This window comes from Peromyscus eremicus, chromosome 8b (assembly GCF_949786415.1).
Source record: "Peromyscus eremicus chromosome 8b, PerEre_H2_v1, whole genome shotgun sequence".
NCBI classification, from domain to species: domain Eukaryota; kingdom Metazoa; phylum Chordata; class Mammalia; order Rodentia; family Cricetidae; genus Peromyscus; species Peromyscus eremicus.
In genome coordinates, this window is record NC_081424.1 from 47,496,765 (window position 1) to 47,640,943 (window position 144,179).

A 144,179-nucleotide genomic window follows, 5' to 3' on the forward strand; every position below is an offset into this window, starting at 1 on the left:
TGATATCTGGTCTTTACAGGGCAAGGAAATTTTCATCTGAGCATAAACATTAATATAGCATCTGTTTCACTGGGAGGTTGAAGAGTGTCCAGAACCGCTTATTAAATAATTCTAACTTCAGACATAAAGATCGTATTCAGATAAAAAAAAAACCTATATAACTCCAGAAAACAAAAACACCTCCACCCAAATCAAATGTCAAGGGTGGGGGGAGACATCCAAAATAAGAAAACCAAGCTATAAAGAGAGGCGACTGACAAATGCCCCTTCTTAGGCTGATCTCGCAGGAGGAAGTCATTGCCTATGGGGAAAGCTCATCTCCTGCATTCTAAAAACTCCCTATTGCATTCAGCAAAAACAAACACAAACAACCAACCCTGTTCATTTGTGATTCACCAGAATAAAAATAAATGCCCCTCTGTGTATGTATACATATCTAATATGTATGAATGTATATATAATATAGATGAGAACAAAGCTCAGTTTTGCTGAGTTTCCTATCATTTTTGCTTCCTTTTTGTGTGGAGATGGGGCCCAGGGCCTTGTTGGTGTGAGGCAAGAGCTCTTCTTGAAGGCTGAATCCTGCTAGTTTAACTAGTCATCATAACCAAAGGACCCAGCCTGAAAAGAACTACTTTAGTCCCAAACACTTTGCCTTTGGAAATATATAAAGCAGTATATGAAATGTCTGCCGAGATCTGGGTGTGGAGGTCTGTGTTTTCAAGCATGGAATGAAGCTTGTGTTTGGGGGTATAGGGTGCTGGAGTTCACTTCCGATGTCAGTTATGTACTGATTAGAGAAAATGTGTTTGGAGAGAGAGAGGGGCTCTCTCAATTCTCACTTGTATTTAAGAGTGACTCATTAGGGGGTTGAAGTCTATGCCAAGAGCCCATGTACTTGCTGGTGATTTTTCTACAAGGTCTGGTGCATGACATCTATATCTTTGGTCACTTTTGAAATCACAGGCGAAAACTGAGTTTTAAGCACGCAGGACAAAAACATCCTCTGCAAGCGAGAAAGAATTGACTTAAGAATTCCTCAGAAAGAACTTTGAGAAATTTCACGATTTCTTTGAAGCCTTTCTCGAATGACTGACTTCATTGTCCGGAGGTTCAGAGCAGGGCTGGGGAATTTCCCACTCTTGGTCATACTTTAGGATCACAACAGTTTCCCAAATAATGAGTATTGTAGGGTCTCGGCTCCAGACCAGGGCTTGTATGGTTTCTCCTGCTTCACTGACATGTCAGTGGCTTCTGTTTTGTTTTAAATTCTGGTTAGTGCAGTCGGCTACCGCTGGTCTTGAGAACTTGGCATGGAACCAGCTGGCTGGCAGGAGACAAGCTCATGGGGGGGGGGGTCACTGTTGACTGCTGTGCCCTCTCCTCTTCCTCCTTGCAGACAGTTTGATTTTGTGAAGCCACTCACCGCTTGGCTTTGGCGTTGGTGTTTAAGATGGTCAGGAATACCCTACAAGACAGCTATGGGTGGGTGATGTACCGAATGGCTGTTGTCTCCAGGGGGGTCACCATGGTAATTCATCGCCTTCATCTCTGATAGGTTTGCAGGAAAACTCACCTCGTGCTCTGCTGGCCTCCTTTCTCCAGAGATTTTGTCTTTTGGTTTTGACTCTCTTCGGAGAGGAGTTCAAGGCCTACCTTAATCACCCTATTGTGGGACACTGTGGTATAATATTTGTTTAACCAGGCAAAGACGTGTTATATTTGTTGATGTTGCAGAATGTTTCTTTAACTGTGTAAAGGTGTGTTCCTTTTGTTTATGCTGCATTTGTTTAATGATGTAAGGATGTGTGTTTAATTGTGTAGAGATGTGTTACATTTGTTTCGCCTTGCCTGCCTAAGGCACCTGATTGGGCTAATAAAGAGCTGAACAGCCAATGCCCAGGCAGAAGAGGGATAGGGGCGGCTGCCAGGTACAGAGAATAAATAGAAGGAAAAAGAAATCGAGGCTCGAGAGAAGGAAGGAACAAGAAAAGAAGAATGAGAGAAGATGGAGGAGGGAATGAGGGGCATACCTGGGCAAGAAGCCAGCCAGAGACGCAGTGAAAGGAAGATACACAGAAGTAAGAAAGGTAATAAGCCCCGAGGCAAAAGGTTGGGAAAGAGAAAGAGGTTAATTTAAATTAAAAAGAGCTGGCCAGAAATGTGCCTAAGCTAGGCAGAGTATTCAAAACTAATCCAAGTCTCCTTGTCATGATTTGGGAGCTGGTTGGTAGCCCAAAAGAAAAAGCCTGGTACAGGACACCCTCTCTAAGGTCTCCCCACTTTGTAATTTTCAAGGCCTGATAGTGTCCTCTCAATAAACTGCAGGCAGGGAACCCTGGGAAAATCCCCTCACGTTCTTGCTGGAAAACCCCACACTGAAGGAACAGAGGCATCTAAGAACCTGGGTAGAACTGAAGTGTCAGCGGGTTATATGCAGGCCGACCTGCTCAGTACAGCTTGGTTTTCCCATCTTAGAGTGGAGAATCCCACCTAGACAGTCTCCGCACAGCAGAGAATGCTCAGGGGAAGCTGACATGATGGTTTCTTTTCCTCTGAGAGCTTCTGGGAACCTTCACCAGCTTGTTTTAACAATCTTAAACGTTGGTTACTTCTCTTTGAATGCCTTTGTGGTTTCTTTCGGTAGCCTGAACAGAAATGAGTTGTTATGTACAACAGGAATATGTTAGTGTCTCCCTGTAATTTTACACACACACACACACACACACACACACACACACACACACACTTTTCTGTTTATAATTCTGCATCCCACCTCCTCGCCCTCAACCTTATAATAAGCTCATTCATTCGTAATTCCACTTGGTTGCATGATGTTTTTCAAGTAAGCTAGTCAATGCGGCTGCCTTCCTGGGGGGTCGGAGGGGGAGAGAGAGAGAGAGAGAGAGAGAGAGAGAGAGAGAGAGAGAGAGAGAGAGAGAGAGAGAGAGAGAGAGAGAGAGAGAACATAACAGTAGATTTTAAGCCCAGCTAACCCTGAAACGCTCGGGGTCTCGATGGCTCTAGTCCCTCACCCTCTGGACTGCTCAAGCCTCCGATGATACCCAGCTTAGGGTGAAACAGGCGCTTCCTAAGAAAACGAAAACCCGGTCTGGGAATAATTTCTCAAGCACGACGATTGCCTGATTGCACAAACATCGCCTCATCAATTTTCTTACCAATCCGACAGAGGAAGTGGCATCCGTGGTGGTCATGGCATGAATAGGAATGTGTGTTTGGAACCGCCCGGTGGGGCCGGCTGAGGGAGAGGGGAGGAGACACTCCCCGCCATCCTGGGAGACCCACGGGCGAGAGGACCCCGCAGCACGGTCATTTCCCACGACCTTTACCCAGTGGGAAAGAGCTGACCCAGACTGAGGGAGTCCAGAGATTTCGTGCGCCCCAGGACTGCGAAAGAAGCACACAGTTCGAGTCTGCAGGGCAAGAGACGAGGGCACGCGTGTAGAAGACCTCCTCTCCTCTGTCACCCAGACGATCCACGCCACCTCTCTCTGGGCTACTCAGCCCAACACCGGCCTGTCCCTCGGGCACAGATTCTCCCCCTCGGACGACTCTCAAGCCGGGGGCGGTCTCCAGGGCTAGAGCACCAGGGTCCTTGGAGGCGTCTTTAAGGCTGCGGTCCCCGCCCTCCTCGCCCGCCCGCCCTCCTCCCTCCTCCCTCCGCGAGGATCCAGCGGCCAGGCTCGCGGAGCAGGTGCGGGCCCTCGTATGCGGCTGCCGGGGCCGCGGTGGTAGCGGCGCGGGGCGCTCGCCCGCCCCTTCTCCGGGCCACTCTCGGGCTCCGGCACGCGAGGACATGTCGGTGGTGACTGGCGGCGGCGAGGCGGCCGGCGGGGCCGGCGGCGGCGGCGCGCGCGTCTTCTTCCAGAGTCCCCGCGGTGGCACAGGCGGCAGCCCGGGATCCAGCAGCGGCTCGGGCTCCTCGAGGGAGGATTCGGCGCCGGTGGCCACGGTGGCCGCCGCCGGGCAGGTGCAGCAGCAGCAGCGACGCCACCAGCAGGGCAAAGTGACAGTGAAATACGACCGCAAGGAGCTTCGGAAACGATTGGTGCTGGAGGAATGGATCGTGGAGCAGCTGGGTCAGCTGTATGGCTGCGAGGTACGCGGGCACTGGTTGGGGGGACAGTCGGGACCTCTTTCGCCCCTCAGTGCCCACCCGGGAATTTTCCGTGGATCTGGCTGCCGGGTGTGCGCTGCCTTTGCTCTTGGGGACCGAACCCCAGAGCGTGTCTCTGCGTGATCTCTCCCCTGGGTGCCCTCTGGCGCTGGGGCGCAGCGCTTGGGACGCCTCTACTTGGGTTCAGCTGCCTAGTACCCGAAGAGCTGCGGGCTCCCTTGATAGTGTGGGAAGAGGGTTGGGTCTGGAGAAGCTCAGTGCTTTCTTCCGAGTTCTCAGAGCTTGTCTGCACAGCCCTAACTATACCCAGTGGGACTCGGAGTGGCTCCCCTTGCCTGCGCTCTAGTAGAGGCTGGGGAAAGGAGAGGCTTAATGAGTGTCCTGATCCGAGGTAGCCTGGACCTTAATATGTTTAGGGAGAGGACAGGTTGTGGGGATCTCAGAGTCCCCCATAGCTCCTTAAATTGTCCGTCACAACCGCAAGACCAATGCTCCCCCTTTTTCAGTCACTCTCCACGCGAGTCCTCACAGCTCTTCCCCAAGCTGCTCATGTGGAGATTTGTTTCAGTTGCTTTGCCTTCCCAAGCTCAGTTACTCCCATCTATGGGCGCCCAAAGAAAGCCCCAAGAGTGCCTAGGCAGGTGGCGTGCAGGATGTTTCAGATCTGCCTGCTCCGGGTACCCAAGCTCCCCTCAACAGCACAGGGTTCCCCACAGTTCAGGGTGTGAGGTTATGCACAGATCTGAGCCACATACATGTGATGTAGAGAGAGAGAGAAAAAAAATGACCAAGGCCAAATGATTTCCTGAGAGTCTTTAGCAACACGGATTCTCAACGAAGTGTTCTACTTCAGTTAGCCGAGTGGAGTTTGGAAGGAGTGAAAGCATGGAGAAGATTAATAATTAAGAATGTGGTTTCCAAGTTAAAGCTAGATTTGCGTTCTTGCAACTGATAGGCTATTCGGCAAAAATGAAAGCCAGATGATCTCGCTAGTACCAATCCATGTGGGCCATCCTGTTTTCACATATTTTATGGCCTATTGTGAAGACATTTTCTTTAGCATTCATATTGCGCAAAGCAACAGCATTCTCCATGCTGGCTGCCGATGAGTGATTGTGATATAATAAAGTTTGACTGTATAAGCAATAAGCTCGTAAAAAATTTGTTTTTCTGGACTCGCTCTCACAAAAAGCCCATTTAGTAGCTTAAGTAAAAACTGGCAAAATTAGACATGATCATGGGTTTTTAGAATAGGAAGTTGGTGAAACTCTTTAAAGAAACAATGTATTTGATTGAGATGGAATTCCTGTTGGATGAATAGATGTGTTCAGTCCTGCCTCTTTAGAATACAATTAATTTTCATTTATTTCCTGTTGGCTTTTATACTCCATTTTGGGTTTGGAGAAGACCTGAGTTACTAGAGGAACTATTGTTGAAATTAACAACGCTTCATTAGAGGTACCTTGGGAAAGCAGGGAGAGTTCTACCTGCTTAACCTAACAAATGATATATTCTGCATATTCTTTAGAGTAATTGGTGGTGGGTGGTGAAAGTTTGATGTTCATTGCATTGAACGTGTAGTTTAGACCCACATTTCAAAGGGTAAATATGACCTTGAATCTTTTTTCTTTGGAGCTTTTAGGCCGTCGGCCATAACAAACAAATAGAATGTTTATGGAATTATATAAGATGTTCTACATACCTTATAGCATGTCAGTATTTCCCTTCACCTCTGTCAGTCATTGGGGGCTGGAGGGACAGAAGTCAATCAGAGAGTGTTAGCAATTAGCAGGAACTGTAATGATGGCAACCCTGCCAGCTAATAAAGAAACATGTGGAGTACTACACAGCCATGGATGGCCTCTTCCCACCCATTTCTCCACTCAGGGGGCTAGCTTCTCTCTTCTGAGTGCATTTTTTTGCTCACCACTTCAAGTAGCTCAGCCTTGGGTTCATGAATGAGAAGGATCTACCTTGGCTTGTAGCTTTGAACCTTATGAATATTAAGGCTGGGAAGTATTCTTCTAATATTTAAAATTGGGAACTGGTCATATCTTTCAAATGTTTACTGGCACAGCAAGCCAACTGGCTAGACTTCGAGCTTCATATCAGTGAGAGGCCTGTGTTATCTGCCGAGTTGGGTAGTAAAGAACACGTATTTAATTTTAGAAGGACTTGTACCCAGACAGATCAGCAGTCAGATGAGCTGTCCTTTTGAGGATGGAAAATAATTTCCTTTTGCAGGACATTTAAAGTTAGAAAGGAAGGGAGAAGAAGAAACACATAAGCTTGGCTTAAATTTGTATGGAGAAATTTGTAGGAGCCCGTCAACTTTGTTTGGAGAATAATGGAGTGGACATTTGGAGAGCCCTTGTTCAGTTCCTGGTGCTGTTTTAGGCACTTGGCATGCACCGATTCGTTTCCCGTTCACGGCACTCCTAAGATGAGAGGGCTGTCAATGTTTCTACAAATAAGGAAGCTTGAACAAGCTCACATAGATGGGAGTGGCTTGGGGGTGGGGTGCATGAACTGGGGCAGTGTGACTCTGAGACTACCATGCACCCCCAGGGCCCACCTGTAACTCTGTACAGAACAAAGGACTCACAGAGGTTATGTCTCAATATTGGAAACTATGCATTAAGCTAATAGGTGTGGCTATAAATGTGTTTTACCCATATACTTTGACAACCACATCCTTTTAGTGAATTGCAAGGCTAAGTGTGAATTTTGAGTTCTCACATGCCCCAGAGCTCTGAGCTGGAATGGACTTGAGAAAATCTTCTCCAGGACTGGGTGTCTTCTCTTTTGGTATGCACCCCCCACACACACACCGCTGCCCCAGCACAGTCCTAGCTGGTAGGAGGGCATAGTCCTAGCCACATGTATTGCTAGGCTTTTCTTCCAACATATAGGTTCTGGGGACTCAGACTTGACAGCGAGTGCCTTTACCCACTGATCCATCTCAGCAGTCCATGGTCCAGGCTTTGTACACATCTTATTTTATTTTTTTTTTTTTCCCAATGCCCATGCCTCTGGCTCATGCCCATCTAGAAGGAGCTTGGTCTTGTTCTGAAAGTTTCTTGACAATTGATGAAGGAATTCTGGTCACATGGGGCATAAGCTGAAACCATGTGGAGGACCATTTGGTTCCAGAGAGGCTTCAGGGAGGTGGCCCTGCAGAAGTGGAGCCCAAGGCTATGACCCTCTCACCCATCCGAGAGTCTTTTGTGTTCACAGAAAAATATGGCCATTAAATCCTGCAATGATTGGTTATGTGCCTATAGCTCCCCCCTCCCCTTTTTTAAAAAAAATCTTGTGGGAAAGCTTACACAGTGAAATTCTGAGCTAGGAATTTGACTGTAACAGAACTGTTAGGTTCAATCTGCATCCATATGTAAGGAATTCTGTTTTAAGGCATTTCTGTTATCTTCCCAAATGTTTTTTAAGAGCATTTGAAATCTGGCACACTGTCTACCCTGACAAGTGTTGCAAGACGGTTTACTGGGTAAATCATGTCATTTTCTTCCAATCTTGCTCAGCCTCAAGGTAACATCTGCATTTCCAGTTTTACAATTTGGTTTGCTTTGGAAATTAAAATTTGTTGCTAAGCGCAATTCAGTGGGATGGCAGAGTACCCTAGCCATGAACATTCTCCAGTGCTGGCTTGTCCTCCACAGTTGAGGTCTTTCTGCTTTTTTAAAAGCAGTCTTCTGACCTATTGGCCCCTCCAAAGCTGGTGTTCCAGGCATGCGTAGCCACGCCCACTTTTTCACCTGGGTGCTGGGGATTTGAAAGCAGGTCTTCATGCATGCTGAGCAAGTGAGCCAACGCCCCAACCTCCAAGTCTTTAGTTTTTGAGTTGACTGACTGACTGACCTGTGATTAGTAGTAATCCAAGATCATACTATCGTTTTTCTTGACTTAATTTGTTATTACTATTTGTGTGTGTGTGTGTGTGTGTGTGTGTGTGTGTGTGTGTGTGTGTGAGAGAGAGAGAGAGAGAGAGAGAGAGAGAGAGAGAGAGAGAGAGAGAGAGAGAGAGAAGGTACAACTCATGTGTCACAGCACCCATATGAAGGTCAGAGGACAACAGGCAGGAGTCAGTTTTCTTCTTCCACCGTAGGTTCTGGGAATTGAACCTGAGCTCTCAGGCTTACGCCACAAACACTTCCACCCCATGAGCCAGCTTGCTGGCCCCGTCCTATTATTTTTAAAAATTAAAAAAAAAAATCATTACGATCACACAGACGTGTCAACTGTACAGATTAGCATGTTCCTCGGTGACCTTTCCGTATTTGTGTTGATCGTATCTTGTGGCCCCGTGTGGCCTGCAGGGTGCAGCTGTCAGTGGGTTCGCGCTTATGTTCAGGAGAGACCTGTCATTTTCAGGCTAGGTCCTTGTTTTGAGCACACCGCTCTCCTCGCCAGCATCAAACTAGCCTGCCTTGCTGCATCACTGGCATCTCAGCCGGAAGACAGAGCTGCTGCCTAGGCCTGAGTCTGTGGGGCACGCGCTGAATCCTCCTTTGTCCAGGGATTTAGAAATGGACTTTACTGCTTTATTATTATTTTTTAATCACCACAAATGCAACCTACAGAGAGTACTCGGGTGTGGAGATCTCTGCGACCTTCATGGGTGGCAGAGAGAGCCAAGGGACACAGGGAGGCAGTAGTTAGGTTCAACAGGTCACAATAGCTGGAGCTGGATCAAACTCTGAGAGTCCGACCCCAAGTGGTTTATTTTGGGCATAACTAAGCACAGATCAGTTCGGTGGAAATCGTTCTGGTGATGATTAATTTTGTGGGCACAACAAAGCATATGTAAATCTCCTTGAGGAACAAAGTGAACTAAATACAGATAAGACATGGCTATGTTGAAACTCTTTGTAAGGTCCATAAAGACAGGTTCTATAGCTTGATTTCGGAAAAACAGATTTATGACAAGCATCTGGAGGAGGATATGGTGTTAGCTCCAGCCACACAGACATCGCACACATCATCGGGCTAGAAAGCATGTCCACTCCAACTTTCTCTGTGGAAAATGGATTTTTCATTTCCTTCCCTTGAAGAAACAACCCTGTGTGCCTGACATTCCAGGATCCCCTAGTGCATGTCTGTGAGAACAGAGTCCTCCAGGCCCCTTATACTAAAGAATAAATTAAACAGGCAAAAACAAAAACAAAAACCAAGCAAAACCAAAACTATGGATAAAAGAATTCTTAATTTCCAAAGTAAGAAAAAGAAAACCACCCTTAGCTTGTGTGATAGTTAATATTGATTATCAGTCTGCCAAGATTTAGAATTGGAGACAAACTCATGAGAGTGTCTTATGAGGGTGTTTCCAGAGAGATTCAATGGATGGTGGAAAGACTCAGTCGGAACCTGGACATCCAGGGTTCTGGGCTGGATAAAAAGCAGAAAGTGAGTGTAATAGCAGCATTCATCTTTCTCTACTCCCTAACTCAACGGCAGTGAGACCAGTCACTCCGTATTCCCACCACAATGGACTGTGCCTCCTCAAACTGTGAGCCAGGATAAGATCACCCTTCCTTAAGTTGCTTCTAGTCAAATATTTCATCACAGTTGTGGGAAAAGTAGCAATCACACCTCCCTTTTGAGGTGTGAGAAATGGGTGGAACCGAGGTTAGGAACTTGTGCTCTGTGGCTGGATTAACTTGCGTTCACACCGTTGCCTCTCATTTAGCAGGTCTATGAGATTAGACAATTCTTTGATCTCTTGAGCCCTTTTCCCCTCTTCCTTTCTCTGTGCTGTAGGGTTCGTACTTGGTGGAGGCCTGGCTGGCAAAATATCAAGTATAGTATAGTAATTGGTGTATGTCTGTTGTTGTCATTGGCTTTACAACTGGCCACTAACTGTTGGTGACACTCTGAAATATGGGGAAAGAAAACTAGGAGGCAAGAAACAAGGTGTTGATGTCAATTAAATGCTAAGCTTTGGGGAAGCATGTACGTGCCCTGTGCCCACTGTAGACAGGGTTGTGCGTATTTTAACCTGAACATAAGCAAACATGTTCTAGAGCCTTCCTGATCTTAAATATTTTGGTAGATTTAACTATTTGAAGACAACCATGTTAATTTTCATTGTTTGTCTCTAGTAAGACACAATCCCTTAACTTTTAAGGATTTGTTTGGTTGAAAGAAAAAGGACTAGCTGACCTTCAGAAAGTATTTAGAAAGTGTCCTGGCTGGTTTTGTGTGTCAACTTGATACAAGCTAGAGTCATCAGAGAGGAAGGAGCCTCAGTTGGGAAAACGCCTCCATGAGATCCAGCTGTAAGGAATTTTCTCAATTAGTGATCAGCGGGGGAGGACCCAGCCCAAGGTGGGTGGTGCCATCCCTGGGCTGGTGGTCCCCGGCTTCTATTAGAAAACAGAGCAGTGAGCACTAAGCAGCTCCCCTCCATGCCCTCTGCATCAGCTCCTGCCCCTAGGAGGCTGCCCTGTTTGAGTTCCTATCCTGACTTCCTTCAGTGATGAACAGTGATGGGGAAGTATAAACCAAATAAACCCTTTCCTCCCCAACCTGCTTTTTGGTCATGGTGTTTTGTCTCAGCAATAGAAACCCTACCTAAGACAAAGTCATGGTGTTTTAGTATTAGAATTAGCTAGCGATATTTCTTTATTGTAAATGCAGTAAAGAAAAGTCCATTCATTGTTTTGTTACTGTAACTCATATCTTATCTTGCATCCTTACTGTTGTATTTTGGCATTGGATATATATATATATATACATATACATATATATACACATACATATACATACACACACACACACACACACACACACACACACACACACACTTCATGGCTCCAAACAGTTATGTCAAGGTGGCAGTAGTACCTAATGGCCTTGTACACTTAAACTGAGGGACTGCATTAAGAAAGTCAACCTTCCATGGGTCTCCAGGCTGCTCTGGGTGACCCTGCCATGCTGCTCTGCCAGGCCCATCTCTGTGTCTGCTTCTGATGTCTTCTAGCCTCTTCTTAGTCTGCACACAGCCTGGCCTAGCCCTGGACGGGAAGAGTGGGTGCTCAATGGTTTTGAATTTTATTGTCTGTGCTTTCTCTGCACGGTTTCATTTTATCCCCCTGTCTCGTCTCTCATTCCCTGCACTTGGGTATTTCAAGCTTTGGCATCTTTTTAAGACTCTTGTTATCTCCTCCTTTCTCCACTGGTCTCTTCTTAGCTGGTGTCCCGGGAGGCTGCTCCCGGCACATCTCTCCACTGACCGTGCTTTGTGTCTGTATGGTCAGCCCCCTTTCCCGCCCACACTTTCAATCTAACTAGCTTGGAAATTGAAATCTTTCTCCTCTGTTTAAAGTAGCTACCACCATTTTTTTTCTACCAACCAAAGCTTCTCTTTTTCTGCCATGTATCCTACCTTTTTCTTTCCCTTTCTGTGTTTTTTTTTTCCACGTCTTTCTCCACCCACGACACTTACTTCTTTCAGCCCCAGTAATATCTGATGTCAGCTCCCACCACAGCTGGCCTGAGGACTGCCTTGTGTCTCAGTCGATTTGGCTTTGCTTGGGCCTGACTTTGATTTGACTTGCCAGGCAGCTCATCAGTTCCCTCTGAAGCTCTCTCCTGTCCCGGAGTGTCTTCAGCCAGGACTGTCCCTAGCTTTCATCCTTCCACTTGTATTGATTTCCCATTCCCAGAGCCTTTCTGAGTCTGCACTGTGTCTGCCTCCACAACGACACCTCTTGTCGCCCATCTCCAGCCCCCACTCACCTCTTTCTCTGCCTAGTCTTTCTGGGTGGTGTGACTCTCCCTACCAGTGCCTCCAGTTGACGTCCATCTGTTGACAACTTCTAAATCTGTCTTTTTTAGCCTGAATTCCAGGCATCTGCAAGGCACTTTAAAACGGACATCTTCCCCAGATGCCTCAAGGGAGGCTCGTGGCCAGCTGTCTGTGAGGGCGTTTCTTACGTTCTTCTACAAATTTGCTCTTCTTCCTCGGTTCCCTCTGTGTCTTCATAGTTGTTTCAGGAAAACACGTGGCATCCTTATCTCTTGCATCTCCCCAGCCTGACACACCCAGTAGTCCCAAAGTCTTGCTGGTGCTTGTTGCTGAGATAGTTCGCGTCTAGTTTGTTGACTTCTCCCAGCTACCACTGTGGTCCAGCATTTTTTCGTTTGTCACTTGCTTTACAGCAAGGGCCACTCATTTCCTTTCAATTTACCAATGCCACTGCAACCATCAGCACCCCTCACCACAGTGACTCCTGTTACCACTGCTCCCACCGCTAATTCATGACTCAGGGGACCCATGCATTTCATTTCTCAGTTCTCTAAATAATTCTGTGAAGTGTGTATGTGTGTGTGTGTGTGTGTGTGTGTGTGTGTGTGTGTGTGTGTGTGTGTCTTGAGGGGGTAATTGTCTTTATTCTTCATTTTATAATGAAGACACTGAGAACAGAGATGTCATTTGTCCTTGTTCAAGGCTATTCTCACTCCTAAGTCACTTAGCCAGGATGCTGCCATCACTCCTGACATCTGAATGCATGAAGTTCTTACTGTATTTCCCATCCCTAAAGAGGAACTGAAGAGTCCAAGGTTCAGAGTGTTTGAGCCACAGGCCCTGGTCCAAGGCCCTTGTCATGGTCCTCGGTCATGGCTTCCTCTACCTTCACCTCTAGCCCTCTACCTCTGTGTCATGGTGCTTAAGGAAAGCCTTCTCCAGAAGTTTGGTTGTTTTCTAGAATCCAGACAGAATCATTGTTTCCCTCTCTTCTAGCCTCTTAGGATAGAACAGTCACACCTTAGCGGGCAACCCAGGGCCCAGAGGTCTGCTCTATTCATTTCTGGAGTTGTCAACTTCCTGCCACACACCAGATTGCTCTTTTCAGGTTTTCTCCATACAGATCAGCAGGGGTTCCTTTGGCCAGAATCACGTGTCTCCACTTTCTTCATGTCACATGTTGCTTTCACCTTGTTTCAAGTTGACACAGGAGGTTTCTCCTCCAGGAAGTCACTCTATCCCATCAGGCTGGCCCATAGGCCTTTCTAGGCAATCCTTTTTACTGTTCTATCCTAGGCCTTTCTAGGCAGTCCTCTCTCCTGTCCTATCCTAGGCCTTTCTAGGCAGTCCTCTCTACTGTCCTATCCTAGGCCTTTCTAGGCAGTCCTCTCTACTGTCCTATCCTAGGCCTTTCTAGACAGTCCTCTCTACTGTCCTATCCTAGGCCTTTCTAGACAGCCCTTTTTACTACCCATCTCCTGCCCTGCCACACCATTGTGAGGGTGGGCTCTTGTGCCATCTGCTGCTCCCATCATTCACTCTCCTGGCTGCTCTTGGGTGTCCCTGCTATGGAGTAACGGTGCCTCCTTGCCATTAATTGCTAGGGTGACATGTTTACTTCTACAATGATGGTATTTGGACATGGGGCTTTAGGGAGATGACTGTGTTCCATAAGACCATGAGAGTACAGCCCCTTTGGTGGTCTTAGTGCTTATAGAGGGGGATGAAGAGATCAGAGCTCTCTTTCTGCCCTCTTCTAGTTCACCAGTACCTCCTTGCTCTGTCCTAGCAGAGGGCTCTCAGCAGGAAGCTGGCATGCTGACACTCTCTCTTAGACTTCTAGCTTCCAACAGTGTGAGAGGTAAATGGCTGCCATTTTGTCCTAGTCTGTGGCACTGTGTTGTAGTAGTCAGAACAGGTCCCCAAATGTCCCATATCTGACAGCAGAGTGAGAGAGGTCTAAACTGGCCCTTCAGAGCAGCGGTGGCATTTCTGGGCTTAGTTCATACCTTAAATTAACTTCATTGATATCACGTTGCTGTGCCCACCGTGAAACCCTGCTCTTTCATTGTTGACTTTCAGTTATGGTTCTTTTGCGTGGCTGTAAATTATAATTGTGTGTTCCCTTGAACCTGGGAGCTGAAGGAAGTTGCCATGAATAAAGGACAGACGCATGGGGGATGAAAGTCTTCAGAGGAGGCAAACACAGGTTGGCACTCTCCCCTCTGTCGTTGGAAGCTCTTAATGCCTGAGGACTCTGCCCTATTGCGCTGGAATGCTAATGCTTGCTCGTGCTCTGATGGGGTGAGTGCCTCCCATCTGCAAGGAGGATTCAGAGTGATGGGCTCACTCAGTTCTCCATAGAGCAAGGAATGAAAGCCCTGGTTTCTGTCTCTGCCAAAAAGTTCAGGCCAATAAACTCTCACCGCGTTTTTCTCAGTCAGCCTTGATGCTTTACGGAAACCTGTTCTGGGGAGACAAGAGTGTTGTATTAGTCTCTAAAGCGTTGTTTTCACGATGGAAGGGGGAAACGGTAAAAACGGGGCTTTTCCTTTTTGAAAGACTCTCTTAAGGCAAATATGGGATGAACTGTGGAGGGCACAGTATTCCTCCCTCCCTCCCTCTCTTCACCCATCCATTCATTCAGCAAATACTTACATAGATCAAAGGGGAGGGATGGATTCAATACTTTTCTTGCTCCTTGGACCAAATAGCTGAGAAGCAGCATCTTAAGGAAGGGAGGCTTACAGTTTAAGGGTTACAGTCCGTCATGGAGGGGAAGGGATGTCTGAAGGTGGCTCCGTGGGTGGCAGGAGTATGCAGCTAGAAAACCTCATATCTTAGAACAGGAAGCAGAGAGTAGACAGGAAGTGGAGCCAGCCTGTACAACCTCAAAGCCCACCCTTCAGTGACCTCCTTCCTTCCATGAGGCTCTCCGTCCCAAAAGTTCTGAAACCTTCCAAAATAGCACCACCAGCCTGGGACCCAGTACTTGAACATGGGAGCCTCTGAGGGACATTTCACATCCAAACCACACAGGGAATGAGAAGACATCATCCTTCTCAGACACACAAGGGGGAAGAGGAGGTTGTCAAGAAGCCATTGTAGAAGAAGGAATTCTATATGGTTGAAAGCATATGACAGCAGGACCCATGTCTTGTTCCCTGTGTGTCGATGAATTTATTAATACATTTATTCAAATCATTGTATCTGTTAGTAACTTCTTCCTTTAGCCCCAGCCAGTTTTCCAGGGAGGATATGACAAATTCGTTGAAGTTATAATGCAAATAACCTGAACTGATTTAATTATCTTTCATGTTAGTGGGGAATGTCAGGTCTCAGGGAAGGGAAGGTGAAGTGTGAGCACGTGAATTTGGGGGATGAGTGCTGCAGGGCAGGATGTGTTACTTGTGGCCTGTGGAAAGCTCCCTGGCATCTCTGGCATCAAATCAGGCTTGCTCATTTTCCCATGGTGCAGTGGGAAGGACCCTGGACACCTGAATTCTCTTCTACCCAGGCTGTTGTTTAATCAGCATACACCCTTGGGAAACCATTTTTGCCATTAGGTTTTATTTTCAGATTTTCTTTTCTCATGTGAAAACAAAAAACAAAAAACAAAAAAGCAAAAAAGAGGGAGGCCTGTGTCTTTGCAGTTCCGACCTTTAGAGATTTTCCCAGAAACCTGGCTGTGCATCGGGGAAAAAGAAATTTATTGCAGGAATGGTGATTACAAAAATGAGAAGCAGAAACTCGGGCAAAGTAGTTCACCAAATAACCAGTCAAGAGATGCAGCCTCTAGTCATAGTAGGAACAGAGCTGTCCTGTCCTGGACATGGTGCCTCAAATTAGGATGTGAATGTAAGGATGAGATTGTGTGTGTGTGTGTGTGTGTGTGTGTGTGTGTGTGTGTGTGTGTGTGTGTGAGAGAGAGAGAGAGAGAGAGAGAGAGACAGAGACAGAGACAGAGACAGAGAGACAGAGAGACAGAGAGAGACAGAGACAGAGACACAGAGAGAGACAGAGACACAGAGACACAGAGAGTGAGTGACAGGTACACATAAAGGTCAGTTTCACCTACAGTCTCTCAGGGGCCACCCACGGTGTTTTTTGAGACAGGGTCTCTCTGTGGCCCGAAACTCACCTGTTAGGGACACCAGTTGGCCACTGAGCCCTAGAGCATCACCACTTTCCATCTGCCCCGTGGTGGGGATTTACAAACATACCCCACCACATCTAGCTTTATACAAGGGTTCTGGGGCTCAAACCCAGGACCTTATGCTTCATGGCATGACTTACTGAGTTATTGCCCCAGACCCATCGAAAACCATTTAAAAATGGTTTTTCTTTCTCCCCAAAACAGCCCCCAATGACCAGGTTTTGAGTTAAATTGGAAATCTGACAGTACAGAGACTTAGCATCACCCTTGCTACTTTTTTCCTTGCATTTAATTGGGTTAACCTTTAAGAAAAGCGACATATTTGACTTAAACATTTTAGGCATATAACTTACAATACTGGCTGTCAGTGGTGGCCTTCTCTGTATTATTTGTCCTTTACCTTGTCAGCTCACAATGAGGTAATGGTGGCATTTGTTTTAACTTGAGGGAAGTTTGATATAAAATGAGTATCACAGAAAGAAAATCACAAAAAAAAAACCTTAAGGAATAAAAATTCCAAAGGTAAAATGTATAAATTGGTTTGAATAGGAATATGAACAAATTCAGATTAAGCAAATTAATTTGTGCTGGGGAATTTTATAGTTAGTTTTAGAATTAACACGACAGGGTAATACAAAGAAATTAGGCTTTATTGTGGTTATTATGGTGGTTTGAAAAAGAATGAATGCTTGGTCACTATGGAGTGGCACTATTAGGAACTGTGACCTTGTTGGAGTAGGTGTGGCCTTGTTGGAGGAAGTGTGTCACTGGGGGTGGGCTTTGGGGTTTCAAGTGCTCAAGCCAGGCCCACTGTCTCTCTCTCTACTGCCTGTCATCCGGATATAGAACTCTGAGCTACCTCTCCAGCACCGTGTCTGCCTGCATGCCGTCATGTTTCCTGCCATGATGATAACGGACTAAACCTCTGAATCTGTTAGCCAGCTCCAATTAAATGTTTTTCCTTTATAAGAGTTGCCATGGTTGTGGTGTCTCTTCACAGCAATAGAAACCCTAAGTAAGATAGTTCTGGTAGGATGTGGGAAGCAGAATTTGTTACTCTTTACACTGTGTGTTTGTTTTGCTTAATGATGGGATCTTAAAGTATCATCAGATAATATCACCCAACCCCCACTAAAACGTTGGGGTATAAGTAGTTAGCCCATTTTTAAGACTAGAAAACAAAGTCCAAAGAGCCTTCATGGCATGTACAAGCTTAATCGATCCAAGGAAAGTGTGAGAAAAGGGCAAGTGCAGCCTCTGTGGACCTCAACCTTACTCTCCTGCCTCTGATACGGTCACGAATTCTACCATGTTTGACCCTTCCGCCAGGCACGTTTTTCTGCTGTATGTCTGATACATTGTCCAAAGGACTTTGTCTTGATTGATTGATGGGATTCTGCAATTTCTTAGATGAGCCATTTCAACAATTTCTTTAGGGGAAAAAAATCTGAATTTGTTTGCTCTGAAATATACACCACAATGAGAAAACTGCTCATTTCTCCGATGATCAGGTTTGCATCAGTAGTTAGCAATAATAGATCCTGTGTTTTCCATCTACCTAGTTAGACAGAATTGGCTACAGGCTCAGTCTAGTTTGTGGTTAACAGCTAGAAGCTCATTTTAGTCATTATTATTATTATTTTTATTATTATTATTATTATATTGCAGTGTTGGGAACCAAATCCAGGCCATTCACATGCTATTTGTGTGCTTTACCACTGAACTACATCCTCAATGCCCTGGAAACTCACTATGATTAAGCCCTATGTTACAGCATGTATTTTCTCCTTCATATCTGAAAGTACAAGATATTATCTTTGATGGACAGAAATGAAGTGTGAAAACTCCCTAACTTGCTTGCTGATATTAGTAGATACTTTTGTTCAGGTCCCTCAGTGTCTGTGGCCAATGATCTGTTCATTTCTTTCTCTTAAGTTTTATATGCAAGTGTAACTGGTGTAACTGGTATAGTTACTTCGTTTCTGCTCATATTAATGGAATTAAATCTGTTTAAAGCAAGGTAAGGTGCAGAGTCTTCAGACTAAAAGAAAAAGGCTTTTCTGCCAAGTTCCCATGAGCAAATACTCTACAATTCTAATTAGTCGGCTGAATTCTTGTGTTTGTACTGGGTGTGGCAGTTGCCTGACAAGTCAAAAGCAAATGAGTCATTGATTTGGTGCTAAAACACGACTATGCTTGTTACAATGAAAGAACCCTACAAATAGCACAACTCCAAGAACAGCATGGAGTGTCTCTGGTAGACAAGTGCCTTTTGTTTAGCTAAAATATTCCATGTCTTCATCAGACTCCAGGAGGCTAAGAACTTAGCAATCTCGTACCGGAAGCAGTTTGCATAGGCAGATGTTTAGTGAATGAAACCTGTCTGCTTTTGGATAAACAAGCCATCACCTAATCTAGCCTGAGACTCTGAAAACGGTACCTTGTTGATGTCCATATTAAACCTTGAGATGGATGAATGGTGGGCTGTAGCCAATGAGTGAGCCATCCTGAAGTTGAGTTAGAACCGAACAAGTGGGGAACTGCTTTATTGCTGCTAATATGTTGTAAACTGTGAAGGGAGGCAGAGAGGGAGAAGAGAGATACAAGGTACCTAAGATGCCCTGAATGGTGAGTCAGTAATTCTCATGTTAGTCACTGCACGGTGGCATTGCCACACTTCCAGCTGCATATCAGGGGTGCAAGGCTTAGGGAGGTGGGCCATGTGTGCACCCCAGTCTTCCTCCTCGGACCTCTAACTAAGTCATAGCTGCCTTCCTCTGGCCCAGCTTCCTAACATCAGGACTGAAAAGTTCCTCAATATACGGTGAGACATGGTGTTCTATTTCAAAGCCCCCTGTTGGTCACCATCACAGCTTTATGTGACCCTTGAGGAAGCTTTGCCTTTTAAGATGGACTGGCCCACCCACCCCCATCCACCCTCACTTCTTGAGGGGCTACAAATCCCTCTCCTTGACTTTTCCCTTTAAATGCTCTAGTCTTCTCAGATATTATTATAAAATAAAATAAATATTCAAAACCTTCCCAAGAAAAGCCCAGGGCATAAATGAAATCACTGTTAGCAGCGTCTACTGCTTTTTATCACACCTAATTCTGTTTTGTTCAAACATGTATTTAAATTAAAGTTGTATTATTTGACCAACGAGGAGGCTTATGAAGTCTTTTTGTGTTGTTTTGTTTTGACATTTTTGGACCATACACTGAGTTTAGGAACATAGAGCATAATCAGTATGTCAAAATGGAAAATCCTCATTCATTTCCTTCAAAGAATTACCTTTTCAAAGCATCTCTATATGAGAGTCACAAATGACTTGGGTATGCTTTATGCGTCTCTAGAAAAGATACTGGAGCAACATATAAAAACACTACAGGCTTTTTTTAGTGGCTGGAAGGGTAATTTTAATTTTGTTTATGTTTTATGTGATAAATATGTGTATCTCTTTTACAAGGGAGGAACTTGAAGGTTGTTTTGAAAAAGGGAGTGGCCTGCATATCCCACACTTTTTGTAGTCATAGGTAAGAAAAGAGCATGCTTTGGGTCTGTTCTCCGACACCATAACAGAATATCAAACACTGGGTACTTTGCAAACAAAAGAAGGTAATTTGGCTCACATTCTGATGGATGAGGGTCCAAGGATGTGATGCTGGGGGCTGGCATCTGGGGAAAGTCTTAGGAATTCTGGATAATATGATGGAAGGGCAAGTGAGCATGAGGGAGGGAGGGAGGGGGCGGGAGGGAAGAGGAAGGAGAAAGAGAGACAGACAGACAGACAGACAGACAGACAGTGACTGATTCAAGCCACCACAGCCTTTCTATCAGACATTCCATAGAACCAGCCCTTTCCTGCAGTAATAGCATTGGTGAAGGCAATGCTATTCATGATCTCACCAGCCCTCCGAGGTTCTGCTTCATAACCCACCTACAAAGGTAGTTAAATTCGGCAGGAGTGGTGGAGGGGCTTTGGAATCACAGCTACCACACGGTTTTAGAACAGCTCAAGGCTGGGGCAAGCAAGCCTGGGGGGACTGTATTTTGGCATCTTCTCTGTTTTGAGGAAGGTGGGTGATAAAAATTTTTAATTGTAAATAAATACTTGCAAAAAACAAGCTAGCCTGTTTATTCAAATCAGTTACTTTATATTTTCAGATGGGCACCTAAAATACTGTAGGATGTTTGGGGTGTGGAAAGACAGAGGGCAGGCAGATTATCCTCCACTTGTGAATGGGAGACTGATCCTCCCTCCTCCTCAAAGTGTGCTTAGAAGGGCACACTTAGGCCTTTTGAAAATCCTCTTCATAAAGTGTCAGTTTAAAGAAAACGAAAACGAAATAACAACAAAAGCCCTTTGGGGAGTTACATTGTCTGTCTAGTGGATCCCGACTTACCTGTACACAACAGACCCTGGAGGAACCATTTGTCAGAAATAAGCATGGGGAGTGTGTCCTCCTACCCTGGTGTGCTGTGATGAACAGAGCTCTTTATCTTACTAGTTCCTGGCCTGTCCATTTTCCTTTCAGTTGGCCCATTCATTCGACATCCTTTTTCAGACATCCTTTGTTCCAAGCCATGGATGCTCTCTCTTCTGTGTCTCAGTGGTTTGCTTTCTACGTTTGGATCTGTCGTCCACCCGGCAATGGTTCTGTATGTGATGCGATATATAGATTAAGATTTAATGTTTCCTGCTTGGACGTTCATTGACCAAGCACCACTCATTGAAAAGATCATGCTCTCCCTCGGCTGTAGCCATATGATAGGGGACAGTGTAGTGTGTGCAGAGGACTGAATGTTTGTGCTACCTGGTTAGTGTGCCACAATCCTCACTCCCATGAATAGCACATGATGATATTCAGAGATAGTACCGGTGAAGAGTACGTCATGAGGGTAGGATTCCTGGAAGAGGACTAGTGTCCTCATAAGACATGAGAGAGCATCTCCTTCTCTGCTCTCTACCAGAGATCAAGGAGGACCCGAGGAGAAGGCGCCCCTATAGGAATTTGGAAGTTGGTGTACATTGGACAAGGCATCTGTTGGCACCTTGATCTTGCATTTCCCAGCTTCCAGAGCCATGATAAATATCTCTCTTATTAAGCATTTTTAGCCTATCCTATTGTTATAGCATCTCCAAATTGACCCAAACATATGGCTTTGCATATGTGTCTCTAGATAGAGCAGTGGTTAGTAACCCTCCAAATGCTGCAACCCTTTAATACAGTTCATGAACTGTAATGTAAGTATCTGTGTTTTCTGATGGTCTTAATCAACCCCTGTGACAGGGACAGTCAACCCCCAAAGGAGTTGGGACCCACAGGTTGAGAACCATGAGATAGAGTTTGGTATGTGGGTTTTTATGTTGGGTGGGGGTTTCCTATCTTTCATCTCTATGGTACCAAGAGCCTTGTACCAAAAGTAGTCAATAAATATCAGCTGGTTGATAAATTAGCCTGAAGTTTCCCTTAGCATACAAATCTTTTTCTAGAAGTTTTAGTCTCAAAGACAAGATATTCAAATTTTGTTTTGGAGAGGAATTAACTAGAGCAGTTATGTGTGTGTGTATATATATGTATATATTTTTCCCAAGAAACCCAAATGTGGCTTTTGACCAGCCCTGTCCACCAGATTCCTTGAGAAGGCCAGCCGACCTTCCTGTTGCCCTATTTGGTGCTAGGCAGAAAGTGGAGTGGAATAATGGGAACCCTTTCCAGAATTTCTATTTTTACTTTTAGAACATTTGTTGAGTCTTTCTTTATAAGTTAAATGCTCAGCCTAGAGAAGGTAATTTTGGAAATTTTATTTCTGGGGTAGTTTTGTGTATCATAGTTATTTAAATTTTTTTCTCTGTGTGACAGTCTGAGCAAACATGCAGTTAGCCGAAGAATTAGAGCTTTTATGTTGCTATCAGACCACATTCTAAAACAAATAAACTCCATGAAATGGAAGTTTTTTTTTTTTAAATGCACAGTATTTTACACAGTGAATTCAGTAAAATATGCTTTTCAAAATGTTGTGCTGTGACCCATGACTCGGTACAGAGTAGCTGAGAAATGCATTTTCAGGAGGTTAGTGTGGACTCAGATTATACCCATCAGAGTCATTACATCAGTTATATCCCCCATTGCAGGGGACCCATGCTGCTGTTGTTCCCAGCCCACACACAGTCAAGAGACCTAGGTACCACTCCTCTGGTACTAACTCAGTTACCCGATGGCAGTGGTTCTCAACCTGTGGGTGGCGACTCCATTGGGAGTTGACTGACTCTTTCCCGGGGCTCGCCTAAGACCATCAGAAAATATATTACTATTCATAACAGTAGCAAAATTACAGTTATGAAGTAGCAATGAAAATGATTTTATGGTTGTGGTCATCACAACATGAAGAACTGTATTAAAGGGCTGTAGCATTAGGTAGTTTGAAAACCATTGTCCTAGGGCCTGGATTCATGTTCAAAAGCCTATCTTTTTTCTCTCTGGAGTAATGTGAGTGAAGTGTAGCTGGACTTTCTTTGGACTGCTAGCTCCCAAATAATGACATGAAGACTTCTTATTAATTATGAAAGTTCAGCCTTAGCTTACACTTGTTCCCAACCAGCTCATATAACTTAAATTAACCTGTTTATAATTAATCTACATTCTGCCATGTGGCTCATTACCTCTCCTCCATACTGTACATCTGACTCCCTCTGTATCTCGCTGGTGAATTCCACGTGCCTCAGATTCTTCCCAGAGTTCCCCTCTTTCCCCGGAAGTTCCACCTATTCTCTCCAGCCTAGCTATTGGCCATTCAGCTCTTTATTAAACCAATCAGAAGGTGCCTTGGCAGAAATACAGCTTCACAGTGTAGAGAAAGATTATTCCACAACAGCGGGGAGTGTCAGGGAGTGGGCAAGGGAGCTGGGTCATCTCCCCTGTGCTGGCTGTTGGAGGGTGTGGCTGCCTCCATCAGCATTTCTTGTCTACCTCTGACTGTGACTGATTGCCACTCAACTGCCCCAAAGCCTTTGTGGACAAGAGGAGAGGCAGCCATGGAGCTGGGTCTACCCTAGGAAAAGGAAATGCCCTACTAAAGGACCAGGGCATCTAGTGTTTTCATTCACCATGTCTGACATGATGGAACTTAAACTCTTGTTTAATTAATACTTCTCCATTTTCTTTCCTTTCTAGCTTCTTTCCGTTGAATATTTTATATAGTTCATGAAGCCTCACCTATCCAGCATCTACCAATTCTACAATATCAATCACTTGGGGCTCTTGGAGAACCTAAAAGAAAACAGGAATGACTTCAGTGACCCAGTGAGATCCTAGTGTTGTGTCCATTCTTTACTGGAGAGAGCCTTGGTGATCAGGCAGAACTTGCTCATTTTAGACATAATCCTAACAAGCTCATTCTTCTGGCATCTTGGTTTGGAGGCAGTAAATATGACTGCTAGATGGAAATGTTGTGTGTGAGGGGGTGATGGCTGACAGCCTGATGGCAAAGGGAGGGGGGACAGCATCCAAAAAGAGCTTGAAGACTGGGTCCATTTTTATATGAGACAAGAGAGCTCCCTTGGTGTGTCAGGAGCCTGGAGGGTGTTGCCACAGGGCAGTGCCATAGGACATTTGGTGACAGGAAGCCTGAGCCATTAAGGGAGCTCGGTTATATTGGAGTTCTCTGTCACCAAAAGCCAGCACATGAGCCATGCGGTAGAGACCTGCAGAAAAAAGAGCTCATGGTCGTTATTTCAAATCATCTGCTTACATGTAACCAGCGTTTGCCTCAGAATAGTAAATAAGCCAAATCGTTCTTTTTGGAGGTGGTCTCCCTTCCTTTCTCCCCTTTCCAACTTGGGCTCTTTTTTTTCTTTTTCCCGCCTTTCCTCATTTCCTCTCCACTCCTGGCTGTTCTCATAATCATGCTGCTGCTGTCTTCTCCTGTGGCTCCCCTACCTCTCAACCTGTGCCCCTCCCCCATCCCACACAATCCTCTTCTCTATTTCCCCTGTCTTGGAGTTTTACCTCTATCCAGTGGGCTGCCGGTAAATGTTTAACAGCTGGTTCCCAGGACGAGAGGCCCCACATTGATAACATGCTGTAGTTTCCTTGGGGTGAGGAGTACCCTCTTCCCTGGCTTTCACGACAAAACTGGGTGTGGACCAGAGAACACAAATGCCATGGACTTAAATAACCCCAACAGCATAGATCATAGAAAAGTATGATAACTTGAAAATGAATAGTTAGTTACTTTGTTTTGATATAATTAATTCATGTGCATGTTTATATAATGTAATTAATTATTATTTAACGTTTAGTTATTGTGCATGTGTGTGCACATGTGAGTGTGTACACATGTGTGAATTCCATGGCTTGCATGTGGAAGTCAGAGGACAGCTTCCAGGAGTTGGTTCCCTCTTTCCATCATGTGGGGGGTTAGGGGTCTAATTCAGGTCTTTAGGCTTGGTTGCAATTATTTTTATCTACTGAACTATCTTGTGGGCCCCAGATTTCCAAAATACCTTATTTAACTCAATATATCCAAAATGGTTAGCATATAATCAATATGAAATTATTAATAAGAGTTTTTATTCTCTTTAAAATATATAATTTTGCAGTGGAGTTGGGGGGAGTCTTCTGAATTGGGATCAATGGGATGAAGATGGAGTTCACTGTATGGAGTGTTTAAAGACATTTTGATGGTTTTTTTTATTGGCATAGAACTTTTGTCCTATCCCAGGATTCTTTGAGTGTAAGCAGAGGAAGAAAGAAACAATGAGTAAAAACAAAACAAAAAGAACTCACCTTGGCATTTTTGAACTATTGAACCAGTGTCAATAGTCAGTTACCCTGGACTTCTCTGTTAAGGGCAGGAAAAAAATTTTTGGTTCCATAGCTGCTGTTAGGAATTTTGTTTCATTTTATTTGGGCAGTGGGGGGCGGCGGGGAGGGGAGGGGGAAGGCTTCAATATAACCCAGGCTGGAGCCAAATTGCCTATGTAGTAAAGACGACCTTGAGCTCCTGCCTCTGACTCCCCAGTGCTGAGGTTATAAGTATGTGTGCTCATGCCCAGCTAAGCAATTGCTATGGTTTATACAAGCTAAACCCAATCTCTGATAGAAGGAGAAGGTGCCTAAACCCGATCTCTGATAGAAAGAGAAGGTGTCGCATAGGCCAAAGATGTGCAGACAGTGAGGACACAGGATGAGCTCTGGGTGAGAAACTTGTAGACAGAAGACACTGAAAGTGACAAGAACTGTGTGTGAAGAGATACTGGAAGCAAAACCCACCCAGGTTGATCTGTTGCCCATGCCAGGTGACAGACCTCGTCAAATCTTAATGACAAAACCTTCTGTTTACCATCTGTAATTTGGGTAGCATTTTGTGGGGCGACTCTTCTCTGCTCTGTGAGGAATTGGTTGAGGGGCTAGCTTAATGATGGGGTTCAGGGAGCAATTGGGGTTGTGAGCCTTTGTACCAATTCTTCCGCACATCAGGTTCCCACACGCTGTTCAGTTTCTTTGTAGTCTGGTGACTAGTTCATAGGAAACATTTCAAGAAAGCAAGGGAGAAGTTTTTCTGGTTTTAATGATGTCACCTTGAAAGTCACAATAGCGTCCCTTTGGTTCTAGTCCCCAATCCACCCAGATTCCTAGGAAGGGAGATGTGGCTCTCCCTTTCTGATGGGAGGAGAGTCAAGCCAAGCCACTTAGTGAGAATGTGGAGCTAGAATGAAAACTGTAGCTGAAGCCCCAGTTGGGAAATTCAAGGAGCCCCAAGAGGAATAAGACACAGTGATGAGAACAGAATTAAAACATTCAGTGGACTATCGTTGCTAGAGCCCTTGGACACGCCTGTGATGCTGAAGGAGATGAAAGTTACCGCCTGCCTTTCTTCTTCAGTGAGATGAAGGAGGACAGGAGTGATAGAGAGGAGGGTCTACAGACAGCCTGGGAGGTCATGGGAAGGCTTGCCTTTTGCCTACTAAGGAATTAGAAATTTGAAATAAGGAACAAATTTAAAATTTGTTCTTAGGTAGGAGAGCCTTCATGAAGGGAAGTTACATGATCTTATTATATTTTATTACTATAAAACTTTTCTACTTAGCAAAATTTTTCAAAGCACATTAAAACTTTAAAATTGTGTTTAGATTAGATATACAGCAAAACTGAGGGGAAGGCTAAGTTCCCTTCTCCTTTTCCTCCTTCTTCTCCATCTCCTTTTTTTTTTTTTTTTTTTTTTTGAGACAGGGTTTCTCTGTGTAGCCCTGGCTGTCCTGGAACTCACTCTGTAGACCAGGCTGGCTTCAAACTCAGAGATTTGCCTGCCTCTGCTTCCGCAGTACTGAGGTTAAAGGCTTGTGTCATCATCACCTACTTCCTATACACTTCTTGCCTCCACACATATATAGCCTCCCTGACGGCCAACATCCCGAACCAGAGCAGAGCATTTGTTATAGTCAATGGACTTACATTGACACTCATTGTTACCCAAGGTGCATCGTTTATATTATTGTTCTCTCTCTGTGGTACTTCCTGTGGATGTCAACAAACATATAATGACATGTGCCTGGTAGTATAGCATCATTCAGAACAGTTTCACTGCTCTGAAAATCCTCTGTCTACTGTGTTTAACAGTTGGATTGTGATGTTTCTAAAAATATAGCTGTCTGTCCTGAACTGGTAAAGCCAGCATGGACATATCCCTGCACACTAAATACCTCATAGCTGAGGAACACCTTGTTGTTTTGCTTGACCCTAATGACACTCTAAACCCTATAAGAAAATCCCAGGAGCCCACAGAGGGAAGAGATGCTGGAGACAGTTGCTTCTAACCTCTCTGAGTGACACATTGATTCCATCTGTAGTCTGGTAAAAGGATCTCCCAAGGCTGCCATGGCTCAGATTTCTTATGTCCTGCCCAGAATCTGTGATTGGCACACACATTGGAAATGTAGGGGTCCTTCTTAAGTACTGACCGAGGTTGCAATTCAATCCCTTTCTCCTGTTCTTCCCTAATTTTAGTCTCACGTACACAATCCCATTCCTGATTTTATAGCCCAAGACATATTTCATTAAAGTGGGGATTACTTCAAAGACCTCAAAATCATGCATTAAATAGCCAGTGAACATCTACTAGAGCTTATTTCGTATTTGGGTTTTTTTTTTAATCATGAGGAAATAGGTTATAGGCAATGTGTGTATATTTATTATAGAGTATACATGTGTGTATAACAGATATTAGCAAATAAACACATACACACACACACATACACACACACACACACACATATATATATATATATATATATATATATATATATATATATATATATATATATATATTAATAGTGCTTTTACATTTAGGACTAATGGCTCAAATTGCCATCTGAAGGAAATACTTGATTTTCTCAGTTCAGTTAGATCAGGCAGCTTTTTGGAAGTTCTCTTTAACTCCCAATGTTAGTGTTTTCACAGTGAGATGAAGCCCTTTTAGTGTGTGTGAGTGTGTGTGCGTGTGTGTGTGTGCCACGCACAGGCACGTGCACCCTTGATTTTATATGGGTTGCTGTTTGAGGCCCCATGGTGGTATGGGAAACATACAGTGCAAGGCAGAGCTGAGTCGAAATTACAGTTCAGTTGCTTGCAAGGTATGCGATTATTCTTCATTTAGACTGTTCAGAGCTGATGGATTTTTCTTTTTCATTCTTTGTTTATTATGCTCCTTAAAATAGAAGCTTTTCACTTGGAGATGAAGGTGTTTGTAAATGCTGCCTGGCACCTCTCCTGGTGGGCAGTTACCACAGTATGAGGTGAGTTCACATGGAGATGAAGGTGTTTGGAAATGCTGCCTGGCACCTCTCCTGGTGGGCAGTTACCACACCGAGCTGTGCACAGTTTAGGGAGTGTGCCCAGTGTGCCCAGTGTGCCCAGCGACAGAGGATGTGAATCTGGAAACTCGAGACAACAGTCAGCCAACCCATATCCCTAAAAAGCCATATCTGTGCGTATGTCACATGGCTGGATTCCACAATGGTGTGGCATCTCCTTAGTCTCCCTGTACTGCTTCGTCAGTTTTCTCAATCAACTCATCACTTCTCTTCCAAGCTGGAGCTTGCCCTGGCCTCTCTTTTTCATCTATGATGTGTTGAGTCATAGGAAAAGGCCTGGAGGGTCTTTGTCTTTGTTTTTATAAGACATTTTAGATACACAAAGGTAGCACAGAGTCTCCCCATGCACCCTTTGCTCAACTTCCTCAAATGTCAACACTTTGTATAAGCTTGTGTACTCCCCTGATGAGTCAGCAATGGTCTCAGAAAAAGTGCGCATAGGGTTCTGTAGGATATATGGTTTCTGCAGCCACTCAAGGCCTTAGATTGTAACCCTATGGAGAAAGGCGTCTACTTTATTATTAGTCTGGTTTCAAAGGATGGAACTCAGGTAGGGAGAGGTTTAGTAACTAACTCAGAACCACACAGGAGATGATAGACACACAAGGGCTTCTCTTGTGGGCTAGGTTCTAGATCTGTGTTGATTGGCTCTTTGCCAATGGACCCAGAATGTACCTTTTTTTTTTTTTTGGTTAGGTGATAGCAATTATTCACTAAAGATATAAAATTTGGATATGTTCAATATATTTTTGGGAAGTAAAGTTTGTTGATACAATGACTCTGTGAAGTCCTTTCTCCTTATGATTGTTTAGGTTTCAATTTTTAGAATCACTTCAGTAACAGAAAGACCCGATAAAAACAAGCTCCTGAGTACATGGATCCCCTGACATTTCTCTAGGAGTGCTTTGGCTACTGTGTGTGTGTGTGTGTGTGTGTGTGTGTGTGTGTGTGTGTGTGTGTGTCTGTGTCTGTCTGTGTCTGTGTCTATGTGTGTATCTGTGTGTGTGTGTATGTGTGTGTCTCTGTGTGTATCTATGTGTGTGTGTGTGTGTGTGTGTGTGTGTGTGTGTGTGTGTGTGTGTATGTGTGTGTGTGTGTGTAGGGGTAGTTGCTAGGACTCGGGCTTTGTGTACTTTCCCTGGTCAAACACATGCTCATCTCACATCATCTAACTGTGTTACTGGGTAACCTAATACACGCTCTTGATGCTACGCTTAGGGTTGCTGTTTTTTCTCTCAGCCAGCTCAGTTGAATCTGGATGTCAGGCTCTAGCCTGAGGTAGAAAATGCAGTTTGAACCATAGGTGCAACATATCTGTGTTGCTTCAAAGAACTTCTTGGTTGGCAAGATTTCTTTGTTATGGTGGGTCCTTAGAAATTCCTGAGATTCTCTCTGTGTGACCAGATCTTTAAACGTGTTACCCAAGTCATTAGTTACTTCAGTAAAGAAAGATCTAAAACTCCACCAGAGCATTTAAAACACACTTCCTGAGGTTTGGTCCCATTTTCCCTTTGTGGGGCATCCCACCTGAGTGCCTCTTTTGTGGGGAGGTGGGGTCTTAAGACTAGAATGGACAGGAGGGACCCTGTAGGCCCTGTGAGGTCAGGGTATGGAGTATGGGGTAGATCCCAGGCGATATGGGCAACCAGCCTAGCTGGCCAGTCTGGGTGGCCCAAGTTTGGCAGGCTTCTATTCTCCTTCTCCAGGGGTGCCCAGGGCCTGCCAGAGTTCTCAAGCCTGGAATTGGCTTCTAAAAATGAAATGAGGCAGGATGCCATGTGCAATGTGTGTCTGACTTCCTTGGCAACCATCTCTTGTCTCGTTTCCTGCTTCAAGGCAACAGTGTCTTTCAGATTCAATTCCACTGTCCCCTTGCCTGACTGTCTCAGGCCACAGAGACACCGGGAAACAGCTCCGCTTCCAACTATGCAGTTTTAGCTGAAATATGGAGAGAGTTCAGACCTCAGGAAATGTGAGGCCCTCCTTAGGTTATTCGAGGGAAGTGTTCTTAGTCCAATTAATGACCCATGCTTTTCTACTGATATTTTGGAGGCTTACTCGGTTGGTTGTCTCTGAGGATAGGAGTCTTGTCTAAGGTAGTCTGTAGTCTACCCTCTCTTGGATCTTGTCAGTGAGCTTCCTCTTGGGCCCCTTCTAGAAGGGAGGCCTGTGTAAGCACAGGGCCCCATCCTTGCTGCAGGTGGTTGCCTTTGCAGAGGACTGGAAAGAGTGGCTTACATCAGGAGAGTCTTGTTGGTGTGGGGATACTGAGGCAAAGCAGTGGCCTTTATCCCGCTCAGGGAAGTGGGGTGGATGAACACCATTGGTGGCTAATCCTCTCTGATTGGTCCAATGGCCAAGTGATCTGGCCTTCCCTGTGTGCTGGTTCACCAGTGTTTCTACCTTCTGGCTTCCTGTGTTCCTGACTGCACATCCTGTTTGCTGTCCCCCTTTATCACAAATCTTAAGGTCCGTATGTACTAGCCTGCAGCCTGAGGCCTTGCTCTCGGAGGCTCCCTGCTGGGTGACTGTACTATAGATGTCCTTGTGTGGCACAGAACTGCCCTCTAAGCAGGGCTGAGCCAGCCGTACAATCAGAAGACAAGGCAGGTCTTCCCCCACACTGCCCACCCATCTGAAAGGAGAAATTTTCTCAATAAGTCCAAAAGAGTGAGGACATGCCATTTCCTTGGTGGTGGTTGCTGTATGTGTGAAAGGATACGGGGAGAAAAGACAGGGAAAATAGAGATCATCTGTGGCCATACACAGTCACATTTCATGGCAGCTTAGGGACAGGTTTATATCGGGAAGGGAACTATCTTGGTAGATAAGTGGGAAGGAATTCTTGCCTGTGTGCCTGAAGGCTGGAACGTGTTGACAGCCAAGGGAACAGGCAAGAGGTCATGTGTGGAATCCTGGGGCTGTAGCTTCTGGAAGGGTCCAGTGTTATCACTGTAGCCATGCCAATACCCCACTCCCTTCTCATCCCTTTCCATCTCTTCCCAGTAGGGCTGTGGGGTACATGTCCAGGAGCAGGGCCAAGTCACAGTTTCCTCTCCCTCCTTCACAACCTGGCCCCTCCCATCCCATGATCCAGTATTCTGCTTGGAGATTAGTTTGGCCTGGTGCTCTGGGTTCAACTCAGGACTCACGACAAGAAGAAAGAGAAATGGGAGGTCTATTTTAACCTGGTCAGTCAGACCTACAGCTGGATCCCTGGAGCCCAACCTACCAACCATGAGGTTGGGGACAGACTCATCAGAGAAGCCCCGTCTTGACTTTCTGTAGCCCTTTGTTTTATCTTTCTTGCCTCATTCATGAATATTTTGCCCTTCTGCTGACATAAAGGCTGTGGAGCCACCCAGTGGCTAATGCCACTTACTCATGAATGTGTTTTTCCCAGGCGGCCCTGGGATGTGGTCTGTCTCTTAGAAAGCTTGCACATTTCCACCGGTGTCGACCATGTTTCTGCTTGACATTTGCTTGCTATCCATGTCCTCTGCAGGCTTCGCTTTCCTCTTTCTTGGCTCTGCCCAGAAGCTGCATCAAGAGGTCTGGGTACCAGCTGGGCTAGTCATGCCGGAGACTGGAAGGAACCCCAAATGCAGGCAGCGAAGTCTGCTTCTGTGGCTTACAGAGGAGTACGATGAGCTTTGATATCTTTAGGAGACCCTAGGGTTGGTCTGAGAGAGAAAAGTTTACTGAAGGTGGAGAATAATGACCGCTGCTTGGCAGGACCAGATACTGAAGTTTGATTCTCCAGCCTAAGCTAAGCCAATGGGATTGATTTACCATGATCATCTCAGATAAAGGCCCGACTGTTGCTCTAACGTGAACATAGTCATAGACACTGCTGTCACTGCTTTGTCTCCTCTTTCCTTTTTATGGGATCATTTAGGATATAATCGCTCTTGACTTTCAACATGATTGTGGTATTCAAAGTAATGTAACGGGAAGACAGGGTCATCAGGTCATTGGCTAATTTTGGTACTGTCACAGCAATGGTAAGTAATGTTAAAGAATATTTAAGATCTGTTACATTCATTTATGCTGTGGAACATTTGTTTAATGATGCAAAGATGTGTTGCATTCTTTTATGCTGCATTTGTTTAACTCTGTGAAGCTGTGCTACTTTGCCTATCTAAAACACCTGATTGGTCTAATAAGGAGCTGAATGGCCAATAGCTAGACAGGAAAGAAATAGGCGGGGCTGGTAGGTAGAGAGAATAAATAGGAAGAGAAGAAGAAGAGGCAGGAGGGAGAAAGGGAGAAAGAGAAGAAGATGCCAGGGACCAGTTACCCAGCCACACGGCCAGCCATGGAGTAAGAAGGAAAGAAAGGAATATAGAATAGAGAAAGGTAAAAGCCCAGAGGCAAAAGGTAGATGGGTAATTTAAGAAAAGCTAGCTATAAACAAGCCAAGCTAAGGCTAGGCATTCATAAGTAAGAATAAGTGTCTGTGTATTAATTTGGGAGTGGAATAGGCCCCAAAGAGTAGAAAACAACAACAACAAAGTAGAGTGAAGAGTGGGTTGAGGAGACACTGGAGCATCTAGGGGTTCTCTCTGACAAGGAGATGGACAAGTCTCATAGGTGACAAGTCTCATCCACAGGAAAGGACAGGAAAAAGATACAGGGAGCTGTTGGGGAACCCACCGAGTGTGTAGATGCTGGAGGCAAGGCAAGCTCTCTAGGGAAGCCAGGCAACTGTACTCTTCAAAGCTCTGCCTCACTTCCTAAATTACCTCATAATCAACTTCCTCTGGGGATCAGCGGAGGTCTGTGGTGTCTCCCTGACCTCAGATTAGAACTGGGTGGGGAGGTTTGGGGAAGGCACACGGAGTAGAGAGTCAGCCTGTCTGTGAGGAGTCTTCATCTTCATAGGGAGGGCCATAGCCATGGTGACCCACAGGGGGAGAGGCAGAATACTCATGTAATATCCAGACTTGGCCAGGGGTGGAGGTATTGTGTGCCTTTTAAAATGGAAAACCAACTGTGCAGAGTCGCCCTTTCGTAGAACCTACATCCTGGCATCAAGTCTCACAGTAAACCTGTGCTGCTGGTCTCCCGGGCTGTCAGAAAAAAAAAATAATCATATACACGTTGACCCTGTTGTATATGTGAAATGAAACAACTTGAAAAAAAATGTTATGGCTATGATGAAACTGAAAAACAATATCCACCCATAGCATAATGAGAAAGACAAGGGCTTCAAAAGTCATAGCTCGGCCACATACTTAATGACTGTCGCCTTGGAGAATGAGTCAACCTTTGGTCTTTGATTTTCCTAGCTGTAAAATGAGGGTCTGTGTCTATGCATGAGTGTGTATAGTGCAGTCTGTGCCTCTGTTTGCCCTCTATCTCTTCTCTTGAATGTAGATATTCTAATGTGTCTAAAAGATGTACCAGGTTCATATCAGTGGGTGGCATGGATATCCTACCCCAAAGTAAGTCCCTGGAGAATTTGTAATGTGAGATTAAAAGCCACACTGAGAGGACAAAAGGAGTGTGTGATGGTTTAGGACTGTGTGTGGCCAGGGTATGGTGAGTGAGGAGTGAGACTCTCAGGTTGGATGAGATGGAAGCCAGTCTGGCTGCTAAGTTCTTTGAGTGATGTCCTCAGAGCTGAGTGACAACCCTGGGCCATATGAGTGGGTCCTAGAGGGCATCTGGATGGAATGAGACATGACTGGGACAAATCTACAGCATCGCTAGAATTGGTGTCCACATTCATGAAGGCAAAAGTCACAGCTGAGGTTTGTTTTGCTAAAGGGAAAGTGGAGGGACATGGCTTCGAAGGAACTGAAGGGCATGTTTGCGTTTAGTAGCAGTTGACAAAATTATCTTTTTTCTTAGTTGTGAAATTCAGTAGTGTTCTCTTGAGAAGTACAGTGGCTATCCCCTTTAAACTATGTGCCTGCAGTTGCTAACTCAAATGAGTTTCTGCAAGGTAGGCAATTGGTAACAACTGCTTGGCATAGTGCCCCCTGAAGGTATCATTTAATGCCTGCTTTGGGGGCCTGGGATGACCTGTTGGATATTTTCTCTTTCTGCTCTTGGATTCAGGTTGTCTTTAGGAGACACTAAATTAATTGGCTGATTAATTAATTAACTGTGGCTCTGGGGATAAACTCAGGGAGTCCCACATGCTAGGTATCATTGCGTTACACCCCAACCTGAGACATATTAATAATATGGTAGGGCATTTGGAAACATCACCTTGACCTCAGGCCATCCAGTTCTCCAGTTTAAAAATGCTCGTTACCTATGTTTCTATTCTTTTTCTTATGTGTCTGAATGAGGAAAAATGTCCTATATGGTCTTAGCCTCGTCTCCAGACTTAATAGGATGCCTCCTACCCCTGCGGTGGTTGCGCCACACCAGAGAGCTAAGCGTCTGGCTTTGCTCAGTCCGCGTGAGCCATCTTTCTAACAAACATGGCACACTTTCTATGCACGCTTGCCGAGATCTTTCATTAACTGTGACTTGGTTTATTTAGGCTTTAGAGTGGTGGCGGGTTTTCCTTCTCGCTGCTGCTCTAATTCGTCTTGAAATAGAATTGCTTTCTGCAGTAAACGCTTTTCACTCTGTTTGTTTGTTTGCGTCCTTCTCTTCCCTAGCAGTTGCTTGTTGAAGTGGGAAATGGGATTCAGGGGTAGAATAAGAATTAGGTTGTTTTTTTTTCCTCTTTTCCCAAATCCTAAGTGTCAAATTGGCAACATAGCTAACTAGCGTGGGTGTAAAAGATATTAAATAAAACTTAGACTCACTCTTATCACTTGACTAAATTCAGGCATTTTTACCAAACGATGTTTGTTTCCTTCCAGTAGTGGAAGTCAGATGCGGCACTTTTAGTGAGTGGAGCATTTAGATATACAGATTGTATAACATCAGGGCCTACTGGATTTTACCTGGCTCCTGTTTCCAAGCTGTGTGCCTTGAGGCAAATTATTCGGTCTCTCCATCTTCACCTGCTCACGCTGCTAGTAAGAGAATACTATAGATGATGAAACTTAACCAGCAGCTGCTTGTTCTTTACAGTTGGAGGCTGGACAGCTCAAGGCCAAGGTGCCAGCAGATTTGCTGTCCCAGGAAGCTGTTTCCTGGTTTGCAGAGAGCTGCCTTCTCCCTTTGTCTTCATATAGTGCACAGGTTCAATCTCTCACAGCCTCTTCTTATGGGGGCACTAATCTCACTCATGAGTGGCCCACCCCCATGACTGAATTACCTCCCAAAGGTCACGTCTCCTAATAACACTATGTTGAATCCAGGAGATCAACGTAATCATGTTGGCGCACATACACTTTTATTCTGTAGCATTGTCTGCTTGTAAGCTATAAAGCAAGGAGAATCAGGGCATAGACAGATTTGAGAGGGCTGCTATTGGGCTTAAATAATATGTGTATGAATGAGAGATCATGCCTGACACCACCAATATGCATGTGTTATAGAAATTGATGAATATAAATAAGTATTCAGTGGTTTTCATAGTATATCTTTGATCGTTACTGTGGTACACTAGACTTCCACATTGGGGAAAGGACTGTTTTTGTCTAAATGACTCATCTTGGATTATTAGCAAGTAATTCTGGCTGATGTTAGCCATAAACTTCACTTGAACTTGCTGTAGTACAGTTTGCACTGAATTTTAAAAAGTAATGAGTTGGTGAAAATGGTTCATAAATTCAATTTTATTTTTCTATCTCTACAGAAAATAAGTAGAAAAAGAAGTGTATTTTTCCTTTAGGCATTCAGGGGGGCTCAGTGTTAAAAACTATTCTTCCAAAAGTTGTATTTCATAGTCATTATGAACCTGTTGCTGAGTCACCAAAAGGGGACATTTCTTAAAATGAGTAAATGAAACAGGACCGCAATGATGTACATAGCATTTGATAACATCTGTATTTTCCATTTTTAATGTGTGCATGTGGTATGCATGTATGCATGCGTGTGTGTGTGTGTGTGTGTGTGTGTGTGTGTGTGTGTGTATGTGTGTGTGTCCATACATGTGGAGACTCAAGGTCGGTGTTGTTTATCACCCCCTGTCACTCATCCATCTTATTCATTGAGTCAGGGTCTCCCAGGCAAACCTAGAGATTACCAATATGGCTAGTCTCGATAACTAGCTTGCTCTGGGGGTTCCCCATCTCTGCCTTTAGAGGCCGGAATTATCCTGATATTTACGTGAGCTCTGGGGATCTGAACCCTGGTCCTTACACTTGAGTTAAGAAAACACTTAACTACTTAACCATATCCGCAGCCCAACACACCACACACACACACACACACACACACACACACACACACACTCAGGCACACACACACACACACACACATATACCACACATACACCACACATACACCACACACACACCACTACACACATACTGCACCCCACACACCATATACACAACACACAGTACACATGCATGCATACTACACATACGCATACCCCCCACTACACACATACCACACACATATGACATACACACATCACACACCACACGCACACCACACACACACACACACACACACAAACACACCACACACACTCTCAAAATTTAAAAACAATAGTTGAGATAAGTTGGATACAGTGCTTGTTTGGGGGTAGTTCACACATCTCTCAGTGTTTGAGTTGTTCCTTTGATAACAGGGTGAGTGATTCTTTGGGCTTTGAAGATGAATCAGTTATGGTTTTTCTTTGTGGAAGGTCCCTAACTTAATTGTCAACTTGACACAGCCTGGTGTCACTTGACATGAAGCATTGATAGAGGAATTGCCTGAATCAGATTGATCTGTGGCCATGTCTGTGGGGAATTTGTCTTGATTGTTAATTGATGTGGGAGACCACGTCCACTGTGCCTGCACACAGCACCATCCCTGATTCTGGGCAGAATAAGAAGGCTAGCTGAGCATGAACCTGTATGTGAGTGGACGAGGAGGTAGAATCCTCTGTGGTTTCTACCTCATTTACTACCTGAGCCCTTGCCATAACTCAATGATTGTGACCTAGAAGTGTACGTCACATAAATCCTCTCCTCTTCTAAACCTTCGGTCAGCGTGGTTTTGTTTGTTTTTATTGCAGAAACAGAAAGTGAACCAGAACAATCCCAAAGCCCTTAGGTACAATGTCTCATCTACTTTGAAGAGATGATGCCACCATCTAAGAGGTTCTGTGTAATTCAGCACTGTCCTGTTCAGTTCATTGTATTTTTTAAATTTTGGATGCATGAGTTCCATTGCATGAGATGAGGCTGGGGAAGTTGGCTGTGTCCCATCTTGAGAACTCCATGAACCAAGTAAGGGGTCAGAATTTTAGGTATAAGAGGAAGCCATTGATGGAGGGTACAGCTTACATTTCTATTTTAACTCAGACTTACCATTTTTATTTTATACTTGCCTTAATTATTATTATAATTTGTATTTCCACAACTAATTGCTTTCTATACTATTTGTGTTAAGTCCAAATTTATATTTTACACAGAATAAGCATGTTGCCTTTAATGCTAAATCTTTCTAGTATTTTTCATTTACCTAAACAATTCAACAATATATGCATGCCTTTAATCTCAGCACTTGGGAGGCAGAGCCAGGCAGATCTCTTTGAGTTCAAGGCCAACCTGGTCTACAGAGCAAGATCCAGGACAAGTACCAAAACTACACAAAGAAATCCTGTCTTGAAAAACCAAAAAAAAAAAAGCAAAGTGGAAAGTTATATTGTAACATGGTTTTAGTCACTCTTGGGGGAGGTTAAATTATCAAGGTTTCTTATTTCATTAGGCAAATGTTGTGATTGGTTGTTTTGTCAAAACCCTTATGGTTATGTACTTAAAGCATCAGAGTTTCTAATTTAGAGCAAATTAATATTTCTGATTTTATGGTGATGAATCTGTTTATATGACTCTTTTGCTAATAGCTTAATTAGATGGTTGGACAAATATTTACATGACACATTCTAAACCAAAGATTTTGGTGCTAAGTGGTTTCAGGGGATTAGAATTTTCAAGAGAACCTTTTGCCTTCAGGAAATGAGATGGAGTGGGCAGTTCTGAAGGTTAGGAGAGGCAAGGCCTCCTAGGAGAGGGGAAGCCACAAGGCCTGGAAAGACTGTGGCTGTAATGATGGGGAGAGACAGGATACAAGGGCTGGATATGGTGGTCATGTGCTCAGGCCATTGGCCATCCTGTGCTGAAGCACAGGTCTGCTTGAGAAATGAGAAGGAGACACTGATTGGTTGCCATGAGCACAGAACAACAGGACATTCCTTTCTGATGGGGCATTCTAATTGACTGTTGCTCAGGTGCTCAGTTCTCCCTTCTTATACATTCTATTTTCTTGCATGTCACCGAAGTCAGTTCTTAAGGGTCTTATGATCCATTCCATTCCTTTAGAACAAAGGCCGTGTGTGTGTGTGTGTGTGTGTGTGTGTGTGTGTGTGTGTGTGTGTGTGTTTCCAGGAGGGTTTTGTTGTTTCTATTACTATTTTATTTTTGTGACAAGGTCTCACCCTATAGGTAAAGCATGTCTGGAATCCACTATGAAACCCAGACTGGCCTCAGCTTCACAGCAATCTTTTATCTCAGCCTCTCAAGTGAGAATTATACATACAAGGCACTCTATTCCAGCATTATTTGATGACCTGATTCCTAATTGATTTTATTATCCATAGTCACTCTTACTGAATGTGAGGGAGACTCTGGTCTCTTGATTGGATATGATGACAATGCCGATGTGGCCTTGAGTGAGTGTAGGGGACATTCCTCTATCCCGTATGGGTGACTGGGGAAGCATTTGTCTCTAGTACAGGATGCCATTCCGCTCTCTTTCATGCGGCAGGGATTTCTTGTGACAGCTAATCTCATCCTTCCACTAGCTGTTGTCTCAGATTTCCTCTCAGTGGGAACCTTTTCTGACCTCATCTTCTGTAAGTGTCCACACTTGGGACCTTTGAGAGCTTCTCAGATCAATGCGGGATGCCTGGTGTGCAATAATAGCACCTGTAAAACTCGAGTTGAGGTCACAGCCTGCAGTGTGCAGACTTCATCCAAAGGTGGAGGGGATGGGAATTAAACAGCAGGAAAGCACAGACTGTAGAGCTAGGCAGACCAAGATTTGGGTCCCAGCTCCACCATTTACTAGCTGTGCAATGAGCCCACTGAACCTATAAAGCAGGAATATGTAGTTAGAGTACCTGCCCGAGACAGTGTGTTTCCAAGTGACAGCATCCCTCTGGCTACAAAAATGATCGGTGACAAGAGATCCACATGGATTCCAAGTCTTCAGCATTTTGGGTGATGTTTCCTTTAAAGCTCAAGATGTATTTCAGTAGACCATTTTTTTTCAGTTTCTGGCTTCTGTCCAAAAGCCTGCCCAGTGGGGACAGATTTGCACTTGTCAGGGTCAGTGACACTTAGCGACTGTTTCTTTCATTGATTAATAATAAAAGATGAGTTCCTCAGCCATAAATCTGCGCCTTAGAGGCTATATGCTTATTTTTCTCTCAGCAGCATGCTGATATCCTTAGTCTTGTTACAAATACAAAGCTGACAGTGTCCTCTTTTCAAAATAGTAATAGCTACTATTCACCCAGAGCTCTGGACCAAGCATGGTTCTTCTGACGGCTCTCACAATGTATTGCTGCTCAGCAAGAGTTCAGTAATGGGTGCTATGGTTACACACGAGGAAGACATGGAGAAAAGACATGATTTGTCCTGGTCAGGCATCTGGAGTGGGGTGGGAGTGGGGGTGAAGGAGGAGCAGTGGTGATGGATGGCCCAAAACTACTAGGTGATTTTTTTTTTTTAACCTGCAAGTGGGGGTCAGAGTGAAGCTAAGAACCCAGAAGCCTTGCAGAGCCATACCAATCCTGGCATTTACATTTTTGTGTGTCCCTGAAAGTGGTCTGTGTGGATGAAGGTTTCGGGGGAGAGGAAGTTCAGTGTGACTCCAACAGCTAAGGGCAGGAGTGGGCATTGCATGGCTTCTATTTAGAGCTAGCCAGACTGCGTTCCAAACCCAGCCTCAGCTCTGTAGTATCTTCTGAACTAACTGGGTTTTGTACCTACATCATGTGACAGCTGCTGCATTAGGGAGCCAATGGATTCCATACTCTTCAATCTGTCTACTCACCATCCATATCTCTCAGGCAGGGTTGTAACTCAACCTTTCCCCAGACTGCTCTGCTTCATCTGACTGCCCAGACATCAGACCATCTGAGCCCTGTAACACGAATCTTAAAAGGTCTTATTAATAAAAACAAACCCAGTGCCAGTTATTGGGGTGAATGCTGGAAGATCAGAGAAGCAGAACGAGCCACAGCCACCTCACCTTGCCAATTCCTCAGCTGATCCTGTTTTCTCAGACTGGAAGCCTCTGTGTCCTCATCCAGAACAAATCTCAGCTGAACTGCTGCTCCAAAGCCTAAAAGCTTACCAGCTTTAGTTCCTGGTCTTCATGCCTTATATACCTTTCTGCTTTCTGCCATCACTTCCTGGGATTAAAGGCGTGAGTCACCATGCCTGGCTATTTCCAGTGTGGCTTTGAACTCACAGAGATCCGGATGGATCTCTGCCTCCCAAGTGATAGGATTAAAGACGTGTGTGCCACCATTTTCTGGCCTCTATGTCTATCTAGTGGCTGTTCTGTCCTCTGACCCCAGATAAGTTTCTTAGGATGCACATTATATTGGGGGGCACAATATCACCACAGAGCCCAATGCTGGTACAACCACAGTTTTCCAGTTGCTGCTCTTCTCTTGACATGTTCTATCTTTTGGGATTCAATGATAATAATACGCTGGTGTATCCCAAGTTAGCATCTCTATCCCAACCCCTTTATCAGACTCTATTCTTGCTTATCCACTGCCCCTCTGACATCTTCATAGTAGCAGGAAGCTCATATGGAGATCCTGTGTCCATCCAAAGCTGAACTAAAATTTCTTCTTGTTCCTTCACCAGCCATTTTTCCTGCCCCTTTTGCTTATTGAATATAGTACCATACTGACTGATACGTGGAACAGTCTTAGAGCCAGCCTTGATTGTGCATTCTTTGCTCAATCATTTATCAAGTCCCCTCAAAATATACCCAAAGTGCAACCCCTCCCTGTAGCTTGAGTTTTCCTGCCTGGCCCATGGTCAGGGCAAATCTCTCTCACCTGCCAGTCCCACAGCCTCAGACCCAACCAAGTAATCACAGAGACTTATATTGGTTACAAACTATATGGCCGTGGCAGGCTTCTTGCTAACTGTTCTTATATCTTAAATTAATCCATTTCTATAAATCTATACCTTGCCACATGGCTCGTGGCTTACCAGTATCTTCACATGCGGATTGTCATGGTGGTGGCTGACAGTGTCTCCCTCACCCAGCTTCCTGTTCTCTCAATTCTCCTCTCTGTTAGTCCCGCCTATACTTCCTGCCTGGCCACTGGCCAATCAGTGATTTATTTATTGACCAATCAGCAACACATTTGACATACAGACCATCCCACAGCACCTCCCCCCTGGTCTTTTATGACCAACTTCTTTTGCTTGAGTTATTTTGTAAAGGTTCTCCCTCGAGATTTCCAAGGGGCTCTCTCCCTAATGACCTTTAAGACTCTGCTCACAGATCAATGTCCGGGGACTCAGCACAGTGTGAGCTTGCTGCCAGAACCCTTCCTCTTGTCCCTTTGCTACTTTCTTTTTTTCCCCATTTGCTCTTCTCTTGGTGGAACATCTGCATTTCAGAAAGTGCCTGAAGGACAAGGATTCTGTCTAGATGGTCTTTCATTCTATATTAGTCACCTCTCTCATTTGCTGTGACAGAGTACCCAACACAAGCAACCAAAGGAAGGAGTTTTTTAAGCCCATGATTTTAAGAGCTAGAATCCATTATGGCTTGGAAGACAAGACAGCCATCATGGTTTGGAAGGCAGGGCAGCAAGAGTGTGACCACCTGGTCACACTGTGTCCACAGTCAGGAAGCCCATGAGATGGGTGCTCATGTTCAGGATGGGGCTTTCCTCTTCAGTTAAACCTTTCCAGAAATGCCCTCACAGACACACCCAGAGATGTGTCTCTCGGGTGATTCTGAAGTCCATCAAGTCGAGGATGCAGATCAACCATCACCCACACTCTCCCCAGCACCAAGAACAATTCCTGGTGTGCTGTAGACCCTGAACATGTCCTCCAAATGTTTGTCCTTGTTTGCCATGCACTGAGAATGATGCTCAGCATTAGAAGAGGGATGGAAGAAAGAGCCAGGTGGGTGTAAAGCTCGTAGAGCTCGCAACAGTAAGACAGCAAAGACAAACGATGGTGCCTCCTCTCATGACCTAAATCCACAGACCCGTTTGGTTTATTAAATTTCTTGGTGGCAGATTATTGCCTTATCAAATATACATGTATATTACGTATACATGTGACATACAGTTATTGATGGAGAATGGGAAGGAAAGACTTGAAAAGAGAGGCCTGTCCCTCTTGAGTATCAAAGAAGGAAATGGATCTTGGCTACAGATTAGCTTCTGAGCTGGGGATTGAGGTGTAGACAGGAGGACAGAACGTTCCAGTTGTGGAAAAACACATGTGAGCAGGCCCGTGGTGACTGAGCTTTCAGGGAGTGTGGGCAGTGAATGCTTTGGTTCTGTTGGTTTCTGTCTTCTGTGCTGGAGTCTTCTCTATGTTCTCAAGGGCCTCATGAAGCTCGGAAATTCCATGACTGAAGTGTGAATGGATGCAGATTTCGACTGGCTCATTTTGGCTTTGCACATTAATTGTGTGCCCTTGACTTGGATCCTGGCCATTCTCTGTGGGGTTTTTTCATTGTCTGCATGAACCAGTCTAGGTTATTCCCTCTGCACTTGAGGATGCTAGATGTGACATGGGTACAGTCACACACTTGGCCTCTGTGTGTGTGTGTGTGTGTGTGTGTGTGTGTGTGTGTGTGTGCATATGTGTGTGTGTGTGTAGGGGAATGCCCCTGGACTGTTCTGATGATCAGTTCTGTTTTATACTTTCTGTCTTTTTTAAACCTCTGTTTAACTGTAAAGTAAGTGCCATTTCAGTAGGCTAGCCCGGGCAGAGATTCACAAAGAGAAATGAGGTCAGAGTTTATTCAGGCTTTCTCAGGACTGAAGATTGTTGAGAACTGCTCAGTGTAAGCGAGGCTTGCAAAATCATCCAGGTCTTACTTAATGAGCATCTCCATGGAATAGGTCCAAGAATCCATATTAAAAAGGAAGAGGAGGAGGTGGTGGTGGTGGTGGTGGCAGCTATGTCTCAGAATGTGGGGGAATCTCAGAGACGGCTGTGCCAGGCAGAGCCTTGGCTATGTTGGGACTCCCCAGTACCAGACTACTCAGAAAACAGGAAAACATGACCAACAAACAACAACTACTAAGAGTCCATTTGCTTTACCCTGGTTGGCGTGGATGACTATCTCCATCAGTCTCCATTTTATTGAGAATTCCCAGAAATGAGTAGCTAGGTGGTTAGGAAGATGAGAAGCGTGCTGAGATGTGAAGCTAGGACCACGAGTGTGGTGAGAAGAGAGGACTGGATGATGAGTGAGGAGGGAGCATGAGGCATTCCTTCAACCTCTGCTGGGTCACTCGCATCTGGATCCCTCACATCTGGAATGCTCTGATGATCACAGACAACCCTTCCCGGTTAAAACTTAGTCCCCATTTACTTCCCTTGACACATATCTGGTTCGACTCTGGTTCATGGGCATTTCTCCCGCAGATGTTTATCGAATGCCTGATGTGGGCGTGCTTTTCTTCACCCTTTTTATCTCTTTTTCCTCAAATCTTTTCTTCTATTTCTGTCACCTTTGTCTTAGCCCAAGAAATGATCACTTAGTGAATTCAAAACCCTTCTGAGAATTTGATCAGTGTGAGCCAAGAATTCTCTTTGTATTGGGAACTCTAATTTACTTTCTGGGAAGCATGTACAAAGTGATACCATAAGCAGGATTTGAAGTGGTGTGCATAATTTCATCAAGAGAAGTGAGTTATGCTCTACCATGGTTTATATGTCAATCATAAAAGACTTTTTTTTTTTTACATTCATGAAAGGAAGAACTCTATTTATCAAGTAATAGTTTATTGTCCCAGGGTGTTCTTAAAATGTGTCTTCAAATGATTCAGTAGTGTGGCATTTAAAAGATTTTCCACCTTATTTAATCATCTTGGCCTCCTACTGCTCTCCCTTCAGTACAAGCAATTCTGCCTTTTGTTAGCCCAATAAAATGCCTTGCCTGACTGCAGTAAAAGGTAAGAGGTTCCTGTAATTTGTTACAGGGTTTAAGATCCACTCTCCGTGTCTGAACTGCCTGCTCAGAGATGTTTGCTATTTTTCAGTATCTCATTGAATACAAAGTCTGCTGGTTCGACATGCTCCGTTAGTTACTGCCTCCTATTTAAAGGTGAGGTTAAACCCACTCATAAACAAAACATTTGATTCAACAGGCACTCTGTCTAGGATGAATTGAAAAAAAAAAAAAAGACAAGAACTGCAAAAAACCATAATACATGCCTACTTTCCCTTTGTATTTTTTGACTTAGCAGTTTGTACTTATAACTATAGTATATATAACTATAGTTACTCTCTTATAGTTAAAAATATGGCTCTCATGTTCTTCTCTGCAAATTTGGGTCAGTTTGAAAAAGAAGTTAAGTGCTCTTGAGTTTTTGTTTGTTTTTTTGTTTTGTTTGTTTTTGATTTTTCAAGACCAGGGTTTCTCTGTGTAGTACTGGCTGTCTCACTCTGTAGACCAGGCTGGCCTCAAACTCACAGAGATCTACCTGCCTTTGCCTCCCTAGTGCTGGGATTTAAGGTATTGCTTTTATTAACTTGAACATTAGAAAATATACTTAATGATGGTTTCAGGCTCCAGCATCTTATTGGGAATAACTTCAGTTTATTTATCACTTTCTATTTGTCTATCATTCAGTATATTTATCAATTTTTACCATTCAGTAAAAATTGTACATCTTGGGCCTGAGTGCAGATACTATGCTGTGTCTAGGGGTGACAGAAATGAGTAAGTTGTGGTCCTGTCTTCAAGGAGGTCAGTTTGCAGGCAGAGGTGATGGGTGCCCATCTTGATGTTCTGTTTTGATTTTATTGTGGCAGAATACACACAACTCAAAATTCGCCATTTTAACCATTTTTAAGCATTCTGTTCAATGGCACTGAGAACTTCATATCATTGTACAACCATCCCCATCATCCATCTCCAGATTTTCTCACTTCCCCAAACAGGCACTCTGGGTCCACTCATGGTGGATTTTAACATACGAGTGACCATAGAGGTATGGTAGCAGAGGACAGGAAAGTGCTGAGGCTGTGTCAGACAAATGTCAGTGTCCAGCTTGAATGACCTTTACTCCACCTCCAATGTGCACAGGAGACCAAAGGCCAAAGACCCAAGACTCTTGAGTTTGGCCCTTGTCTGAACTGAAGAGTGTGTCACCATGAATGGAGAACCAGCATGTTCGTTTCCTGGGACACATAAGTCCAAGGACCATGGTCCTGTTTAACCCCTCCCCTTTCTAAGTAAGAGCCTTCACCTTAAGTGAACCATCACAATATACTCTTGTTATGTCCACTCAACCATTAGCTGAGACACCCTAAACAGCTTAGAAGCAAGCAAGGTTTTATGGTCATCAAGGGCAGCTGAGCAACCATAAATTGTGAGCCATGCTTGCCTTCATGACAACTGGGAGAGCTGCCTAGAGCTGCTGGGACTCAGATCAACTCACACAGTTTGTCACTTGGCAGCAAATGATTATGGGACACCCACTAGGTATGAGGTGTCCTGTTGCCCTTCCTTTTCTATTAATATTTAGCTGGAGTCAGAGCAAGGCATTAGACTCTCGAATCTTATTTTTGTTTCAAGCTCCACCCCCTGACCCTTAATCCACTTGGTTGAATCCGTCGCATTCAATTCCAAATCTAACCTGTGCAGTGCGAAAAAGGAAGTGTCGTGGAAAGATTTTAAGCATTTAACACCTCTTTCTGGGAGTAAAAACAAAGATTATCATAATGATCCTACCCTTACTTTTTGTTATCTTTCTTCTCTTTGTAAAATAAACACACGGTCCATTCAGTTCCCATGATACAACTGAAGCTTAGCATGTCTTCCCTTGGCTGATGCGTGTGTCTAAATCTCTAATCAGAGCATGTTGTAGTAGTGAGAAGGACAGATGCAGGGGGGAGGGAGGAGCTGGAACTCGCTTTGCTACAGAGTCAGAATAACAAAACTAGGGGCCCTGAAGTGGAATGTGATTAGAAGCCGCTTGCCTCAAGTATGAGTGTAAACACCAAAGTGGCGTTATAAAGGCAAATGTGTCCTAACCAGGCTGGCAGCAGCTGGGGAGGAAAGGCAAGACTTTCCCTGGATCAGGAAGGATCCAGAGTCTCTTACTTTCCCCTGTGGACAGCAGTCACTCTCCATAATCTAAACCTTGAACTGCTGCCTCTTTAAAAATGTATTGAGTTATTGATTATTATTGGGAGTTGAGATTAGCATATAAGCCACTTTTGTGCATGTAGAAGTCAGGGGACAACTTTGTGGCATCTGCCTTCCCCCTCAGGCCTCAGGGGTCAACTCAGTGTGTTAGATATTCTCCTATTGCTGTGATAAAGCACTGTGACCAGGGCAACTTTCAGACATTTATTTGGGACTTATGGATCTAGAGGGATAAAATCCATCACCATTACTTTGTGGCTGCAGCAGCTGAGAACACACATCTCAAACTGTAAGCAGGGAACGGAGAGAGATAGCTGACTGGGAATGCAGCTGGCTTTTGAAATCTCAAAGCCCACCCTCAGTGACATACTTTCTCCAACAAGGCCACGCCTCATAACCCGCCCCCCCCAACAGCTCCATTAACTGACAATGAGTATGTAAATGCCAGATCATGAGAGACATGTCATTCCAATCTCTACACGTTGGTCATCAGGCTGGTATAGAAGGGCTTTTACTCTCTGAGCCATCTTGCTGACTTGAATGGCTGCCTCTTGCCATGGAACCTTGGGGGACACTCAATCACAGCGGAAGACTGGTAGAAGGCTTGCAGGGACTGTTGGCTGTCCTTGCCCAGGCATGAAGTATAGGGCAAAGCTCCCTACTCCCTCCCTCTCTCTCCCTCCCTCTGTTCTGTTCTTCTTCTCTCCCTCTCTCCCCCTCTCCCTTCTCTCCCTCCTCCCCTCCCTCCCTCCCTTCTTCTTTCCGTCTTTCCCCATCTCCTCACCCTCTAGGATTGAACCCAAGGCCTCTCATATGCTAGACAAACACTCTACCACTGAGCCATATCCTCAGTCCAACTCTTTATGGGGGCAAAAAAGGTTGGAAAAAATGAGGCACAGGCTCAGCTCTCCTAAAGTTAGATTACACTTGCCTCAGGCCCAACGCTTGTGAGCAACCTGACTGTGACTCTTGACCTTTCTCTAGAGAGTTAATCAGGGTGCATCTTACCTAAATCTTATCCCCAACAGTTACTGGTAGAAGCTGACTCCAGATCCAGGCCACTTGTCTTGCATGGCTTGGCAATAAGTGTTTGAACTGGATTGAGCGTTCACTGTTCCCCTGGGGTCTTTGAGGTTAAGGAGGAGGGAACAGATGGCCCAAAGCTGACAGGCTGTTTCACAGAGTGGCAAAATGGATTTCCCGACTGTCACAGGATGCCTGGGGTGGGCATTCATGTTATTGAAGTTGGGTGGAGAAAAAGGTGGTCCTGTTTCCAGTGTAGAGGCAATCTGCTGTGACACCTGTTCCCTGCCTGCTCAGTGGAGGAGGACACGTGACTGCCTGGCTTTGCATCCTTGTGCTCCAGCTCTGTGGGTATCAGCAGTTCTTCTTCCTCGGAGGATGGACAGCTTCCCACCAAGGCAACTGTGAATGGACAACTTCCCATGAGGCAAGTATGAACAGCTGAGCAGTACCCCACCACCACCTCCCCCCCCCACACACCCAGAACAGCCTCTCCCCAATTTGTCACTGACATCCCTTTGTCCTGGGGGGAAGACCCACGTATGTACTTACAGAAGCAGTAGAAGATGATTTCCTCAGCTCTCTTTCCAAATGGAGGTGCCAGCAGGTTCTGAGAAGTACTGAGGTGGCCACATCAGAGCCATCTGTGCTCAGAGGGTCTCTGAAGAAGCCAAGATCATCAGTGGCAGAATGACACACCCCTGATAGCAACCTCAGGCTACTGAGTGTGACCTGCATGCCAAGGGGAAGAGCATCTCACGTCGCAGCCATCTGCTTCCTCCGTCATGACTTGTTTTAACTCTTCTTGCCCTGCTACCCCAAACTGTAGATGTGGCTCTTAGTGCTTCCTGATTTCTGAATGATGCCCAAAACACAGTGTGCAGTCAGCAAATAGAGTAGAAACTGTGGTTTTCTCCAAAAGTGTATATATATATATATATATATATATATATATATATATATATATATATATATATATATACAGCCCTCCTCCACTGTAGCTGGCTCTCTCTCTCTCTCTCTCTCTCTCTCTCTCTCTCTCTCTCTCTCTCTCTCCTTTCTTTGCTTGTCTCTTCTTGTCATCATTTGCAATGAATGGCTTCCCTTATTTAAAAGGAACTCAAAACCTCCACAGTACCCATTATTATTCTCCGTGGGGCCTGCTGGGCCCTCACTTAGACACTGGTTTGGTTGGTGTTGATAGGAGTCCCTAGGAATCTGCCATTTTTTTGAGTCCACAGGAGACTCTGAGTGGATACTCCTGCATTGTGACTTGAAAACCGTTCTTTAGGCTTTCCCATGAAGCACTGCTACAGTTTGGAAATGTGCCTTCAGAAGTCACATGTTGAAACTGAATGGCCAATGTGATACTATTAAGAAGTGGATCTTTACAAGATGGCTCAGCTACAGGGAGGCCTCCCTTGGGAATGGGCTTCATTCGGTGTTAAAGTGTTCAGCCTACTTTTGCTTCTGCCTTTCACTATGTGAGGTGAGAATGCAACCTCCCCTCCGTGGGCAGAGTAACAAGGCACCATCTTGGAAGTGTAGATGGAGATGGGCCTCTCGCCAGACACCAAACCTGCTGGCTTCTTGACCTCAGATATCCAGGCTTCTAGAACCATGAGAGTGAATTCCCCTTCCAAGTGAAGGAGTCCTTCTGTGGTATTAAGGTTTTTTGTTGTTGTTGTTTTGTTTTTGTAGTAGCACAAACAGACTAAGACATAGATGTGCTCTGGAAAGACACTTTCCAAGTTGAGAATTAACAATAAAAATGGGACCTTGTTTTAGGGTTTCTATTGCTGTGGAGAGACACCATGACCACTCGGCAACTCTTATAAAGGAAAACATTTGATTGGTGTGGCTTACAGTTCAGAGGTTTAGTCCATTATCATCATGGCTGCATGCAGGCAGACATGGTGCTGGAGAAAGAGCTAAGAGTCCTACATCTCACTCCACAAGTAACAGGAAGTGAACTGAAATACTGGGTATGTCTTGACCATCTATGAGACCTCAAAATCCATTCCCATAGTGACGTAGTTCCTCAAAAAAGGCCATCCCTACTCCGACAAAGCCACACCTCCTAATAGTGCCACTCCCTGTGAGCTTATAGGGGCCAATTACATTCAAACTATCACAAATCTTCATTCATTTCCAATACTTTGTATTTTTTAAACCTGGGTTGTTTTTTTTTTTTTTTTTTTTCACACTTCGTTTATATAGCAGTGTCCTGTGCTGTTGTTCCTTTGGCGGAGGGGACCAAGTAGGCACAGAGTCAACAACACAGACTCTGGGAGAATGTCAAAACAAGCTCATTTTATTCAGGAAGAGGCAAGACTTATGTACCTTCCACCCCACCCTGGGGGGAGGTCTGATGAATATGCATCTGTTGGTGTGACATGGCTACCTCTCATTAGTCCAGGTCATCTCTAGATCATGTCTCAGCTGCTGTTGCTAAGGCCCTTAGGCAGACCCAGGTTGGCTCTCTGAAAGTATCTTTTTAACTTGTTTGGGCCTGCTGGCTCTCAAGCCTGTTAGGGATAAGTCATCCCACATGTTTACTTTTGTGACTTCTCACTTAATCCTCTAGGTCATCAGTTTTCAATCTGTGGGTGGCAAGCCCTTTGGGGGGGGTCAGAGGACCCTTTCACAGGGGTTGCCTAAAACGATCAGAAAAACACAGATATTTACATTATGATTCATAACAGCAACAAAATGACAGTTACAAAGTAGCAACTAAAATAATTTTATGGTTGGAGGTCACCACAACATGAGGAACTGTGTTAAAGAGTCACAGCATTAGAGGTTGAGAGCCACTGCTCTAGGATAACTTTGCAATTATTTTGAATTTATTTATTTATTTATTTATTTATTTATTTATTTATTTATTTATTTATCATTGTTATTACTATTGGTTTCTCAAGATAGGATTTCTCTGTGTAGCCCTTACTATCCTGGAACACTCTGTAGACCAGGCTGGACTCGAACTCAGAGATCCACCTGCTTCTGCCTCCCGAGCACTGGGATTAAAGGCATGTACCACCAATTTATTATTTTTTTCAGCAACATAGTTGAAACTGCTTGACATAATACTTTTATAGGAAACCAAAAAATAATTTACTATTGGATATTCAAATATAACTACATATATTTCCAAGGCTTGCATTCTTAAATGGACTTGATTTTAGCTCCCAGACACTGGCAATTGTCATAGCTAACCCTCACAGTATCAGGGCATTCATTATGTGCCTCCAGGAAGAGTTACCCACTTTCCCTCCTTGCAATCTTTACTGAACCCTGTGCTCCCCAAGTCTACAGACAAAGTGCACCTGTACAGTTTATCCAAGCCTGAAAAGCTTCCCCAGGCTGCAGGGTTTTTTTCCCATGACCTGCATAACTGCCTTAACTCCAGTCTGGGTGATCATCTCTGTATAAATTCCCGTGAAATTTACTTCACTCCTTTCCTATATCATAGAAATCACCATTGACCTAGGAACACAGAACATGAATATCAGATAGAAGAAAAAGACCAGCATTACAAGAAGTAATTATATGGAGGAGAACATGACATGTGCATGCCATAAACAATGACCTTGGGACACATAGGCATTTCTGCCTTGGCCCTCTAGAGTCATGCTAAGCAGAAGATCTGGAGGGGAATGCATGGAGGGTTGATGGTCCACAATCTCTGGTCCCCTTTTCTCCAATCTCTGCTGGCAACTTTAATCCTGATATTTTGATTCCTCCTGAAGGAGTGTGGAGACAATGTGGCAATGGTTTAAGTGATTGGTGCAAGTTTTATTGGGTTCCTAGATTAAAAAGAGCTGCCAGAAAAGGTGAGCTTCCTTTCATAGAAGCTCTGAAAAATTGGATCAGGTCTTCCTTGGAATTGTTGGGATAAGAAGGACAAAAGTTGCTGACTTGCAGGGGCAGATTTCTTGTCTGAGGTCATTGTGGCCCACCAGTCATGGGGCTTGGTGTTTGCAACTGCAGAAGCCCGAAGTGACCTGTCCGCTTGCAGGGGCACTGTCTCTGAGTTGTTACTGCATCTTCCAGGTATCCCGTCCTTCAAACCCCCAAAACTGCTGAGGCTGGTCCCTGGCAACTTAGCATGTGCAGAGGCCTGTGGAAGCCTAGATGAGCATGCTCCAAAAGACAGTAACAAGTGGGGTGTTGAATGAGAACGTATGTTGTGACAAGGTATAGATTTATAAAAATGGGTTAATTTAAGATGTAAGAACTAGATAGCTAGAAGCCTGAGCCATTAGGCCAAACAGTTTAAATAATATAAGAGTCTGTGGGTTTATTTTATAAGTGGGCTGTCAGACTGCCGGGGCTTGGCAGGACCCAGAGAGAAAACTCTCTAGCTACAAACGTATGTTTGGAAGCCAGCTCCAAGTGTCCCACAGTAGCTTAGCCAGGAGGCAGTAAACTCACTGATAAAAAGTGCAGATCCAGGGACACTTGGGACATAGAGCAGCCAGTCATGGTGGAGAGTTACATGGTGGGTTAGGAAGAGGAGGGTCCATGTAAGGGTCCTGTGAATAGTCAGTCACTCTGCCTACACTGAACACATCCAGGAAACACAAAGGATTATGCTAATTGTTTACAAAGGAGCCCGCCCTTCAGTCTGCTCATTCATAGGCAAGCTCTGGTAGTAACTGGCTTATTTTATGACTGGCCCCTCTAAGACTGGAATTTGCCCAAAGGCAGGTGGGCAAAACGTACCTACCCTCTGACCCTGGTATACCCAATGGGAGATCCTCTCCTCTCTGTGCTGTGAGGGAAGTAAAGAAAGGAACTTTCCAACAAGTTCCTGCAGAAACTTGCCAGCATGGAGTCTGAGCCTCTCTCTGGCCCTCCCCCAGGTCTCAACCACCATGCAGGCTGGGCACTGTGGAAGTGTCATGACCCAGCTGCTCTCTCTAGATTGTGCTCACAGTACCCTGCTCCAGGCTTTCTATGCCTGGGCTTGGCTTCTCTGGCTTTTTTTTTTTCCCCCCACTGGGACCCTTATCTGTTTTGAAGTGTGGCCAGGATGCTGTCTATCAGCTGTGGCCCTGGCTTCTCTCAGCACTGAGTGGAAGTTCCTTTCTGGACAGTGCAGGCTCTTTTCCTGGCACTGCAACTTGGGATTTTTGCTTACCTTTTCTTTTCTTTTCTCCCTTTTTTAATCCTTGTGGTTTTGAGCAGATTCATAGTGTGTTAGGCCTTCATTTGTGCTTTCTCAGACATCAGCAATGAAAAATTCCCTGGAAGAGACCTTTACATTGAGAATTGATATATGTTTGAAAGAGGAATTGGCTGATGGTATATGACGATCACTTCCTGTCCACTCTGGTCCGATTGCTATGTATTAGGCTTGCCCCACATGCCTGGGCCTGATCATGGCCATTCCTCATCCAGCCCTGAGAATCAGACAGTAGCCCTGGGTAACAGGGTAGAAAGCAGGGGGAGATAGAGCCACCTTGCCCCAGCACCTGCAGACTCCACGGGCCCGTGTGTCTCTCTCCTTACCCCCACCACCTGGCTCTGACCTCAGTCTCACTGCTGAGCAGCAGGGCAGCCAGAGCAGATGCAGGAAAGTGAGGTTTGGGCTCTTTGACTCCCATTCTGAACTTCATCGCCCAGTCTCTCTGACTTTCCTGTACTCCATAAGGAAAGGGCATCAAGAGACATTTGAGACCATAGATGGGTGTATCCATCACCTTTGCCTGATTCTGCATTGTGTGCATGTGTGAGTGTGTGTATGTGTGAGTGTATGTATGTGTGTGTGTGTGTGTACATGTGTGTGTGTGTGTGAGTCTGTAGACCAGAGGACAACCTCAGCTGTCATTCCTCAGGTGTCTTCCATCTAGAGTTTCTGTGACAATGGAGACAGTGTCTCATCAGCTTGGAATTTTCCAAATCGGTTAGTCTGGCAGGAGAAGCTCAGATATCTAATGTCTGTCCTTCCTGGTGCTCTGCTGGGATTATAAGCACGTAAACCCATGCCTAGGGTTTTTTTTTTTTTTTTTTAACATGGGTCCTGGGACTTGAACTCATGTCTTCACGCTTGCAAGGCAAGTGCTCTGCCGACTGAGTTGTCTCCCGAGCCCCCTTGGAACCTTTGGAAGGATTTTATTGAGTCATGTTGGGAGAATCTAAGGAGTTCTTCAGATATGTTCTTAAAATGAATTGCTACAGGTAGGGAGAGTTTTGAGGCTGGAAGATGGGGCTCGTGGGATGCAGTGATACCTGTTTAGCTCTGAGGAGGAAGAACCACCTACCTGGTGGGTAGGGAAGCAAAACCTACATGGTCAGTGGTGGCAGTCTAGGGACCTCCGCTCAGCTTGGTAGCTCGCTGCTCAGTCGATGTTGAGTAGTCCTGTTCCCTTCGAGGACTAGGTGTCCCCTCATCCAGTGCCCTCTCTCACCCCTTGATCGGAAGGGCCATCTCACAGCCGGCTGCTCTGTTTGGTCACTGCCCCCTGGATATTCGGCTCCGTTTAAAGACTTCTACCTTCACCTACTTCAGACTCTGGCAGACACGCACATTAGCTGTGAAATTTGGATCAGCAGTGACCCACATAAGAGCCTAGCTGTAAGAGCAGAGTACATGTCACGTGATTGCTCTGCTCTGAGCCCGTGTTTTTTTTTTTTTTTTTTTTTTTAACAGTTATTTCTGGGACTGTGTAAGTGGTCTCTGTGTATGTTCTCCCTCCCCCAAAGCCCATTCTTCAGCAAGCAGCAGGGACGAAAACTTTCAAAGGTAAACCAGGTCATGTCATCCCTCAGCGCAGACCCAGCAGGCGCTGTTCCTGCTTCTGGCACATGCTAGATGCTTTACAGGGCCCTGTGATTCTCGACAGGTGACCCCCTCCTCACTAGTCATAGCTCCACCGGGGACCCCATGGCCCTGCCACCTGCAGCTTTTTAGCTATAGCTTGGGGCCTGTTCTTCCCCCAAACAGTGACTGTCTCTCTTTCCTCTCAAGGTTTTTTAATGAAATATGTCTCATGGAACCCTACCCTGTTAACATCCCAACCCCCACGCTCTCCTTCCTTCTCCCCTTCCTAGACTTTTTTCTCCCTGAAATGCTTGTCACCGCTTACCGCACTATATATTAGGCAGTCTGAGGAGCCCTCATCTGAAATACTGCCATCAAAAATACTCCCAAATCCGTAACTTCTGAGTGTCATGTTAACACCCAAAAAGCATTGGCTTGGGGGGCTCGGATGTAGCACGTCCAAGCATTTGTCTCATAGGTATGTAGTGCTTTGAGGAAGAATGTCCCCCACAGGCTCAGCTATTTGAACACTTGATCTTGAGTTGGCGGTGCTGTTCGGAGGGGTTTAGGAGGAAGTGTGTCACTGGAGGTGAGCTTTGAAAGCTTAAGCCTGGAACCATTTCCTGTTCGCTCACTGCTTCCTACTCAGGAAGCCATGAACCCTCAGCTTCTTCCTCCCATTACCACACCTACTACTTGCTGCCATGGCTCCCGGCCATGATGGACTCCTACCCTCTGGAATCAGCAACTGAAATGAACTCTCCCATAAAGTTGCCTTAGATTTTTTGTTTTAGTCCCAGCAACAGACACGTCACTAATATAGTGTGCCAGTCCCTTGTCGCTCAGACCAGATGACCTAAGTTCCATCCCCCAAATCCACACAGTGGAAGGAGAGAACTGACTCTCACAAGATGTTCTCTGACTTTCACATACCCATCATGGCATACTCATACACGTGTGTGTGCATACACATGTACACACCCCCATGTACAATGATCATAAGTCAAATAAAATGTTTTTTGAAAACAGGGAGTTTTGGACATTAGGTTTTCAGATTAGGGATGGTCAACCTTACAGTCTTTGCTGATACTCCAAAACCTAACAGCTGATCATCTCTGGTCCCATGCATCTCAGGTAATGATACCCACCCTGAACCAATGTGCTCATCATCTCTCTCTCCCTAAAGAACAAGCATGTTTGCCAGTGGGTCATTTCTTGTCCCTGGCAAGGGATAAGGCACTGTCTGGACTCTCCTGGAGTCCTGAGATCCTAATGTAGTTGTGCCTACTTCTACAACAGTGGTTCTCAACCTTCCTAATACTGCAGCCCTTTATTATAGTTGCTCATGTGGTGGTGACTCCCTAACCGTAACATTATTTTTTTTTTGCTACTTCACAACTTTATTTTTGCTACTGTTATAAATTGTAATTTAAATATCTGACATGCAGGATATCTGATATTCAACCTCTGTGAAATGGTTGTTCGCCTCCCGAGGGGTCGCAACCCACGGGTTGAAAAACACTGTTCTAGAATAATCTAACATCATCAGGCATGTCAATCTTCCGTCTAGCAGGCAGCATTTGTTTGATTGATGCTGTTGCCATGTTGAGACAGCACTGAGATCTGGGCTGCTGGGACTCGCCGGTGTGTCAGAAGACCTTTGTCAGGAAAACTGGAAGTGCTGAAGGGAGCCTGTGAGCTGTCAAAGATTCAAACACATTCCAAGGTGTTTGTAAAATAACGCCACTCCCAGTCAATTGTATCCTATGTGTTTCCTCGAGCAGGAAGCGAGGGCGACAGAATGTTCGGGGGTTGGGACGGCACGTGTGGTGGCCCGCTCCCATCTGCAGCAGTTATCACTTGTTCTGCGGAGTGCCTCAGAAAAGAACATAAGCTATGGGGCTGTGCGACAAGGGTGTGCTAAGCCTTGCTGTCTTGAGAGACAAGAACAATAATTCCTAGGAATAGAATGTGAAACATCCTTTTACTGTAGAGTCATCTGTGGTCAGGCGTGCGCGTGCATGGTGTGTGTGTGTGTGTGTGTGTGTGTGTGTGTGTGTGTGTGTGTGTGTGTTGGGCCCTGGCCCCATGTTGGTAGTTAGGCTCCCAGACACACTGCTTGCTGACTCAGCTGTGACTGACTCTTCAAGTCCCTGCCTGCTTGTCCCCCTTTGGTCATGGTTTTATTTTGTCCCCTCTGAGCTACATCAGCTAGCACTCCAGGAGTCTCCTTCCTCAGTTGAGGTCTTTGCTTTTCCAGAGTGCTTCTTTCCACGTAGGAGGTAAAAATGTTGAGATGTAAGACCCGACATGTCAAAATGCCTGTGGTTTTTCCTGTCACTCTTGACTGATCTATTGGGGAGGAGATAGGCATCAATGTTAGAAACCATCTCTCCTTAGGATTCTAGAGTCCCTGCTTGCTCTGCTTTGGATGTGGTTTCTTCTGAAGGCTCGTGAGCTCCAAGCTTGGTCCCCAGGGTGGTGGTGTTGAACTGATAGAATCTTTAAGAGGGGGAAGGTTTTTAGACGATGGGGACTCTGCTCTTAGGAAGAGGTCAGTGTCAGCATCGCAGAGTGGAGTGGGCGGGGTCTCACAGGCATGGGTCAGTTTCAAAATGAGTTGCCTGTCATTATGGAGTGACCCTGGCCCCTCCCTCGCCTCTCTTCCTGCCTCTCATCTGACTTCTTGCATGTGTCCTACTGTGTAATGCCACTATGACACCCTCATATGAGCATGCTGATGTCATGCTCTTGGACTTCCAGAATAGTGAGCTGAGTAAATCTCTTTTCTTTGTAAAATCTTCTAGCTTTAGACTTCGTGCTACAGCTACACAAAACAGGCTTGCTCCTGGCTTCAAGCACTCAGGGTTTCTGTTGGGAAGCCTGATGGCCTTGGCTCTCTAACCTAATGTGTGCAACCTGTTTCCTCTTGGAAGCCTCTGAGGTCTGCCTTTAACTCCCAATGTTCTGATATTTTGTTCTGTAGGAATGATTTCTTGCAGCTTGCTAATTTAAATATTTAATATTATAATATCATTTACATATGTATCACTTAAAAACAGATATAAACTCCTGATGCTTATGGTTCTTCCAATTATGAAATTATACCAGAATGGCAAATTAAACATAAGCACAACCATCTTAATGTACACCATTTATATACTGTGATGGCTGACTACATTTTTTCAGTAGCCGGCTGTGGCTCGGTGTCGTCTGGATGATAACTCCTAGCATCACTTGGTGAGAATGAGTCATTCCTATTGCTGAATTTATATATATTGAGACTACCCTCTGACCTTTGTCTCATTAGTTCATGGCAACCAATGTAAATCCCATTTGGTGCAATGTGTAAATGCAGTCAGCCCAGCATGACATGGTCATAGGTGATCATTCCAAGAATTTGCTTGTTTACAGGAAGTTTGGGGGATTGTCATTAGAAGAAAAACATGAAGTATAAATGTTTTCATAGAGAGCTCACATAACCCTAAAGGTTCTGTTCTTATCTTGTATCTCCTGTGTCAATCACCCCTGCTCCACACAGGTTCATACAAAGGCGAGACATCAGTTATTTGGCTGTTTTTTTCATGAATGTGTGGACAGCCCATAATAGCTGGGTTTGCCAGCTTCCTCGGCTCCCCCCCCCCCCCCCCACTGCTCTCCTGTTTCTCTGGAGATGCCACAGTGTGCATAGTACTTCCTGCCACTGTGTCCTCCCGTACCTGCTTTGGGGTGGAAACTTCTGAGAACCGCTGTGTTGGGTAGAGCTCGAAACCACCATCTGTTTTCAAATTTAGATTTAGCTTGAGCATTCCTGCTGGCCTCGCACTTCTGGGGCAAGGTGACGTTTGCATTTTGTAACAGCTTACTTGACCACTCCCAGAGTTCAGTGTGCACCTTCTGGCTAGTTAGAAATAGGTATATATGGGGGGGGGGGCAGCGGGGAGGCAAGGGAACTGTCGGGAGAGGAGAGGGAGAGAGAGAATATGCGCAGTGCGGTGTACGGCAGTGGGACTGTAGTCAAGGTAGTTTGCCTGCAAATATGCGTGTATGTGAGAGTGTGCATGAGAAAGAAATTATACATGGTGCGGTGTGTGGTAGCATGGAACAGTATTCATGGTGGTGCATGGGATACGTGTGTGTAGTATGGTGGTGTAGATATACACGCGTGAGTGTCCATGGTGGTATGTATGTGAATGCATATGTCATTACTACAGGTGGGCTTGACTCAGTAGTCTGCCTCAGTTGCATTACTGTATACTCATGTCAGAGCCTGTGTTGAGCTCCTGGCTACTGTGGCTGCCTATCAGGGCCACATGTTGTCACTCAGTACTACACTGTGGCCCTGAGCATTGCAGAGTGGGTATCCTGCCTCTGCTTCAAGGCTGGGGGGAGGCTGGTCATGCTGACCTCACAGCTGCTAAGGATTAGGTTGTGAAAGTCTTGATGGCCCCAGTGTCCCTGTTATCGACATGTCTAGAACGGCTCAGAACCTGGGTCTGCTCTTCCCTTTGTCCTTCTCCAGCATCTGGTTCATCCCTGACTTCCCTCTGTTCACCTTCCCTGGTGTTCACACTTTTCAACTCTTTCTTCCGTTCTTGAGGATTCCTATTCCAGTCCAGTTGCCTCACACCTGCATGAGAATAGCCCTGTCCACACAGCCTCCCAACTTCCCCGTCAGCCTGGGCCTGTTACTGGCCCAGCTCTTTCCTTGGTCCTTTCCCGCCCTTGCTCAGGGGCCTTCAGTGGCCATGTTCTCAGCAAGGGGACTTCAGCTTGTGACTGTCCAAGTTCATCTCTCTCACTCCTACTTCCTGGCGAGTTTTTAAAAACTGAGATTTTTGTTTGTTTTTTACATTAAGGATTACAGTTTGGCCCACTTGGGGGAGGTGGGGGCAGCTAATTCTCACCCACTCTGTGACTGACCATCCTCCAGTTTATAGAAAACCAGGAGACAAAGGCTGGAACATACTTAAGTTTAACTCTTGGACAGGCTAAATGGTCTTTTGTTTGTTTTTCACTCTGGGGAAAGGATCTGGGCCCCAAGTGCCCTCCTTCCTCTGTTACAGAGACTGTTTTGTTTTTGGAGTCCAAGCTGAGAAAGTATGTGGGATGTTTTAAAGATGTCTAATTTTTAAAACAGTGGCATCTTTGGGGTTTTGTGGGTGGTGGAATATACCCATAGAAACCCCCAAAACCAAACCATCCATTTGGGGTTTTGTTCTGTGGTCTATTCCTGTGACAGGTGGTGAGTGGAAGCCTTTGATATATTTCCTTTGGATATCCAGATTCAGCTTTTACTCTTGAATGCCTGTTAAATGCACTAATTTTACATTTGAGAATAAAAAAGAGATATCCTGATAGCTGAAGGGAGAACACAGGTATTTCTCAGAATCACTTCTCTCCCACTGGGACGTTAGCTAGGGTCACAGTACCAGCAGACTTCTTGCCTAAAGAAGCATGGAGGTGGGGCTCATAGTATTCCCTAGCACTCTGAAGACCATTGCTTCACTTCCTGACAGCAGAGCTTCTGTGTAGACACAGCTTTAATGTGGGGCAAATACCCAAAGGCAGCCAAACTCTGGGTAGGCTACTGTAGACTATGGGAGTCTTTGCTGCCCTGTGCATAAGTGGGTCTGACATTGTTCTAGGATCAACATCCAGAGTCCAGAGCCAAAAAGAACCTCTATGCATCGCCAGCCTTTGAAAGTTTCTGCTCTGTGCGGGCTGTGCTTGGCTGCCCCAGGCCTCTAGGCGTGTGGTCAGACACAGACTCCGTGACTACCTGAGGTGCCTATGGTTATTACTCAGTCAATCCTTACCATGTGTCAGCATTGTCTCTTACAAAGGAGCTCAGAGTTTCCCAACCACGTGATCTTCGTTCTTAGGAGTGACCTGGGAGTGACTTTAAGACTCAGTATTTCCTCTGCACCTCTTAATCTCGTTTGAGATGAAGGCTTTTTAAGATTGAGACTTTGTTTCCTGTCTCTGGTCCAGAGGGCTAGAGGCTCCATGGTCATGCTGCCCCTTGGGACCTTGTATAATGATGACATGTTCTAAATCTAGTACAGAAGGCATGCACGCTTGAGCACTTGAACCGTGGTTGGTGTGAATGAGAAACATAATCCATGTCTGGCTCACATTGTGAGGAATTTAAATACCACCCGTGGCAACCACGTTAGACAACCTAGCTCTTTAGGTCTGGGGAAACGGTCGAGCACAGTAGCTAACAGAAAGTCACAGCCCTGTGCACTCTTAAGGAGAGGACATCTGGCTGAGGTGGCCTTGCCTGGGGCAAACAGCATCACTCAAGTCTAAGCTGGTTTGATAAAGCTTGGCTCAGCATCAAAGCTGTTCCTGTGATTTTTTTTTTGGGGGGGGGGACACCTTGCTGCTGTGCTGTTCTGAGGGGGAAGTCATTATTGATTGTGCCTTTGTCTCCTACAACAGAAGACTCCAAGCTGCCCACGGCTCCCTTTTTTTTCAGCAGGGTCTATACCAGGTACCTCTGCTTGATTTCACAGAGCCGTGACATAAATGTTCGATGTCAGCAGGGGATAAATACTGAACCCGGAGATCTGTTCTAGGGAGGAGCGGGGACAAGGTACAAGGGAGGCAGTGTCACCTGCGGCCTAGATGGAAACTTGGGGGTCTATTTTGCATAGCTTTCCTTGAATGGGGCCAGCTGAGACCTGCAAAGATGTTCTTGCCTTACAAGGTACCAATGGAAGCTGTGATGAGCTGTGGGTGAGCAGTGGGTGGAGCTGAATCCTCCAGCTTCACTTTTGGAAACATACATACTGGGCTCATCATAAGGGCTCATTCATCCATTGGCCTGAGGATGCCTAAGGGGTAAATGCCCTGCCTGGCGCCACCTATGGATGAATCACCGGCCCATGGCCTCCCATAGCACCCTACACACACACACACACACACACACACACACACACACACACACACACACACCGCTGTATTCCTCCAGATGTTCTGCAAGCCAGTGGGGTTTCAGTGTTGGTGTTTGCTTCCTCATTGGTCTTTTCCTTGTAGGAGAATCTGTCAAAAGTCTACACATCTGCTCATCTGTTTAGGGACCCCTGGTCGCTCCACATCCTCCCCTGCCAGTGTTCCTTTTTGCCATGATTTCAGATGTATACAGAATCAGAGTGTTGGAGAGGTTCAGAATGTGAGCCTGGCCTGGAAGTCAAGACCAGGTAGTTTATTTGCACGGAGCAGCTAAGGCCAGGTGATCCCAGCTGTGCGCATGTGTAGCTTTCTCTCCAGCCACCACTGACTCCCTTCAGCTCTCGCTGCAGGGGCTGACTGAACAGAGTCAGGCAGCTGGCGATTGCGCTTGTGCGGGGCAAGATGAGGCACATAGGTGCGGGTCGCAGCCTGCTTTATTTTTACGTTGGAATGTGTTACTCTTAAAGCAAAGGGAAGGCTCAAGTGACAGAACAGGGGGCCAGGGGACAGAGGTCACTGAGTGCTGGATACTCCACTTCCAAACCAGTGAAGGCTCTCACCCTTCCCACCCCCTTCTTTGGACTGGATGTCTGTGATTGCTCAGCCCAAATCGGCTCGAACAATATAGGACATCTGTTCAGACATGCTTTGACCTGGTGGCTTAGTGGTTTTACCTAGAAAGTGCTTTAAAAATATTTGTATTATTTCTTAGAGAATTTCCTACAACATATCTTAATCATCTTCACTCCCCTCTCCTCCCAGGCCCATCCCTTACCCCACCCTTCTTGTCTCATTATTATTATTATTATTATTATTATTATTATTATTATTATTATTATTTTAGAAGAGACTATGCTGCTGTGACTGTCTTGGTCTTCCCAGCTCTCCCCACTCCTCAACCTTGTCCTAAACTTGGCTCCTCTCATGGCAGCAAGAGGCTACCAACAATGTCCAGGGCTCCACACTTCCTCAGCCTGAACTTGTCCAGAGGGGATGAGGTGTTCTCTTGTGGGAAGAGCACCTTTCTCAGAACCCTTTTGGACCTGGGATTACACATCCTTGGTGAATCAGTGCCTGACTGGGTGAAGCTTCTGAACAAAAGCCTGTGGTGGCATGGGGTTTTCTACAGAACAGGAGCTGGGAGGGGAGCTGGGGAGCTGGGAGGGGAGCTGGGGAGCTGGGGCCCACAATAAAGACTGGTGTGGTCCCCGAGAAAAGAGTGAGTGTTGGATCAGAAACTGTAATTCTCACCTTCTCTGTGATCTGCCAGTCTATGTTCTACTCATAGGTGTGATTTACTGTTAGGAGCAGAGTGTGATGCCAAGTACTCCTTTGTTCCTCCTCCTCCTCCTCCTCCTCCTCCTCCTCCTCCTCCTCCTCCTCCTCCTCCTCCTTTTTCTTCTTTCCTTTCCTTTCCCACCCTTAGTTTCCACCCCCTTTTCTTCACCCTCCTTCTCCACCCCAGCCGTTCCTCTACTCCTGTTTTCCCCTTCTACCCATCACCCCTTCTGGTTGGATGATGGAGTCCTCGGTGTGTACTACAGAGTTTCTCCCTGAACTAAAGCTCTCCCGTTTGCTCCCACCAGGAAGAAGAAATGCCAGACGTTGAAATCGACATCGATGATCTCCTTGATGCTGACAGTGAGGAAGAACGAGCTTCGAAATTACAGGTGAAGAGCTTTCAGTATCTAGAATTTTCTGATCACGGATGTTTGAATCTACTTGGGTTTCCAAAACCTGGGTATAACTGATGCCGTCTGGTGGGGACACAGTCCCCCGCATTTGAACAATGGCGTTTTGCACAACAAAGAGCATTGGTACTGGCTCTTCACCATCTACTGCACGTCTGATAACAAAACAGCTGTTGACAACAGACAGTTTTCCAAACCTTCTGGGGCAGTACTCCCGAGGCGTGTTCTCTTGGGAGAGACAGTTGGCTCTACCTTGGAAAGCCAATCTCCAGGGAAGGCAGAAGTGCCGTGCAGGCAGGTGAGGAGGAAAGAGACTTCGCCAGATCCAAGCAAGCCCTGGGCTCTGCTCTTGCATCTGTGGATTAAATCATTCATGAAAACCATTTTTAGAATTAAATGGCTTGGAATGTAATTCTGTTTAGTAAAGTATCTTTTTATTAGGTGCTCACCTGATGGTGTTCCGCCGGAACAGTGGGGATGGAAGTGCCTCATGTTCCTTAGCAGAAAGCAATAAACCACAGCTCTTCCCGTGGGAGGTCAGGTCTACCACTTCTCAATCTGCGCTGGGCAGTTTCTAAAACTAATTAACCTGTGACCTGCCATTGTTCTTAAGGTCCATTGGTAATTACTGTTAGTGGCTGTTGGCTGTCCCCAGTGGCATGTGGTGACTGGAGCCAGTCAAAGTGCACATTTTACTTCATTGATGTGATTAATGTGATCATAATTACTAGTGCCCTGGGAGTGGCGGGCAGCCTCTGTTCCAATGATTATTCCTTGTGTGTAGATTTCATTTGGAGACAAGAGTTTTTTAAAAAGATAAAGTAGACATCAGTTCTATAAAAAATAGAATGACATACAAGATAGGCTAAGAACTTGAAAGGGGCTTATTTTAGTTGTCCTCTAGTCCCTCTTCCTGCTTGCTTCCCAGATGAGTGAGGAGAGAAGAACCTAAGACCATCAATGGCTGAATCATGGCCAGAGCCCTCTCCCCATGTCCACAGTGGTTGCCACCATCTTGCATAGGCAGGGTCTCAGCTTTAAGTATGTCCAGTTTAATATTAACCAGGTAGGGAGTCCAAGGAAAGGATGTGTGTGTGTGTGTGTGTGTGTGTGTGTGTGTGTGTGTGTGTGTGCAGAAAGAAGTAAAAAAAAAAAAAAAAAACCCATCCTTTAAAGCAAGCTCTGCTCAGTGAGACATTTATAATCTAGCGAGGGTTATATTTGATTTTCAAAAATGTGATATCCCCCCCAATAAGTCTTTTGTAAATCAAAAACTCTATGCAGTATATATGTACATATGTACCCATACCAAGGACAAAACATAGCTGTATATGAATGACATTTTTATATCTTAGCTGACCAAGTGGTACTGAAATAAAATGTGACTGTGGGTAGTCAATAGGAAGTCTTCACAGAGCGTTGTAAAATAATAAAGATGAGATGAGGAGGCTGGAGAGAAAGCTCAGCCATTAACAGTGCTTGCTGCTCTCCCAGAGGACTAGAATTCAGTTCCCAGCCCCCATGTCAGGTGGCTCACAACTACCTGTAACTCCAGCTCCATTTGGATGTCCAACATCCCCTGTGGTCTTCATGGATACTGCACTCATGTGTACATACTCCATAGACATACCCATGCACACAATTTAAGATAAATTAAGAAATGACTTTTGATTTCACTTTGAAGATGATAGATTTAAAAATAAAAACTGACTCTCCGTATATTTAATTCCAGGAAGCTCTCGTAGACTGCTATAAACCAACAGAGGTAAGCAATTTATTCTACCTAAGTGCTGTGTTAGAATCGGTTTTTGTCAAATCAATTTGTCTGTTTTGAAAGCTAAGCTACAACAAGTGAATACAAATTACCAGTTCCCACCCATGAGTGCCTGTGTTCTCACAGTGCTAGCTTCATTATTTCTAAGCCTAAACCTGTTCAGTTCAGGAAGATATTAATGGAACAGGGTGTGCTTAGGTATTAGAGAAAATCTTACCTTCACAGAAAATTGTGAGGAGGTGCAAAGTCATTATAGAAGGAGAATATAGCTTATGACTTCAATGGGTAAGCATTTTTAAAAAAATGCTTAAAACCAGGGCTGGAGAGATGGCTTAGCAGTTAAGAGCATTGGCTGCTTTTCCAGATGACCTGGGTTCAGTTCCCTGCAGCTACAGGGCAGCTCACAACCATCTGCAACTCCAGTTCTAAGGGATCCAATGCCCTGTTCTAATACCTGTGGGTACTAGGCATGCACACAGTATACATACATACATACATACATGCAGGCAAAAGCACACACATAAATTACCTTTATTAGGAGAAAAAAATGTTATGCTTTGACTGGTTATTTCTCAAGTGATATGCATTGGAATAAGAAACTATGGATATTGCTGATTAGACCAAAGTATTTGATGTAGAATCTAAATGATTAAAAGCAAAAATAGGATAGATATTAAGGATTTGATCAGTTATAAAACTATTAGCCTCCCCCCACCAAATACTTTCAATTTGTTCTTATGGTAGATCAGAGAAATTAGAAGACCCATCAGGTGTTTGGGGGTCATTTTACATCAAAGCGATGTTTGTAACCCTTTTGATTTTTGAAGTAGTAAGTGATGGAGAAAATATGCTTTTAGGGGTGTGTACATTTGAGTCTGAGGTGTTTTGTGATCATTTAGTTTAAGGATAGAGATCAGTTTGAGCTAAGTATTTAAAGCCTCCAGATTTGATCATATCCTCTGGAAATTTCAAAGTTTGATTTTCTGTATTAAAAGTGTACTTTTGGTGACTATAACACACATTCCTACTTTTGAAAACCTCCAAATATTGTAACACTGAGAAAGCAAAGGTTGACTCTCCACCCCCGCCGCCGCGTCTCTCTAGAAGCATATATTCTACATTCATATACAACACATTTGTCTATTTCCTTTCATTACTGTTATATTCCTAAATATGTATTTCTTGCTTTTATTCTTCATTTATTGACTTGAGGGAGAAAATGATAGTTCTCTTACTATTGACATAATTCCTTTCCATTCATCCCCTCAATAAAGTTATACAGCAGTATTTTATTAGATCAATAGTTGAAGTCTATACTTTAATGACTTAAATAAGTGTTTTCACTACTAATCCAACAGTACGCTAGGACCATGGCTCCTTTTGTGCGTGTGTTCGTGCCTGTGTGTACTTGTGTGTGTGTGTGTCTGTGTGTTTGTCTCTGTGTGTGTGTGTCTCTCTGTGTGTGTGTGTGTGTGTGTGTGTGTGTGTGAGTGTGTCTGTGTGTGTGTCTTTGTCTTTGTCTTTCCTGGAGCTGATAACTCCCTGGCCTTTGACTTAGTCTGGCCCCTGCTGTGTGGACACCCCATGTGTTTGTCTGTCAGGTGATGTTTTCCAAATGCCTACTGCTTCATTCTCACCCTTCCCCCCTTTTCCTGTGAGGATTTTAATCAGGTGTCTTAGTTTTAATTCTGTTTATTAATGGGTCTTACTCTGGGGTGAGCAGGCTGCCAGTCAGACTTTTCATGCTGTTTTATGTGGAATGAGAGAAGGTCAATATAATCGTGAGTGGCATAATAATGTTGGTCCCTTAAAATTACATTATAGAGAGCCGTCACTATTGTTGCCATAAATACAGTGTTTATACAACACAAATCTCACACTTTCCTAAGAATGGATCCCCCATTTTAAGTGGTACATGATTACTTTGGTGTCTTTTCTGCCCCCAGGGAGATTCAGGTTTTATCAAATTGGTTGGTCTAATACTCCCTGCTGAAAGGTTGCCATCTTGACTTCAGGTTTTCTGGAAGCAGAAGGAAGCAGGAGAACCTCCCTCCTTAGCTGTTTGGGGAATAGAGCTTCTCTACAGAGTGTTGGGGAATGAAAATGAATTACAATAATTTGATATTTGGAGTAGAGTTTAAAGCTGTTGTGGCAGGACAGACAAGGCTGCTAGGAATGTAGTTGAGAAAAGAAATGAGGACTGGACACGTAGCTCAGTGTGGCATGTGCAGGGCCATGAGTTCTAGTCCCAGTGCTGGGGTAAAAAGCGTCATGCAGATGGGTCACCTGCAGTGTGGAGAGGCACTGGTTGCTGCTGAGAAGAACCGGATTGGTAGGTGCAGGATGTCCCTTCTCACTCCCTTTTTGTTCTGTTCCCCTCTCAGCTGTGTAGATATTTAAATGAGAAGGCATGGACTGGCAAATTTTATTTTGATCAGCCCCATCGACAGCACCCCCAAACAACCCTCTTTGTGTCCCCTGCTTTTTGCTGTGTCTGGAGATGAAAATCCTCCAGTGGTTCACAGCTATGCAGATAAATGAACGTGGAGGGTCCTGTTCCTGCAACAAAACTCATCTAATTCATCCCTCCTCCTTTTGGTGTGTGCATTTGTGTCTACCTCCTCACATAGTTGTACATGTGGAAGCAAGCACATGTGGATGCATGGAGGCTAGAGATCAACCTTGCCTGTCATTCCCCAGGTGCTGCCCACCTCGGCCTGGTTTTGTGGTTCCTTGGTTCTTTGAGGGACAATCTCTCACTGGCCTGGAGCTTTCCACGTAGGCTAGGCCGGCTGGCCAGCAAGCCCTAGCAATCCTCCATTCTCTGCCTCTCCAGGGCTGGGATTAGAGTGCTAACTACCACACCTGGCTGGAGGTTGAACTTGGCTCCTCATGCTCCTCCACAGCAAGCACTTTGCCAATTGACTTATCTCCTTTGCCTCAACCCCTGCTCTTGATGTGGAGGCTTAGGAGATGTAAAAAATGCAGCCTTTGACTGCTCCGAAAGAAGGGAAATGAGCTGGAGTTCGCAAGCGAACATCCCTGGATTCTTTTTTTAGCTCACGGTTTCGAGGAATAGACATGGTGCCAAGTGAGGGATTCTGTTCATTTATCCTAAAGGATCCTCTGAGAAAGGTGGAGGGCTTTGCCTTTTAGTGTGTGCTCATATGCCACAGTTTGTGACACCTGGACTATGGGAGAAGCTACTGGCTTCTGTTTTTTCAGAGTTAAGTAGCTCACAGTGTATCAACCTACACTGTCATGTTTAATCTGCACAGCCATCAGTTAGAGTGCAGAGGGTTTGGGTAATTTGTCTACAGTGCCAGAGCAGTCAGCCAGGGAGCCAGTACTTAACCCTGAGGTCTCACACTGGGTCTTGAGCTCTGTCGTCCCATCCTGCCAGGCCTTACAAGTGCGTGTCTTAGCAAGAGATTCATACCTTAAAAGGGTGTTATCCAATCTGGACTAGATGGTGAATAATTTAAGCACCCCTCCTCTTTTAAAGCAGCCATCTCTGGAGGTGCTGGATTTGATCAAAGGTACTTGATATCCAATCATGTCATTTGGAAGTCTGAATTGTAAACAAGGCGTCTTTGCTGATGGAGATAGATTTGTATACAGCCTCTTTCCGCAGAGAGAGGATGGGTGGGGAGAAGAATGGGTTTTGAGTTTTGTCTTCAGGGTAGAACCAGCCAGTGCTGTGTAAGGTTACATCATGCTCTCAACCTCTCTGAGCCTCCATTTCCTCATGTCATAGAGGCTCCTGTAAATGGAAGTACCGTAACTATCCCCCTGCATTTCAGTAAGACTTATTTGCAGTGATACTTTTAATAGCAGTAACAACAAGAATAGCTAATTGATTAATAAGCTGGGCATCAATCTAATCACATCTCATGTGTTGACTATTTCTTTATGAATAATTTAAACATTTATTAAATCATTCATGGCTTAGTATTTTACCTAGACTTAGATTTTTTTTTTTTTTGGAGGTGAGGACCGAACCCAGGGCCTTGCACTTGCTAGGCAAGCGCACTACCACTGAGCTAAATCCCCAACCCAAGACTTAGATTTTTCAGAGCAGTTTAGATTCACAGTGTAATAGACCAAAGGATATAAAGATTTCTTACCTACACCCCAAACCTTCTCCATTATCAACTTCACCACCAGAGTGGCACATTTGTAGGTCCTGATGAATCTGCATTGACACATGGTAATCACCCAAATCGATAGTCTACACTACAGTTCACACTTGTTCTCCTTACTATGAGTTTTGAGGAGTTTTTGGCCTGTGTTCATCATCACAGTGTCTTACAGAATAGCTCCACTACCCTGCATTCTGCCTCCTCATCCCTTCCTCCTTCCTGGAACCCAACACTGCTTTCTTTACTATCTCCATAGTTTCCACAACCTGTCGTCCAGACAGAGTCTTACATTGTCTCCCCGACAGACTAGCTTTTTCTTACCCACCCATTTCAGTTTCCTCCATGTCTTTCCATGGCTTGAGAGTTCGCTCACTTTTAGTTTTAGGTGATAACACCAGGTCTCAACATTCCTATCAAAAGATGTCTTCTTTGCCTTCAAGTGTTAGCAATGCTGCTGTGAATTTCTTGTGCAGATTTTGTAATGATGAGTTTCCATGTCTTTGGGGTAAATTCTAAGGAACATGATTGCTGTATTGTATCTTAAAACTATATTTGAGTTTGTGGGAAACTACCTTTCAAGGTAGCCAGATCGTTTTTCATTCTCATTGGGAATGAATGTTCCTCTTGCACCAAATCCTCCCCAACATTTGGTGTTGTTGGTGCTCTGGATTTTCAGCCATTCTGAGAGGTGTGTGTAGTGATGTTTCATTGTTTTAATCTAAATTTCCCTATAACATGTGATCCAGAGCATCTATTTGTATATTCATTTGTTACCTATGTATTTCCTTGAGGGAGAGATATCTAGCAAGGTCTCTGGCTCATTTTATTTAAACTGGATTATTTGTTGTTGTTGTTGTTGTTTTGCTGTTGTTGAATTTAAAGATGTATTTACTTTGCTTTTGTTTTATGTGCATGAGTATTTTGTCTGTGTGTATTTAAGTCTATCACATGCATGCTGTGCCTACAGAGTTTTAAATGAGACATTAGAGTCCCTGGAAATGGAGTTCCAGGGAGCTGTGAGCCACCGTGTGCCGTGGTGGAAACCAGACCAGGTCTCCTGTAAGAGCAGCAAGTGCTCTGAACCACGGAGCTGTCTCTCCAGCTCCTGGCATTGAATTTTTAAAAATTCTTCGTGGCTGGCAATATAGATTGCTGGCAGAATAGCCGTGTATCATACACAAAGGGGGAAGAGTAGGAAGCGGATTGATTAGTTTGGCCTCCAGGCTTTATTAACTGGTATGTTGTTTGAAGGTCTTTTATCCCATTCTGTGGCTTCTCTTTTCATTCTCTTTACAGTGTCTTTTACAGACCAGAACGGTTTACTTTAAGGAAGTCCAGCTTATCAATCCTCTCTCACACGGATTTTGCCTTTGTTGATGCTAACACTCATCACCATGGATAACCATTGTTGTGTTCTCCTGAGATATTTTAGAGGCGTGTTCTTGTTTTACATTTAGGCCTATGCTTGGTTTATCTGGGTTAATTTTTGAAAAGAGAGAAAAGTTGCATCTATATTATTTTCTTTTATCTTGAATGTACATGTCCAGTTGTTTCAGGACCCTTTGTTGAAAAGTTTACTCTTGTTTCATTCTATTGCTTTGGATCTGTTATCAAAGATTAGTTGACTATATTTCTATGGGTCTATTTCTGGGCTATCTATTCTGTGTCATAGATGAGTTTTTCTTCTTTTCACAATACCACACAGTCTCAATTGCTTGTGCCTTATAGTAAGCCTTGAAGGTAGATAGCATCAGTTGTCTAGTGGCATTCTTCTATTGATGTCATGATAACTGTTGTCAGTCATGTGCCCCTGCACTTTAGAATCAGCTAGCAATAACCACAAAAGAACTTACAGGGAGTTCTGAGTGGGATTGCATTCGATCTGTAGGTCAAGTCGGGAAGAAAGGACATTTTGACAACAGTGTGTCTTCTCACTAATAGACTTGGAATCCCTCCCTGTCTTAGTTTCTTCAAACCCTATTGCCATGATAAAATACCCTGGCAAAAACAAATTCAGACCAGAAGGGTTTATCTTGGTTCACAATTCAAGATGCAGTCCATTATGGAGGGGACATCGAAACAGCAGGAGCTGGAAGAGGCTGGTTATGTCACACCCATATCAAAAGCAGAGAGCAAGGTGAATGTCAGTGCTCAGATCTCCTCGTCATATGTTCTAGAACACTACCCAGGGAATAGAACCACCCACAGTGGGAAAGCCACACTTTCACACCACACTTAATCCATTCAAGATAATCTCCCACAAGCATGTCCAGAGGCTAACCTAACCTAGATAATCCCTCCCAGGTGTGCCCATAGGCTTGTCTCCTTGATGATCCTGCTAAGTTGACAGCTGGCACCAACCATCAGGCCTGTTGTCTGTTTTTATTGATAGAACCTCAAGCTTAGGGATTCTTTCCTTAGCCGTGTCCAATCTACTCTTGAGCCACCAAAGGTGGCCTGCATTTCTGTGAGCGTGTTTTTCATCACCGGGACTTCCTCCCTGTATTTATTGCTTTCTTTGTGTGCTGTCTGCCTATATCCCAGGGCCTTTGGTACGGGACCATAATTGTTTTAGATTCTTAGCCTGCGACGTTTCCTGTCATATCGGAGTCTGATTATGACGGTTGCTGTTTCTTTAAATTGTGGCCTTGGACCTTTTTGTTGTCTTGTATTTTTTTCTTCATGAGCTGGGTACAAGAGACTGCTATAAGTAGTCATTGGGAATATAGGTCTGCCTGGGGAGGGAAAGCCTTCTACAGCCTATGGACACAGTCTCAGACTTTTGGTGAGCTCTTGTCCCTAGATTGTAGAGTTCACCAGGTCCTCTCAGTCTCCACATTAGCCCCCTACTGCACCTTGCTCTACCCTTCCAACCCCTTACCCCAAAATGTATAGAGTCAGCTAGAATTGGGGTTTTTTTTTCCTTCCCCCAACTTCCTTTGATTCTAGAAACACAAAGGATTTTCCTCTGATGTTCAATGTGAGGGCTTGGCAGAATTCACAAAATGATGCCACACCCAGACCCGAGTCCCTCTTGGGTTTTTTTTTTTTTTTTTTTTATCTCTCCAATAACTTGTCATTTGTGGTTGGGTCTCCTCCCTGGGTGTTGGTCCCCACAGAGACTGCTGCCTGTAGTTTTCAACTTGGAGTTGTAATTCTGTATATTTGCCCACTAGTCTCTCCATTCATGCGTTTGGTTTTCCTATGGCCTCGCCTCTCTTAGAGACCTAAAAAGGGGTTGCTGATCTTCCACTCGACTGTTGACTTTTCACTTCTTCATAGGAAGGAGTGGCTGTATGGATGCCTCTCAATATCAGATTGGAAACAGGAAAGCATATTTCATCTTGACAACATAGCTAGGAGATGAACTCCACTGTTACCAGTTAAGGAATCTGATACATAGAAAGGCTGCCAAAGGTCCCAAGCTTGTCTGCGGACAGGTTAGAGTGTGTATGAAAACCCAAAAGGTAAAGCTTAGTGCACCAGAGGTCTATAACCTGCTTGCTGAATTTGAATCTATATAAAGTAACATCCCACTTACATGCAAGCATGCAAAATGTCCCAATTCACTCATTACATTCTTCAGTTGGTAATGTCAAAAAAATGATTTTCAAATCTACTAATTTCTCAGAAGTATATTGTTTTAGGCATGTCACCCTCTGTCATATCTTTTCGGCTGTGGTTTCCTCCTCTGTATGCCACAGACTACTGAAAGGACTTTCATTTCTTCACTTTGATTTCTATCCAAACTATGGCCTCTTGACATACATACCTTTCCTGACTCAGCACACCAAAGCTCATAATGTAATTGGGACCAGCTCACTGTATAGTGAGTGGATGGTAAGATCTGTATTTTAAAGAGAGAAGGTGAAGGCTGGCACAAGGTTGCTTTGTGATCTTTACATGTGTGTCATGGTACAGCTGTGGCCATATTCACACATAGATATGCACAGAGAGAGAGGGAGGAAGGGAGGGAGGGAGGGAGGGAGGGAGAGAGAGGGAGAGGGAGAAGGACAGAGAAATTTAAAAAACAAAGAGTGTCGTTTTGAGTTTTTCCCCATGAGTAAATGTCATTTGGGATGTAGTTGATATAAAAACAAGTCTGGTTTAAGTAAGCAAGGAAAGAGGACATTGTTACACAGCATTACACAGTAGGACAGGGGTGATTCTCTGGGTTACTCAGGGTTAAGGAGTCAGTATGCCAACCTGCTGGAGTTGCTGGGACCAAGGGAAGGTTTGGGCAGCTACTATCAAGCCAAGTCGAGCCTCTCTCCTTAATTCTCACTCTTTTGTGTGAGTTTCAAATCCTAGGATCACATAAGTGTGCCTCCATTATATTGGGGTAATGCACAGAAGATGTGTTTGTACATGCAGGAGGGGTCCGCCCTCTGGACTGCAGGGCTCAGCAAGGCCAAGGGTGGGCCATTCTGAGAAGTGTCCACTTCTAGCAAAGATGCCGCTGCTCACAGTATAAACACCAGGTTTTCCTTTCAGTGCCTTGGTGCTGTTGGCTCTCCCAGCGGCTGTACTACAAGCTCGCCTTTGAACAATCAAGGTCTGTCAGCTGCCATGCAGCCAGAGGTCCCCGGGATGATTCAGCCTGAAAGGCAGTGGTGGTGAGAAGCATTTCCAGGTTCTAGTCATCTGTGGGGTCAGCGAAATGTCAGGGCTGGGCCGTGGTAAACGTGCTGTGGTTTATAAACAGAAACTGACTGGTATTTTCTGAAAGACAGCCCACCCTGTTCTCTTCTTGCTGGCAGTTAAGAAGGCAGACTCTCCTTGTTCAAGCCTGGTGCATGCCACTTTTCTGAGGGGCTTGGGTGGTGGCCATGGTTAGCTCATCCTGTGTGTGTCAGTTCGCTGTCTGTGCAGCATCCTATTAATCTGTCTTGTAAGTTGTTATCTAGTTTATGCTGACGTGGACTGACCTGTGCAGTCTTCCTTGAGCAGACTAGGGTAGAGAGGATTGAACAGAGTATTGACAGCACAGAGAAGCTGTGTGGGTGTCTAGAGGAGGCGCAGCCATTGCTTTACCACAACCTCGCTATTCATTTGCTCAGCAAATGTTTACGGACTGTAACTAGTTTAAAGACAGGGACGCGACAGTGAATACTCACCACTATTGAAAAGCGATCTCTTTAGAAGGCAACTTCGGTGGGAATTTAAATGCTCAAAAGAGTACCAAAATAGGAAAGAAGGCTCATCACTGTCCTTCTGCCAGCCCATCAGAGCTTTTCTAAGCCAAAGTGGTTGCCAGGGTGTGGCTTAGAGGAACTGCTCCAACACGGGGAGGCGGGGTGGGGGGGTGGGGGTGGGGGTGGGGGAGGGGCAGCCACACTCACTGCTCAGCTTAACCTGAGTTCTCAGGCAGGAAACCCTGTGTTCTGCCCCTGTTAGGCCCTCCCCACCTGGCTTCCTGTGAGACTTCTTCTAAAGAGACATCAGTCTTGGGGTGCAAGAGGGACAGAGCTTTATTAAAAAAGAGGCTAATGCGTTGGAAACTTGCCCTTTAAAGGGTATTTCTCCACACCCCTAAAAAGATGCCCAGATAACTTCTTGTATATTGCTAGTTAATAAAATGATGCTGTTGAAAGACAAAATCACCATAAGCATGGGTTTACCAAAAAGGAAAAAAAAAAAAAAAAGAAAAAGAAAAGCTGTCACACGAACTGGAGAGATGACTCAGTGGCTAAGAGCATGGACTGCTCTTCCAAAGGACCTGAGTTCAATGCCCAGCAACCACATGGTGACTCATAACCATCTATAATGGGATCTGATACCCTCTTCTGGCATTCAGGCATACATGCAGAAAGAGCATCCATACCTAAAATAAATAAATAAACAAACAAATAAATAAATAAAAATTTAAAAAAGAATTTAATAAAAAAAGAAAAGAAAAGCTGCCACTCTCAGGAAGATGTTTTTTAATAGAGACAGAACTGGACACGTTCAAAGAAAAGCTGTCGTCTTAAGGAACTACATTCAGTACTATAGCCATTGATGTGGCAGTCCAGAGCACTGTAGAGTAACAGGGCAGTGAATTCTAAAGGATTGGCTTAGTAGTGAGATACACACGAGGCTTTATTAGGTAGCCTAAAGGATCTCGGTCCCTGAGTCCCCTGATTGTTAACTGCACATTTTCATTCCAAGCCTTTTGTGGTGTTTTGTTCTGAGATTTTTATATAGTCTAGGCTAGCCTCCAAGTCACTACATAGCTGATCTTGAACTTCTGATTCTCCTGCTTCTACCTGCAGAGTGCTAGGGTTACATGGATGCACCATGCTGGGCTTGTGTGGTGCCGGGGATTGAACCTAGGTCTCAAGCTTGCTAGGCAAGCATTGTACATCCCCAGACCCCTTCTATTGTGTATGCTCCAGGCCGCCCTGCCCAGTGTGTGCTGGAGCTGGCATTTGGGCTGACATTTAAAATAAACACCATGCTTCCTCTTCTGCTTGTTATACTTCTCTGTACTCCAAAAAGGGGAACATCAGCTCCCTGCTGAGATATCTAGAAAGCCCATTAAGGTTGTCCTTATGGAGAAAAACCAACCCGGAAGTGTTCCCTGACATGGAGTCATGGGACACAAGTCTGTTTATTTCCTGTTCAGTAAAGATTCAGCACTCTACAGAGTTAGAGGACTGTTCACAAGACTGTCTTCGCTGCAGAACCAGTTGCAGGTTTAGGGGTGCCTCGGGCCAGCTTTGGGTTTGTGGATTGAGTCACTAGAGGAGACCACAGAATCACTGAAATCTGTTATATTTAATTGTTCTGATTCATCTGGTCAAGACAACAGATTAAACTCACAGAAGGGAAGAGACGCAGGGAGTCAAATCTGGAACATTCTGGATATACTGCTTCTCTTCTAGTTCTCTCCTCCCAGTGGAACAGACAGTTCATTTTCTTATCAGTGATGTGTAACAACATGTGCAGAGAAGCAACATGGAAGGCCCTTCTGAGCTTTGGTGTCCAGAGTTTGTCTGGGGGACCGAATGTATTGATATAATTGACCACCCACATCACTGAGCTCGGTCCCCCGGTGAGACTCTGTGACCCCAAACCCCAACTTGAAATCACCTTATTAACCGGGCGGTGGTGGTGCACACCTTTAATCCCAGCACTCAGGAGGCAGAGACAGGTGGATCTCTGTGAGTTCAAGACCAGCCTGGTCTACAGAGCGAGATCCAGGACAGGTACCAAAACTACACGGAGAAACCCTGTCTCAAAAAAAACAAAAAACAAAACAAAACAAAACAACAACAACAACAACAAAAAGAAATCACCTTGTTAGACCATTTTGGCCCAAAGTAAATAAAAAGACTTTGTTGAGGAAGACATATAAGGAAGCCTTTCAGGAATAGAGGGCAGAGGGCAGAACTATTCTTTGCCACATATTTTAGGTCCCAGGTGTGGTGGTTTGAAAGAAAATGGCCCCCAAAGGGAGTGGCCCTATTAGGAGGTGTGGCTTTGTCACAGTAGTTATGACCTTGTTGGAGAAGTGTGTCACTGTAGGGGTGGGCTTTGAGGTCTCATACATGCTCAAGCCACATCACAGTCTGTTTCCTGTTGCCTGCCTATCAGCATGTAGCAGCTCCTTCTCCAGCACCATGTCTGCCTGCATGCCGCCATGCTCCCTGCCATGATGCTAATGGATTAAATCTCTGAACCTGTAAGCCAGCCCCAATTAAGTGTTTTCCTTTATAAGAATTGCTATGGTCATGGTGTCTCTTCACAACAATAGAAACCCGAACTAAGACACCAGGTGAGCACAGAGAAGTGACGGGTGATGATTAGGATGAGGATGGTGATGAGGATGAGGATGAGGATGACGACGAGGATGACAATATCAATGATAACAATAGTAGTCAAAGAAAGGAGCAGATGTCTTCACGGGAAGAGCCACCCACATCTTGCTTTGGGATACTTGCCACCCCCAGCTCATGTTATTTTTATAAAACACAGACTTTATTTTCTTTGTGCTGGGAGCGGAACTGGGGACCTTGCTAGTGTGAGGCTAGCACTCTACCACTGAGCTGTGTCCCCAGCCCTAAAGCACCGCCTGTAAAGAGCACTGGGCCTGGGTGACATTTTCTAGTGATTGGTGGTGACTTTGTGGCCACTTCTTATTAGTAAATTCAAGATAATCACTCTTACCTTAAACACAGCCCCACTTCTCTCTGTGTTTAGAATTACACGGACATAAAGAAATAGGAATCAAAGACTACTGAACACATGGCATTTGAGATTTCTGTATCTTTGGCAAAGAGGGTCACAATAAAAAGAAAAGAAGTGTTTGGAGCCATGACATAAAGTTACAACACTGACTTCATTTTGTGACCTAGACTACCTCCTGTGCCATGGTGATTAGTCTGAAGTTGTTGACTAGAACAATGGCTCAGAAGAGAGCCATTTTAGGAGAGGAAAAATCCTGAAGATTGTGTAAACTGAACCCTTTCTAAGAACAGTGGTATGGCCCTACAGGATTTGTGCTGGACCCTGAGCTACAGAAGCAGACTTATCCTCCGATCATTGTCCTTGATAAGCAGCCCGTGTAAGCCACTTACACCCCTTCATTTTTACCCTGAAAGGAATCTCTAACCCTCCCTAAGGGAACACATTCTGGTTTCCATGGGAATCTGTGCTTCCTAAATTGCAGTTCTGGGACCCCAAATAAGTGCCTGTTTGTTTCACAGACCACCTGAGCAAATACTGAGACATGGTAAACATTCCTGTGGTGAAATTACTTTAGTCTCTTTAGTAATTAGAAAGTGGGAGATTATAATTTCCTTTTTTTTTTCTGTCCTGTCGATCTCTTTCCATGGCTAGAATATTTCTGTGGATTTACTTCGTGTTGCTTGAATTGTGAATGCAAAGATTCCAAGGACCCCACTAGTCAGCGAAGAAAGAGTTACACATCCTAAGGTTGAAAATATGGAGTACCAGTGAGCTCGTTTGCTGCATGCAAACACAGGTGGACTTGGGGTAAAAAAAATAAAAAAATTCATCTAGGAGCAGTGGTTGAATCTCTGAGATTAAGGGGACTGCACTCACAGCAAAATGAATTAACCTCTCCAGGCAGATAGTCCAGAAATCAAGTAGACAACGTGGTGTCTGTGGCTTCAAGTTAAAGGAGGGACATCAGAAGTGTGGTTAAGGCCTTCGGGAGTGTAGGTTTGCAGAAGCCACTGTGATAGCAGCCGCCACAGCTCTTACCTGGAGCAGATTCCTTAAGCCTCTTTTTAGACAATGAAAAGCAGGACCAATTCTGGCATGCCTGCCAGCATGGGGATAGAATAGTCATCCTCCCCTGGCCCCCAGAGGAAGTGAACATTCATTGTTTCAGTGATGAATAAAGACGGAAGGGAGCTTGCTGCAGGGCTGTGATGGTTGGGAGCCTATTCCAGCATCCCCTGGGCTGAGGACATCTGGAAGCAGAGTTCTTCCATGGTGATTCGCTGTCTCCTGCCTGGTGTCCTGGGCAACTCGCATGGTCAAGGTAGTAAACTTTTGAAGTGATTTTTTTGATAATGTCTAGCTGGTTCTCTGTGACAAGATTTTTGTTACTTCGAACAGTTTCCTGGTGTTGCCATCACTTGTCCAAAGAGGCATGACCCAGCCTTCCATTCTTCTCACTTACCTAAACTTTGGTGAACTGGGAAGTTCTTCTGACCTCCACCCTGTTCGCACTTTGCCTGATTCTTAACTCAGCTACTGTTTTAGCTAATTTTCTGTTGCTGTGATAAACGTCATGACCAAAAACAGTATGACCACACCAACCATTTGTCAAGAGAATGACCCAAGGTCTTACCTATGGAACAATCGGATGGAAACATTTTTCAGTTGTGGTTCTCTCTTTCCAGACAACTCTAGTTTCCACCCAGTTGACGAAAAGCTCATCAGTACAAACTTGTACTTGAAGCCAGTTGTGGTCAACACCTGGAATCCCAGTGAGAGTGAGAGACTAAGGCAGGAGATGGCTGAATTTAAGTCTAGCCTGAGCTACATAGCAAGACCCTGGCTCACAAAACAAACAGAACAAAAGCAAACAATGACAAACTAACAGAGCCCCAAGGAATCCTTTAGACTTCCAATAAGTCAGCAGTGAGCCTGGGCCAGGGGCGGGTGGCTCCTGTCAGTATGCAGTTTTAGGGCAGGGACTATTCTTGGAGCAGAGAAGGGAGGGCACACAGCCATATGGACGTGGGCAGGATTGGTGCCCCCTGTGTATCTCACCCTTAAGAATTCTCATCTGTTCTCCATCTCTACTCTCGGTCCTTCAGTCTGCTTCAGGAGTAGGTAGCATTTTCTAGAAAAACAGGTTGAACATCCATCGTTCCTCCAGGCGCACTTTGTTAGAGCTTGCCTCCCTGGCACAGCCACTGTGGCTGGTGACACCATTCTCCAGGGAGTGACTTTTTAGAGTCCTTATATTGGGAAATACTTCTAATTAAAGAGTTACCGTTTAGTATCTATTCATCTTATTTCTAAGTGGCTCGGAATGCTGGAAAGGATGACCTAAGTGTAGTTTTATCTATAGAGCGGAGATTTGTTATTTTCCTATTTTCCAGGGACCCATCTTCTTCGAAACAGCATGCTGTCACCAATGAGTGAAACAGATTAATTACTTTGAATGACCAGGGAAGGCCCCCAGACACCTGGCTATGGTGATAATTACAAAGCATGTGTCCATCTGCTGCCTCTGGCACAGGCTGGGGCAGGCGTGCATGTGGGCAGTGGGGGTGGATGCTGACAGCCAAAGGCCCAGAAGGGATCCGGGGAATAAGGTCTCAGCGTAGACATGGTACAAACGCTGGAGCTAGAAAGAGCCCTCTGTTCTCGGGGCTGCTGCCAGGGCCCCTCAGAACCTGCCTTGACTTCACTTTCAGCGTCTAGAGGGCTGGTGACTTCGTGCTTTGGGAGTTAACTTTCCAAGCTCCTGGGAAAGCTAGGCTTTCCATGGCTGTGTGATTCCCCATCCCTGCCCTATCATGTCATAGCCTCCTCTCCCCTTTCCTCCCCTGCCTTCATCTCCTCTACCATCCTGTCTTCTTCTCTACTCTTCCCTCCCTTTTCTCTCTCATTATAGAAAGAACACCCTGGGTTCTGCTCTTTCCTTACTCTCCCAGACTCATTACTTATCCAGGCTTAAAGAAATACTCCTGGGAGCCTTCAGAGTTCCTTGGGTCAATGGCTTTTTCCCTAATGGATATCAAAGACATTAGTGCTGCCCACCCCCCTCCCAAAAAAATCTATGTATTTTCAGTGTGTGTGTGTGTGTGTGTGTGTGTGTGTGTGTGTGTGTGTGTGTTTTGCTTGCTTGTATGTCTGTGTACCACATGCATGCCTGGTACCTATGGAGGCCAGAAGAGGGTGATGAGTTCCCTGGAAATGGAGTTACATACAGGCAGTTGTGAACTGACATGTGGGTGCTGGGAGCCAAGCCTGGGTCCTCTGCAGTAGCAACAAGCACTCTCAACTGCAGAGCCATGTCTCTAGCTCCTCATACTCCTTGGTTTACTTCTATGTCATGACTGTATGCATTCACTCATTCCTGCAAGTAATTCTTTGCATATCTTTGCTGGGCTTCTCCTAATATCTTGTCTTGACCAAACAGCAAAGGGGAACCAGGCTGTTGTGACCACACAGGGGGTGGCAAGTATACACATAGATTATTTGTGTTCTTTTTCAGTTTAAATAATATTACAAGTTCTCTTTTTTGTTTACCTTGCTTATTTTGCCTAACAATGGTATTAGGAATTATATTAATTATTAAAACAATGGGTTGTATAATTTGTTCATTTTTCTTTATCTTCTTTTACTGTATAACATTCTCTCTCTCTCTCTCTCTCTCTCTCTCGCTATATATATATATATATATATATATATATATATATATATATATATATAACTTTTCAAAAATATTTCTATTTGTTATTATTGGGGGAGGTGCACATGTGTGCCAGGACACTCGTGTGGAAATCAGAGGACAGCTTTCAGGAGTTGGTTCTCTCTCTCCACCTTGTTGAGGCAAGGTTTCTCTTGCTTCTGGCATGCTGCATGTTTTCGACTGGATAGCCTGCACGCGTCTGGCTATTTCTCTTGTCTTTGCCTCTCATTTCACTGTGAGAGTGCCAGGACCACAGATTAACACCACTATATCCAGCTTTTCTATGTGGAGGTTCTGGGGCTCAAACTCGGGTCACAGCCTTGCTCAGCAAATGCTTTTATCTGCCAAGACATCTGGCTGGCCGTGTATGGCACTCTTTTTCTCATTTATTGACTCTGTGTGCCTATGTGTGTACCACGTGTTCATGGGGAGGTCAGAGGAAAGCCTCAAAAGTCACTTTTCTCTGTCTGCCACTACTATAGTTAGCCATTCTTCTCCTGGTAATTGCTTGTGTTGTGTTCAGCCTTTAATTATTGAAAGCAATAATATTACTATTGACCTATTGGCTAGTGTACAAGAATGTCTTCAAGGAATATAGGAGGAGCTGGCCTTCCTCTTAGTGGCTGAGCTGGCTCCATGGTCCACACCAGCAAGTGTGAGGATTTCCTTCACCCTCATTATTTCTTTCTTTCTTTTTTTTTTTTTGGTTTTTCGAGACGGGGTTTCTCTGTGTAGCTTTGCGCCTTTCCTGGATCTTGCTCTGTAGACCAGGCTGGCCTCGAACTCACAAAGATCCGCCTGCCTCTGCCTCCCGAGTGCTGGGATTAAAGGCGTGCACCACCACTGCCGGGCGAACCTCATTATTTCAATACTTGAAATTATTAAACTTTTAAGATTTTGCCAATCTGATGAGATCTCATTGTTTCAGTAGATCTTTCATGATTGCTAGCTATTAAGACTGAACTTTTGTGTATGTGTGTGTATGCTTAACTAGCATTGCATGTGTGTACATTTGTGTGTGTTTCTTTAGAAATTTCCATTTTGAAGTTCTTGTTGTCCATGTTTCTTTTAAGTGTTGGCAATTTTGTTATCGATTTTCAAAGAATTCTTTATATATGTGAAAATCCAGGAAGACAAGTCAGATTAGGGTTTATTTCAACTTCTAATGCCTTTCATCTACAGAAATTTTAAGTTTTAATGTCAAGTTCATCAATGACATCTTTTATGATGAGTAATTTTTTTAGTTTGTTTAAGAAGTTGTTTATGAGGCTGGAGAGATGGCCCAATGATTGAGTACATTTCCTGCTCTTGCAGAGGACCCTGAGTTCAGTTCCCAGCATCCATGCGGGGCAGCACACAATGGCCTGTAACTCCAGCTTAAGGGGATCTGGCCTCCACGGACACCTGTACTCACATGCCCACACTCCACCTTACACAATTAAAAATAATAAAAATAAAATATTTTTAAATAAAATTGTTTACTGCCTTGACTGTTTTAAAGATAGTCTTATTGAATTTCATTTAAGCATTAACTTTTTATGTATTAACTTTAACTAAGCATTCAAAATCCCCTTCAGTTCATCTACCTCTAGAGTGTAAGGTAGGGATCTAATTTGATATCTTGCTATAATTTGATCTAATTTGACGTCTTGCTGTATTATCCCATGCTGTGCCTAAACCCCGCTGTTCCGTAATGACTTTCTGTAGGACACCAAGTTTCCCTACCAGTAGGACCCACTTTGGGCTGCTTGCTGCTGGGAAGAGACAATGGGCAAACCTGGAAGACAGGTCCGTATTCTGAGCATAAAATGCAGAATCTCCCTAGGGACGAAACATTTTGCACATCTTTCAGCCTTTTTCTGCCACACCTGAAAAGTGCAAAGACTGCTCTTTGTGTCATGTGTATTTTAAGTAGTTCTGTTTGTAAGTAGACTGAAATCATCTAACTTGGTGGCTTAATAAAAGGAATTTCTCATCCTATGCATCCTGGCACAGAGACAGGGTTACCCCAACCAACCACCAAGTGGTGATTCCAGGCTCCTTTACATCAGCATGGCATTTGAATCGTGGTCTGATTACTCAGTAGCTACATGACCTCAGGAAAGTCTCTAGAGCTGTGGCTCTCAACCTTCCTTATGCTGCTACCCTTCAATACAGCTCCTCATGCTGTGGTGACACCCAACCATAAAATTATTTCTTAGCTACTTCATAACTGTAATTTTGCTACTGTTATCAATGGTAATATAAATGTCTGATAAGCAGGATATTTGATATGCAATCTCTGTGAAAGGGTCTTTTGACCTCCCCAGTGGTTGAGACCCCAGGTTGAGATATGGTGCTCTAAACTGACATCCTGCTTTCTAAGACATTGGTACTGATTAAATCAGACAGTACATGAAATGCCTGGTGAGCCTGGCAGGTGGACCAGAATTCTTAAGCTTTTTCTACTTGTAACCCCTTTCACCTGAGACGCTTTTACACACCCATTATTAATATGACTTCTAATAATAAGTCAGAAATTTATTTTGAAATAATCATTACACATATAACTTAGCATTCGTAAATGACTCAAGGAATTTGCATATGAATGAGATCCACGTGCCTTTTGTCTAACACAGTCCAATCCGACGATTAATTTGATGCTTTCACGCTGAAGAACGACAGTAGGGAAACATGAAAAGTCTTTGTTTTCCATAATTAAACCATTGTGTTCTCCAGGAGCAAAACCCTGTGTGCAGTGAAACCAGTGACGTTCATAACAGAAAGCAGCCTCAAATCTGAGCCAACAAGCCCACCAAGGCTACATGGGAATGTCCTATCTCAAGATATATATATCTGAGCCAAGGTGCTTCAGGGAGCATTTGTTGGCATTGCGTGGTGTGAGAACACCTATATGCACAGTGCAAAATGTGAATGTTTTCTGGTCATAACCAAGGCTGTGGTGGAGTAGTGGTATACAACACAGGCAAACACTGCCAGAAATCCCTCGGCTTCATTACATGTTGATGGTTAATTAAGTTTGGTCACTGGGAGCTCAGAAACATTTTTAATGTTACTCACCTTTCACAAGGCCCACATTCATTGGAGTGACCCCCACAAGGGACTGCAGCACACAGCACACATTGATCTGGAAGGTTCCCAGTGAGTTGGGATCTGAATCTGAACCCTAGGCAGGCACTGAGTGCCAGCAAAATGTGGTATGATGCCAAACAAAGCACACACACCATAAACTAAAATAAATAAAGACAAATTTGTGAGGCATTCTTAGATATAAAGATAGTCACTAGCACTGAGCAGGAAAGGCAGGTGGGTCCAAAGGTCATTTAGAAAAGTGTTCACTGGAGATGAAAAGTTTTTTGGTTGTCTTAAAAGAAGCTAGTCTGGCATAGTGTGGCATTCCCGGGCTCAGATTCAAAAGAAAGAGCTGGAGGTGAGAAATGGTGGTGGTGGTGGTGCAGCTATGTGTGTGTGTATGGGGTGTGTGTGTATGTGTGTGTGTGTGTGTGGGGGGGTGATGTGTAAGTGCATGTGTGTGACACGTGCCTATGTCTGTGTGTGGTGTGGATTGTAGTGGGGTGGTGGCTGTTGAGATATGCTTCTGAAGGAATGTTTCCATATTCACTTCAAGCTCCTCATGAAAAATTGCAAACACATTCACTTGTAAACCCTGGAGAGGGAAAGTTACTTAACCTAAGTGGCTTGGAGTGGCTGATTTGTTAGCCACTGTCCTTCAGATTGTGGAAGGAGAGGGAAAAAGCAGCAGCCTGAGGAACTGTGGCCCTCTGTTTGGAGGTGCCAGGAGAGGCTAGTATGGGTCTTCTCACAAGGGCAGCTTCTGTGTCTGCTGGAAGGAACATTTATTTCCTCAACCATGGTCACTGGTGGCTTGCTAGGAAAAAGTATTTGTGCATGTGTTCTGGGTCCCTCTTGGGTGCCATTATGTATTTATTTACCTTCATCACAAACCTTACACACAGGGCTGTGGGGAGATGAGCAGCATTTTCTTAATGTAACATGCTCTCTGTGGGAATTTGTGTAGACTGTGGCATGGCCCATACTATGCTGTTTCATCAGAATACCTAAGAAAGCAAATGTAGTCCTGATGTCTTGAGAGTGGGGTATCTAAGAGCATGTGCTTGCCTCAAGCAGGACTGAGGGGTCTGTTTGCTACGTCAATATAGCTCAGAAGAATAAGAGCACAGGAGAAGGATGGAGGTGAGGGGGTGGGGTCAGCCTCTCTTTTAGGACAGCCCATTCTTGGGATAACTCAGGATGAGTAATCCACTTACAGGATAACTAATCCACTCTTAGGATTATGCCATTATTCCACTCTGAGAACCTCACAGCCCACTTACCTCTTCTGGGCCATTTCTCTTAATACTGTTATAATAATAGTCATTAAAATTCAAGATGAATTTAGTAGGACTCATTAAAACCAGAGCAGATTGGACATAGTCTGGATCATAGAAGTCTTGATCATGATGGTGGTATTACCCAGACCTCAGGGCATGGTGGTTTATTTATTCACAGTTTTAGAGGCCTCCACCCCCAAGCACTGAGCCTTTGCCCTTCTTGATAAACCATTCTAGCAGTAGGAGTGTTTTGCAGGGAAACTCCTGCGTGTTATGGCTGCCAGGGAAGGGAGGGTACCAAGAACAAGATACCCTATGAGTAATTCTTCCAGTGAGACTCCACTTCCTAAAGTCTCTACCACCTCCCAAAATAGTCCCACTGGCTGGGAACATGTTTTTGACATAAGAACCTTTGGAAGAACACTTCCTTCCTAGACAAACCATGACAAGGGTGAGCATTTGCACAGCACCTAACTATGGTCTGGCTTCTCCTAAGCACATTTCACATGCGAACTTGCTGATGATCCCTTCCAGTGAACTCGAGGGCAGTTCCACCAACATCTCTCCCACTTACAGGAGAGGGACACTGAGTAAGTGTTTGTTGTGTGACTTTTCCTGGGGAGACAAACAAATGTCTATTCACCTTAGATAGGGCACGGGGGACAGCAAAGAAAAGTCCCCCACACCCAGCACAGGGAACCTGTGACTTTATCGGGTTGCTTATAGGACTCAAAGGAAGCTATGTCATTGAAATCCCCCGTAACAGTGACCGCCCAGGAGAGCTGCAACCTGGAGTGCCCAGCATAGCTCAGAGGCAGCTGGCTGGTGGGCAAGTCTTCCCTCTCCAGGTACTGTCACCACATATATAACCCAGGGACAGGATCTTGAGAATCTGGGGACTTCATCTGGAACCTGGTACTTTACACAGGGTCCTCTGCTCCCTTCAAGAGGGGATGTTCCAAGCTGAAGGGGGCAGCTATGCAAAAGTGCACAACCTTTGAACTGAGCGATTCCTGGATCAGAATCACCTCTCCTGGCCATGCAATTGCCCCATTTATTGCTGAGCGTGTACAGATCAACTCCTTTCTAGGTGCTGGCTGGCATGAGCTGTCCCTCTGCCAGTGGGCACACTGACACACTGAGCACTGCGCCTCATGCCTTGTTTGATGGACCTATTTCTGTACCTTCCCCCTTAGCTGACCTAGGCACCCCTGGAATACAGGATTTCCAGGCACTTCTACTGCATAGCTCAGTACTTAGGACAGAATCTACCATCCAGTCCACTTAGGGCCAAGTACAGGCTTAGCCCGTATTTATCCAATTCAGATGGCATTAACAGCCCTGCATTCAAATATTTGCCGTATGACTTCAGATGGGTAACTGTACTGGAGTAGAATACCAATCACTGTTAGTTTTCTTCTTTCTTGTGTCCAGCCCACCCAGGGCCAGATCCTAGTAGAGAATCCACACCCACCAAGGAACATCTCATCCATCTTCACTCATCCATGTTATCAGGGAATGAAAGTCCCCAAAAGAATGCCTTGCCCCCTTTGAGTATCACAAAAGTCACCTCCTTTGTGGGTAGGGCTTTGCCTTGAATGGCTTTTCACTTTCCTGTGGGAATCCTGCAGCTTGCAGTGGGAAGCAACTTCCATGCATCCTTTCTCTCAGCATGCTCAATGCATGGGGCTTAGGAGAGAGGAAGCCATAGAAAGACGGTGGTGAATTGCCGGCCTTGGAAGCAGCCTGTGCTTTTAAATAAAAAGGTGCACAGAACACCAGCCAGTATAGAAATGTTCTGAGCCATCAAGCAAATTTTACACTGGCAGGGATTCAAGTCACATAAATACATTCCTTGACAACAGTGGGGTTAGTTAAAAGTCAGCAGTAGAAAGACCTTGGAAAGCCCTCCAACAGAGGGGAACCAAAGGGTACATTTCTAAATAACTCACACCCCAAATAAGAGGGAAATGAGAAGATGTTTAGAATTGAATGAAAATGAAAGCCCATTGTCTCAAAGTACTCTTCAAGCCGTGCCTAGAGGGGAATAAATATCATGAAATGTCCCTGCTAGAGCATGCCTTAAGTCAGTCTGAAGTTATGGCTTAGTTGGCTGAGGGCTTGACTAGCATGTATGAAGACCTGGGTTCGATCCCCAATACCACAGAAACTGGGTGTGCTATTATCTCAGCACTAGGGATGTGAAAGCAGGCAGGAGAGTCCCGAGTTCAAGGTCATCCTCAGCTACACAGTGAGTTTGATGCCAATTTGGGTTATAAAAGACCCTGCTTCAAAAAAAATCAAAATCAAATTAATTAATTAATACCTATTACAATTTTCTCTAAGCTTATCTCGTCTAGTCCCTGGATGAATGAATACAGTCTTGAAAGAACTGATTAGTAGAGAAGGTATGCCAGAAACCAGGTAGAAGGGCACACGTTTTAATGTAGCTACTGTTTGTTTGCCTTTCTAAAAACCAAGAAATGAGTTAAGAAGTAGGGAGAGCTGTGTCCGACAGTAAGGGGACAGCAGAACCCAGACCCCAGATTAGCAAGTATTTGGACACAGCGGTCACCCTTCAAAATCCAGCATCACTCCCTTGGGAAAGCATGAGACCACACATTCCACCCACTGTCACCCAGGCACAGAAAATAAACATACATACTCTCCCCCCCCCCCGACTTTTGTCGTTAATCCTCCAAATTGCAAATAAATGGTGATACATCCATTTGGGAATTAAATGTGATGAACATTGATGGGAAGTCTCTATGTTTCATGCCTGACTGGGAAACAGGAACAAAGGTGCCCCTGAGGGTCCGGTGTGAAGCTGCAATGTGAAATCTCTGTGCGGTTGTCAAAGTTGACAGAGGCATGGAAATGGGGTATCATCCTCTATGTAGAGTCACACTATGTGGTGGGCGAGGGTCCTTTTAAGCTTCATGGTGGCAGAACAAGAGAGCCACGGCGTTGTAGGAAACAAAGCATGAGTGTGTGGCATAGACGGTGGCATGCTATTAGAAAAGAACTGTGGGAGTGGGGAAGCTGGGACTTTCTGGAATAGTGTGAGCTGAGTATACATTTGTAAGTTTATTCTAAAATTCTTAAGGGAATTCATAGGACCTATAATGGCCAAAACCATTTGGACAAAAGTCATCAAAATTGGCAGAATGATATTACCTAATATCACCAGGACTTACAGTTTGTATTTGCACAGACAGTGTGCTATTGTTATAAACAGATAAATAGTTTCTTCCATACCTAACTTATGCCAAAGAAGTGGAAGCATATTTCACTCAAAGACTTATATACATGTTTTAAGCAATCTTATTTGTAACAGTCTAATGCCAGAAACAACATAGATTTTCATCAGTGGGTGAATGGATAAACCAGTTGTGGTACATCTACGAAATGGAATACTGCTTGGCAATCAAAAGGAAGGAACTCTTAAAATACACGGCAATATAGCTAAATCTCAAAATAGGCTGACTGAAAGAAGTTAGATTAAAGAGTATACAGTGTAATACAAATCTGAAAAAGTCTTATTAATAAAAAAAAAACCCAGAACCAAATATTGGGGTGAAAGCTGAAAGATCAGAGAAACAGAACAAGCCACCCATGTTCTTACCTCTATGAAATTCTCAGCCTCAAGAGAGCGAGTTACTGTTTCCTCACACCTTAAATACCTTTCCCTGCCTAGACATCACTTCCTGGGATTAAAGGCAAGCAAAGACATGAGATCTCAAGTGCTGGGATTAAAGGTGTGTGCCACCATGCCTGACTATGTTCCCAGTGTGGCCTTGAACTCACAGAGATCCAGACAGATCTCTGTCTCCCTAGTGATATGACTAAAGATATGTGCCACCACTGCCTAACCCCTATGTCTAATCTAGTGGCTGGCTCTGTCCTCTGATCCCCAGATAAGTTTTATTGGAGTGCACAATATATCACTACAATACAGTGTTAGGATTCCATTCCTATGATATTCTAGCAAATGAAAACTAACATATAGTCAGAAAACAAAGCTGTGTTTCCCTGGGGATGACAGAAGGGAGGAATTATAGAGAAGAAATTTCTGAAGCTGAGTATGTCTGTTATATTGATTGTCTAGAACAGCGGTTCTGAACCTTGCTAATAACCTCTTAATAAAGTTCCTCGTGTTGTGGTGACCCCAACCATAAAATTATTTTTGTTGCTGCTTCATAATTATAATTTTGCTACTATTATGAATTGTAATGCAAATACGTTTTGGAAATAGAGGTTTGCCAAAGGGGTCATGACCCACAGGTTGAGTGAAAACCTCTGGTCTAGATAGCATGCTCGTGGTAGTTGTACAACTTAACTTATTTAGCTTGTAGCGTGTTGGTTAAACCTTAGTAAAGCTGGATTGGTTTTTTGTTTTGTTTTGTTTTGTTTGTTTTTGTTTTGTTGTTTTCTATTTTTAAAGAAATCTCTGGGGACCTCTTAGGGATGGAGACTTCTTTTCTAACCATTATGTTAAAGTTTCTCTATTCCAGGACACATTGACCCTTTTTTACCCAACCCAGAGGCTTTGTTTACAGCCAGAAGTTTCTCCAAATGAATCTCTCCCACCCACAGTCCCGCAGCCACTTATAAAATAATCACTCAGAGGCTTAATTACCAACTATATGGCCTATGGCTTAGGCTCATTACTAACTCTTACAACTGAACTCAACCCATTCCTATTAATCTATGTTTTCTCATGTGGCTTCATGGCATTACCTGTCCTCTCACATCTTGCTTCTCTTGGTGGCAGCTTGCAGCATCTGCCATGACTCCACCCTTCTTCATCTCTGTCTTCAGTTCGAATGTCCTGCCTAACTTTATTCCACCTTGTCATTGGCCAAACAGCTTTATTTATCAACCAATGAGAGCAACACATCTTCACAGCATACAGGGAGACATCCCACAGCATTTGTCTCTGTCTCTATCCTTCATTTACCCAAAATTTTTATTTGTTTAATTTAATTTTTTTATTATTATTATTATTATTATTATTATTATTACTACTATTATTATTATTTTAGCATAGGACTTTACTAGCACTTCTGCCTTCTAGAAACATATTCTTCTCTGGTCTCCTTTACCACTTTCTATCTGCTTCCCCTTCCTACCACTGTGGTCCCCTGTCTTCCACCTGTCCTCACTTAGCCCACAGCCTCCAACCTTGCTCTTCTGTCTGCCTACCTGTGCTCACCCTCACCCCCAAGGTTTCCTCATCCTGCCCTGCAGCTTAAGGCATCATCATCTGCACTGACCCATAGAATTTTCTGGTATAACGTAAATATTATCTAGCTGACTACATTGTATTATCTGGTACCCATATGAGTATGGGTTGCCTAAAATGTGGCCAGCATGACTAACAAAAAGGATTTTTACTTATTATAACTAATTTCAATGGCTGCATGCACTCAGTGGCCACAGTACTGAATAGTGTGAGTCTAAGTTGCTTTGTTCACAAACCCTCGGTGTAAACCTATTAGCTGGTCTTGACCTGTGTCTGTTCAAAATGGGATGGTAAGGGATGCACTTCTTCCATGAAACTTTGCTTTAGTCTTGTGTCTCCATGGCTCAATAAAAGCCATTTTCTTTGTATTGATGTTCAAAGCCACCGATGGGGATGGATGCTGGGGAGGACCACAGTCATCAATTTTCTTGTCTGTCATCTCATTGCAAACCTGCTACTCTCCCTCCAGCTGCCTCATCCCAGCCTCTAGAGTTGCCTTTTTTGCTGAGGAATGGTGTGGCTTTCTCTCTGCCTCTTCTCCCCTCCGCGTCCTCCAGCCATATTCGGTCTAGCAGAAAGGTCTGTTGGCTCTACCTCTGACATGCATGCAAAATATATACTCTTGTTTCCATCAGTGTCCACAGTGGCATTGATTGCCTGGTTCCCTGCCATAAATCCAAATTGATGTGCCTTCCTTCCATTCATGTCTTCAAAAGCCATTCATTACACAGCTTCCAAAAAGCTATTTTAGAAACCTAAATCAAATCACATTGCTCTACGCTTCAAGGCTTTTGTGGCTTTCCATGGCAAAGAAGAATCTCTGCTATGTGGCTTAACAGACCCTGTCAGTCTGGCCCTGTGACCCCCAGTATTTTCCTACCTACTCATCCTGGCATTCTGTGCTGGGGACACCCATCTCCTGACTTATTCATTTGAAGGTCTCTGTGCTTGTACTGTTAACAAGGCTCTCCAAGCCTCCTCTAAGCTGGCTGATTTTCTTCTTTAGGGTTTCTATTGCTGTGAAGAGACACATGACCATGGCAACTCTTATAAAGAAAAACGTTTAACTGTGGTGGCTCAGTTACAGTTCAGAGGTTTAGTCCATTATCATCATGTTGGAAACAAGGCGGCATGCAGGCAGACATGGTGCTAGAGAAGGAGATGAGAGTTCTATATCTTGACCCGCAGGCAACAGGAAATGGTGTGAATCACTGGGTATGGCTTAAGAATATATGAGACCTCAAGGCCCCGTCTCTACAGTGACACACTTCCTCCAACAAGGCCACACCTCCTAATAGTGCCGCTCCCTTTGGGAGCCATTTTCTTTCAGACTACCACACCAATTAATTCAGGTTTCAGTTCAGAGGTCACTTCCGCAAAAAGACAACACCCCTCCACCTCCCCACCCCTGACTAAATCTGTATCTTCAGTCCAAGGCCGAATTTTGGAGATAAATGGAATATGTTGTCACTAACTGAAAGTACCTTTGAGATACAGACCTAGAGCCATCAAGGTATTCTTGATTAGAAATCATTGAGTCTTCCTGGAGAATCATCTGGAAAATAAACTGAATTCTTCTGGGCAACTGCCACAGTCACATTTCTGTATGGGGAATACATATTGGTCTTGTTGCTTTTCACATACTCAACTGAGCAGCCAAATGTGCAAATTTAATGAATAATTTAAACAGGCATTTATACATTTGTGTTGGTCAGGATTCTCTTAAGGAACAAAACTGATAGCATGCATATTAAAAAGGAGTGTTATTAGACTGACCTACAGGATGCAGTCTGGTTACTGAAAGGGTGGCTGTCCCAATGAGACGGCCAGAGAATTCAGTAACTGTTCAGTCAACAAGGCTGGATGTCTCAGCAGTTCCTATCCAGTGCTGGAGTCCCAGAGGGTTCCTGGAGAGCTCATGGTTTTCGGTCTATATTGGATTACTGAGGAAGTTGGATTGAATTCCTGCTGCAGCAAGAGGGGAGATGAGCTTACCAGCAAGAGTGAAGGCAAGCAGGCAAAAAGCAAAGGTTTCCTTCTCCCATGGTCTTTTATGGGGGCTGCCTTAGAAAGTGTAGCTCAGATTTAGGGTGGGTCTTCCCACCTCACATAATCTGATTTAAAAAAATCCCTTGGAGTTGTTGCCCGGCAACTTGGGTTTTAGTTGATTCCAGATGTAATCACATTGATTGACCACCAAGATTAGACAGTATATTCAGTATGTTAAGCATACTAAAGTTATATTTCTATAAAATTAAAATGAGGAGTCAGCAAGATGGTTCAGAGGATAATTGATGCCCAGATTGACTATCTGGGTTTGATCTCTGGGACCACTTAGTGGAAGGAAAGAACCACGGCCCAAGGTTGTCCCTCTGACCTACATTTGTTTGCCATGGTGTAGCACACACACACACACACACACACACACACACACACACACAATTAATTAATTTTAAACACAAATTATATTATTGAAACATTTTAATCTCTGAGATCCACCTACATTATTTTGTGGAATTTGAATTTGATTTAAATTATAAAGTCACTTTTGTCTTGAGGGAAAAGGCTTTCAGTTTAGGAAGTTTAGGAATATGCTCTTCCTCGTGATTTTTATCTTCACTTTGTGAAAATCTCATTAAAACAGTAGAAAATGACCAGAGCTATTCATTAAATAAATGACGGGGCTTGTGATTCTGACCTTGGGTTTTATCGAAAGAGGAAATGTATAGTGGAATATTTGACTCCTGCCACTCATTTGCATAACACTCATATACATAACAATTATTTGCATAGCAGTCCCCAAAACAATGAAACTAAAAATGAATTTGCCAGATGCAACCGTCTGCTTAAACCACAGAGTCAAGCGGCAATGAGAAACTCAGCTTTTCAAAATGAAAATTAATTATACGTGGGAAAAAAGTGATGCTGTTTCATCCATGAACATTCTTTAAATTAGATAGGTGTATGGAAACTTGAAATAGGGCTTCCATCTTACTCCTCTGCTGTACCCTGTTTGGGATGGTGGGAGTTAAATATGTGAGTTCTCTGGCCAGTTCGTGGGACCAGACTGAGGACCATTATTGAAGCCTACAGATTTCAGCTGTACTGTTGTTTATAATTTGGAAAAGCCAGAAGCATCTGAGAATCTAATGCTGGGGAATTTAGTAGTGATACTTCCCATAAAAGGACTGTGTCGCCATGGACATTTGCTTTTAGGAAGATTTTCATGTAGTGCGGGAAAGCTTGACATAACGTCAAGTAGACAACAAGGATCACACAGTGTGATCTAAATAGCTAAAATCAATGTTCCTGGCAGCAAATCTGTTAAGTGTGATTAATTCTATAATACAAACCGTTGTTGGTTCGTGTTTTCCAAACACTTAAGCCAAAGCACATATCAGTTTTATACTAGCAAAGACTATTAAAAATCAGACTTTTGGTGGTGGTAGGCAAATTATCACATGTTAAAGCTTATTATGGGTTGGGGCCAGAGAACAGTGCACAGCCCTCTCACAGAGCCTGGGTATTAATGACTGCAGGGTGTAGCTGGCAGGGGAAGACTGCCAGAGGGCCAGTTTTTGGAAAGTCTCCACATAATTAAACCATGATACTTCTGTAAGATTAGTTTATCTATGTCTGCTCCGCGATGGCCCTGGTATCACTCTTAATTCTATCTTTCCTCACTGGCCAGAAAATCCAGCTGGCTCTCGACTTAATCTTTACAAATACAAAATAGGAAGACTTTGTCTTTACAAATACAAAATAGGAAAAGGAAGCAATTATTACTTAATACATGCTACTTTAATGGAAGCTGAACATTAAAAAAATACAAGGTGAAATGATAGCTTCTTAGTGGTACAAGATAGGAATTGTAGGTCGATGCTCAGTCTTTGGTTTTGGTCCACAGGAAGTCACTAGGACTGGGGGTATAATTCCGAGGAGTACTTTCCTAACATGCACAAAGCCCCGGGTTTCATCCCAACTCTGCATACATCAGTCATGGAAGCAGTGAATAGAGATCAAGAAACCATTTTAGTGAGTCTCCCCAGCATTTCTGTGTGAATAAATTTAGACTAGAATAGGAAACAGAAGAGTATACGTGGCAGGAATTTATTCTGTGAGTTTAAATGGAGGTGTGTGTGTAAGTACTGAACTGTAACATCAAACGCAATTTCGGTTATGTTTGTATGATTTACAGAAAAAAAATCTCAAAGATTCTTGGTATGCTCTAGAGCAGGGCTTCTAGAACTTTCTCTGCCAGCAGTACCCTTTCACACAAGAATTTCTCTGTAATTAGTATAATATTTGTATTTATTCTTTGGTAACTTCATACATGCACACAATGTATTTGCCTTAGAAAAAGTTATACAACTTCAGTATATAGGTATTTAAATCAGGAAATAAAAACAAAACACAATAAATTATAGAGACATTTATAAATTATAAAGAAATTCATTTTAAAATAATTCTTTGTTACACATATAGTTTTATCATTTATTAAAACAAAAACTGTTTTTATTCTAACAATGTACTTGTTTATTTTTACATAAAGAGGTAAACATGGTTGACTATTTGAAACTTCAGCGTGTAGAGCATTTCAGTATTTTTTTTCCAGAGTTGGTTAATATGATTCAGTGGTTCTCAACCTTCCTAACACTGGGATTCTTTAAGACAGTTCCTCATGTTGTGGTGACCCCAAACACAAAATTATTTTCACAACTGTAATTTTGCTACTGTTATTAATCATAATATAATCTGTGTTTTCTGATGGCCCCTGGTTGAGAACCACTGATATGGCCAATACTGAAAACACAAGACACTTCACAGAAATATTTAGTACAAAATGGCAGAAGTACATTTTAGGTCCATTTCAAAACTTATTGGAAATTCTGTACCAATGAATGAATATATATATATATATATATATATATATATATATATATATATATAACTCAAGTAAGCAACTCAAGCAGCAATTTTTTAAAATTCAAAGCTTCCAACATGATACAGTACAAGGATATACTAATTTGATATTTCTATGATGGGCAGCAGAGATTATTAAAAGTCTTTTTTTCCATTATTAAACCATTATGTTTATATAATGTCAGAAAACTTGGGATGTACAGTGAAAACACTAAATGCATCAGTTGCCACTAGGAATGCCTTGGATCTATTACACACATGACTCTGCATTAATCTTGGGTGTGGCATGTGCTGCAAAAACCTTGCACTGTTGACAAATATTCCATGACTGCTAGTCTTGGTGGCATGACCTCACCCACATGAGGTCACTATGTACAGTTTAAGTAGCTGGAGAGACTGGTTTTCAGCAGCATCAGTCTCACTGTGGAACTTGCCAAAAAGGCATCTTGTCACTTTCCATATTCATGTACTAAACCAGATGCCACGAGGTGGGTGGGCTCAGCAGCCTGTGACTAAATCCCCTGGGTAGATCGGATACTCAACTGTGAGACCCAGTGGCCCAGCTTTGCTGATGCAGGTGCATTCTAGGGACGTCTGCAACCTAGTAGGAAATGATAGATTCTTAAGCCTTAACCTGGCTCTACACAGCAGGGATCACAAGATGTCCAGGTGTGTACATACACATTGTGTATGTGTGTGTGCGTACACATACACATTGCTGAGCTTAGAAGTCACACATGCCTGTAGAGTTCACATGGGTGATGTCTGTCAATGACATCACCTAGCTTTTTCTCTATAGAGAATAGAGCAAAAACGTTGTGCTGTGAAATTTGAGAACCTCCCAGTTTCCTAAAACTTCCTTTGTTATTTTACATTGGAGTTTTAACCCCTCCAAGCAGATTCATTCACTGTAGCTGACATCAGTGACACTAGGCACATTCTCCAGCACAGGTTTTAATAATGTGGCCTCTTTGTATTAACTTCCTTGATGTCTTTTAGGAATTTATCAGAGAGCTGCTCTCCCGGATAAGAGGCATGAGGAAGCTGAGCCCTCCGCAGAAGAAGAGCGTATAATTTTGGAACAGGGTAGAATTCTCTCGGAGACGAAGAAAGTGACCTGGGATTTGGACTTCATGAATACTTTTATTAAATAACCATAGTTGTCTTTTACAAACAACATTTTTTTGGTGTGTGTGTATGTGGGGGGTTAGACATTTATTCAAAAGTGTTCCTTCTTTTGTTATTTTTAAAGAGTTTTTGTTACTGTAATACTTTAATGGCAAAGCTATCACAACTTGGACTGTAGCCCAAGGACTGTCAGAACTGATGTATCCTCAAGGATGGGGGAGGCCAGTCAATGTTTTCTGTAAGGACTCAGCCGAAATGAGGATCTTACTGTACAGGGAAGATGGTTTTCTATGGTCGGTTTGGTAAGACATCTTTTAAGTTATACATTTGACTAAGATGTCAAAAATATCTCATGCTTGTATATATCTACAAACACTAAGTTAAAAATAGAAATGTGAGCTTTATCTCATGTTGATGGAACAAACCTGTGCTTGTCGTGTTCAAAGAGGTCACAGAACATGTGTTTTCAAGATGCCTCCAGGCATTCTTCATATAAATGCGGTCCACCTCCAGCATCCACTTTCTGCGCCAAAGTGAAAGAACTGGGTGTGTCCATTATTCCAACGAGCCATACGACACACGTGCTGAGTTGGTCAAGGGCTTAATTTACGGACTTCCTTTATTTTCATTGGTTGAGATGCTTCGCCAGGTCATGTTCTTATTGCCTCATTGTGGTCTTTTAAAGTTTTATGAACTCTTAATTTCAAGAACCAACCTGATTTCTAAAGAAATGCCCACACTTCCTGAGGAGAATTTTGCAACGGAGAAAGGAAGCCCTGTGTAGCAACGGGTTCTCTGCTTTCCACGCAATACTATATATTATCTCTGTCCATGAAAGCAGGTCAAAGGGAAACCAGCAGATTGAGCTTCTTCCTTCTTAGAGGTTAGATTCTGGCCCTTTCTGTGCCTGGGTACCATCAGTCCAGAGGTGTAAACTGAGTTTTGAGAAAATATAGAGATGGGAAGGCCCCTCACAACTCTTGTTGGTTTAGATGTGTGGCTTCATCTCTGGTTTTTCTCAGTGGTTCATGGTCCTAATTGTGACCTTGATGTCCATGGTGGGAGCTAGGCCTGAGTGCCTACCCTAACCCCTCAGTGATATACCAACTCTTTAGAAAAGAATTAAAATTCATATGGGATGTAGGCGGGGTGAAAAGTGAGTGGAAACCCTTCCTTCCTTCCAGGAAGCCCCTGCTGCCTCCCCCTGGAAACCCTGCCTGCCGTAAGAAGTCTCCAGGTGGCCCTGTCTGAAAACAGGGACCAGGCATTTTATATCAAGGGTGCTTTGAACATATTTTATTTTTTAAAAGAACTATGTTTGTGAATTTTCCGTATACTGGCAAGCTTTTGAAAATGTATTTAATTTTGTAATGTTTACCAATGGTTTATTTACAAGCTATTTACTCAAATAAAGGGAGCTGCTTACAAGCTTGTCTGTGTGTATGACTGTAGAATACACAAGGTAGTGTTCGCTTTGCTGTGTTCTCTGAAGACGAAGATACCAAATGCCCATAGAGCTAGCCTCTCATTTTCCAAATACGTGCAAGCATTTAATCCTGACAATCTTCTTGGTGTCCTCAGCAGAGAACCCACCACATTCTTGGCCTGAGAAAGAAACAAGACTAGCAATGTGTGCTCAGTCCTGCTGGCTCCTGTCTCAGGGCTCTCCTGGGCTGTGCCCCATTCATTTCATTAAAACTCCTCTCTTCCCATCTGAGAGAAACCTGTAAGGATTTAAAATTAATAAAGCATTCCAGTTATTAATGGAATGTCATGCACATTAGGAGTCAGGAAAATGTGATATGTGCAGGATTTCTACCAGGCTTGACCAGCCCAAGTTATGTGCAGCAGATGAAGCAGGAGTCCAGTTTCCTCCCAAAGTCTCCCATCCCACCTGTGCACACTCTGACCTTCCTTCTCACCCTAGCTCAATGGCATCCCCAGATTTCCCGGGTGATACTGCTAGATGCTTATCTAAAATACCTTTTAAGTCTGTCCCTGTTGAACCCCCTTAGATTGTGGCAGCCATCTTGGAACTGGCTTTTCCATGTCTGGTCTTATCTCTTTCTGCTGTTTCTACTCAGTAGTTAGAATGATTCAATCACTTCACTCTTTTCTTAAAAACTGACCCTTCATCACACCTTCAGAGGAACTGGCCCTTGTCTCCCTGCTTCAGTGTTTGGTTCTGTTCAGTACCGTGGAATCCTTGGGGTTTCCAGAATGTCCCATGTAGTTTTCTCATCAGGGGTTTGTAAAATATTTTGCCTCAGCCTAGAACATCCTCTCCACCAGCAGGCTCTGTTGAGAGGGCTGGAAGAGATTCCCCCAGTCCTCCAAGGTGCTCACCCACAGCTTGGCGTGTGGTCCATCAAAGCACACATCTGCAATGTTATTCACATGTGGGACTGCTTGCCCACATGTGAATCTCTTGGGTTAGGCCCTGGGATTGTCGTTCTGGGGAACAGAACGTAACTCAGCATCCAGTCCTCTGCCTGGCTTATCAGAGAAGTCAGCAAGTGTTGAAGATTCTTCCTGAGCACGTCTCTCCTCAGCTAGGGTGGTGGTTCTGGGATCTGAGCGAATATTTGAATTACTTGAGGGACTTTAGAAAAGCATAGACCTCTGTCGGCTCTGACCCATTACATCCCCTAAGACCACAGGGCTTGTTTTTCCAGGTCCCCACATCGAGCCCCGCTAGCTGTTTTATATGGTGTGCTGGCTTGAGGTCGGTCTCCATAATTTATGCAATTACTGCAGGAGGCAGTTGGCACATGGACATGCTGGCTCTTCATCACGCAGGTGCTTATTGTTGCAGGATGACATCAACTTCCGGTTCCACGGAACACTGGGAAATGTAAATTAAGTTTTATGGTATGCTTCCATTTATAAGCATTATTACTGAGCTAAACACCTTCGTGCCTTATTTAATTCTGGCTTTAATCTCATGAAGCAAGCTGCATCATCATCATTGTATATTTGAGAAAATAAACTCAGGAGATTTGGCAGCCTACCTAAGGTGATAATTAGACCTTAGGGCTCAGACTCAAACAGGAGCCAGCTGTGATGACATATTATGTCCCCCAATATATTGTGTACCCTAATAAAACTTACCTGGGGTCAGAGAACAGAGCAGCCACTAGATTAGACATAGAGGCCAGACAGTGGTGGTATACACCCTTAATCCTAGCATTCTGGAGACTGAGATCCATCGGATCTCTGTGAGTTCAAGGCCACACAGGAAATAGCCAAGAATGGTGACACACACCTTTAATCCCAGCACTTGAAATCTCATGTCTTTGCTTGAGAAAGACACACACCTTTAATCCCAGGAAGTGATGGCAGGAAGCAGAAAGGAATATAAGATGTGAGGACCAGGAACTAGAGGCTTTTAAGCTTTTAGGTTTTTAACAGCAGTTCAGCTGAGATCTCTTCAGGGTGAGAACTCAGAGGCTTTCAGTCTGAGGATTCGTGGAAACAGGATCAGCTGAGGAGTAGTCGAGGTGAGGTTGGCTGTGGCTAGCTCTGATTCTCTGATCTTTCAGAATTCACCCCAATATCTGGCTCCAGGTTTTTTATTAATAAGACTGTTCAGCAATTCATCTTACAGCCAGCTTAACTCCACTATTCCCTATGGCTCATGACTGCTGGACTTTCTGCCTCTTGTGGGCATTACTGCCAGTACCACTCACAGGAATGAGATTGAAGAGCTGCAGCTGGTCCAGATGTCTGAGCTGTGGTGTTGGGATGCAGGCTTTGATGATGAAGAGATTTTAACCACCTGAGCTCTTTCTCACACATGAGGACAGGAGGCTCCCTGCTCAGCATCCTGCCCCTGGTGCTGCCTCTCTGTTTCCGAGTTCTTACACTCCTTCCCTCACCACTTGACCCAACACAAAGTCCCTGGACTTGGCCTATCAGCTGAGCGTGGAGTAGCCACATATCCATTTGCTGGGAAGACAAGAAAACCCAGCTGAGGGGAAGGTGTTTGGAACACATAAGATATTGCGTTTTTTCTTACCTCCTGACGTTTCCTTGAAAGACTGAAAAAAATAAGCTTAACAATAGTAGCAGGAAGTATGGTTACTTCCAGATCTTTCCAAGCAAGCTCAATGGCTGAGAACATGAGCCACTGTCCATGTGACTCCAGTTTAGCAAGAGAACAATGGGTTCCAGGGCTGTGGGTCATAATTTCACATCAGGGTCTACTGTCATTGGGACTCCATCTTGATATCTGTCCTGGAATCCGTCCATTTTGGGGGGTGCTTCCCTACCTTCCCTCTCTTTCTTTGACTCTTGTCTTTGGGTGCAAGGCTCATGACCTTTTAATGGTGCTGTCCAAGGTAGGAAGGTGCGGAAAGAAATGCTGTGGGTAGAAGGAGCTCTCGTCTGTGGTCTTTCTGAAAACAAGCATACTTGAAAGCTGGAGCCTTCTGGAAACCACTTTCATATTGGACACAAGTATATCGGTATTTTCCCCTAGTTTTATTTATTTACTTATTTTACTTGAATTCCTTTTATCCTGAGTAAGGCTGTAGAGTTATTGTTGAAAACTAGCTCCATTTCCTTGGGAGTTTGGAGAATAACTTCCTGTGTGTTTACAAATTGCTTGTAAAAAAAAAAAAATAGAGAGCATTTTCTCAGCCTCAGAGACCCAGCTGCCCAGGCTCTGCGAGCTCCCTTTCACCCCAACCTCAAGAACATAACTGATGCTTCTCCTTGAAGAACCATGGTGATGCTCTCATGGATCTCCCTGGTTCTCTCTCGTTTCTGGTGTGTTTTTTTTTTTGCCTAGGGATGAATTGCTTTATAGGATCTGCTGCTTTCCATCTCCCTTCACTCTGTCTTTTCACACCATGCCAGCACAGCACACCACAGCACACCAGAGTGTCTCAAAACAGCTGCAGATGAGGCCCTCAAAACCTGCTTTTCTGGTACTGGTTCAACTTCGGAAACAAGGCTAGGTTTGACTCTGGGACATGTTTTCTTCATGTTCAGGCTCCTTGGGAAAGTAGTAAATAAAGTTGGTTGGTCAACTTTCTTTGGCTTCATCTTGTTCCAGTAGATTCTAGAAGTGGATGGTCTTGGCAAGCAGGAAAGACTGGTTTACTTTCAACAGAGTTGCTGCGAAGACCCAATCTCATTTATATACTTGTTTTTAATTCCCTGCTGCAGGTGTCAGGATACAGTTCCGCAGGGGTCCCTCTTGTCCCAGCAGAGTTCACCTTCCTTCTGGCTGGCCTACCTCTTCAAGAACATTTGGAGTGCAGCAAACAGCCTTGGAAGTTAGAGTTGCCGTCCTTGAGAGCAAAGTGTGTGCCTACTGCCTGTTATAAAAGGTTTGGGCTTCCTACGTTCAGAGGACTTTGTCCTGGATTGCAACTCATCACAAGTAACACGTTTATAGGATTTCTAAAAATTTGACACTAAAAGATCAACACACGCACGCACGCACGCACGTATGCACGCACGCACAGGCACATGCACATGCACACGCTGCTGCTGCCACTAATTGCTGAGTAATAAATTGCCCTTCTTGAGGAGGTTTATTAGTCTTCTGTAAACATCCATAAACAGTGGCAAGCTGACTCCTGAGCTCACGGGAGGGCGAACTCTCGGAGCCTCCTCAAGCCTGACCCTGGTCGGCATTCTGTGCTCTGCAAAACCACTTGTATCTTCCCCCCTCCTTCTCTCTTTCCCTCTCTCCCCCCTGTTCTTTTTTCTTTTCTTTCTTTTTTTTCTTTTGACAGAGTCTCACTGTGTAGGCCAAGCTAGCCTTAAATGTGCAATCCCCCTGCCTCAGCCTTGCTAGTTCTGGGTATATTGTTCTTATAATGAAATTTTCCTATATTTAGACTCTAACTTTGTTAATCATTTTAACTACATAAAGTCAGTCATTTTTCTTTACAGAGACTTCACACCTGGGAATGGTTGTTCTGTGGCCACGACTTACTTTCACGGAAGCCATGTTACACCCTTCCTTCTAGACAACTTGAGAGGAACACTGCCTGGTGGAAGGGAGGCAGGCCCTGCATCCTGAGAATTTAGAGCAAGCTGAGTCCTTCAAATAGGCAGCGAAGACAGCATGGAGCAGTTTTGCTATGAATATTTCTCTTTAAAATAAAATAAAATAAAGCTAAAAATCTATTTTCCTTATGATCCAGCTGACTCACTGTATCAAAAGGCACTGAAGTCAGCGCTACTCACAGTGGCTAAGATACGAATAGCCTACGTCCACCACCAGACAACGGGAGCATCCGTTAGCCAGGAGGAGCAACGAGATCCTGCCGTTTGCAGCAAAACGGATGGAAAGGGACGACGTTTACATTATACTGAGGCAAACCAGGCACAGAAAGGCAAGACCACAAGCCCCTCACACGTGCAGAAACGGAAAAGGTCAATCAGGAAGAACAGGGCTTGGCACCGATGTGGGCTGGAGTCGATGGGTGTGTGCTTGAGGCATGTTTGGACATATCGTTCGGAAGGAACCCCGTCAGGTTGTGTAGGTAGCACATATTTATAAAAGCGCACGCGCCCGGGGAAGTATGAATAGTCTGTCTTCACTTGCTGTTTTCGAAAAGGTAAACCCAGGAAGACGTTAGTGAGCTGAATTCATTTGCTGCATCACAGTTCACCAAACGGTTATCAAAACCCAATTAGAGATGAGCTCAGGGAAAAAAACTGGTGCCACCAGATCCATTCTTGTAGGGTCCCGAAGTGACTGGTTATGGTAGGTAAACCGACACCCTCTTGGTCACACTTTGCTGTCAGATAAGTGACTTACTGTTTGTTTTCTCTGTGAATTAGTAGCGGCAAATTGTCCCTTTGGTGCCCAGCACAGCTTTTAGAAGAGTGTTACCACTCAAACGTCCCTGTGGATAGCTCGCTGACAAATGTCAGGCAGGACTCTTCATCATCTAGACACTATGGACAGTGTCTTGACCACCAAGGCTGTAACCCGAATACAGTGACCAATATGCACAATCTGTACTATCAGTTTGTCTCCAAGAATGTCCCAAAGACTTAGCCAATTGCCTCGCTTTGTAAATGGCATTAGGCTTAGAAGAAACCCTTCAAACAGATTTTTTTAAAAAGTAGCATAGATTTTTTTTTTCTCCCTTGAATCTTAATTTCTGTTTCAAGCATGTGTTTCCTTTAGAGCTGAAAACTCAGTTCAGCATGTCATTTCACTAGAAGTTTCTTTTTTAAGATAAATCTTTAAAAAATACTTTAATCTACTTAGCCCCAATTTTAAAGATCTGAACATATTTCAAGAGAATTAAAAGCTGTCACTAGAAGTTTTTAAAGATATAATTCATGTAGATCTACAGGGTCCTCGAGCAACTGAAACTTTGAGAAAAATACATTATAGTCGTGGAAGAGAGAGGGGAGGGGGAGAGAGGGGGGAGGGGGAAGGAGAGAGAGAAGAGAGGGAGGGAGGGAGAGAAGGAGGGAGAGAGGGAGAGAGGAAGAGAGAACAGCATAGAGATTGTGAGCCAAAAGAAAAGCAACAAAACCTTGAGAGGCTTGTGAATGTCTGGGGAGGGGGGACACACACTACCTTCATGTCCCGAGAATATTCCACAGCTAATGCAGGTAAAGAACCTTGGAGCCCAGACCCATACTGGAAACTGAGATCCAGCACTGTTATCTCAGTAACATCTGCTGTAGAGTTCTGAGGCTGTTCCAAGGCCCAGACCTCAACTTGATTGGATTTCCTGCTCTTCTTCCTTCCTTCCTTCCTTCCCCCCTCCCTCCCTCCCTCTCTCTCTTCCTTCCTTCCTTCCCCATCCCCAGATGTTCCACTTTGTTACTTTCCTTCTGTGCACACAGCCTCACTCCAAAGGAAGGCCTGGCCAGGCTCCCCATCCCCCAGGCTTCGAAAGGCATGTCAGGGCTCCTACAGGGGTGAGTATTGAGTCTCCCATTTTCCTGGATACCTTCTCCCCACAGGTTCCCTGGTGGAGATTCCCCTTCAATGGCAATTTCAGCAGTGAGCCCTCTACCCCCCCGCCATGCCCTTTCACTGTCCAGTGCCCTGTCTAGCTCATCAAACAAGCAAATTAAGACAACAACATGAACAATAATGTACAATACAGAGTGACAGACACAGGAAAGGTCTACATATTGTCACCTTGTCCCTGAAAAAAATAATTGAGGAGGAGAATAGTAACAGTGTTGTGTCTTGACAAAGCCCGTTTTCATGTATCCTTTTGTTTTATGGCCCTGTAAAGAGACAAAGCTACTGCATTATACTTGGCTGGGAATTTTAATTCCATAAAACACTGCATACCTTCCGGGGGGTGGGGTGAAGTGCACTCTTAATTTCTCTTTTTGCACTGATGTTTTATCAAGACTTTCATTTAGTTTAAGACACTGATTCTTAACTCGTGGTTTTTATCTGGAGAAAGCCTTGAAGATATTTCTTCCTGCCATCGGACAGAGCAAGTAGATCATATATTCAATGCTAGGAACAGAAACCACCCTGACTTCAGTGTGTGCTCAGCCATCCACCACCAGTGATCAAGAATGACTCACAGTGGGGTGAACAAGACAAAGCCACATTTCTCATGAACGCCAGAGCCCGAAGGCAGAAAACATGTAAGAGCTGATATCCTCATTTTGTTGCCAAGAACAAAAATCAGACAGTATTCACTCAGTGAGCGTTATCCAGGGAAAGCCAGACAGAAACCAAGGGGCTTTAAACTCATGACCACTGATCCAACCTCCCATGGGTACTCACTTCATGACCAAGAGGCAAATGCTTTTTCCATTGACATAGCATTGCAGGAAAGCCGTTGGAGGTCAGTCATTGGTAACTGGGAAAGTAATGTTTGCTGTGGAGTGGAAAGGGTATGGTGTAACTGGCTGGCTAGATGCTCATATTGAGCTGCCTGAAGTTGAAGATCTCGTAGTCTGCTCACCAAGGCTTCACGGAAGCTTTTAAAGGACCGTGGTGTATCACAAGGAAGTCTCTGTAAGGAAATGGGCGGAGCCTGCTCACTCCTCTGTGCTTTGGCTTTTCAAGATAACCCGGTCATAGCCGGTGTCTTCCCCTACTACCACATTTCGGTTTGTGGTTCCGAGGCCAAGCTCTAATGCCACAGATCTTAGAAGAGAGAATCCACAGGCAACAAGCATCAGTTACCAGTCAGAGTGGAGCTGACAGGCACCTGCCAGGAAGAGGTTTCAGAGGCCGAAGGGAGGCCTGGGTGCCTCACTGCCCCCTACCGCATCCACATCTGTGGTCACATAATCAGTATTCGCTCTCCATCTAGGGCACAGTCACGGACTCCTGCTGTGAGGCTTCAGCATCCATCACTTCTGCTTCTGTCAAGTTCCTTAATGAGGGAGATGTCTGGATGTGAGGGCTGTGAGAGACTCAGAGAGAATAAGGAAGGGGAGGGGAGACATTACAACTGTCACTTGGATATATCATTAGGTGGCTTACAGAGTAAGCCATTCTACAGCCTTATAGTGTGAGCGATACCATGCCTACATTCAGGATCATGCTGCCCACTGATGGAGCAGGGGAGGGGTACTGATGGAGCAGGGGAAGGGTACTGATGGAGTGGGGGGGTACTGATGAAGTGGAGGGGATACTGATGGAGCAGGGGAGGGGAACTGATGGAGCAGGGGAGGGGTACTGATGGAGTGGAGGGGGTACTGATGGAGTGGAGGGGGTACTGATGGAGTGGGGGTGCTACTAATGGGACATAATTTTGGAAGGCAACTTAGAAATAGCTATGAAACATAACATGCAGGGGCTGGAGAGATGGCTTGGCATATTGTTCTTTCAGAGGACCTGGGCTCAATCCCTAGCACCACGTAGAAGGGGTTCACAGTCTCCTCTAGCTGCAACTCCAGGAGATTGGATGCTGCCTTCTTCTGATATCTGTGGGCACCTGACCTCACAAGCACATCCTCACATATATACATATATTTAAAAATAATACAAATAAATTTTTAAAAATATCTTATGTGTGAATACCATCCAACCCACAAGTTCCACTTCCGCAAATATGCCTAAGGTGTGTTCAAATACATACATGGTTCTTTATTTATAGTGAGATGGGGAGCAAGTCATGCCCACCAGGAGAGAACTGTGTAAAACCAGCTTCAGTTGTGACTAAGAGGGAATAGGAAATTTCAGGAGAGGATTTAATAAACAGCAAAATTTGAAAATACGACACCTTTGCCAAAAGTCACAGAGCTAATGAGCGGTGCTATTGGTTCACGTGTGAGACTCTCCTGCCCACGCTAACAGTGGTCAGGAAGGACTGTCGGTGCATCTGGCCCCATTTGCCTCTGCTCAGGTTAAATACTTCCAGTGAGCCCCGAGGAGCAGAAGTAACCAGAGGCCTTGCTCACCAGAGCCCTTGTCCTGATCCACAGGCGGTGAGGATGCCCACTGAGAGGTGGTGAGACTATCCATGAAGATGCCTTGAAGATTTAGCAGCTGGGCTGAGCGTACCTCCACCAGTGACATTGGCCAAGGGGCGAATGTGTTTATTTTATCCAGATGATCTGAAGCACTCATAGAACATTCCAGGGTAAAGGCTTGGTCCCTCTTTTATCTTAGCTCTGACAACCCCACCAGCATAAAATACCTGTCATCACCAAAGCAAGCAAGTGACGCCCAGCTGCCTGCTACAGAGTGCTCACAGTACCAGCTGCTGTGAACTTGGGTGCCTGGTCCACAGAATCCCATAGTCAAACACCTGCTGTTGTTATTCTCACTCACATAGATTCGAAACCGCACTCATCTCTTGCCGTCCTTGAGACCTCGCCTCCAAGAATGCTCCCAGAACAACAAAACCCGATACACTCAAGTCTAGCAAATGAAGGATTTTCACATAACCTGCATCCATCCTCCCAAGCTCTTGTCAGATCGTCTCTCAGTAATTAAGGTCACTAACAATGGAAATGCTGTGGAATTATTTATTACAAAGAATTATTGTTTAAGGAATGATGTCAAAGGTATCTATCCATATCCATCTTAGAAACCAATTTTTAGAAGGCCATTTTGACTCCACAGTTAGTTGGGTCTGTGGGGGTTGAACCCACAGATGCAGAGAGCCACCCATGTTCTGAGCGCATACAATCAGCCGGCGACAGAGCTTGGATCCCAAGACTGATGACCGAGGTATGCAGCTAATTCTGCTAAACCATGTGTAGCTTGTGGTGAGCTTACAAAGTTGGACCTTAGAAAGTGCTGGCCGCCCATCTCCTGAGACACTGGAGCATTGTTCCTCCTCATGACTACATTACTGACCAGCTGCTTGCTGGGGCTTCTGTCCAACATGGAACGAAGGCTGGACCACATGCTGCTAGCCTGGGGGAGAATTCCAAATTCAAAGTCTGATGGCTACTGAATGCTCACCACAAAAAGTGAAAAAACTGGGAAAATCAGAGACTGTTCTGTCATAAGTCAGGGCCTGCCTGTGTAAGCGTGTACATTTATATGTAAATGTGTGCATATATTTATGCATACAAAAAGCACTTTACCACTGTTCTGTAGGTGGAAGAGCCTGCATGTAGTTACCTAGAATAGTCTCACTCATTTTCAACGTTGAAAGCGGTCGCCACTGTTCTAAAGCCTTTGTTTTCTCCTCTTCTCCAGGCTGTGTGTCCGTCACCTAGTTGATGCTGCTTAGCAACAGGCATTAAACCAGGGGACCCCAGTGAGGCTGACATCTCACGTTTCTCCTGCCAGGCTATAAACTACCTCCTGAGATGCAGTGTGGGAGCACCTGCCCCTCAGAATCAATGACGTGACCCCTCAACTCTCTAGCTCCTAAACTCCATAGTTGGAGATTTGGATGACCTAGAAGGAAACACCAATCAACTTTTTAAAACTATTTATACATATATACATATAGTTTATATTTGTGTGTGCATATATATATATATATATATATATATATATATATATATATATATATAGTCTATGTGCATCACTTCATCCTTTTCAATATTGCAATGTGTTCATCTCATTCCTCCGTCTCAGCATCATGTTTGGCCAGGGCGGAGGCAGTTGGAGAGCAGGAATCCTAAATCACAACTGGAAAAAGCAGAGGTGGGAATACAGCCCACCCTGTCTAAATTCAAAGAATAAGAGATCAATCTAACGAGCTCGGGTCTCACAGGCATTTCTGGGGCCACGGTTTTAGATCAAGGACAAGGTTACAGATAATCATCTTTAATTAAACCTGCCGCCGTCGGTCCCTCTGGGGCTCCCTGCTGTGTGTTCACCTTTACAATCACATACTCCAATTAGCAGCATCCTTGCTCCTGGCCTCCAGGCTTTATTTACAGCTCTGTCCATTCTCTGTAGCTATAATCCGTTTGACTGTCCCTGGAAGCATCCTCTATGCAGTTTCTCTGTTGTCTTAGGTCACATTCACTCTTTTCCCTGATGCATTTTTTTTTTTTTTTTGAGCCCTGCTGAGGGCTGCCCTCTGTCTTAAATTGCTACCCTCTGCCCAGCACGGCCATACCTTCGTCTGTCCAGGACGTTTTAGTAAAGATGTTGGCCACTTCTAACTGTCTGTTAATCAGCTTTCTGTCATTTTAAGAAAAGTTGGCTTAAAAAAAAGGAATGACTTGTTTTGGCTCAAAGATTTTGGGGGTGAGTCACTTGACACAGGGATAGCTTTGGGCCTGTTCCTGGAAGCAAGAGTGCATAGTGTGGGAAAACCTGTTCATGGAGGGCCAGAGAAGAGAGAGGAGAGGGGAGTGAGGGAGAGGAGAGAGCGAGAGCGAGAGCGAGAGAGAGAGAGAGAGAGAGAGAGAGAGAGAGAGAGAGAGCGAGAGAGAGAGAGAGAGAGAGAGAGAGACAGAGACAGAGACAGAGACACAGAGAGAGACAGAGACAGAGAGAGAGAGAGAGAGAAAGAACCACACCCTCCTTTCCCATGTCTGCTTATATACAAGGAGGCACCAAGTAGATGCAGCTGCTTCCAGCTGACACCGTCCCTCCTTAGTGTGAGCACCTCTGAGGCCTGAGTAGGTTGGCGGAGGCATCCTTCCATGCCTCTCTCACCCCTGTGGCAGGGTGACCTTCTCAGACAATGTTTTGACTCAGGCCCAGACACAGGTGTATGGGGACAGCAATTTAATTCACAAAGCTGAGGAGTAGCCACACTGCTCATGCCTGGTCACACATCTCCTCAGGAGACTGCAGGACACATGGGAAGCTCCTTGTCTCTTTTTGTCTCCGTGCAGCTGACTGCCTTCCTGTGTCTGTGTCTGCCTTCCATAGTCTTTGTCTGGGGCAGTGGCGGTTCAGAAGGGCAATGTATTTCTTGATGACCTCCTGAACTCACTCATGGGGACCCTGAGCCCAGCACAGTATGCATTCTCTCCATCTGAAACTGAGTATCAACTCTTTACTGTCATACTTGAAGACCAATTTTATAAACCCCGAGTTAACAAAGAAATGGTTGCTATTATCTGTAAGAAGTACACCCTCAGCATTTAATAACTGACATTAGAGTGACATCTTACTGTTTAAAAAGTATTTTGACCTCGGCCACCTGCTGTTCACATGACTCCATGAAGATGAGGTAAGAAAAATTACCATTTAAAAATGCTTCCACTGTCACTTTATATGTGGGGATTTAAAATTGTAGAATGTCTAAAGAGGAGTTCAAGCCTTCCAGAATTTTATTATTTTTAAATAGTGTTTCTATGTTTTCTTTTGAAAATTTCAAACAATATATTTTGATCATATTCTCCCTTACCCCACAACTCCCCCCAAATCCTCCTCACCTACCTACCCAGCTTGATGCTATTTACCTCTAAAAAAGGAAAGAAAGAGAAAAGAAAAACAAAACAAAACATGGAGTCCAAATTGTGTTGGCTTCCTGTTCCTGAGCGTAGAGCCTGCCCTGGAATATGGTTGATATTCCAGGGTCATTCCATTGGGAAAAACAAACAAACAACAAAACCAATTTTCCCTCTCCTGGGAGCTATCAGTTGTGACTAGCTTCCTTTTGAGGAGTGGGACTTCCTGTGCACATCTCTTGTGTGTTGGGATTTTGTCTTTTGTGTGCTGCCACGGTCTGTGTGAGTTCACATGTGTGTGCATCAACCCTGGTGTGGATGGAAAACACTGTATCCTTGAGTGATCCACCACCTCAGACCTTTACAATCCTCTGGCCTCCTCTTTTGCATTCACCCCTGAGCCTTGAGGGGAGGGGTGTGATACAGACATCCCATTCAGGGCTGAGCACTCCAAACTCTCTCAGTTTCTGCAAGCTGACCAGTCTAGGGTCTCTGTGTCGATCACTATCTACTGCAAGAAGAAGCTTCTCTGATGAGGGTTAACCAAATGGGCTCATTGGAAGTTCTGATTGGAACCCCTTCCAGAAATTTCTAAAGAGCCTAGAGCTAGCATGTGAAAGTCTTCCACACTCAATCCTGTGGTTTCTTTTCAACTAGATATCAATTGTATCAGCAATCTCTAAAGAAATAATTAGCAGGACACACACATGTGGAAAAATACACTCATACCGTACACACAACAACATTTGCATGTCAGTACATACTTGTATCTGTGTAAACACACATATATGTATCTATGTGTATGTATATGGACATAAACACACAATTTATTATTTTATTAATTTTGCTTATGGGATGGTAAGAGATGGAAAGTTCAAATTCTGGGGTCCTGGGATTATTGCCTGACTTGGAAGTTCCTGCTCTGAACCTGTGTGGCGCTGCAAACCTCCCCTGCATCATCATGACCTGTTGCATACAGGTGTCTGTCTGTGTGCTTTTACCCTGAAGTACACGGGGAGCTGGCTGTTCCTGTCTCAAGCAGGTGCTGTAACTGAGATGCAGAGGTAAGGGAGATGAGCTCCCATCCTGAAATCCGTTCCATACCTCAGCAGAGGGTCAAACAGACCCAGGGACTATTAATTATCCACCATTTAATTTCAGAGAGAGACAAGACAACTCCCCACAGGGGCGGTCTTCTATTTTTCCACCACCACAGATGTTTCTGGGTCATGGGAGGTGTGGAACACATTCATGTCTCAGAGATGCACAGTCCTGAAGGGCTTTCTTGTTTGAAAATGATTTGCCAAGAAGCCAGATTATATGGGTCACTGAGAACAAGTGCTGAGTGCTATTGGCAGTATCTCCCAGATGTTCTAGGTCACTACTGCTATAGACAGCTGCCCATCCTGTCACCCTCTTCCTGCAGGCGTGATCAAACACTTTCCCTTTTCATAAAGCCATTCACAGGGAACTCTGTAGTGCTCATAGGTTCTGGAAGAATGGGTTCCCAGTCACTGCTGGGCACAGTAACATTTGGTTGATGGCAGAAAAGAAATGGAGAGTCTAGGAGGTGGCCTATGGATCAATCTAGAGCCTATGTTGCATGAAGGAGTGTGCCGAGACGGGAGTGCCACTGTTAGCCGAGGATGGTGTAATGGTTTGAATAAAAATGGCCCCCATAGGTCCATGGGGAGTGACACTATTATGAGGTGTGGCCTTGCTGGAGGAAGTGTGACTATTCTTCCTGCTGCCTGAGAATCCAGACATGGAACTCTCAGCTCCTTCTCCAGCACCATGTCAGCCTGCACGCCACCATGCTTCCCTCCATGATCAAAACTTCTGAAACTATAAGCCACCCCAATTAAATGTTTTTCTTTATAAGAGTTGCCATAGTCATGGTGTCTCTTCACAGCAATAGAAACCGTAACTGAGACAGTCAGACAAGAGGCCAGCCCAGCACTGAGCTTGACTCTAATCCTGGTGACATTCCTGTGAGGTTAGGAGGTACTACTACTTTGCTTTTATACAGCTAAGTGATACTCAAGGTTGTTAAGAAAGCTCCTCTAATGTCCACCTGAAAGTGGGAGAGCTGGCAATGAACCCAATTGGTCTGACTCTACCTAGAGGATGGTCCTAAGAGCTCTGTAAAGACATTGCATTAGTCAGCAGGGCTTTCTAGAGAAACAGAAATGATAGATACATATATTCTAAATATATAGAGAGAATGGCTTAAAGGCTGTGGCGCAATTATTCCAACGAAGGCTGTCTTCCAATAGAAATCCTAAGATACCAATGGTTGTTCTGTCCGTGAGGCTGGGTGTCTCAGCTGGTCTTTGATATGTGCAGGAATCCCAAAGAAGTAGGCTCTAATATCAGTGAAGGAATGAACTTACCTGTGAGAGTGAGGACAAGCAGGCAAAGAGTACGCGCTTCCTTTTTCCACGCCTTTTATATAGGCTGCCACCAGAAAGTGTGGTCCAGATTAGAGGTGCTTCTTACCACATTAAATGATCCAGATTTAAGGTGTCTTCCCATTGCAAATGATCCAGTCAAGAAAAATTCTTCATAAGTGTACCCAGCAGCTTGGGTTTCAGTTAATTCCAGATGTAGTTAAATTGACAACCCAGCATAGCCACCCCAGACATCAGGTGACTAGTCTAATGGAAGATGACAGAACACCAAAGGGAATTATGGCTTCACATGACCAGACATGAACTGTGATGAGGGCCATACGACAGTGAGAAAGATGCTGAGTGGAATCCCGAGAACACAAGATGCTCATGAAGTATTTACAGAGGTTTTTATCAAGGTGTCTCTCTGACACCCTTGGTAGTTAATAATGTGTAGACTTTACTGGGCCCCAGGATGCCCAGATACTTGGTCAAGCGTTATTGATGGGCCTCCTCCAAACAGCTGACGGCCAGAATGGAACAAAAAGCAGACTGACCTGAGAGTAAGAGAGAAGCCCTCTTTATTTTTTATTTTATTTTTGATGACTTCCAAACAGGGCCTTAGCTTTACCCTGTCCTTGGGCTAGAACTAAAACACCCGCTCTTTCTGGTGCCCAGTTACCGTTTTACCCTGCAGATCATGGGACTTGATCATCTTCATCATTGCATGGACCAGTTCTTTATAATACGTCTCTTTGTATGTGTGCACACAGGCACATTATTGGTTCTCTTTATGTGTGTGCACACAGACACATTATTGGTTCTCTTTATGTGTGTGCACACAGACACATTATTGGTTCTCTTTGTGTGTGTGCACACAGACACATTATTGGTTCTCTTTGTGTGTGTGCACACAGACACATTATTGGTTCTCTTTATGTGTGTGCACACAGACACATTATTGGTTCTCTTTGTGTGTGTGCACACAGACACATTATTGGTTCTCTTTGTGTGTGTGCACACAGACACATTATTGGTTCTCTTTATGTGTGTGCACACAGACACATTATTGGTTCTCTTTATGTGTGTGCACACAGACACATTATTGGTTCTCTTCGTATGTGTGTGCACACAGACATATTATTGGTTCTATTTCTCTGGAGAACCTCTGATATTGGTTCTCTTTGTATGTGTGCACACAGACACATTATTGGTTCTCTTTATGTGTGGGCACACAGACATATCATTGGTTCTGTTTCTCTGGAGAACCTCTGACTTAGTCACGCTTGACACACCCTGCTCTTATCTCCCCACATTGCCATGACAGAATCTTCCCAATGCCTTTGTAATTCCAGCCCTTCTTTGCCTTACTGGTCTCTATGCTCTGGGTACCAGCACCAGGCCTTCCTGTTTATTGGTGTGCCCTCAGCACCTGGTAGGTGATACACACAGTAAGCAGGGCAGAAAGCTATGGAAAGACTGACCGACACATGGAACAGCATGTGGAACCGGGAGGGTGCAGGGGCCCAGCCAAACAGAGGAATGAAGGCTGGAAAATGGCCAGGTGAGTTTTGCAGCTTTGGATCCTGCAGGGAAGAACAGGGAAGAGAAAGAACCCAGTGATGGGTTGGTCAGGAACGGCTTCATCTTGATGTGAAGCAGCCAGGACCTTGTCCTGAAGGAAGAAGGACCACAGAATGATTCTGGCCCACTGGAGGCTGACCTGGGCTAAGATGTTTCATTCTGGATTTAGGTTTTGTAATCAGGTTTTGCCCTCATTTGGTTTTTCTTATCACAGGGAAATCGAGGAACAACGTATGCTTACGGTGGCTGTGAGAACCCCACAGGGATTGTTGGGTACTGTGTGAGAGGTGGCATGTTGGGAATTTGGAGGTTGCCATGGATGAGGCCTAAATATGCCTGCGGGGATAGGCCAGGCATCACCATTGGCACCCGGATAGCTCCGTTTCTTCTGCTATGGAGGTGGCAGTCATCAGAATGTGCTAAAGGAATGCCCACCACCTTAGAGTTCAGAAGCCTTCCCAGAGAACCCGAGTCCTGATTTGGGAACATCGAGATGTGTAAGTGATGTCTAGGAAGAATTCCTGGGAGGACCTAACAGGTATGCAAGAAGAGGGTCTGGGTGAAAAGCAAGGCCTCATAAGTCCCAAATACAGGCAGATAGCTTCATTTAGCATTGTCTCCTAGGGCTAGCTGGATGGTTATTCTCATTCGTAGAAGGCAGGTTGGCTGTGACAGGTTTTTTGGTTGGTCAATACATTACTCTATAGAGGAAAATGCAGAGATCTGCCATACTTGTTCAGTCTGAGAATAGATTAAGTTTCTGTCCTGGGAGCATTCAGATAAATGAATGATGTTGATTGAATGGGTTAAACATTAAAGCAAATATTATGGGTCACATAACTATTATTACAAAGTCCACCAAAGCCCAATTTGTTCCAAGAATTATTTAATTTTTTTGAAGACCAGTAGAGGGAGAGGCAGGATTGCTTTCCCAGCGGGGTGATAGACAGGAGATTCATGGGTCTAAGAACCAGCAAGCCCCTGTACCAACTGAAGAGTAGAGGGTCCCACCTTTATCAATACTCCAAGGATCAGGAAGCAGCCACTGTCAATATTGGTTCCAGAAATACATCACCCCAGCTGAATTTAAAGACCCAAAGCTCTATCAAATCTGTTGGCTACAAACCCACCTATGAGCCACATCTCCCTCTCCACTAACTCAGCTCCTGGTACCACTCTATACAGATGAGTGAGTTTAGATGGTTATTCTCAATCACACAGGAAATTTCAGCTGCAAGTGTCTGTGATATTCAATTTACAAAATAATGAGGGACCTAGAAGAAGAATGGAGTAGATTAAAGAACCACGGTAGTGTCTGTGGCGAATGTCTTCTGTAATGAACACGAGTCTGAATACTCCTCTGTTCCGTATATGTCTTGAAAAATCAGTAATGAGGATTGGCAAGAGACAATTCTTACTGCTTTTCAGTTTTGAATATACATGGCATGACATATTCACCTAGAAAAGTCTGAACATGTCCCTCTTCCTCACTCTAGTCTGTGCTCAGAGTCACTGCCATTTCGAAGGATGTTTTGTATTATATTTTATTTATGTTGAGGTGTGTATGTGTGTGTAAGTGCTTGGGAGGTCAGAGGAAAACGTACAGTTGGTTCTCTCCTTCCACCGTGTAGATCTTGGAGATCAAATTCAGGCCATCAGAATTGTCAGCAGGCTTCCTCGCCTGCCACACCATCTCCCAAATCCCTGGAAAGCTCGTTTTTTTCATATAGCTAACTTAACAAAACTGTCAGCGGTAGCTCACGTCCTTAGTCAATTGCTCATTCAGTCTTTCCTGGCTGGAAGATTTGTGGAAAGGCCCTGAACCTCCTTCAGACAATAATGCTGCTTAGCATCTTGGGGGAGGCCGGTATGAGGGAGTACATTGAATCCATACAGGCTTTTTGTTCTCAGAAGAGTATGCGGATGAAGGTCATGCTAAACAGACAGTATTTCCACAGGTCCCCTCAGGCACATTTTGACATTTTTGGTTAAGTACCTGAGAGTTGGCATATGGCCACACTGTCTCTCCTAGTGGAGAAGGACTGAGCCAGGCTTGTCTGTCTAATTTGCTACTGTTCTCCTTCTGGAAGATGGAGTATTAGAGAGAGTATCACTGTCAGTAATATTCATTGCGGGACTCCCAGCAGGTCTGGTTCAGCCTGACAAGTTGTTTGTGAGAGCAAGGAGGTCTACTGGCAGATTCCACTGTCAGGAGACCTAATGGGCCTGCATCTGAGGCTCCCACATATCTCCCACAGTCACTATAAGAAAGCATCAAAGCATAGGCAGCCCTTTATTTAAAAAAAAAAAAAAAAAGCCCCTCTGGGGGCAAATCCTTTCATCCCCTGACCTGGAGCTGCCTGAGTCCCCAAGAGTAAAAGCATCGTGTAACAAAGGGGCTTTGTGGCTCTTTAAACCACACTGGTCAGCATAGCCTGACCTGAACATACTGGGCTGATGGGGAAGGCACCCTGGGCTCTGAGCAACCCCCGTGATTTTTCCTCTAGCCGTACTGTGTTGCCCTGTGCTTTCCTCTTTTGACCACTGACAAGTCACAGGTACCAAGGAAACACAGCCGAGCTGAAGGAAGTTAACTCTGAAAGGAAGAAAGGGCCGAGAGAAGGTCCTGTGAGTCGGGGTCCAGGAACAGAAGAGTGCTGGGGTCTCTAGGAGCTGTCCAGCCTTCTCTACCGGCTTTGTGGAGTGATGTCAGCCAACGCCGGTTGCTTGCGTTTAATTAAAAATGTATGTGTACAAGGGTGCTGTACCCTCAGCTCACTCAATCGTCGGTGGATGGAAGATACTTTCTCCCCAAATCTAGTAGTTGAAGAAAAGACTAGCAGATGTGTTCATGGTGTAATAATTTCAGTGTTTTCCAGCCTCGACTTTTTTAGTTCCTCCCCGTCAGGGCAAGCCTTAAAAAACCCCAAAGGCACAGTGGAGGGAATGGGTAGGGCTGCAAGCTGAAGGTGAAGCCATTGAGAGAGCAGCTCCAGACCCCACCAGGACAATGGGAGCATGTTTTGAATTATGTGAATCTCAGTGCCTTCCTCCCCTTTGACCTTCCCCCTTGATTGATTGATTGATTGATTGATTCTTTCATTAATCAAAAACTACCCATGAGGATCACACTTTTGGTTGTAGGGTAAAGGCTATGAAGCAACCATAGGGCAGAGGAAGGGTCACAGAAGAGAGGAAGGCTCGGGAGCAGACGGGGTGTGTCACCAGAGCATTCTCTGAAGTGTCCGGTGTACACTGGAGTCGCACCACACCATCGCTGTCTCTCTTTCCCCTTTCCATTATCTTCCCTTCATTATCTAGTGTCTGCCCCTTATCCTGCACAAATGTGAAGGGCAGCATCTGTGGGCACTATTCCTAATTTCAAATGCTCTCTTCTGGGGTTGGGGAGAATGGCTCAGTTGGCAGACCTGAGTTTGGTCCCCAGAACCCACATGCAAATTCTGGGTGTGGTGGCCTATATGTATAATCCCAGTGCTGAGGAGGCAGAGACAGGCAGGTCTTGGGGAGTCACCAGCCAGACAGCTTAACCTGACTGAGGGGCTCCAGGGCAATGAGAGACCCTGTCTCAAAAGGGATAGGCAGTGTTCTTAAGGATGACACATGAGGTGTTATCTGGTACACACACACACACACACACACACACACACACCTGTTGCAAAAAGCAAGCTAATTCAATTATAAAATTAAAGACTATTTTACTGGTGGTCCTGCCACCATTGTGTCCAACGAATCCTTGATTGTCACCCATTGCTCTCTTCAAGCCCATTTGAAGTCCCTGGCTGTGTCCATAGATTCCTTCGGCTTCCAATGTGAATGCTAGCAACTGAATTGTGCTCATGGTTTTGGCAACAGTCACTGGGCTAAAAGCAGCTTTCTTCTAAATGATGGCAGGAGGCCAGAACTGACTCTGTTTGGAATCATTCAGTTTTTTCTTCAGTTTCACTCTGTTGCCATCTGAGACACCTACCACTACAGAGAATGGGGAGCAGTGTCTGGAGAGACAGAGGGGACATAGGACCCCACATGGCCACCCTGGGACCTTGCTGTTTTATGCAGCGAGGACACTGCCTTTTCTCCCTTGAATACAAGTTGATGTATAAGGTATGTGATTTGCTAAGGGCTTGGAGGAACCAGCCTGAACTACAAGGGTGGGAAACCATGGCCAGGAGGTGGAATCCAGCCCACTGTGTGTTTTTATAGGGTCCTCAAGCTAAGCATAGCGTTTTCCTTTTTAAAATGGTTGGGAGAAAAGAAAAAGAGAGAGAAAAGAATGATACTTTGTGACATGTAAAAATTGTATAAAATTTTAGGGTCCATAAATACAATTCTCGTGGGATACAAATCACGTGCGTCCACTTGCCTGCCATCTAATTGCAGCCTTTCTCTATAAAGTCAAGGGAGTTTCCAGAAGCCCACACGACCCCGTCATCACAACTCTGCACACCATAAATCACTGTGAGGCAGCTTCTGGTCCAGCCCTGAACTGGTACTAAGATGTCTTGTTTTATTTGTGGTTGCCAGCTACTCTAAGACCTCAGACTGCAGGGTTGAGAAAGTAGAAATCTGGGGTACGGTCCTCTGACTCAGTGGGTGCCAGGCATTTTGCTGACAAAGACGGCAAAGTCCCTCGATCTTTCTGGATGTGTTACTCTGAGTTTTTAAGCCATGTGTACTCTAGAGTGGGGGCCTGGCCACTGAGATGGGAGCAAGGAAGTAATGCCATTGCATATTGGAATCATCAAACAGTGGCTTTCAGGTATTTAGCCCATGTTCTAGAATGCCAGTCAGTTTGTAGAAATTCACACAAAAAATTTTCTCTTGCCTGTAAGTGTCTAAATGACGTAGTTGAGTTTGGCCCTTGGTCTACATCACTTGCACTGTTTACTGTTTGTCTATGTTTGTTACTTGCCATCGCCAACTAGACACAACCTGGAGTCACCCGGGAAGAGAAAACCTCAACTGTAGAAAGAGTTGCCTTGAGTAGATTGTCCTGTAGGCATGTCTACGGGTGCATTCTCTTCACTGTAGATTGATGTGGGAGAGCCCAGCCTCCTGTGGGTGGTGTCACCACTGGGCAGGTGGTCCTGGGTTGTATAAGGAAGCTGACTGAACAAAGCCAGAGAGACAAGACCAGTAGGTAGCATTCCTCCGTGGTTTCTGCTTCAAGTTCCAGCCCTGCTTGAGTTCTCCCTTAACTTATAATTGACTGCAACCTCTCAGATAAAATAACCCTCTTTCTCCCCAATGTGTTTTTTGGTGGCGGTGCCTAGCATAGCAAACTAGGACACTGGTCATTTCCAGAAAGTCCTGCCTACTGTCTTCTTACCTTCTTATCTCTTCCTGGAATGGCTGAGCACCCTGGCATCCTGTGGCTTTCATGCCCGAGCCTGTCTTTCTGATCTAGTCAGATCCTGTCTGACGAGTCCTTGCTGCAGTGACAGTTGATTGATGGGGGAGTCACTAAGGATCCGCAGGTTCCTTCTGTCTCTCTGTTCTTATAGTGGCTGCTTCTAGGACTTCAGAGCTTCCTCCATGCTCATCTTTTTCCTGACTTCCTGTTCCGTTGTACACCATAGAAACAGCATAAACCCACTGAGCATTTACTGGGCAACAAGTACTATTACAGTCATTTTTACATGTAGCATTATATAGATTTTTTCTCAGTCCATTTAGGTAGATGGTATTATTACCTGTGTTTTACAGATCATAAATTGTAAGGTTTAGAAAAGGTTTTGTACTCTTCCAAGGTCACCCAGGTAGAAAATGGCAAACTCATCCACTGTCTGCTTTGCCAAGGAATCGCTCCAGAAATGTGACAACCAGGCCTTTGTAGTCTTTCTCTTATCCTCTACAGAGGCTGTGTTAGTCACCCAATTGGATCACAGCTAGTGGCTCCTGGTTGAGTGGAGTCACTCAATTAAATGCCTTTTCATCCTGGGATACAGCTTGTCCTTGCTGTCCTGGGTACCAATCTTGGTTCTAGAATGTGCTCTGCAGTTCCCAAGTAGCCACATTGTTGCCTGTTGTTGGACTAACACGAAGGTAAGGACATATAGGTACCTCCCTACAAATACCATGGTTCCTATCTGATAGTGTGTCTTCATTCATTTCCGTTGCTATAACAGAATACCTGAGACTTAGTGGTTTATAAGGGAAAGAGGTTTATATGGCTTATGGTTCCATAGGCTGAAAAGTCTAAGAGCAGCTTGATGATGCCACATGGTTTCTGGGGAGAGATTCATGCTGCTTCAGCTCATGGTGAAAAGGAGAAAAGAAAATGGAGGAAAGAGAAGGACTCTTCAGAAGCCTGATGTGGTCTACAGCTCCTCAGTGAGGGGTGGAGCTTGTGAATTCCTTCCTCCCCACTTGCCTTGTGCTTGAATGCTAACTGACTTCCTCTTGTGCAGGTGTTGTGCAGACAACCACAGCTGCTGTGAGTTCATGAGTACAGCTGTCCTGCCATGTCCAGAAGACACCGTTTCTCCCCAGTCATCCCCAACCTCTGGCTCTTAGAATATTTTTTGCTTCTTTGTCTGTAATGGTCCCTGAGCCTCGAGGAGAAGGTGTGATATAGAGGTCCCATTTGTGGCTGAGCACTTCCCTGACACTCTCTAAACTTTGACCAGTTGTGAGTGCCTGCATTCACCTCTGAATTCTGCACAAAGAAACTTCTCTGATGAGGTCTGAGAGCTGCACTAATCTATAGGTAGAGAGGTACAGATTTAGAGGGCAGTTTAATACTATATCTGTCTAATAAAATAATAGCAGATAGTAGTAGGTTCATCCTTGGGGTTTGTGAGCCCCCCTTCCCCCCACCCATTCTTGGATTATTGGTCATATTTACAGTACCAGGCATGCTTTTCCTCTTGTGGAGCAGACCTTAAATCCAATCAGAAATTGGTTGATTACCCCCCATAACATTTGTACCTCTATTGCACCCATGTGCATATTTCATAGCAAGCACGCTCAACACTTGCACCATCTGTCTGCCTCTGATAGTCACATTTATTATTAAATGGGCAGCCAGAGGAATGGTGGCTTCTTTGAGTATTGTGTTTCCTATGAGTTGAGTCTGAAGAAAGAAAACTCTTTAAGAGAGAGTGGAGTCTTAGAAAGTGATAGACAGTGATTATAATAGTGAGTCAGGAGAGTCAAGTTGAGAATAAAGGTCAGAAACCCCTTCACAAAGGCTACAGAGTTAGCATATGAAAGAAATCAGTCCACAGTGCCAAAGACTGGAAACTCCTGCATGAGACTCACTAGAACTGGCTGGAGCCCCTGGTGCAAGCACACAAGCATTCCAGCATTGAAAGGTGACCTGTCACTCATTATGATCCTAAAATGTCCACCCTTGGATGTGGATGGGGATTTAAGATGCTAATGAGCCATGCCATGAAGTTGTATGTAAAACTAATGACAGAGGGAGCATGAGCAAGAAAGTCCATGTCAATGTAAATGCCCCCCCATCCATGGTATGTAATTGATGCCCAACGTACATACCACATGACAAAACCTCCTGTGTTTAGTTCACCACTGCTGTCTGAGCTACTAAAACCTCCCCCCACCCCTGTTCTTGTTGGCTTCCACTCCTTGGAAGTGTATTATTTATTAGTAAACCTTTGGTGCTCCTGCATGTACTTCTATCTAGTTCCTGGGTGCTCACTGAATCTCAAGATCTGCCAGTGTCGATACTGGCCATCTTTGTTGAGCAAATGTCAGACACATCAGGCTCAGTGTTTTCTATATGTGAAGATCGGGTCCTGCAGCCCTGCACATAGACAGTGCCTTGACCTCGCTTGAAAGTCACATGAGCAGAGGCCCAGAGAAGGAAAGCAATTAGCTCAATGTAGCACAGCTGTCCAAGATGTGGACCTAAGTGGCTCTGCCTAGCTCAGAATGCGTTCTATTTCTAGTGATTTTACACTCACTCTCTTCGGAAACTTACTACTTTTTATGTCTTTCTGCTCTACAATTATCTGAGTCCAAGAAACGAATGTTAGAAAGGACACAGCATTGGCCCAGGGAACACAGCAGATGGACTGTGATTCTGTCCCTTTTCATAAATAAGACTTCATTTTCACAATCTTGCCCAAAGAAAAGACAACTTGAAACTACCCCTGCATGCTTTCTGGAGTCTTCACTGATGTAATGATTTCCTGAGTTGTCCACATTTTTGCATCCTCTGCAGATGGAATCTGTCCCGCGGTTGTTATTCATTGGGCTGGAAACCAAGTTTTTCAAGAGCACTTGCAGACGGCCCTGTCTAAAGTTACCTCAGTTTCTCCCTCACTCCCACCAAGTGCTAGGAAGACTTGGAAGTCTTCTGCTACTTACCTCTGTGGAGTGGGCTTAGTGAATTCACCTACACTGAAAGGGCCAACGTTGGTGTCACAGTTAGTTCTAGCTGTCAACTTGACACAAACCTAGTGTGTCATCTGTGATGAAGGAACCTCAGCTGAATTGCCCAGATCAGATTGTTCTATGTTGGTGTCTGTGGGGCATCTTCTTAATTACTAATTGATGTAGGAGGGCCCATCCCACTGTGGGCAGTGCCATCTCTAGGAAGGTGGCCTGGGCTTTATAGGGAAGGTAGCTGAACAAGCCATTGCAGGCCAGTAAGCAGTGTTCCCCTATGGTCTCTGCTTCAGTTCCTGCCTTCAGGTTCCTGCCTTGAACCTCTACCCTGGCTTCCCTCCATGATAAACTGTAATGTGTAAGCTTAAATAAACCTTTTTCCTCTCCAAGTTGTTTTGGTCATGGTGTCTACACAACAACAGAAACCAAACTAGAACACTTGGGCAGCATGGCTTTATTTGAAGTCTCCCAATACTGAACAATATTATTTTATTTCCTATTGTTATGTAAAATAAAGAAGTCTAGCTAACAGTTACTTTAGGTCTAATAATGAAATTCAATATTAAAGTCTGATGTTAGCTTTAAGAGGTATTTATTCATTTATAAATGTCTCATAGCAATTACAAATGTTTATGAATACTAAAACCAATGCTAACTTGACACTTAGCTACAATATGAAATAACCAAATGGAAGAAAAAAAGCATTTCCATTTTCCTACACAACTGCCGTTTCTGAGTTAAAGGCTATACTGGTTGGTTTTTGTATGCCAACTTGACCTTTGACACAAGCTAGAGTCATTAGAGAGGAAGGAGCCTCAGTTGAGGAAATGCCTCCATGAGATCAGCTGTAAGGCATTTTCTCAATTAGTGATCAATGGGGGAGGGTCCAGCCCATGGTGGGTGGTATCATCCCTGTTGTGGTGGTCCTGGGTTTTATAAGAAAGCAGGTTGAGCAAGCCATGGGGAGCAAGCCAGTAAGCAGCACCCCTTCATGGCCTCTGCATCAGCTCCTGCCTCCAGGTTCCTGCCCTCTTTGAGTTCCTGTTCTGACTTCCACCAATGATTGACTATTATATGGAAGTGTAAGCCAAATAAACCCTTTCCTCCCCAACTTGCTTTTTGGTCATGGTGTTTCATCACAGCAATAGACACTAAGACAAATTGGTACCAGTGTAGTGGGGTTTTGCTATGACAGATCGGATCATGGTTTTAGGAGGATTGTGGAAGGACTTTGAAACTTTTGGCTAGAAGAGCCATTGAGTGTTAAGAGCTCAGTGGAAGCTCCAGCTGACCAGCATCAAGTATCCCAGCAAAGCAAAATTTTGCTTTAGTAGTTCTGGTATCTTGTTAATCATGGCTATTCTTCAGGAGCCTGGAAGATAAGAATGTTGAGAGCAGTGCTGAAGATGGAGGCCTGGCTTGTGAAATATCACAGGAAAGTTTAAAAGACTCTATATCAGCCATTTGTTATTTTGAATTAAGATCCTGTGGTTCTCGTTAGCTGGGGCCAAAAAGTCAGCCATGATTAACAAGATACCAGAACTACTAAAGCAAAATTTTACTTTGCTAGGATACTTGATGCTGGTCAGCTGGAGCTAAGAAAATAGCAGTGATTAAGAAGAGGCCAGCATTGCTGGGCAGTGGTGGCTCATACATTTAATCCCAGGACTTGGAAGGCAGAGGCAGGTGGATCTCTGTGAGTTTAAGACCAGCCTGGTCTACAGAATGAGTTCCGGGATAGCAAGGACTACACAGAGAAACCCAGTCTTAAAAAATAAAAACAAAAACAAAAGAGACCAGTATTATTGAGGTGAAATCTTCCAAGAAGTGTTTCCTGAGAGCACAGAGAAGCTGTGTTCCAGAGGTGGCCAAGATTGTACCTTGTGCTGGCAGCCGGACTTGGTAATATGTAAGGGTCACCCAGATGGTACTGGATTTGAAGGCATGAAGGGGTCATGGAGAGCAGCTGAAGCTTGGCACTGTGAGAGGCCAGGAGAGGCCATTGGTGAAGCTGCAGCCTCAGTGGCAGTTGAAGGCCCGGGACTAAAAGGGTCATGCAGAGGAATTGAGGCTTGGCACCATGAGGAGAACCTATGAGAGGCTATTGGTGAAAGTGCAGCCCGGTTGCAGCAGAAGACACCAGTGTTTTGAAGAATTCAGTACCATGGGATGACCACCAAGAACAGCAGCATCAGGGAGTGGAGCCGGCTGGAGTCTAGAAGACAGCTGTGTGTGCTGCAGAGGGCAGAGCTGGAGAAGTGACCTGAGCCCCTTGGAGGAGTCCAGAAGATCATGAGTGGATCCCAGACACTGGACAGCTGGAATTTGGTTTTGATTTGATTTGATTGTGACTCTGCCCTGATCTTTCCCTCTTGAAGTAAGAATGTATTTTTAAAGGAGCCCACAGATGAAAGACTTGAACTTTTAAAAGAGATTGCATATTTGAAAGAGACTGAAATTTTAATGTGTCTGAAATTGTAAAGACTGTGGGACTTTTAAAACTATTTATGATTTGAATGTGAGATCTTGGGGATGGACAAGAAAGGAAGGGTTGTGGTTCAATAGTGATGTGTTTGTGTGTCACATTGACAAGGGGTCAGTGGTACTGGCTGGTTTTGTGTGTCAACTTGACACAAGCTAGAGTCACCAGAGAGGAAGGAGCCTCAGTTGAGGAAATGCCTCCATGAGATCAGCTGTAAGGCATTTTCTCATTAGTGATCAATGGGGGAGGGCTCAGCCCATGGTGGGTGGTGCCATCCCTGGGCTGGTGGTTCTGGGTTCTATAAGAAAGCAGGCTGAGAAAAGGGAGAGAAAGCCAGTAAGCAGCACCCCTCCATGGCCTCTGCATCAGCTCTTGCCTGCAGGTTCCTTCCCTGTTTGAGTTCCTGTTCTGACTTCCTGCAATGATGAACTATGATCTGGAAGTGTAAGGCGAATAAACCCTTTCCTCCTCAACTTGCTTTTTGGTCCTGGCATTTCATCGCAGCAATACAAACCCAAACTAAGACAAAGGCCTTCAGATCTTCTTTTTTCCCAGTTATTTTGAAATATCACATAATAGTTTTCTAAATGAGAATTTTCTATCAATGGGCATAAGTAGGAATGAAAATGTATCTCATTTTTAGATTGGATAAACAAATGCCTAGCTCATTTCTAACCAGAATGAAATATTTAACCTGCCAGAGGCTTAAGTAAAGGATAAATGACATTGTAAGTAGCCAGATTCCTGGGTTGTGAACCATAGCCTGAGAAAGAGGGGTCACTGGTGGGAATTTGAGTTCAAGTCAAAGGTACTAGGATCCCTGTGGACACCATAGGCAGTACTGATAACAGGAAGGGGTGGTCATGAGAGAGAGGGTCTCACTGGGGAGTGTCTGGGGGAATAGGCTATGATGGCCTGTGTTGTGATACGGTGATTTAAAAGCTATTTGAGCATTACTTCCTGCCATACAGCTCCTAAAACTCTGGGAATCTCCAAATAGTCCTATGTCTTTATATACTAATGAGGTAGACTGGGGTCTCCTGGACAGTTTGGCTTGGAGCTGATTGACAGAGTGTCTTAGGGTGTCTATTGCTGTGGAGAGACACCACGACCATAGCAACTCTTTTTTTTTTTTTTTGGATTTATTTATTATGTATAAAGTGTTCTGCCTGCATGCCAGAAGAGAGCACCAGATCTCATTACAGATGGTTGTGAGCCACCATGCGGTTGCTGGGAATTGAACTCAGGACTTCTGGAAGAACAGCCAGTGCTCTTAACCGCTGAGCCATCTCTCCAGCCCCATGACAACTCTTATAAAGAAAACATTTAATTGAGGTGCCTCACTTATAGTTTCAGAGGTCCAGTCCATTATCATCATCATGGAAAGCATGGTGGTGTCCAGGCAGATGTGGTGCTGAAGGAGTAGCTGTGAGTTCTACATCTTGCAGGCAACAGGAAGTCAACTGAGGCACTGGGTGGTATTCTGAGCATAGGAAACCTCAAAACCCTCCCCAACAGTGACACGCTTCCTCCAACAAGACCATACCCACTCCAACAAAGCCACACTTTGTAATAGTACCACTCTCTCTGAGATTATAAGGGCCAATTACATTCAAATGATCACACAGAGGAACAGCTTTATGGTGAAAAAGTTAAAAATTTTATTTCCACATTCCCCTCTCACCTTGTCCTCTTAGGAGAGGCTAATGATCTAATCAACGACATTGTGCCTATGTAATTAAGGTTCTAGAAAAACTCACAGTTCGGGGTTCAGAGAACTGCTGGTTGCTGACAATATGGAGGATGTTCTACTTTCCACACCCCTTCCTCCAAACCTGACCTATGCGTCTTTTCTATGTGTCTATTCCCAAGTTTCATATGTTCTAGCAAATGACTGAACTCAAGGGGAAGAATGCTCCACTTGAGAGCCAGTTTGTCACAAGTACCTGAGGCCCTAGTTTTTCACAGGCATCCAAAGAGGAAGGACTATTCATGGCATCGAGGCCTCAGCTTGAAGGATTTGATACTAACTCCAGGGAACTAATGTCAGAACTGAACCAAGTTACAGGACATCCGATTGGTGTTGGAGAACTGATTTCTGTGAGAACAGTTTCCTCACATCTGTTCGTAGAAGGATTCTGCATCGGCTACCTAGAGTATACTGTTAGAAAACAGACAGTTTGGGTCGTGCTAGCATTAACATGCTTCAATTTTTGTTATTTCACAAACTGTCATATAATTATTTGGGGAGGTGTATGTATGCATAAGTGTTTGGAAGGGAGAGGGGAGTGCAGTGTGTGTGTGTGTGTGTGTGTGTGTGTGTGTGTGTGTGTGTGTGTGTGGTGACCAGAGATCAATGCCAGGTGTTTTTTCTCGATTACTCTCCATCTTGTATTTTAAAGCATGCATGTATTTATTTATTTCCAGCATACATGCAGACTTGTGGAGGTCAGACAACAACACGCAGGAGTCTGTTCTGTCCTTCCACTGTGTGGGTCCCGGGAACAGAACTCAGGTCATCAGGCTTGGTGGTGGCGGCAATCACCTTTATCTTCTGAGTTATCTTGCTGGACCTCCACCTTATTTTTTTTTTTTTTTAAAGAGTCTCCCACCAAAACTGGAGTCTACTGATTGGGCTTGACTGGCTGGCAAACAAGTCCAAATGATGCTCCTGCCTCCACCTGCTGAGTGTTGGGATTGCAGGTGTGTACCTAGGTCTGGCTTTTTATCTGGGCACGGTGGATCCAAACTCAGGTCCCCATGCTTGCACACAAGCACTTGACTGACAGAGCCATCTCTGTAGCCCCTTCAATGATCTCATAATCCTTTTCTCTGTTCTTGTAACTTTCACTAAAGAGCCTTCAATCCTCACTAATCTCTGCTGATGCTTCAGGAATGAAGGAAGAACAGCATAGGTTAAATTGATACATCACGAGGACGGGAAGTTCAGTTGAAAAGCAGGAGGAGCAGAAGAAGCGGAGGGGATCTTATTTTTATTGGACTTCTAGGAGGCATGGGACACTGGACTTTAGACTAAATGCACAGCAGCTCAAGCTACAGCTCTTGGAAATTAAAGTGAGGGATGATCTGACAGAACTTGTGTACTGAGGCCTGAACAGCAAATGTGTGGGTTATATCAGAAGACTGAAATATCAGAGCCATGCTATCTGACACACATTCCTTCCATAGTCATCCAGGGTCCTGATGAATACTCCCTAAAGGGGCTGTGACTGCCCTCCCCCATGACATCCAGCTGTGCTTTGGGTTCATTTCAGCGCTCCCCAAAGAATAATCCTGCGAGTACTCTATCACAAGGAAGACAGGTTTACAATAGTTGGAGCTAAATGCTTATTTTCAACTCTAGGAAGGGGCCAGGGTTGTCAAGGGAGAAGCAAGGGTTCCCCCAAGCTTTTCTCAGCCTTTGTGTTCCATGCTTACTAGCAAGAGGGGAGCCAAAATCTAGTTTTGTGCAGAGATGAATGCAATGTCATAGCTGGGTGTCAGCTGGACTACCATATCTGTCCCCTGACAGGGATAGGACTGAGAACCTCTAAGGAAGGCTCCATCTGCATGTGAGATTTGTTTATACACACTGCTTGCCTATAGACTGTATAATGTCCATGATGTGGACAGAAGGGGATATGGACAGAAGGGCTGAGGCATCTTGGGAAAAAAAAGAAGCTCAGAAACAGGCCATTTCTAGGACAACACAAATCAGCATAGAGATTGACATGTCACACATGGGGTGATCTGAGCTGCCAGAGGATTCATAGTAGCACATGTGAGGACAAAGGAAGTAATTTCCATAGTCAAGGTCCCAACCAGGAGCTGGAGGATATGTTGCCTAGCAACAAGTCTCCTTATCTTTCCCTTCTCCCCCATCAAAGAATAACAAGGTGTTTCCTCCATTTTTTTCTTCTTCTTCAAACCCTCATTTTCCCTCCAAATTTTGTCTGGGATTCATTGGGAGCCCAGCACAATTTGTTTGAGACTTCAAAAGAGTACTGGTTAGAGAAAGATCATTCCTCTCAGGAACAGGAGCTCAATCTGCTTCTCCGAAGCATTTAGTTGCACCTACAAGCTTGTCGACTTCTACTGTGGGCCAAAAACCATGATGGCAAGGGCTCACAGCCAGGAGAGGGAAAGCAGCGGGTCCCTGAAACCCACAGAAACAGCAGGCAGCTTACTAATGAACTTATACAAGCATCCCTATTGTGTACCATCCTGATGTTTTAGAACCAGACATTAGCTACCAGTGTGAGTCACCCCTGCCCACAGTGGCTTTGCCTCTCAAGGCCTTATATTCCCAGCCATTGCAGCAAATCAACCCTCCCAGATGCCTTTAGAGCTGTGTTATTCAGAGACTTGGTGAGATAAAAGAAAAACCACTGGATATAAAGGCTCTTGAAAATGGCTCACCACTTTTCACCTCTATGTACTTTAGAGACATCTACCAATTATCTTTAAAATATACCAAATACTCAAAAATATCCACATTGTTATAGAAGCTGTTGTATAGCAATTTCCTCTGTGTTGAAACATCCCAACCTGTAGGGACACTCATTAAGACCCAAGAAGTTCTAAAGCAGTGGTTCTCAACCTTCCTAATGCTGTGGCCCTTTAATATACTTCTCCATTTTGTGGTGACCTCAACCATAAGATTATTTTCCTTTCTACTTCTTAACTATAATTTTGTTACTGTTATGAATTGTGATGTAAAGAACTGTGTTTTCTGATGGTCTTAGGTGACCCCCCCCCATGAAAGGGTCATTCAACCCCACAGGGGTAATGACCCACAAGTTGAGAACCATTGGTCTAAAGGGCGGCTCATTGAGACTCAGGAAGTAAACAACTCATAAGTCCTAGGAAGTCCCTGAAATTAATCAGATATACAAGACTCCCTCCTTCCCCAAGCACTAAGGATTGCTGAGGAGACTCAGATTGGCTAAACTGCCTAGAAGAGGTTATTTGACTTGTTGAGCTACCATAATTTTGTGCATTGAGCTCTAGGTTTCCAGCTCTCATGAGGTCTCAACTATGTTGAGGTGAGCCTTTGGTGATACAGCCACTTTTGAGTCATCCATGCTCTTATAAGTAACCCCTCACTCATGATCATGTAGGTAATTCCAATAAACTCACTAAGCTAGACTTGGGTAGAATCATTTCTTTGGTCAATCGCCAATGCCCTTTCTGGGGTGAACAGACATCTGTTCATATCTCCCTAGGAAAAGACACATAACAGCTGGGCTGCATCATACTTGGCCTTCAATCTCACTGTTTTTCTTGACTATTAAAAGAAAAGATGACTCTAGAAGAAAGTCTGGGAAAGTGACATCTTTATAGAAAACACTCAGATCACACTATGAAAAGATTTTAATAAAATCGGAAACATGTGAGCCTACAAGATGACTCAGCAGATAGAAATACTTGCTATGTAAGCCTGATGATCAGAGTTCAATCTTCACAGTGGAAGAAGAGAACTGACTCCTAAAAGTTGTTTCTGGCCTCCACACATGTCTCACAATGTATGCATCTATAGTCATGCACATCACACACACACACACACACACACACACACACACACACACACACACACGGATGATAGTGATGGTGGTGATAATAATACAGTTCAAGAAATTGGAAGGATGTGACTATGGTACCAAGTACTTGCGTATACTGAGGGATCCGGCTATATATTTACCCGTTTGTGCATTTGTGCTGTGCAGAATACTGTAGGCACCAACAGGGAGTCAATGCTCCTAGCAACTTGAAGTATTCTAGAAAAGTATTCTTCTCCTGTTTGAGTCAGATCATCACAGAAATACTTTGTAGAGAGACGTCTTTTGTTTCCTTAAAACTTTGAGCTTGTAAACCCAGGAGAAGGGCAGAGATTGACTGGGAAAGGAAGCACTTCCGCTAAGCCAGGAACATTTCCTGCCCAAATGAAAGCAAAGCAAAGAAGGAGGCCCTGTAGGAAGCCCGGCCTGCATTGTCTTTAAGCTGGGAGGGGAGAGTCACTGCTGTTGGGGACTCCTGCATGAAGGCCCTTAGCTGTTGTTGCTCATAGTGGGATCCACTAACTTTTCACATTTTCTTGTTTTGAGCCACACCCCCAACTTTAAGTTATCATTGCTCTCTTTAAAGATCTGAACCGTTAAAACAGCAATAACAAACAAACAAACTAGCCTGTATCCTTTAACTGTACCTCTGATTTCTAAGTCTTGTGGAAGTCTGTCCCCAAGGAAGTTCAGGTAGAATCAAACACATGGCTCATTTCTTTCTGAAGGTTGCCTTCATTCCAGAATGTTTGGGCAGGAGCAGAGTACAGCTTCCAGCAACTGAGCCCTGTTCTCATCCTTGTTCATTCTGATGAGAATCAAGGATAGTTCTGGTTTGCCATTTTATCGTTGGCTTGTTTTGGTTTGTTTTTGACAGGTCTTCCACTTTGGGAAAAACAAACAAACAAACATGATGTTGGTTGTCCATTTTAATGGTCTGAGAATGGCTTTTCTAAGTTCTCCCTGGTAATTTTGTTGTGCCTTCAAGAAAGTGTCCATGCAAATGGTTTGCATAAAGCACACTTCCTTGGTCTTTTCTTAAAAAGCCTGATAGAACTTAATATATGTAAAAGCTGATGTTTATAAATAACTAACTTTATGAGAACTCACAGAATATATTGGCCACCCCTGGCCACACATTAAAAAAGAATGCATCTGTTGTTGTTTGTTTTTGCTCTTTAGGGGGCCTGCCACCCAGTGCCCAAATAAATCACACACACACACACACACACACACACACACACACACACCACACACACACACACACACACACACACACACACACACCACACACACACACACAGAGAGAGAGAGAGAGAGAGAGAGAGAGAGAGAGAGAGAGAGAGAGAGAGAGAGAGGCTTGTTTTTTCTTATAAATGCCCAGCCATAGCTTGGTTTGTTTCTTGCCAGCTTTTCTTAACTTTGAACTATCCTGTCTACCTTTTGCCTCTGGGACTTTTTCCTTTCCTTACTTCTGTAAATCTTACTTTCACTCTTACTCCATAGCTGGCTGTGGAGCTAAGTGGCTGGCCCCTGATGGCCCCCTTCTTCTCTGGCTACTTCTTTTTTTTTCCTCCCAGATTTCTCCTTCTATCTATTCTCTCTGCCTGCCAGCCCCATCTATCCTTTCTCTCTCCTGCCTCGCTATTGGCCATTCAGTTTTCTATTAGCCCAGCAGGTGCTTTAGACAGGCACAGTAACACAGCTTCACAGTGTTAAACAAATGCCACATAAACAAAAGTAACACACCTTAAAATAATATTATACAATGTACATCATATACACAAAATGCCAAATAACACTTTGATACTTGGAATTACTTGATTCAGGGTATATAGTTCTATAAAGAATGACAACCATCATACAGAAACCTCAGGATGCTGGGCTCCAAGTGACTGAGACCAGTACACTATAGTAGTTTCTGAGTCAGTCTTAAGAGGAAGCAAGTAGGCTCTTTATTGTCACACAGTTGTTAGCTGTTGTCACTTGGCTGGTGGCTATAAGACAGGAGCCAGAGCCCAGAATGGCTGAGTGACCTCCCAATGTCACAAGGATGGTAAGTGGTGAACTTGGCTTGGACCTTCATGGTGGCCACACTTTAGGATTCAGGCATGCTCTGTGCCTTTCTATTTCTTCTTGCTGAGCTGAACTGACTTTAGAAATTTCGGGGTGTGGAAATGACACCTTCCTATAGATGATGATGACTCTTCCAATAAGGTCAGACAGTCCAGGCCCTAAATCAGACCAACTAATCCACATACGACTAGATAACTTATTCATCACTTCCAAGTTCTAACTCTGATATGGCTTTCTGCTGAGGCCAGAGTGCCCTTCAATGTGACATCAAGCAGAGTTAGAAACACACACACACTACATACACACTACATACACATACACACACACACACACACACACACACACACACACTCATACACACAGAGAGAGAGAAATCAATAAAAATACCTTTTTTTTAATCCAGTAGTTGAACTATTAATACTATGTAACTAGTTTTATGTCAGCTTGACATGAGCTACAGTCATTTTGGAAGAGGGAACTTCAATTTAGAAAGTGTCCCCACCAGATTGGCCTAGAGCAAACCTATATTGCATTTTCTTGATTGATTGATGATTGATGTGGGCTATGCCCCCCCCCCCGAGCTTGTGATTCTGGGTGCTCTACTAGAGCATGCTGGAGCTGGGTTCAGTGGTCCACGCTTTTAATCCCTGCACTTTGGAGGCAGAGGCAGTCAGGTCTCTTTGAGTTTGAGGCCAGCCTGGTCTACATAGTGAGTTCCAGTACAGCTGTTGCTATAGAGTAAGACCCTGTCTGAAAACAAACTCAAAGAAAAAAATAGAGAAAGAAAGAGAAAGAGAGAGAAAGAAAGAGAGAGAAAGGAAAGAGAAAGAAAAGAGAGAGAAAGAGAAAGAGAGAAAGAAAGAGAAAGAGAGAGAGAAAGAGAGAGAGAGAAAACTGAACAAGCCATGAGAAGCAAGCCAGTCAGCAGCACTCCTCCATGGTCACTGTATCAGCTCCTGCCCCCATGTCCCTGTGCTATTCAAGTTCCTGCCCTGACTTCCTTCAATAATGAACTATGATGTGGAACTGTAAGCTGAAATAAATCCGTTCCTCCCCAAGTTTCTCTTTGGTCATGGTGTTTTATCTCCAGCAGTAGAAGCCCCGAGCTCAGCTCAGCCACTCTGAATTTCAGGTGTCGTCTGTGGCAAACGTACTTGGTGTCATTAAGTTAACAAGTTGGTTTACAGATCACAGTCTCATGAGGCTGATGAGTACAAGTCAATTCATCAGAGTGTGAGGCCCCCTGGAATATGTGTAGTCTTCCCCTCAGATATGCAACTTGGAGGACTAAGGCTCTGTGTAAAATTCCTTGTGGCCCACAGGGGCATATTTGTGTAATGTGGACCACTCAGACCACTTCCAGCCTTTCGAGTTAGTGCCAAGCACCCTCCCTCTCCCCTAGGTCTCACTGGGTAATGTAGAATGATTTGGCAGGAGAGGTAGCCTCATGTTGCCAGTTCCTTTCCCATTCCTGCTGTTCCCAGGAGGCACCAGAAAACACAGTACTAGGGTGGAATGGGGGAGGTGTCATCCCCTAACTTCTCTTGATGCCAAGAACAGCAAGCATGTCTTGTGTTTGTTAGATCAAAGGTCCAGTGACAAATGGGGAGAGAATAACTGTGATTGCATGGGACTTCACAAGATGTTGCACACCAGGCCTGGAAACAAGTCCTCCATCAGGATAAACATTGCATCTGCTGGCACCTCTCCTGACCCTCTATATCACACTTAACACAGCTGACACTTTGTTGTTGTGTGAAAGAGTTTGGAGAGTGGTTTCTGAGCCATGTACGCAGCGTGCTGTGAGAAGAGTGTTTTGATCTGGGGAGTGGGACAGAGGGCAGGGAGATGGAAAAGAAGTAACTATGAGCCTTGTAAACTGCAAAGGCCTGGGACATCTGAGACCAAGGGTCCATGTCCATTGCAATGCCTGGGCGGAGAGTTTCCCACAGACATGGCGGCAATCCAACATCTCAGGAGCATGATTTGACACATAAACGGGAAAAAAAAGTGCTGTAATCTAGATGACTATGTCAGCAATTTAGGAATGAGGATGCCTTCTTAACTATTTTAGTCCACGTCTATTGCTGATAACAAAATGCCATGGACTAGGTGTTGCTTTTTAAATTGGGTTTATTTTGACACGTAGTCTCTAAGGTACCATTGAGTGGCCATATCTACTGAAGGCCTTCTTACCAGCTGAGTCCTGAGGTGGTGCAGGGCATCATGGGATGAGAGAGGAAGAAATGGACGCATCTGAGTTTTCTATGGTCCCTCTACCTTGTCTTACAAAGCCACCTGTATTCAGTTATGGGAACTCAATTCTAACAACCTTTATCTTGATTACCTCCTAATTACTTCTAAACACCATGGCCCGATTAAGCTTCTACCCTTTAGATATCTCGTAATGTTATGTTTGGGCTTAAGTCTATCTGCTCTCTGTTCAAAAACCAATAATAGGGAGACAAGAATCCGTAGGAAGAAACCTAGGTTTATTGAAGGACCAGCACCCTGGAAGATGGAAGTAATCACTGTTTCAGAGTTTTGTTGTGGGGAACTCAGGTATGTGAAAGTGATTTCCTTTTTATTTATTTCTTTTCTGTACTACAGCTTGAACTTAGGACTTCTCATAGGGTAGTTGCATGCTTTACCACTGAACTTTGTCTCCAGCACCCAATATGAAGGGGAATGAGGGGCAGAAAGCAATGGGTAGAAAGACTACACGCTTGATGGGGTGCTGGGAGGTCTTCCTCACCCAGGGTACACACCTCTTAGATATCTCTTTTCTAGTTAGAACACTGAAATCAGTTTTGAATTCCTGGAGCTGATTTCTAGAATTCTTTAGACAAAACATTTTACTTTTCTGAAAGTTAAAGTCCATAGTAAATTAACACACTTTGTGTTAGGTGATTGCGTGAGAGGAGGGACATTCTGATCTTGTTACCTGAAGGTCGCCATGTTTTCTGGGTTTTATAAATCTAAAGAAAGATTACTTAGCATTGAATATTCCATCAATTAAATGTGGCTTTTCTTTATAATTTAGAACGCTGACAAAAGAAGAGAGATGTCCTTGAGAAGGAATCACTGTGAGAGTGTGGATTGCATTTCAGCCCATTAAGCCTTGGGCTGAAAACTTACTTGGAAGCTATAAGAGAAAAACTAGGAACATTGCTATAATTTAAAATAAATGAAAAAAATAGTATGGAAAAATGTAACACAAAACCAGCAAGCAGAACCTTTTGGGGGAAATGATACATAATGGGGAAGACAATTATGTCTTAACTGACAGTTAACAAAGGAACTCTATTAACAAATGAGGGGAAAATGCCAATGGTTACAACATTGGTGAATCTATTTATTATATATTTATTATCTATTATATCTTTATTATTTATTATAGATAGTAACCTAGAGTGAAATAAACATTTTAGAAGGCTACTATTTTGACTAGGCTCCTACCACAAGCCCAAAGAGAAAAGATGAAAAAGGAAAATGGAGCCATTCATATGAAGTTCCATGCCACCAAGATGAACTACACTATTTTTCTGAACTTCCAAGAAATCAGGTCCACAGAGATAATGGCCAGGTCTCCCAGACATGAGAAAATCACTTGAGTGATCTGATGTCAGCCAATTCTTTTCCTATCTGTGCCCTGAAATGATAATCCACTGGGTTTTAGTTCTGTTTTTTTAGCCCCTTTCTATCTAAAAAACCAACTTTCTTTGCTGATTGGAATGCTTTTCCATTCATTCCATTGTATGGTATGAAGTATTGCCTGATTCTAAAAATAATAATAAAACCAATAAAGATGCTGAAATTCTTATAATTTTGCCTTGCAACCCAAGTGAAACTTAAAAAGACTGTGTCCTATGGCCTAGCATTCCCAGTTCAGATACTCTATCTTGTAAACAAAAACATATAAGGATGTAAGTTTGTTTATAAGAAAACATTCACCATTTATTTAGTATTAAACATAAAGCTAAACCAAGAAAGAAACTTAAAAGCATTTACTGAGTGTTAGGGTCCTGGAGAAGTCCCCAAAAGACCACCATCTACATATGCAATTAACAAGAGTGTTTATTATCCCAGCATGCTGGGGCCTGCCATCACACACAAAGGCAAGATGGCAAAGACCCCAAGAGGGAATTGAGGGCTTCTTTTAAGCCTAAATAAGTGGAGTGTTAAAGGAAGTTAGCTCATCTTAGACATGATTGGCTCAAGCAAGTGATAATCATATTAATGCATTCTAATTGGCCAGAGCTAGTTAGAGATTGATCAGGGCTACAATTATTCCATTTTGGGGCAGGACTAGACAAGTCCCAGGCTTTGTCCTTATTTGGTTATTACCTTGAACTGTTCAATGGCTCAGGTCTGGACTCCATGTACCAGGCCTCCTCATCCTTGTTGTTGGAGTGTTGGAGATTGATTGATCTTTGTCCATGACTCCTCCTCAGAAATTGCTTGTCCAGTCTGAGGAGACTGAAATATGGCAAAAAAACAGTGTTAAATCTTCATTTTGCTCTCTCAAAGGCACAAGGAAACAGGAATCATTTATATTTCCTTATAAGAGATGAGATTCCCAGGAATGGGGGTGTAATAAGACCCTATCTCAACAAGACAGACCCAAACACAAACAATAACAACAAAAGGTAGGATCTAAAAGTCCAATCTAAAAGTTGAATAGGAAGACAAAAATAAAAGCTTAAGCACTTAGAAACAGAAGAAACAAGCATCAGAAATATTTTATGTGTATGGGTGTTTTAACTGTATGTATGTCCTGATTCCCTTAGAGTAGACTCCTTGGCCATTGGTCCATATTGACCCCCAGACATTGAGGATTCTGATATGGATGTCTAATCTTTTCTGAGGGTAAGATGCAACTCTAGGGTGAAGGAGGAGGGAAGATGTTGGACAACTTGTGAAATCAGAAATAAAGGTTTACCCTAAAGAACCTCATGATTCTTCATCAGTCTGACCATCTGAAGAAATAGGAAGTCAAAGATAATCATGAGGCTTTCTTAGTGTTCTATTGCTGTGAGGAGATACCATGACCAAGGCAACTCTTATAAAATAAGGCATTTAGTTGGGGCCTTGCTTACAGTTTCAGAAGTTTAGTCCATTGTCATCATGACAAGGAGCATAGGGGCATGCATGGTGCTGGAGCGGTAGCTGAGAGCTACATCCTGATCCACATGCCAAAAGAGAGATACTGGACTTGTGGGCTATTAAAACCTCAAAGCCTACCCCCAGTGACAAACTTCCTCCAACAAGGCCCCACCTCCTAATCCTTCTAATGCTTTCAAACAGTTCCACTCCCTAGTGACTAGGTGTGGTACTTTGAATGTAACTGGCCCCCATATACTCACAGGAAGTAGCACTATTAGGAAGCATGGCTTTGTTGGAGTAGGTATGGTCTTGTTGGAGGAAGTGTGTCACTATAGAGGTGAGCTTTGAGGTCTCCTTCGCTCATGCTTCGCTCAGTGTGACACTCAGACCACTTCCTGTTGCCTGCTGGTCAAGAAGTAGCTCAGCTCCTTCTCCAGCACCATGTCTACACACCACCATGTCACACCCTGATGATAATGGACTAAATCTCTGAAACTGTAAGCCACCCCAATTACATGGTTTTCCTTTATAAGAGTTGCCGTGGTCATGGTGTCTCTTCACAGCAATAGAAACTGTAACTAAGACACTGGGCATTCAACTATATGAGCCTGTGGGAGCCATTCTTATTCCAACTACCACAGGGCTTGGTACTGAAGGAAAACCTTCAAACCACAGTGTCCCTCCATGGTTCTGGTTACGAGCCAGAGTGGGGTTGAGCGAGGCAGAGAGCCAGCTGGTCCCCTGCCCAGTAGAGAGAGCAAACAGCCTCCAACAGGAAGGATGAAGCGAATTGAAATTAGACATCCCCGATTACGGAACCACTGTCCTCCTGAGTTCTCATTTTGAGAAATGAACACTCTGGCCGAGAGGTCTCGAGCTTTAATGGAGTGGCTGTAAGTGTGACGAGAGACCTCAGCCCCTGTGGTGAGAACTTAACTGTGGCCTACTTCTCCCACTGCTTGTGACTAAATTACAGGACAGCATGGCAGCTGGTACACGTAAGTCACTGTCCAACACAGCGCGGCGGAAACTGCTCAACACAGATGCTCCGTGAAGAACCGTGGCTGCTCCTCGATCTCGGCGTCTCCCAGCTTTACTCTGGAGCAGTGTGAATATGTCAGCCCCAGTCACGGGGTGTGAGCAGACAGGACTGGGAAGGCGACTCAGTTAGCAAAGTTCTTACTGCCTGAGCATGAGGATCTCACTTCAGCCGCCAGGAAGCCACGGGAAAAGTCAGGCAGGGCAGCGCAGGTTGCAGTCCTAGACACAGGCGGGTCCTGGGGGCTGCCGGCTAGCCGGTCTAGCTGAATTCGGAATCCAGGTTGAGTGAAAGTCCATGTCTCAAAAAATAAGAGAGAGCGCAATAGAGGAAGACATTCGATGTCCACTTCTAGCCTCCAGGAGAACATGTACACACACACACACACACACACACACACACACACAGAGAGAGAGAGAGAGAGAGAGAGAGAGAGAGAGAGAGAGAGAGAGAGAGAGAGAGAACCAGATATTCTTAGTAACAAATTCAGGCATCTTTTTTTTTTTTTCCTCCCAACATCTAAGTGAGAAGCCAAGCATATGGCTTTATATAAAATGGCCCCAAAGGCTCAAGGTTCAAGGCTTGGTGCACAGCTGAAGAGCTGCCCGATCTTGAGGTTGCTGATTTCATCCCTGGGTTAATTCATACTGGATCCCTCCTGGGAGGCAGTGATGGCCTGCTTAGGAGAAGTGGTGTCTGGAAGCTGCTTTGGCGGCGAGTATCTTGTTCCTGACCGCTCTTGTCTCTCTGCCTCCCTCCTCCCCACCCTTCCTCCCTCCTCTTCTCCTCCCTCTCCTCCCTCTCCCTTACTCCATGAGCATTGTCTCATCACAGAATCAGAAGCGATGGAGCCAGCTGGCATGGAATAACATCTCTAAAAACCCACACCAAAGTAAACATTTCCTCCTTTAAGGTTTTTTTTTTTTTTTTTTTTTTTTTGGTTTGGTTCGGTTTTTTAAAAAAAAGATATGTTGTTACTGTAATTAAAAACCTGACTAACACACTAACATTCTGGCCAGTTAGCTGAAGTTCTCCTAAATTACTGAGTTATAGCAGACAGAGACTCCTAACTTCCGTCTCCTGTGCCAACCCTTTCTATTACATTGCCATGCATATTCATTGGTTTTACCAGGGAGCTGTCCCAGCACATTGCACCCAGCCAAAGTTCACTGTCAATCACTTAGAGCTGCAGGGCAGCCCAAAGCCTCCTTCAATCAGCAAGACTACATAGTCTTCTGACTATCTTCCTTACACAGACGCTATCCGCCTCCAGCCACACCTTACGTAGTGACATAGAAGCCTGTTAACTGTGCCAACCTCTTCTACAGAAATGATGATTTGTGCAAACAGCCTTTGGCTCAGGGTTGCCTAGTGGCTGTGTGCCGCTGTCCTGGATTCCTGGAAGCTCTTTCCTGTGATCTCCTGCATTTTTTTCTTCTATTATTCCATACCCAGGCAGCCTGCAGGCAATCTCAGGCTGCACAAACCTACCTTACTGATGCTTGGATGAAGCATAGGTTTGTGCCCACTCGAGCCTTTGAGGCCTACATGGGGTGCAGCAGGAACTCCAGGCTATCATCTGATGAGAACGAGCTGATGGAACTCACCAACACATTAGAGTCACCTGCTCAGAATCAAGTGATGTGTTCACGGCTGGTTAGTTTTGACAAGGAATAATATAAATTTGGGACTTTTTAAATAGAAGCTGAGCTGGGAGACCAGAGGCAATAGAGAACCAAACACTAAAAAAACATGAGTTATTCAAAGCAGCACTTGCCTCTCTCTTTTCTTCCTACATCTGGGGACCAGCTGTCTTGACAGGTGAAAGGGGAGTCAGTATATGCATTTCTAGGCCGATGGGCCCTTTGGGTGTTTCTGAGGGTAGAAATAGCTTCAGGTGTTGGCACACATCTCAGGATCCTGGCCACAAGTCATTTCTCACCTTCAAGCTGACATCCCTTGCACGATAATTACTGAGATAACCTTTCAATAAATGTGTAGTCCTTCCAGCACGCATCGCTTCTTTGGGGCAACAGTTCATCCTGTTCTTCCTGTGAAAAGTCATGGTGACGGAAGCGTCACAGGCTGCTCATGGGCAGTGAGAGGACCAGCAGGCACACACCAGTGACTTCACCGTCTCTGGGGACTAAGATCAAAAGCTGGCTGCCACACGTTTATTTCAAGTGAGAATTTGAGTCTCACCCTGACCCAAGAGAAGCAGAGGCAGGAGCCAAACACTCAGAAGGTGTTTGTCGACTGCAATTACAGGGTATCAGTTCTGCAAGATGGCGCAGGCAGGGGTGTGCTAAATTTAGCAGGTTGTTTTATTGGTGTTGACCAGTAGCATCCTAAGGATGCAGGATGCTAAGCACTGTACCTTGGTATTGGGCCTGGAAATCAACGGGAGACATGAAACTCATTTGTTCCAGTAGCCAAGTGCTGCTCAGCATCATTAATAAGCCAGTCTGGGGTGGCTGGGACCAACAGTGGCAGATCGGCTAGAGCCTGTAGAAGACAGCTTTGTTGTTGTTGTTGTTGTTGTTTGTTGGGGACCGATTCCGGACAGTGGTGTCCTTACTTTATCAAACCTTACAAAGGCAGGAAGTTCCTGGCCTAACCTCGGGCTGTACAACTTCCTGGAGTACCTGCTAATCAGCCAGCTGCAGGGGCCTGGGACCAAAGCGACCTCACCCTCCCTTAGGAATTTTCCATCCTTCTCTCCGTGCTTCCCCTGTTCCCCCTCCCTGCCTGAAGCCCTGTTTATAAGCCTCAACACCCAGTCAATAAAGGAGACCTCGACGCAACTCAGAATGTCTCTGTCTTCCTTTACGCGCCTGGTCTCCTTTCTCTCTCGCCCCCATTGATCTTTCAGGAGGTGCCTCCTCGGGTCTCATCAAATAACCTGGCCCGCGGGACCGGGCAGTTGTTGTTGTTGTTGTTGTTGTTGTTGTTGTTGTTGTTGTTGTTACAACACTGGCTCATACGGAGCTGGGCTGCTTCTGAGAGATTTTCATCATAATGCATTTCAGCATAAGCAACAAAGACTGTAGTTCTCACTAAAAATTGATAAGCCACACTAATTAAACGGTTGCTAAAGTTTCCTAGAACAAGATCCCCAGAGATGGGGCCGGCAAAGTGCATTGTGGGTTGTCCGCAGACAGGAAATAAGCTTTGGCTGGAATAAACAGCTACATTCATAAGTTTAAAGATTGCCTGTGGCTACTTTCAGGCTGTAATAAAAATTTGAAGAGATGGGATTGCCCACAAAGCTCAAAACATTGACTATGTGGCCTTAAGACTCTGCTCTAGAGCAGTGTCCAGGGCCGTATGTCATCAGGAGCTCCAAACCCTAGTGTGACTTGAACACAATGAGGCTTCAGAGAGTAACAGCAGCAGAAATACCCAACTAGTGGCCCAGAGGCAAACCCAGCCTGTGGATGTGTGTCCTTCGGGCAGCATAATTGTGTTTTTCTTAACATCAGGATATTATACGACCAGGAGTTATCACACAATTTCTTGGAAATTTGGGCAACCCAGCCACCCTGACCCACTTTCCTGTGTAGAAACCAGGGCGTCAGTGTTGTTCTGCCTTGGCACAGCGCCCACCACTTCCTGGTGTCTCCCCACCATGAACAATGTCAGATAGTTACTTCATTGTCTCGTCCTTTGGGGCCCACTGAGGCCTAGAAGGCTTTAGTAAACATCAGCCAGCCAGCACAGAAGTCTGCACCCCCAAACGAAGACCAAGAGTCTTTGCTTGGTGCTTGAGCCCTCTCTGGTTCCTCTCCAGCCCTGGCTCTGTCGCATTGGTTCGAAGCTGTGTCACTGGGGACTATTACACCATTCTGTTGATGATGACATTAATAAATCAAACGGAAGGAAACCATAAAGTCGATACTTTGTGATGAAGAAACTGGGAAGCTTTGGTATAACACAGCTAAGAAAACAAAAAGCTATTGTCATTTATCATTAGAGACACATTTCCTTCCCAATCATTGGTAACGAGTTCACACTGAACTGTCAAATGATGAAAACTCCAGTCACTTTGTTTTCCGATGTCTCCTTGTATCAGCCAGGGTTCTCTAGAGAAATAAAATCAACAGTTGTAAGAAATAAAATCCTATCTTTTCTTCCAAAGGTGCCTTGAGCTAGCTTAGGCCCAGCTACAAATATACAGATAACACTACCTTTTTCTGATGCCTAATAATGTAGCTATCTTCCCCTACCCAAAATATGCTAAGCTCTCCCTGCCCCAAACCAGAAGTTGACAGTAGAAAATTACTATTAGCCAGGCTTGTCTTCACTGTCACACATCTGATAAGGTTTCAGATAAATAGTATAAAATATAGAGGTAAACTCATCTTTTTTTTTCTCTTTTGCTGAGAAAAACACAAGCTTAAGTTATAGAGGGAAAGATAAATACCTAAGTAACATGTAAGATTGAACTCTCCTGATTATTACAAAAGAGAAGACAGGTCACGTGTTCAGGTTTTATAGACTGTTCTCTGTCTTCAGTCGGTGCCCCTGAAACTGTAGGTGGGCACCTGGCTTCACAAGGTTGTACAAAAATGCCTGGATTTCGCTACTTTAAGTCTGAATCGTGCTTATTATGAAGTGAGGGTCACTGTTTCTCACAATAGGATGGATGGATGGATGGATGCTGGTAAATTATAAAAAAGCAATTTATTAGGTTGATCAGCACAGTTGGCAGGCTGGTCCAGCAGTAGCTGCCTGAATGCTGAGGACAGAGAGCCCTACAGCTGCTGTTTCCAAGAAGCTGGAAGCCTCAGAACAATGTGGGCCAGTGACAGTGTCCCTGGGGCTGGTGCAAGTCCACGAAGAGTGAGCCCACACTGAAAGGCTGCCATTGCGGGGTCGTGGCAGTGGTAGATGTGCCGACTCAGGAAAAAGTGTTTGTGCATATTGGCTGGATTTATCTTGCTGCCCTTCTCTTTCCCAACAGGGGCTGCGGACTGTTCAGATACCGTGCACACTCAGAGTAGGTCTTTTTCCATCAGTTACTGCATTTTCTGTCTGTCATCTTTGGAAATCCCTCACTCCCGGAAGTGTGCTTTATTAATCTCTTAGGGAGTTCTCAATCCAACCAAATCAACAATTATGATTAACTACCATTCTTGTCCACTAGGGGTCGTCCTTCAGACTGGCTAAAGTTTTCTTCCAGGAATCTCTCTGAATGAACATTCTGCAAAACGGGATGGTGGGCTCCCTACACAGAGCCAACTGGAGTGGCTGTTTAAGAATTTACACTCCTGGATCCATCTGGGACCAGCAGGATCACAAGCCTTCACCTAGGAAGCTGCTGTGCACACACCTGTAATCTGTCATCCATACTACATTTTTGACAATTCCTTTGCCTTTGGAATTTCAAGGATATAAGTATGTCTTTGTCTTTAAAAAAAGTAATTTTGGCTGGACGATGGTGGTGTACCCTTTTAATCCCAGTACTTGAGTGGCAGAGGCAGGTGAATCTCTGTGAGTTCGAG

At 44.5% G+C, this 144,179-nt stretch overlaps 1 protein-coding gene across 1 annotated transcript; it reads left to right on the forward strand.

The window, feature by feature from the left end:
• Positions 1-3,817: 3,817 nt before the first annotated feature.
• Ppp1r14c (protein phosphatase 1 regulatory inhibitor subunit 14C) lies at positions 3,818-96,328 on the forward strand. Its single transcript, XM_059272779.1, has 4 exons — positions 3,818-4,120; positions 62,727-62,810; positions 64,564-64,596; positions 96,151-96,328. Exons 1-4 carry the CDS (start codon positions 3,818-3,820, stop codon positions 96,223-96,225), a joined length of 495 nt encoding a protein of 164 aa, XP_059128762.1. The 3' UTR covers positions 96,226-96,328.
• Positions 96,329-144,179: the final 47,851 nt, after the last annotated feature.

What these genes read in the sequence shown, in the direction of transcription:
- Ppp1r14c (XM_059272779.1), top strand. Translation starts at nt 3,818, where the DNA reads ATGTCGGTGGTGACTGGCGGCGGCGAGGCGGCCGGCGGGGCCGGCGGC. An exon ending in GTCAGCTGTATGGCTGCGAG is followed by an intron (nt 4,121 to 62,726) that starts GTACGCGGGCAC and finishes TGCTCCCACCAG; the next exon opens with GAAGAAGAAATGCCAGACGT. An exon ending in ACTGCTATAAACCAACAGAG is followed by an intron (nt 64,597 to 96,150) that starts GTAAGCAATTTA and finishes GATGTCTTTTAG; the next exon opens with GAATTTATCAGAGAGCTGCT.